Below are 144,179 nucleotides of genomic sequence, written 5' to 3'. Positions count from 1 at the left end.
TGCAAATAGAAGTGCCACCCTTGTAAGTATCATGTCTACGCAACAATGTCTATGCGATAAGATGACGGCTTAGGAATGATTACAGTTCAAGGTTTCAATAAACAAAGATATTGAAGCAATATCTATAATCATTTTCTCTAGCTTGATAAATATGACTGTGTTGACATTTTCTTTATTTCAATATCAGTTCTATCCTAACCTAACCCACTTTTCTAGTAATATGTGACGTTCCACGGGAAAAGGTACCTTATGAGGGTTTCTAGTTTCGGATATATGAAATGTTTTGTAAAGAGGTGAAAAAATGCTCAATTTTTTTTTATTGTGTGATCTGAAACCTTAATGCGTAACGTTTATTTACCTGTTTTTATTTTTGTTATAAGTTAGTTATAAGCCTAGTAATGTCGTCTCAGAGTTTAGTAGAAAAGGTACCTTATGGAAAAAAGATTGAAAATTCCCAAAAAAACTAGTCAATACGGGAAAAGAAGTTTGGTAGAGAACTGTATTAGCATTCTGCAAAACTAATTTGATAATTTCAGTTCTGGTTGGGGCGCCTCGCAAATATTATAACCGTACATAGACCGACGTCACAAATCCAAGTAGCCTGCTATTATACCAAAGTTACTCTCGTCAAGTCTTTCTTAACTAGAATAATCTTCATTTGGTTTGGTCGCATGCAGTAAATCAGCCATTGGTTTGCTGAAAAATGCCAATACCCGACGCATTACCTTATGGAATATCTGAGGTCATTGAACCTCAATGCCGCTTATCTTCAATAGCAACCGAAATATATTATTGATAAGAAATAGACGATTTATACCATCTTAACCCCAAAATATTATTAGTTTATCCTAACTGTTCCATCATCATCATGCCTCATCATGTAACTTAATCACAAGGTACCTTTTCATTACATACAAATTATTGGTCTTTTTTAAGATTATTATGACGAAGAACTAATTAGATTTGGGGCAGTTTAATGTAAATTAATATTTTCTATTCATAAAAGATAAACTGTAATATGATTGATATTTTGTAGTGATGTATTATTAGATTTATTTCCATAAGGTACCTTTTCGTAAATGTATGGAGCAAATACTGTTATTGTTATGTAAGTTTAAAGTGGCATAAGGGGTTAAATATAGTATTTAGTTATATATATAGGGTTTTAGGATTTATTTCATTTGAATGACAGAATTTCTTTCATATGTGCTCAGAAAAATTGATTGTGTGTCACATTAAAAGTAAAAATATTCAATTTTGTGATTTTATATGAAAAAGTCAGAAAATACATTTTCACCTCTAAATCGGTATTGTTTTTTGCTTAAACTGTCTGTCAGTGTCGTTTTATAATAGATAGAATTTAAATCTTGAGAGCTCATTGCAATCAATCGTGAAAATGAAATAAAACTTTATTTTCAAGAGATTGGCTAGTATACACATAAATCAGTCGATATCAAAAGTTTCTATTTGCATTACAGAACAAGTCGCAATATTTTTTTAATCTCACATATATAAGGTATTATTATTTGTAGTCAACTATGTAACTTACTTCAGGAACATAGTTTTTTAGGCGGCTAAACTTAAAACTTCTCTATCGTAAAGTTGCTAATTTCACAACATTATTTTCAAAAAATCATATCTCTGTAACTACGCAACCTAGAAGGTTGATCTTTTGTGTTATCGATAGCTTATTTATTGTAGATTACTGGGGTATGCATAACTCCATACCCGCCATAAGGTACCTTTGACCGTGGGACGTCACATATATTGTAAGAGTCCAATGACAGTCGTGAGTATTAACGTCTGTAACCGTACCGACTAGGTAGTGATCTTGCCGACGAAGCTGGAGGTCCTGGATTAGAACGTGGAATGGATATTTATTGTGTAATGCTATGGATTTTTATGTACGAGTACGAGTAGGTATTTGATCTATTTTATTTGAAATACTAATCCACCACCACGTCATAACACACTATACCACCACGTCATAATTAACCAAAACAGCAGAGTCTAACTATTCAACAAATACAGTGTGTGTGTGGACAAATCCAGATTTATTACAATAATCGCACATGAATCGGTGTGCATTGTCTCACCTATTATTATTTGAGTAGACATTCATCTGTTATGAATAGAAATCTGCCAGATTAGGTATACCTAATTCTTAATTCAGAACCCTAAAGGGGCCCACTGATTAACAGTCCGCCGGACGGAATCGGCCTGTCAGTTAGAACAAAAAGTTGACAGTTCCGAACAACCGACAGGCCGATACCATCCGGCGGACTGTTAATCAGTGGGCCCCTTAAGACAATCATATATAAATACAGATATATCAGCGGTGACCCTTACAGCTTAGACAGTGTACAGTCGCCATCAGATATATAGGAGCGGCCAAGGTGTTCACAATATCTGAACACGCGCTCTAACGCCCTGACAATAGAGGCGTGTTCCGATATTTGTGAGCACCTTGGCCGCTCCGATATATCTGATGGCGACTGTACTTATTTCTTTAAGAAAATTAGGTAAAAATACAATTAGGTAAAACTAAAAATCGATTTATAAGTTGGTTCCCGTGGTATGGTGCTGAAGGTGCTGGCAGCATTTCATCGCTGCTAAGGTAAACAGAGACAGGAGTGCTGGTGGCTGAAGAAGGGTTTGAAAAGTCGGGATGATCATTATAGAGGTAAGCTATATAAACCGTTGAAATCGATTTATTTCCTGAATAACATGTTAGCTTCTATTAAAGCGCACGTGAAGCTTTTAATCTGAATTCGACGAAATAAAAATCAAAACAAATTCAGATGTCACAGGAACGCAACAGCAGCGTGCGTTGTGAGTAATAATATAGGCATCAATTTAAAAGTTTGATTGCCTCTTCTTGTTGTTCAAAAGTCCCTACGGTCCGGTCCGGGGTATGCTCCATGCAATGGAACGACCGCGTGGGCCTAGAACGCAAGCGGCAAACGTCTAACCACTACGACATCATTCCCTACAAATATGCCAAAATTTGCTTATACCGTAAAATGGGGTGAGTTGGGTGAAATTTGACTTTCAAACCTCGATAAAATTTTATTTTTACATGTGCAAACTGAATGGTGTATATAATAAGTGGTTCGGACGTTTGTATTTTAGTTTGTATTTTATTTTGGGTAGTTCCATTTCATAACTTTGACGATAAAGAGGAAAACCCACCTCACCCCGTAGTGCCTCGTATTTGGGGTGAGAGGGTTTTTCATACAAAGGTGATTTTGGAAGATTGTTGGATCGATTTTTTTTATTATGAATATTACTATAGCTCCATTTTAAATTGGAATACATTATTTTTGTAGCAGTAGCCTTAAAAACCCACCTCACCCCCCTCTCAATCCTTCTCTCCCCATTCATAACCCATAGCTCCCCGCGAAACCTACTCACCCCGTTTTACGGTACACATTTTTTTATTGCAAATTTGCTTATTGCATAATTATTTCCCCTATTTTACCTTCGTTTGGTGGCCTGCAAAGTTCATGTGTTGTCTGCCAAGGTGTTAAAATACTTTAATGGTTGTTTTTCTTACAAACGAATATAAAGAAAACAAACCGTAACTTACCTACTCATCACTTAAGTTTAATTCCCCACTGATATCTTGAATGGCCTTTTAAGCTTCGCCAGCATTAATTTAAGAAATGCCTTTCCTAAATGCGTTCTAATGACATCGGATAACCGTTTCTTATCTGTGTTTACACGTGCTACGCGACAGTTCAAAATGGCCGTGGACGTGAGCTCTCATCGGTGCTGATAAGGTTCAAAATGCCTTATCTTTGAAGCCAAGCAACCGAGGCGTTGGGTTGGTCGATTGCATGGACTTAATATCCATAGACTCCACATTGTGATGCGATAATTCTTGCCAGCGATTTTGTCCACATGCAATGGAGTTGTCGATCGTATTCCCGTACAAACCATTATTTCACCATCGCAGGAATAAGGATACTCGTAAATTCGGGATAAAAATGAGCTATTATTGACTTAGCGTTTAGCGAAGGTCTTTGTTTCAGCTTGGGCAGAAATGTTGCAGTGTGGTGGTATTGCATCTCACTCCATTTTATACTACAGCCCGTCTTAAGATTTATTCATATTTTTAAGGTTCCGTACCCAAAGGGTAAAAACGGGACCCTATTACTAAGAAACCGTGGATTCTCTATTCTTCCGTCTGTCTGTCTGGCTGTTTGTCTGTAGCCTGGTGACAGACAAACAGACAGATGAAATACATCTCATGAACCGTGGATAGACAGTCGAAATTTTCACATTTTCTGTTGTCGCTACAACCTATACAACAAACAGGATTTTGTTGCCGTTTTTTGCGTAATGGTACGGAACCCTTCGTGCGCGAGTCCGACTCGCACTTGGCCAGTTTTTTTACAATTACCCGTGCACATATACCTACGTATGGGAGGAAGCATCTTAAACAACAGGTAACCTAACTCTATAAATGTTATGTAGGAATGTGAATTTTATATTCTCCATATACTTAATTGGAAAATTATCTGTGGTCGACAGCAAACGTGACTGCCCGCAGAGGGCAATTTGAACCCAGCAGACACCGCACGTACTGACGTTTAACGATACTTTTAAAAATATCAAGGGACACGGCGGTGTGGTTAAATGGTCTGATAACGTAGATATTACAAAAATAATAAGTTCTTGTTTATTCTTGGTCTTTAGCACCTTAAAATAATATTTATTGAATTCATATTTGGACAGGGACTGCTAAGTTAGTGCATGAGACTCGGATCATAGACTGGATGCAATTAACACATACAGGCCAATAGGGAATATTAGGCAAAGATCTACGTAGGTGGCACCACTAGCACATACAGTAGGTAAACAAACCTGATTGACATCATCAACGACACATCTTGAGTTACTAGGTCAATCACATGGCCTACCATGAAATACGACAGTCGAAAGTTCGGTTTCTGCCTCTCTATCACTCTTGCATATTCGATCGATAGAGAGGCAGATAAAGAAATTTAGATTTTCGCGTTTCGCGGTAGACCACCTGTAAACAAACCGCCTTGGTGCATCAATGTCATAGGTAGTGAAAACTTGTCAAAAACTGTTTAAGGCCTGTTTAAAGGCCCCAGTACACAATGGGCCATCGCCGGCCACTCCAAGGGACGCAGCCTTGCGGTAGAATGAGATAGCAATATCACTTGCTCCCTCTAACGCATAAATGCGCCCCTTGGAGTGGCCGGCGATGGCCCATTGTGTACTGGGGCCTTAATGTATAAGTTACTCTATGGTTTACTAAACAAATCAGTGCTGCACTCTGGCGGCAGAACATTGCAGTAATACTCCCTATTCGAATGTTCGCTGACATCGTAATAATATCTGAATGATGTCAGTACGTGTACGTACAAGTAGGAGCGAAATGCACGATAACGTCGATAACTGAATGACATCATTTAGATGTCAGTGTACGTTCTAATTGTCCTGCTAGTTTCGATGCTTCGGCCACAGTGAATCACACAGTCCTGCACATACTTAATATGTATACCTAACAATACTTCATCATCATCATCATCATCTCAGCCATAAGACGTCCACTGCTGAACATAGGCCTCCCCGTTGGACCTCCATTCGTACCGGTTGGAAGCGACCCGCTTCCAGCGTCCTCCGGCTACCTCAACAAGGTCGTCTGTCCATCTTGTGGGTGATGGACGTCCTACACTGCGCTTGCTAGTCCGTGGTCTCCACTCGAGCACTTTTCGACCCCATCGGCCATCTTCTCTGCGTGCAATGTGGCCCGCCCATTGCCACTTCAGCTTACTAATCCGGTGGGCTATGTCGGTGACTTTAGTTCGTCTACGGATCTCCTCATTTCTGATTCGATCACGCAAAGAAACTCCGAGCATAGCCCTCTCCATAGCTCGTTGAGCGACTTTGAGTTTTGAGATGAGGCCGTTAGTGAAAGACCACGTTTCGGAGCCGTAAGTCATCACTGGTAACATACATTGATTAACTACTTTCGTCTTGAGGCACTGAGGTATGTCGGACGAAAAGACATTACGTAGTTTCCCGAACGCTGCCTAACCGAGTTGGATTCGGCGGTTGAGCTCTTTCTCGAAGTTGGACCTACCTAATTGGACTACTTGTCCTAGGTAGATGTACGAGTCAACAACTTCGAGTACCGAGTTCCCAACAGAGACTGGGATGGGCACAACATTGGCATTTGACATAAGTTTCGTCTTGTCCATGTTCATTTTCAAGCCCACCCGTTGTGAAACTCGGTTGAGGTCATCGAGCATCATGCTGAGTTCCTCCATCGACTTTGCCATGACTACGATATCGTCGGCAAACCGAAGGTGAGTGATGTATTCGCCGTTGATATTGATGCCAAGTCCTTGCCATTCCAGGAGCTTAAAGGCGTCTTCCATTACGGCAGTAAACAGTTTCGGAGAGATAACGTCTCCCTGACTTACGCCTCTTCTCAATGGAATCGCCTTCGTGCTCTGCTCCTGTACTCGGACCGACATGGTGGCGTTACTATACAAACACTTCAACACTTCGATGTACCGATAGTCAATATGGCATCGCTGAAGAGACTCAAGCACCGCCCATGTTTCCACCGAATCGAAGGCTTTCTCATAGTCCACAAACGCTAAGCATAATGGCAAGTTATACTCTTCGGTCTTCTGTATAACTTGCCGTAGCGTATGGATGTGGTCTATGGTACTATAGCCTTTTCGGAAACAGGCTTGTTCGGGAGGCTGGAAGTCATCAAGTCTGTGTTCGAGACGGTTCGTGATGACCCTTGGAAACTGCTTATAGACATGGCTCAGAAGCGTGATGGGTCTGTAGTTCTTTAATAGGCTGTTATCACCTTTTTTGAAAAACAGCACCACCTCGCCTCTATTCCATGTTTCAGGCGTTTTGCCCTCGGACAAGACGGAATTAAAGATCTCCTGGAGGACTTTAAGTACCGGTGTTCCACCCGCACTCAGAAGCTTTGAAGTGATTCCGTCTTTGCCCGGCGCCTTGTTGTTCTTAAGTTACTTCAGGGCCATCCTAATCTCGTACAGACTGATGTCCGGGATATCTTCGGTATAATGTCGGGACAGCTGGGCTCTTGGATCTCCTCCCAAGCTGTCAACGGGCTTTGCGATCAAAGTGTATAACTGTCCATAGAACCTCTCGATCTCGCCTAAAACCTCCGCTTTGCTCGACGCTATACTGCCATCTTCCCGTTTCAGCTTTGTCAGCTGGCTTTGCCCAATAGACTTGTCCTTTGCGAACACTTTGGAGCCTTGGTTTCGCTCAATAGTCTCTTAAATACGGTTAGCATTAAAGAGACGCAGATCATGTCGCAAGGACTTAGATATACGTCACGTATAACAATACTTATTGGTAGTAGTAAAATACATACTCGCACACATACAAGCATAGACTAGTTAGTAGATATTTTTATATTAAACAGTAGCCGTAGAATAAGCTTTTATATGAAGTATACTTACACATAGTAATCCGCAATGTGCCCCATATAACGTGCCTTAAATAACAAGTCCACACACCCGTTCCGAAATATCGAACTTATAATTCCAGCGGCGTATCCCAATTTCATTACACATTGACTATAATCGTACGCTTCGGGGCTGTCCATAAATTACGTCATCGATTTTTGGCGATTTTTGACCCCCCCCCCCTATAATCATCCAAAAATCATGCTTCAAATGACCCCATTTCCTCCTACTTCATGCTACCGTCATCCGATGTCCAGACCCCCCCCCCCCTAATTTGAAATGACGTAATTTATGAATAGCCCCTTCGTAACGGCGTCGCAATAAGGTGTAAATCGGCAGGATTGGCACCTAACCCTTTGGAAACAATTTAGCCTGTACCATTTGCTATTAAACCTTTTACAAGGAGTCCGGCGCAAAGAAACGTGCTTAGAAGATTGTGCACACCTACTAGGCCCATTGGCGGTGCGTGTTAAAAATATGGCCGAAGTATCCAGCGAAGTAAGCGCGTATAGAGTCTGGCTAGCCAAATTTTGTTGACAAATATTTCCTTGTTGTATCACCAATTGTCTCTGATTTAAAAAAAAAGTTAAAAGTCTGTGGTCAATTTATGTCATTCATTCAAATTGTTAGCGGTTTATAAGGCGTTTATTTTAAATAATATTAATAATGACTGCACCGAGTGACGCAAACTATTATTTAAGCTCCTAAATAATTACGACAATGTGCGAAGTCGACGTGAAGCGTATTGTATAAATGAAAAACTGCAATGTTTACAAGTCGTAAACAATTTAGTAGGTTGGTGCTCTATTAATATTTTGATACTTTAAGTACTAGTACTAATATTTGCCTATTACTTTGATTAAGTACGTGAATTTATTAATGCCTGAATCTCATAAACAGGACAAGTGTATAAAGAAACCGATAAACTAAAAGTTCTGGAAAATATATATAAAATCTAAACATTGGAAGGTAAACATATGTGTTTGTCGTTGACTGTACTTAAAATAGTGGTAGAAATTATGTGAGCTGACTTTGAGTGCACGTAAACGTATATTTAACTTATTTCCTTAGGTACCTTACGTGTGCACAGAAAATCATAAATATTGTCTAGTATCAAAATTATAATTCTTACTAGACAAAGTGTGACCAGTCCAAGATTTTTTGAATCTCCCGCCAAACATTTGTGTAAAATTTCAGTAGCCAGACTCTATCGGATGGTACTTTTAATCCCAATTATTGGTATTATGAACGACTCGCGAATCGGCGCTTTTGAGATGAGGTGCTGGCGACATATGCTACGAATACCATGGACGGCCCGCCGCACCAACATATCTATTCTCAAGCAATTAAAAATAGAAAAGACTCAACGTCTATCCACAACCTGCTTACAACGAATACCTATTGCGGTATTTTGGCCATGTTGCACGCAGGGATACCAGTAATTTTGAACGCCGGTAAATTTGGTAGAAATGATCATTTATGAAACATCTCAGGTGCTCTGCTTAAAAATTTGCATGGGTTACTAATCTAATATGTGATTAATTATTTATACAATGCTTTTTTTTCTTGCCATACGACCCTGTGGGTGTACTCAGTTCTTTACTCCACACGTTTCGGACCTCGTATAGCTGCCCATATATTTTCTTTATAACCACTTCTCTCTTGACCCTTTCGCAGAAGGCTCAATAGTTGTTTACGGCTCGTTGATTTAAAAGAGAAATGCCCGGGTGCTAGTTAGCGGCGGCGTATACTATACCTAAACTCTAAAGCGCATGACTGAATAAGGTGGAGATTATAAAGTATTTGTATACATATTATAAAGAAAGTGTTATGTCAAATGTGTTAGGTCAAATTGGGTAGGAAAAACGTAATTCTGACCTGACAACGTTAACTTTGTACTAAGCTCCATACTGGACGTAGCACTTGGCATGAAAACTTAAGGTAGACTTCCGAGCAAAAGGCCCCGGCGACACTAACGCAGCGACACTGACGCGGCGACCGAGCGATAGTATTATGCAGTATGGAAATGTATGAACTTACTTCCGAGCGCAGCGTCACTATCGCAGCGACAGTGGCGCCGCGTCAGTATCGCTCGGCGATAGCGGCCGTGCAACGTCTGCGCAAGCACTGTCGCGCAGTCGCTGCGATCGCACGTGGTTTTGAGGCTATGTCAATATTTAAAATATCTAAAAAACGTAAATTAAACCGACAAAATCTCCTGAATTTGTCATCGTTCGTTCGTTCTCGTTTAAATGCTTTTTTTTTCAAGATGCTACAAGTGCCTTCGTCTACTCTACTTTTGAAAATTGAGTTGGGTAGGCTTCGCTCCATACTGTAAAAGTAACGAAGCAAAAGATCGTGATCCTCCTCTTCTTCTAAAAATATTTTCATAATTGATCGGTTTATCATAAGTATATCACGTCTGCACCGTGTGGAATAACAACTGCGACTGTCGCCGGAGTCGCGCCGCTCGGAAGGGAATCTGCGTCAGTTAACGCTGCCACACAGACGCAGCGGCTCTGACGCTGCGGCCGTTGCGTCAGAGCCGCTTTGCTCGGAAGTCCAGCTTTAGCGTGGTCTGACTTGAGCGGCGTTCACATAAGGGTCAAACAGATCACTATGTTATGTCTTTCCTGTAGACATACACAAGAGTTAAGGGCTATAAAGGTTAATTTTCTTATTAACTTAACTAGTGTGTTATCGCGAACAGCACATTTTTCTCTCCTGTGGGCAATAGTTAACAGCTTGTGGGCATGTAAGCAATGATTTTATCATAGTTCTCTAAATAAAAGGAGGACCTTTTCACGTGGATAAGGGTTAAATAAGAAAATTAACCTTTATAGCCCTTAACTCTTGTGTATGTCTACAGGAAAGACATAACACAGTGATCTGTTTGACCCATAAGTTGGGAAAGCTTCAAACGGATAGATCGCTACATGTGTTTTAAATGCTTAGGTAGTTTTACGTCGCCAAATCAAAATAAGCCACTTTCTTAGTATTAGTACTATTAGTATAAATATTAGGTACTTAGTTTTTGTACAGCGTAACGAAGCATAGTACAATAAAAACCGGCCAAGTGCGAGTCGGACTCGCGTTCCAAGGGTTCCGTATATTACACAATTTTTAACAATCAGTGCCGGATTAAGATATGTTGATGCCCTAAGGATTTCTAGGTGCCCCCTCTCCCTCGGGTCATCAAGATTACATTGATTTTTTGGTAAATTGAGAGAAGTTCATTGCCGCGCTACAGCTGAGAATAGAAATCAGTCACATCATTTTATCACGAAAATTGACAGTGCCGCAGCAGTAATGTTGCAACAGAGTACCTAATGCTGTTGCAGTCGCCACCCGAATGTCACCTTTATCATAGCTTAGAAAGTAATAGAAACGCGAGCGAAGCGAGCGCGGAAATTTCATATAAAAACGCAATATGATAGACAGTTGTAAATTTTTACTTTTAGTATGGAAATGAGTCACATCATTTTATCACGGAAGTTGACAGTACTGCAGCAGTAACGTTGCAACAGAGTAATGTTGCTGCAGTCGCCACCCGAATGTCACCTTTATCATACCTTATAAAGTTATTGAAAACGTGAGCGAAGCGAGCGCGAAAATTTTTCGATATACAAACGCAATTTTACTTTTAGTCCCAACCAGGCGCGAATCCAGGATTTCATACAGAGAAGGGATGGGACAGTTTTCTATCAGCCTAGCTTCGCATAGGGCTCGATATTTCTTAGGCTTCGATATTCGAGGTTGTTTTCATGCATAAAATATGCAAGAAAGCAGAGCTTGGAATTGAATTGGCGAAGTGTGAGAAAGGCAGTAGGCCTAGCTGCGAAAGAGGAAAGCTTGGATTTGGATCCACGCCCAAGTGTAATTAAGGCAGAAGGCCTCGCATAAGACCTAACGCCGAACCGCAAAAGAGTGGGTTGAAATCGAATCTATGCATGTAATCACGACTCTTCTACTGCTACCGATTGTTTCCCAAAGAATTACGCGCCATTATTTTTGCAAATTAGCTTTTGGACAGCTAAAAAAAATCGTGTGGTAAAAACGATGTGTCTGTCCCTAATTTTAAAATTTGTTCACCTTTTTCAACCTGGCATTTTGGTGCCCCTCCTGAACGTGGTGCCCTAAGCACGTGCTTGTTTTGCTTATTGGTTACAAAGTCTTTATTAATTCAACCAATAAATATTTAAAATGATTATCTTATCAGAAAATTATCACCAATTACTCTAAGAAAACTTCTACTCTAAGTAATCCGGCACTGTTAACAATGTATTTTTTATGTGAAACGTGAGTGAAATCTCTTTAAAAAATCCATAGGGGTCGGATTAAAAACTGTAATTAAGTCCGACTTACGCTTGACTGTACATTTCTAATAGGTTTTCCTGTCATCTATAGGTATAGACCTATTTTATGTATTTTTTTCAAAATTTTAGACCTAGTAGTTTCGGAGATAAGGGGGGGGGGGAATGGTAATTTTTTGCCTATTTTCTTGAATAACTTCTAAACTGTTGATTCGAAAATTATAAAAAAAAATTATTTGAAATCCTTACAATAAGCTCTTTCATTTGATATGTAACATGATATAGTTTGAACAATTTTTTTTTCATTTTTTTCATTTACCCCCCAAAAGTGGCCTCCATGTTTAAAATTCATTTGTTTACGTTACATGTCCGTATTCGGATCACAAACTTACATATGTGTACCAAATTTCAACTTGATTGGTCCAGTAGTTCCGGAGAAAATCGGCTGTGACAGACGGACAGACAGACAGACAGACAGACAGACAGACAGACAGACAGACAGACAGACGCACGAGTGATCCTATAAGGGTTCCGTTTTTTCCTTTTGAGGTACGGAACCCTAAAAAACCGGAAAAGTGCGAGTCGGACTCGCCCACCGAGGGTTCCGTATATTTTAGTATGTATTTGTTGTTATAGCGGCAATAGAAATACATAATCTGTAAAAATTTCAACTGTCTAGCTATCACGGTTCATGAGATACAGCCTGGTGACAGACTGACGGACAGACGGACAGTGGACTCTTAGTAATAGGGTCCCGTTTTAAACCCTTTGGGTACGGAACCCTAAAAAACCTTAATTAAAAAAGCATAGCAATAAATAACTCAATATTTTCTGAAACAAAGTTTTCTTTGTTACAATCACCCATAAACAGTTCATACTAATAAAATAGAAAATTGCTAGCGCCACAAATGCGCCTGTATCAATTCGTAATTTCTCTTGACGGCTGCACATGGCATAATCCATATTGTCTGGCCAGTCCAATATCATCGCGACCTTTATTCCCACTCGCAGTTTTCCGTCCGAATGGTCTGACGGGTAGGCCCGGACATATTTTCAATCGCTTACCGAGTTCAGGGCAATGAAATTCTCAGACAAACCAGTAAACCAGCAAACCAGGAATGACCTCAGGGTTAATAATACACAGGTAGGTATATGTAAAACACCTATGCGATGGACTGACCAAATTAAATCTGCCATGGAAGGACCCCTGAACGCATTTGCCAGAATGACCTCCAACCGCGGAAAATGGCGAGAAATCGTACGGCAAGCAACATCTGTGCCTGATGTCAGCAGTTGACCACGACACTCTGCAAAGAGTATAACGACTAAGAAGAAGATACGTAATGAATAAGTACTTACACTGGTAAGCCTTAGCCTTTGATTTGTCTTTGTTATCTTTTAGCAATGGGAATACCCGGCCTGCTGTTCCGTTCGAGGCGGAATGGAGCAATATCGGGATGGATATGACAATTTCATACGAGTTTGATGCACTATACGTTCCTTAGATTATTCGTCTGTTATTGTTTAGTACGAAATTGGATTTGTGCACGCTGAAGAGCGCAATCCAATGACATTTTATTGCCGTTTTGTTCCATCTGAAACAGAAAAAGTACTATTATAACATTTTTATGTATTTCTAGAACTGCTCGACGGGGTGAACGAAATTAAGCTCTGGGCCATCATATAACTAATATGTGTCAGAGATACGAGTAGGTAGAATTTAAACGAGTGGCCAAGGATACACTTCGGTGAGTTGAGTGTCGACGTACCGCCGCCGACAATGCGATGTAGTTACAGTCACCTGCAATAGTATGTTACACAACGAAGACCGCATAAATATCTGACACGATCTTATTTGTAGAGCCATAGGAGCGCGTCACATATTATTGCGGCCTTCTAAGAGTAACATATTATTGCAGGTGACTGCACTGAAGAATGTAATGTATTGACGCACACGCCTTTCAGTCAGAACCATAGTTTTTACTTATACGATTTAGGTACACGACCTAATATAGATACATATATCATATTGATCTTCAGTTCTATTTCTCTGTTCCGCAACTTTTCTCTACTAGTTATTTACCCAAAAAACAAACAATCTAAATAATGAAGAAGGTATTCTTCTTGCAAGCAGTAATAAATTCTCCAAATCCTGTCTCGTGTGATATTTCTCCGTGGCAATGTTATTTTCTGTCACCGCGTTTTATTCTACCTTGACGTGTTCGATAGATATATTGTATTAGTGACGGTTCGCGGCACTCGTTCTCATCTACTGCCGCGCTCTGATTACTTCAATCGCCTCTTGTATTTCCTCGGTCGTTTAAATGGACTCATTGTAAGAAATGTTACAGTTGAATACTTTAAACACGGTAGATTGGCACGGTAAACAAATAAGCAATGTCCCTATTGAACGCTTTTGATTCGGTGAATTGAATAGATATCAATTGGCGACGATGCAAATGTAGAATCTCCACTAATCTTCAGAGATTGGAACACCGATTGGTAGTGATTTATTGTATAAAACTTTGCGATCTTATCCAGCTATCGTATTCTATTGCTGGGTAAAGAATTAAAAATAAATGATGGATATTGGATATTAAAGTACCTAAGTATCCAATATGGTCCATCATTTATTTTTTATTCTTTACCATGATGATTATTTTACTGGATAGTGGGAATTCCTCTGAAGTTATTCGGATGTTTGGAATCATGCACAACTTTGAAGTACTCAAGTAAAAAGTTTTTATAAATTATGTCAGAAAACATGATCAGCAAACATCATAATCAACAGTTAACTATTCATAATTAAGTTACTTTTTCTTCGAACGTTCTATCGAGGCAAGCGATGAGATGTTTGCAGTCGCTTTTAATGTTTCAACTCAATTATCGACAATCGTTTTCTTTTTCCAGAAGACCCTACCTTCATTCAAGAGGAATAAAAGGGGCTAATGAAATAATAAATGTCTGCAGTCGACCGAGAAGGCACCTCAATTATTTCAAAGCGGTATTGAAAACATACAATTCAGAATCAAAACCAATAATTGACTTTTTCCAATGGTAATACGGCTTATATTTCTTTGGCCACTCCTTGATCTAGCCTTTAACATATGAACAATATACAGTTCATGTTATTGCTATCATACGCTGCAGGCAAGTGAAATGAAAAATAAACCTCCCAGCTCTGTTTTTGCGTATTTAGGCCCGCTGCGAGTTTTTATAATTTTGCCCACTGAATTTTATGACATTTGTGTGAAAATCCAAAAAAGTTTATACCCAATTATTACCCAATCAATCAATGGTTTTACAATTAATAATAATAGCATGGTTAAGATATACCTACGATTAAATAAATACCTATCTACTATTTGATCAACATTAAATGCCAGGGATTAGGTACTTCGAGCGAACGTGGAAGATAATTTGTTTAGGATGTTTTTCTGGTGTCCTGTTTATGATACGTTTAAGAAAATAGATTGTACCTAACCATAACATTATAGGTAAGACGTATAGGTACTTAAAAATTAATCATATTCAAGAGAACAATAGTTAAGAGAAACTGAGTATTTTTTTCGTGAACTACGAGTAGGCATACTCTAAAAAATTCACCGATCTCTAATTTTACAATCAAATCATGTTGCAAAAAACATCATCGACGGATTTCCCAAGGGAGCTCAATTTTCATAAATTTTTATTAGGATAACGTGGGCCCGCGTCCATCCAATTTGACCCCTAGTGCTCCCTAGCCGTCGTATTCACACCGGTTGTAATTCCTGGAACACGGTGGACATAGCGCACACAGTCCGAGCATTAAGGATGACTCACGTTAGACCGGGCCGTGTCCGGGCCGGAGCTTCCGGTGTTTACTTTTCTATGACATGACAGGCGATCACGTCATGCTTTCCATAGAAAACGATGCGCCGGAAGCTCCGGCCCGGACACGGCCCGGTCTATTAACGTGAGTCATCCTTTAGGGTATTTTCTAAGCTGATGAATCGTGAGGGTATGCGCTGCACCGTGCATACCGAGGGCGGGGGTGTGAAAAAGCGGGGTTCCTCTACAATTCCTCTGAGGTTGTGGTCGAGAATTCACATAGATTACCGGTCAGCTATTCTAATAACGTGGCATAGCTAAGCAAATGTTGTCAGTTTTTTTTTTGGGATTGATGATGTGAAGTAGTACAGGTGGCATGTAGGCGAGTGGCGAGGCGTTCATAGAACCCACCGGAAACCGGCTTGTTTAATTTTCTGCCAGTTGAGAACTTTTCATACAGTCCAAGAAGAAGGGATCGGAAACCAAATTAACTCAGGCTTGTCAATTTCATGCGCCGCCATTGTAGTGCATGATTCATATCAGTGCATTGGTGGGTGCTTCATACTAGTGCAAGATTAGTACCTACTGTAAATTTATGTTGATATAGGTACCTACATATGTACCTGTATCATGCGATGGTGATATGATGGTCTAGAGATGGTATTAGGTAACTATACTATAAGTAACTATTTTTCATTAGAAATTCGTAGGCTAAAAATACACCTTGTTACTATGTATGTGAAACAAATTATAATAAATACGTTCGAATATCCAATTCCGTAATGATCAAACGTTTTTTTTTACCAGACTCAGCGACGATTTTGGTAAGGATTCGCAGATCTGTAAAGTTATGATTGCTTACAAATTACTCCATCAAACCAATCACGTCTGAATTCTGGTTATCAGGTGGGCTCCTGGTCGGAAGGCGTATTTGAATTTGCTTAATATAATATTGGTTTTGTTCTTTTTCCAGCCGGCTTGAGTGTCCTGTTGCTGGGTAAAGGCATCTCCCATTGATAACCATGACTACAAATTTCTTGCGTCCTCCGACTAGTTGTTAAAGAAGGTGTCCAAGTCGCCCCGCCACGCCATCTCCACTTGAGCCTACCCCGCCCACGCACTTCTTCCGGGGTACACTTGGTAATAGCTATGTAGTTTGATAGATATATAGAATATAAAACTCACACTCATATTTAATGGTACCTATATCATGTTTTTAAAATCGTAAAACGACTCCATTAGCACTCAAATTAAGCCCAATGAAAGCGTTGAATAATTCCACAGCCACTGTGTACCGGAACATTGCGACACGACAGCTGACTTCCGTTTCACCGAGTTTCCGTCTAAACTGAATAAGTAATCATTTATCTGTGATTGTCATTCGTTCTAAACATCATTCGATAATGATGTTCAGGCTTTGAAACTATTACTCTGACCCGATTGCATAATCTAAACCTCACTTAGGTAACAATAAAATAGATTTCAATAGAAAACAGCCAATAGACTTTGACATTGGACATATTAGGTCGGTATTTTTTATTGGAAAATATTTGACCATAAAGTCATCTAATGGTACCTACCTATTTACTTAAGTTCCGATGGAGTCTAGGATGATATACCGGGTGTGGCCTGTAACATGAGCAAAAAATTAAACTGTAGGCTGTACTCCTCATACTGACCAACATTTGTTCAGCGACTTTTAAAAATAACTTGTGGTTTGATTTTTAATACACTTTAAAGTTTATTCTAAGACGCAATGTATTGCGAATTTTGTTCTGTTTAAGGCGTGACAAGTAACGTCAATCACAATGATATGGCGTGGCGATGGCGTCCATTGAAGATAATATTTATTTTGTATGAAAAATAGGGAGTCTAATCTAAATACTTCATAATTTTTAAAAGTTGTTGAACAAAAGTGTCACTGTTTGAGAAGTACAATCTATGTTTTAATTCTTTGCTCGTGTTACAGGCCACACCCGGTATATACAACGTGTCCCAAAATTCAACGATAAGCTGGCACCAGAAGACGGACCTGATCATGACTACTCGAGGAAAAAAAAGAAAAAAAAATATCTCAATTTATTATGGAATTACAAAAAAAAATGAAAATCGACACCCCTAATGGTATTTTTAACGACCATGTCTACAATTTTTTTGTTTTTATTTTTGTATCGGCAACCTAAGTAGCCCTGCTATCCACCACAATTCTTAAAAATACCAGAGTACATGTAGTTTTTACACAAAAATTAATCAAAGTTAGTTTATCCTTAAAATTTTAACTTTCAGTCCACTTTCACTCATCGTGGTGTACAAAAAAAGTACTGATACTACTATTGCAAGTATTTTATAAAGTTGACGCAATTAACCAAGATTCCAAAATGGTATAATACTCTAGGAAAACTAGGCGCAAAATAAATTAAAAATAGAGTAAATGTTCGAATTGCCTGCCACCGGCATTAATACAGACACGACATCGCTTTAAAAATGATCGTTTGATTAGTCGTGCATATCTTCTACCATTGAATATGATCCGCAGCCTGTGTGATTCTTTGGCGAAGCTCGTCCAATGTTTCAATGGGTTTTGAGTAGAGTCTGTCTTTGAGACAACCCCAGTAGAAGAAGTCCAGGGGGTAGGTCGGGCGAACGGGGTGGCCATAAGATAGTTAGGACCAAGTCGCCCGATCCAACGCCCTGGATACTCTTGATTTAAGTATTCTCGCACATTACGGGCATAGTGAGCTGGGTAACCATCATTTTGAAGCCACATGTTTTGGTAATAATCACGTAGAGGCACGTCTTCAAATAAGTCGGGCAAATCGTTTTGCAAAAAGTTCAAATAACTATCGCCATTCAAGTTTCCTTGTAACTCAAAGGGCCCAATTACTTTTCCATTTAATATGCCCGTCCATAAGTTAATCTTAAATTGATATTGGCATTTGTCTTGTCTCATCAGGTGCGGATTTTCATTGCTCCAACCATGTAAGTTGTGAAGATTCAAATAGCCATCTTTCTTGCAGGTTGATTCATCCGACCATAGAACTTTATCTAAGAATTGGGGATCTTCCCTATGCTTTTGCTGCATCACACGGCAAAATTCGACCCGTAGTGGATAGTCCCGCGGTAATAACGTCTGCACACGCCTGTAGTGATATGGGTGAAACCTGTGACGTTTTAGAATTCGATGAGCAGTAATTTTTAGGATTCCCGTAGCCGTAGTAAGTTAAAATTTTAAGGATAAACTAACTTTGATTAATTTTTCTGTAAAAACTACATGTATTCTGGTATTTTTAAGGATTGTGGTGGATAGCAGGGCTACTTAGGTTGCCGATACAAAAATAAAAACAGAAATATTAAAAAAATTGTAGACATGGTCGTTAAAAATACCATTAGGGGTGTCGATTTTCATTTTTTTTTGTAATTCCATAATAAATTGAGATCATTTTTTTTTTCTTTTTTTTCCTCGAGTAGTCATGATCAGGTCCATCTTCTGGTGCCAGCTTATCGTTGAATTTTGGGACACGTTGTATATATTGATGATATTAGATGTTGAATACCTAAAGCTAGAGTAGCTGAGCAGGGCTCAGGTACGTCTTAGGGCCAGTTGCACCAACCACATTTGACAGACTGATCAACGTCATCTATTCATCAATACTATGAAACTTTCCATACATAAAAAATTAGCGAACTCTTTAACGATACGAATAGTTTGGTGCAAACGACCCTTAATCTTTGTCGGGCAATATTATTAGAACTTCTTTCTTTAAAGTAAACGCTTTTCAAATCTCTCTTTAAAACACTGGATACGAATTCATTATTTTATGTCGGTCATGATTTTTCATCTGTTTTCGTTACAATTTGCGGGTTGATAGGCCACTTTGCTCTTTACGTTCGTAGGAACTATTTTTCTTCATACCACAGTGCAGAACACTTCGCTAAAAGCGACTCGCTCGTTAATCACAAGTACTCAGCGGTAACTTTCCAACGTTTTTATTTCAACTTGAGATATCTTCTTTTTGCACATCCCAAGTATAAACCTATATAAAAAAATCAGCCCTGTTGCCATGTTTGAAAAAATATCCCGGGGTTAAATTTAATTAGGTATACAGCAAAAACGCTGCTTAAAACAAATAGTCATCCATTTAAAGCAGAGCAGCTATGCGGTTACATGAAAAAGCCTATTACACGAAAATACAATATCCGAGGCTCAGGAGGCAGCAGAGCATTGGCTAAGCAGATTGTCGGAGTAACAAATGGGCCAATCCCATGACCGGCCCTTAAAAAACTTTAGGGATATTCGTACAAAAACCGTACAATTCACCCTTCAAACGCGTCGCAATGATCACAAATTTGAAGTTATGTCACGTAAAATGGATCTGGAGTTCTCCTACATAATTTATGTTAAGTACCTACCTAATTAATCATGGGTCGGGACCCTAGTAGAAATAGCTACACACGTATGTAAATTGGCATACGTGACATGCAACCTGCATATACATAGGTATGGGTTTGTTTATAGTTACTAATTTTTGTCTATGTTTATGTTTTTCTTATTTTATTCTTTTTTTATTTTGTTTGTTTTCTTAATTATTTTTCTTGTATATATTTTTCTTTTTTCGTATTCTCTGTTGTCTTAATTATTCCTTTTGTGTATCTTTGCAATGTTTTAATATGTATCTTTATGTGTTATCTGTCGTGGCATCACCAATGGGCCTACGGAAGACCAGCGCTGCTGGCTTTATAGCTAGCATTAGAGTTGGGTCCATTTCGTGATGCACACTTATTGATGTCTTATTTCCTTGCTGTTGTTGTCTGTACATGTCCGTACATGTTTTGTGAACGTCACGATTAAATATCTTTTATCTTTTTTTTTATCTTTATTATATTACATCATACTTAGTCCAATGATCGAAAAGATATCAATAAAATTAATATTTCTTATGACTTCCACGAGGCCAACCAACGCGTCAATAATAACTACAATGTTCACATTAACCTCAAAACAATGTTTCAATTTTATGTCAGTTCAAGGCCCCGCAAAGCGAGCGATAAACCGTTGGACTGACAAAGTCTGTTGGAGGATTAAGCCCACTCCTCGCTTTAATTACCTCTACGAACATTTTATTGAGTCGCACGACGTGAGAAACACCTAGTAGTTTGTTCGAGAGAACTCCACTGGAGATTTGTGGAAACTTTGCGGCCTACTCTGCAGAGGCTTTATTTCAATACATTGAATTGCAAAGCAGCCGCTGTGGGGAACTCTTCAGTCGAACAGTATAAATATTATGTATATATTTCGGAAGATCCGTGTGACATGTAGATATAAACAAAAACATGTAGATAAAAACATTGGACGTTAAACATTGTTTTAATTATTGTTGTTAACTGATCTGCGAATGACCTAGTGGTGTAACGACGAACGACCCTAAGATGTATTTAGCTCACTAACTCAGTAATAGCCTATTCACATGGCTTTAAATATACCTAGATCGTATTAAATAATATACATATATAAAACGAGTCACTCACGCATTTCAAGGCGAAGATTGATATTGCTTGCTTAAAGTATACAGGAGGCTATTGAAATTCGTCATCATCCGAGTTTTAAGGATGACTCACGCTAGACCGGGTCGGGGCCGGGCCGGAGCTTCCGGCGCTTCGTTTTCTATGGAAATCACCACGTGATCACCGATCAGCCGTAATAGAAATTGACATGTTGGCCGCCTCGGTCCGGGCCCGGTCCGGTCTAGCGTGAGTCATCCTTTAACCGTGATTGAGGTTGGTCAGTGTATCCTAGCTGGAAAACTGTTTTGAGTAGGTTCTACTTACTTACTTAGCAAATGACGTAGTGAGTGTTGTGTACAACCCATCTGACACTACCGAAAACGCCCTTAGTTTCTCGCTTCCCTTGAAAGCTGCAGCCCGCAGTCTGCGTCGGTCCGCCAATACGTGCTCCCGTTGAAGCTTCTCGTTATGGAGCGAAACATGTCGAGCTCTCTTCGACTTAATATACGTGAGTACCTAATCTATTTCAATCGCACAATCGGTTGCGTCGTTCAAGGAGAGGTTAAAGAAGCTATGGTTATCTGATCTGACTGATTAAATTGTCTATATTTCTATTGTATAGTTGCTTTATATCGTTCTAATTCTTTCCAATTTTTAGTGTATTTTCCCCATTCCTGTTTGTGTAATATATGTATGTTTATCCTATAAATTTTGTATGTATTTATATCCTTTATCTTTCTTGTACCTTGTTGTACATTTTGCTGCATTTGTCACCCCTTTTTACTTTCTCCTCTCATCTACTCAAAGGTTAACTGGAAGAGATCCCTCAAAGGGATAAGTTCGCCTTTGTACTTCTTACTAATTGTATGTTATTTTTAATATGTCTTTTTGTACAATAAAGAGTTTACTACTACTACTAATATTTTAAGATATTTAATATATTTACCTGTGTTTCACGGAAGTTTTGTTATTAAGCCCTAGATCGTATCATCCAGAGAAAAGTGAAATACGTAGTCGGTAGGTACTACCTACTATAAATAACAACCACGTAGCAATAAAATCCCACCAACTAAATGGGCAGGGTTGATCGTTAAAGGGTGAGGATCCAGGATATTACCGTTCGATTAATTACCTACATGAGGAAGCCTGTTTATCAAGACTGTATTACACTAACTACAAGGGAGCGTATGCGAGCCTCTACCATCAGTTTTAACATTGACATAACGCTCACGTCTACGTAATTTACTTTCTGTACAACTCGCTTCCACTATTGCTCGCATATGCGAGTACGAGCGAGATGCATAGAAAGTAAGTTACGTAAACGTGAGCGTTATGTCAATGTCAAAACTGGTGGTAGCCGTACAGGTATATAAATGTACCTATACGCATTCTTTACAGCATACCTTATACCACATGGGCATGTTCACTTAACTGTGCACCTTTAACGGCCGGTTAGCAATAGTTACAAAAGTGACGGTCAATGTCAAATCCCATACATTTTGTCAGGAATGTAACGGTTAGACGTTACTGAAACACGACTTAAGTCGCGCTTCAAAGTACAAGTTAAATTATAATGCCCACATACAAATTTTCTGAGCTTATGCCATATTGGTACGCCACTTCTAAGATATATAAAATATGGCGTTAAAAGTTGATTTAAAAACAAACAGTTTTTACAAGGTTTTTTCAAAGTTTAATTTTATTTTAATAGCGTTTTATCTTTATTTGAAATTAGTTGGCAATAATTACGCCATGCCACTGTTCTTTATACCGAAATTACAGCTGTCACTTAAATATTCTCTATACATATATGTATTTATGTGGTCAAATTTAAAATACAATAATTCCAATAAGTAAGCGCTATAATTTTGAACTCTATATTTAATTGTTAGCAAAGTAAATGCAGCTGGTAATTAACATTATCTCCTTGTTTTCTCATTAAGGGAATTTTAGAATTATATCCTTCAGTTTATCAGTCCCACGCACGTGTCACGGCTCCGTTTCTTCGGACGCAAATTACCGGCCCGTGTCCCGCCTGACCGCAAGTCCGATCTGATTCTGAGCTGAACCTTGACCCTACCGATTTTAAACGAGAATTTAAATTCCCTGCTAGTAGAAAAAAGCTAATTACGCGTCTGGAGCTGGGATAAATCGTTTCTGCGGCCCAATTTTACAAATAAAAAGTACTAGGAGGTTTCCACACCTAATAAGTAGGTACCATAAATTTAATTTCGCTGTTTTTACAATGAGTGGCTCTGTCGTTTCAACTCTGACATTAACTTCTAAATGGCTATGTTTATTGGCTTTTTATAATGGGTAACTAATGGGGTACTCAATAATTGCCTAATAAAATGTGAATGCGTCAGATTGGACCGACAATGTTGAACGTTGACTTTGTGTAGGTGCCTATTCCTACTCGCGCTGTAGGTACTAATACAAAATTCCCAATTATCACCTTCTGTCAAGTACAAACTAAAGTTAAAAGCATTGTACAACTTTACAGTCACCGTCAGATATATCGAAGTGATCAAGTTACTCAAAAATATCTGAACATGAACTTTAACATCTTGATATTTGATAGAGATGTTATTCAGATATTTGTAAATAAGTACTTTGGTCGCTCCGATACACCTGTACGGTTACCATCAGTTTGTCACTGACATAAACGCCGTCGAGAACGTAATTTACTTTCTATACATCCCGTTTGCACTAATATGCGAGTGCGAGCGAGATGTATAGAAAGTAAATTACGTTCTCGACGGCGTTTATGTCAGTGACAAACTGATGGTAACCGTACTGATCGCGACTGCACCTATGAACCTACGACACCTACGTACCTACATAGATATATTTTTTCCGTTTTTAAGCACGAAAATCCCTTTATTAATATTTATTTAAGTTTAACTAAGGTCCGGGTTAAGGTTAGGTGAATCTCATCTTGCCAAAAGGATACAAAAACGGTGCTCAGCCGTCCTTTGTGCACCTGACACAGAGCAAGAAAATATTAAATATTTACAAGCATTCTTTTGAGACGCACTAACACCTAGTGTTTGAGTTGAATAAAAAACAAAATTATTTAACCTGCAAATGGGTGTCGTCGTAAGAATTTAATTATAAGAGCTCACAAAGAAACAAAGTTTTTATTTATGAAGTGAAGCATTCTGCACAAAACTTGGCCTGTAACAAAACTATTAAATCTCAAGACTGTATCCATGTAGTTTTATTTATGTTTAACACGTCTCCTTGGGTAAACTATGTCTTTGCAGCAGCTAATGGGCTAACTAATTAGTGAGATCGTTAATTAGAATGTACTGGAGACTATATAAGGTCTGTCCACGATAAAAAGTGGTCAGCATTTAATAAACAATAAAAAATAAAATAAAAGACAACTGACATCTGTCACTTTGATTGTTAGATAGCGGGAAGAATAAACTATCGTTTAGGGCTATTTGGAGTTTATAAATTCGTAACATTTATAAAATGTCGTCTAGCCAACTGGACATCCGAAAAAAGATCGTGTACACCTACAACCAAAATATCGGTATATCACAAGGAAAGTTAGCCAAATTATTAAAAGTTCCGAAGTCAACCGTGCAAAAGGTATTGGCTAATTATCAGTCCAGATTGTCTGTTTCAAGAAAAGGTGGTTCGGGTAGAAAACGCGGTCCTGCTGATAAAACTAAGGCAAAAAAAGTAATCGAGCATTTTAAGAAGAATCCAACTCTCTCTGTCCGTGACGTCGCCAGAAAATGTAAGGTATCGAAATCGTATGTCCAAAAAATCAAGCAGCGTGCAGGTTTACGATCGTACAAGGCAACTACAGTTCCTAATCGCGATGCTACAAAGGATAAATTATGTAAAACCCGGGCTCGAAAGTTGTATACAAAATATTTGACGAAGTTTGGTTGTATTTTGATGGACGACGAAACATACGTGAAAGCAGATTTTAAGCAGGTTTGCAGTTCTATGTGGCAAATCAAAGAGGGAATGCCGATAAAAAAATTACAACAAAAAAACTTGATAAATTTGCACAAAAATTCCTTGTCTGGCAAGCCATCTGTACATGTGGTCAAAAAAGCAAATCGTTTGTTACTACGGGTACGATTAACCAATCCATTTACACGAAAGAGTGTTTAAAAAAACGTTTATTGCCGTTTATAAGAAACCACACCGAGCCTGTCATATTCTGGCCTGATTTAGCGTCCTCACATTATGCCAAATCTGTTTTAGAATGGTACACTGAAAATAATATCTCCTTTGTACCGAAATTAGCAAATCCACCAAACTGCCCAGAACTCCGGCCGGTAGAGCGTTATTGGGCAATAATGAAAAGAAAATTGAAAAATAGTGGCAAAATTGCTATAAATGAGAAACAGTTCAAAAGAATGTGGGATACGACATGTAAAAAGGTGACCGAAAGTGATGTACAGAGATTGATGGAAGGAGTCCGAAGCAAAGTCAGGGCATTTTACCAGTGTTAATTTGTTAAACAGGAGGTTTATTAATTTTAAAGAACACTAATAAAGCTTTAATTTAAATAGCCCATGAAATTGTTTTTCTTAGTTTTTTTTCTAATTTGTCGTTATAACACCGACCACTTTTTATCGTGGACAGACTTTATAGCATAATTTGGCATCAGGCATATATACAAGCCTAATGGTTAGGTTAGGTTAGGTACATTCAGCGAAACTTAGCTTAGCTTATAATAGTTTTGCTTACTATTAATGAATGAATGAATGAATGAAAACATTTATTTTCAGGCAACTATTGGCCTATAGATAAATACCTTAAAACTAGCATACATATTATTAAATATATCTTAAAACTAAAAACACAATTATGGCTGCGATGCAGCCAATAATAATAATTAATATAATCAAAGATTTGGTTCATTTAATTAGGCAATTAGGCATATTGGGTATAAGGTCAATGAGATGGATTGACGATCTAGCCATTGGGGATTCGTGGATTAACAGCAGAACACAGGGTCATTGTGGGGAATCCAAGAGCTTTCGGCTGATGTGAGGGGCTTAGTTCAGAACCATCAAATAGGCGTAAACGTAGGTCAATGAGGCATAAAGGATGACTCACGTTAGACCGGGCCGGAACTTCCGGGGCGCATCGTTTTCTATGAAAAGCATCACGTAATCGCCTGTCATGTCATAGAAAAGTAAGCGTCGGAAGCTCCGGCCCGGACACGGCCCGGTCTAACATCACGCATCCTTAAAACGGCATCGAAACTTCTCGTATCCTTTCGTAAAGAAATAGTCGTGAAGTCTTGTTCGGGACTATTGTTTCAGAAGCCTGGAGTTGGAGTAGGAGTGTAATAACATTATATTGTAACTCGAACCAACATTCATATTGAGAGATTCATCTAGTTTTCAATTTTATCCTAAAAGTCCCATTGTAACACGTAAGTAAAACGTTTGTAAAGTACTAACAGTAAGTACAGCTATCTTCTATCTTCTCCGAGAATTCGTTAAAAAATTTAAGATCTGTATCATAAACATTAAGGGTAAATTGGAAGTTCGGGATTTAAACAAAGGAGTCCCGGCGGGATTTTATACAAATGCATTGTGGAACGATTTGACTTGCAAAATCTGGCAGTGTATTCCAGTAGGTTTCTCAAGCGCGGACGAATTTAGTTTTTGTGTGAACCAGTATAATGTGAGGCCAAGATTCGTAACAGATTATGCGTAATCAGAGAGCGATGTTACAGTGTTACACTATTAAAAATAATAATGAGTATGGTAATATGATTTGGTTCTCTTACGTTCCAAAAGCTCTAAACAGTTTTCCCTGTGATGTAATTAAAAACATAAATAAGAAACTTAGGAATATTAAGGCTATTGTTAAAAAGGCATTGATAGAGATAAATGTACAAAGCCTCAGTAGCGTGTAATAATATTCGATTGTAATTCAATAATTTAAATAGGGATTGCATCCACATGTCCCTTAGTCCATATCATTTTAAAAATATAAGATTAGATCTATGTTATAATTGTAATTTTATTCTACATATATAAAAATAGACAGTTTAATTTTTAGGGTTCCGTACCTCAAAAGGAAAAAAACGGAACCCTTATAGTATCACTCGTGCATCTGTCTGTCTGTCCGACCATCCCCCCCCCCCCCTTTATCTCTGAAACTACTGGGTCTAAAATTTTGAAAAAAATACACAAAATAGTACTTTACCTATAGATGCCAGGAAAACCTACTAGAAATGTGCAGTCAAGCGTGAGTCGGACTTATGTACGGAACCCCTGAAACGCGAGTCCAACTCGCACTTGACCAGTTTTTTTTGTGGTAATTCTGGGTCATCGCCTTAACGTGCCCTGTTCTGTAGGCGGTGAGAATGTCATCGGTCCCGCGCGCCGCGTCGGGTGCTGCAGCGTTATGTACGACGAGAGATATTCCGAAATTCAGGCTTTGTCTTGACAGAGCCGAAATATTAGAATTTTACGAAGTTGACTTTGGAAAGGGTCCAGAGTATTGGACCACAAAGAAAATTCGTGGCTGGAAAGTAGAATTTGAGAGGTGGTAAACAGGTAGATATTTGACACGGGTCGTCCTAATAAAGTAAAATTTACACTTTGCCAATGTGTTTAAACAAAATCTCCTCCGATATTAGGTATAACTATGGTACCTAATTATAGTTTTTTTTTTTCAGAGTTTATCATCATCAAAACCTGTAAAATAAAATTGTCCATCACTCGGTCTGGTGGTAGAAAAACTTTGCCAGAATTATAGCTGGTTTGTTACTGCACACCGTTGTATGGGGACCTTGCACTTTGAGACTATGCGCTGAAACTTGGCACAGTTGATTGTTAGCTGGTCTTGAGCAGAAACAGACCGGGAGCCGTCGAAAGCCACCTCTCATTTAGTGGGGGGAGGGGGGAAAGTTCGACGCCGCCTCGCTTCACTTAGAGCAACATTTCTCTAAAACTATACCTGTTAGGGCATGTAATATATCATTTTTGGATAAATTAAGGATGAGGAATCTAGTTTTGGAACAAAAACAATGCACTTTCTAATAAAAAAAAAAGCATAAAGTAGAAAAGACTAAAAAACGTATTTTAGATTTTTTCATAATTACCAATTTTTTTTTAAAGTGTAGCAGGAATCTGAAAACAAAAAATACAGTCGTAAAGCTACACTTATTACGTTTAAGAAAATATATAGTTTATTGTACAAAACTGTTGATAAATGGGAGATTAATAGTAGATTGTTAACCAAGGGTTGAAAGGCACCCATTTCTGTCGAGGTAGTTTGGCGCTCGAACGCAGTGAGAGCGCCAATAGTTCGAGACGGAAATGGTGCCTTTCACCCGAGTTAAACACTCTACTTTTCATATCGAATGCGAGGAAACCAAACAAGACAAGGCAATTTCGCAAAATCAGTAATTGAAGTACGTAATAGACCTACGGCCATGATTTTTTTCCTTAGGACCTACTTGCAATCGGAGACTTTACATGTATGAAGATTAATAACCCCTAGCGAAAATCATTTAGATTGCAATATTTACGGAAACACACATTTTTTAACAAACTGCAGTAATTTTAAATTTATTTGTTCATTAAAGTATGAAAATCAGCGGGATTGCCTCTTACTTTTTAATTTTATACTTTTTCGTTCTAAAAGGCGCAACAGACTACCGGACCGCACCGCGACCTTGGTGCGCCGCACCACGTAATAACATAATAAAAGTATTTTAAATATTAAATAACAATTTAATTAATAATATAAGAATTTTTTATCTTGTATTTTATTTTATTTTCATGAATATAGTGCTAAATAACTTTAAAAACCAATTTAATATCGTACAAACGCTTAACTGTGGCTGTATAAGATTCTGCCTTTGCTCATTTACGCAAGTGTAAAGTTTAAAAAAATATTTTTGGTGTATTCCTTTTAGTTCCCGCCTTATGAAATCGAGTAAATAGAATTCAACGAAAGAAATCAAGAATAATTTGTTTTTAACAATTTAATTACATCATTTTTTATAAAAAAAAGGATCAACGTGGGTTTAGTAAAATTAAACAATTACCAATTGTTCCAGGCGAGGAAATAAAGACACTATTTTTCCATTTTGTTTCCACCCAGTTGTTCGTGGGACGGGGACGCAGAGGAGTACACCACTTTTCTGCGCTAGAGCATAAACGTATCACTTTCTGCGCACCTTTTAGAACAACAACGACCCACTTTCAGAGCATGAGATATGAAAAAATAATATTAAGCGTGGATCAGAGTGATCTCAATACAAAATATTATGAATGTGGGAAAGTTACTTATAATTTGTTCTACAATCGTTTATATTTCTTATTTTTCGTAAATAACTCGTAAACGGTAGCCCACAGCAAAAAAATATCTTTTACGTAAATAATCTGTTTCAGATTTCTTATAAAATAAGTGCTACTTTTTTTCGCTACCATCAATATTAAAAAAAAATATTGAAGGGAGAAAATAAATACTTAGGTCCCCTTTTTTAATAATTCGTAAATAACTCGTAAACGATGGCCAATAGTAAAAAATGTTTTATTACATGAATAATTTACATAAAATTTCCTACAAAAAAGGTTATTCAAACTCCTTCGCTAGGGTCAATAATTAAAAAGAGGACCTTAGAATTTATTTTCTCTCTTTAATATCGTTTTTAATATTGACCCTAGCGAAAAAGTTTAAATAACCTTTTTTGTAGGAAATTTTATGTAAATTATTCATGTAATAAACATTTTTGTGCTATTGGCCATCGTTTACCAGTTATTTAAGAATGACTATAAAAGGGGACCTTACAATTTATTTTCTCCCTTCAATTTTTTTTAAATATTCATCCTAGCGAAAAAAAGTAGCACTTATTTTATAAGAAATCTGAAACAGATTATTTACGTAAAAGATATTTTTTTGCTGTGGGCTACCGTTTACGAGTTATTTATGAAAAACTAAAAAAAATAAACGATTGTAGAACAAGTTATAAGCAACTTTCCCACCTTAATAATATTTTGTATTGAGATCACTCTGACCCACGCTTAATATTATTTTTTATCTCCCATTTATCAATAGTTTTGTATAATAAACTATATATTTTCTTAAACGTAATAAGTGTAGCTTTACAACTATATTTTTTGATTTCAGATTCCTGCTACACTTTAAAAAAAAAAGGGTAATTATGAAAAAATCAAAAATACGTTTTTTAGTCTTTTATACTTTATGCTTTATTTTGTTAGAAAGTGCATTGTTTTTGTTCCAAAACTAGATTCCTCATCCTTAATTTATCCGAAAATGATATATCACATGCCTTAATAGGTATAGTTTTAGAGAAATGTTGCTCCAGGTGAAGCGCGGCGGCGTCGAACTTCCCCCCTCCCCCCCACTAAATGAGACGTGGTTCTCGATGTCTACCGGTCTGTTTCTGCTCAAGACCAGCTAACAATCAACTATGCCAAGTTTCAGCGCATAGTCACAAAGTGCAAGGTGTCGTGCACTAACAAACCAGGTATTATGCTTATGTCGCTTTTGTACTCAGCAGTTCTCCATTTAGCGCGTTCGCCTGCATAGGTTCATTCATTAGATAGTACACATAATGCTTAGTGAAATAAAATCCAAAAATTACACAATACCTTACAATAAACTGTCATAAATGTCATATACGAAAGTGACCAAGGCCTCCAATACCTAGGTTAAGATCGAGCCAGCGTGCAGCGTCTTCTAAACACAAATTAAAATGTTTAATTAAATAATTTGATTTGCTAGGGAGTTGAATACCGTACCACTCGCATCAGTTAAACATGAACCTGGTCAAAGATCTCAACATTTTTTTTTCTTTGAGGCCTAATAAGTTTTCAACTGACTCAAATTACTTATAAACCAGGAGTGTTCTGCGGCAAGCGCTTCGCCACTCGCTACGCAAAGGGTAAAAACGGGACCCTATTACTAAGACTGCTCTGTCCGTCTGTCTGTCTGGCCGCCTGTCTGTCACCAGGTAGACAGTTGAAATTTTCACAGATGATGTATTACTGACGCCGCTATAACAACAAATACTAAAAAAAGTACGAAACCCTCGGGGGGCGAGTCTGACTCGCACTTGTCCGGTTTTTAAGAACCTTTCTGTCCAAGTGCCCATGTTATAATAAACTCGACATAAGAGATGATCAATAACTGTAACAAAATCGCATCGCAAATATGTACATAAAACCAAACGAACGTAATCATATTCGTGCATCGGGTCGAAATAGCAAATACAGAAGTTGACGTCTGCTTCAGCCCTGGGGAGAACTGGGAATCAAACTATGGAGGCACACAGCTAGTGCTGTGGCCGAGAATTGGCAACTAGCGCCCGTCTACGATGCCGCAATAAGGCTATATTATAGTTTCAAACTTAAGTTGCGGATAGCGGTAGCGGCAATGTTTGTTAAAATGATTCTTTGCGCTGGAATCTAGGATCTTGAAGGGGTGAGCTTTGGAAGCTAAGGGGCTATTCATAAAATTACGTCATTTCAAATTGGGGGGGGGGGGGGGGGGGGTCTGGACATCGGATGATGGTAGCATGACGTAGGAGGAAACGGGGTCATTCGAAGCATGATTTTTGGATGATTTTAGGGGGGGGGTCAAAAATAGTCAAAAAAAATAGATGACGTAATTTATGAAGAGCCCCTAAGACCTAATCTTGCATTTTTTTGTTTCAGATAGGGATTAAAAAGTAAGGGTAGGTATTATTTCATCGAGTAGATTGATGTACCATTGCCCACTTTAAAATTGGAAGATGAAATACGTCTATAGGAGAGCAAGCGTTACAGATAAAATGCCAGGGGCCTAGCCAAGATAAGATAAAATTTATTTCATTGAAAATGTCCAAAATTTAAAACAATCATAATAAGCTGTATTTAGGTTTATATACCTACCCCATTACAAGATAAGTTTATTTTTGTAAAAAAAAAAAATTAAAAACTAAACAAAATGCGTAAACAAACTAAACTAAATTGATATATATATATATGTCGTAGTCAGATCGTATAATTCGCCGTATTACATTACGGCTAGCCGTTATCAAAAACAGGGGCGTTTTGAAATGCGGCGGTTCGACGATTAGCCGGATTGTCATTGCGATACGTTCTTCAATAAGGCGGCCAACGTTTAGCCGCATCGTACTACTATTTTAGATTGTAGAGTGACCAGTTCTTTCGGTCGCCTACGTAACCGGAGTTTGACAATGTTTGCAATTTAATTTATTTTTACCATGCACCATGGTCCCACCGCACTACATGTGTTTCTTTTCCAAAACATTTCCTTCACAACTTAAATAGACGGAGCCCCGCAAGCGGGGCTCCTATTTCTGGGCGGTTTGCCCTTCGGGCATCTGAAGCTACCTAACGAACCTAACCTACTTACCTACCTACGCTTTTTTCCCCAAAGTGTAATGTTTTCACGGACGTCTCACTAAATCAATAGGTAGGTAGGTTAGGTTCGTTAGGTAGCTTCAGATGCCCGAAGGGCAAACCGCTCAGAAATAGGAGCCCCGCGAAGCGGGGCTCCGTCTAGTTAAGTTGCGAAAGAAATGTTTTTTGAAAAGAAACAGTCCGACGAACTCCAGATTTGATGGACACCCCAGCGTTTGTCAGGCAGCGCCACGGGTGTTAAAAATGGGAACTAAAAACTGTCAAAGCGGCGGCTAATGACTCGCTGTATTACATTACGGCTAGCCGTGTTGAAGAACGTATGGCGCCGAATACATTCCGGCGGATTCTCATTCAGCCGCATTCAATCCGGCTAATCGTTAAACCGCCGCATTTCAAAACGCCCCTGTTTTTGAAAACGGCTAGCCGTAATGTAATACGGCGGATTATACGATCCGACTGCGACATCTATATTTCGGCGATCTCGGAAACTGCTCTAACGATTTCGATGAAATTAGCTCTATGGGGGTTTTCGGGGGAGAAAAATCGATCTAGCTAGGTCTTATATGTCTGTGGGAAAACGCGCATCTTTGAGTTTTCATGTTTCCCGAGCTAAGCTCGGTCTTCCAGATATTTTAAATTTAAATAAAGAAATATTTATTACAGCAACGTAAGAGGCTTTGTAAAGATAATAATATTATTTCTAGGAAATTCTCGGGAATAGGAATCATGGCAACCGCCTCGTCACTAAACACGGCTCAGCTTTAGCTTTATTTACTCAGGAGTATGATTTCGACATCTAAAAATATCCACAATACTGTTTACGTGTGTTTTATTTTCCGCCACTTGAGAGAAAGAACTACCAAACAAATATTGTTTATACAAGTAGTATGAACGCTCAATGAAATTCGAGGCAACTTTAGTTCAGTAAGCGTAACGCTTCAAAAGTGGTTGGATAAATTTATTACTCGGACGTTTTGAGATGTGACATTTATTTTAACAAGTCTAGCTCATAGCCAACTGAGGTGGAGGAGTAAAACGGCGTAAGTGCTTTTACCCTTTTGCTTGTATGGCTTTTTGTATTGTATGCATGAAGGTACAGAACTCTCCATTACGCTTGCTTCAACACTAGACCGTTTTATTTTTACTTGGTCAAATTAGTCGCAAATCAATACTGTAATACCTAGGTACTTTTTTATATATATTATAAATTAAACTTATTGGTAAATTAAAATAATGGGCGCTTATATGACATACTAACGATTTATCAAAAACACTTGTAAGCGACGAGGGTAATAAAGATGTCGCTTTAAGAGGCTTGGGAGCGTATTAAAGGTGTCAGGGGTTTTTGTAACGTCTGAATGTGTTCTCGGAAATTGCTCTGTCTGATAATTAATTAGCTCATGGTTTTGTGAACTAAAGTGGGGGGGAAGGCCAGGCTACAGGCTGGCGTCACTCTGGGATTGAATCTCAATCTGGTTGGACAGTGTAATAAAGAGACTGCTTTACGCCTCGCTTACTTGTTCTCGCGTTAAATGTCTTACGAATGTACTGGTGGTCATTAACATATCTATTGCTGATCATTACATAACAGGCTGTGCGCTAGCGATAGCCGGCGCAAGCGCCCGTGCGCCCGCGGCGCGATTAGTCACCGTGTTAGACAACGATAAGGTCGATATTGCGCTGCAGCAGGTTGAATGGGATGAAGCGCTCGCCTACAATTGTCCGAATAAAATATTTAACTTCGTCAAGGAAAAAATACAAAATGCATACGATGAATGTAAAAAGACAATAAGGTGTAAAAATATAAAAACTAAATGTAAATGGGTAAATAAAAAGATGTTAATAATGTGTAAACAAAGAGATAAAATGTATAAAATTTGGAAAAAAGCGCCGGAAAAAATTGAAAACAGAATTTTATATAATAAGTATCGTAACAAAACAAATAAATATATTAACTTTATTAAAAATAGGTACATTAAACAAGAAATTACTAAAAATTTTAAAAATTCGAAAAAAATATGGCGCATAATTAATGAACTGTGTGGCAAAATAAATTTTTCTATTGATGAGGTAATTATGAAACATTTTAAAATGAACGAAAGAGAAATATGTAGTAATTTTGCCCGAGAATTTCATAATAATGTAAATAAAATATCAGCCCCATGTAAAATACAAATTCTCGACCATACGGGGTTTGCCGGGGCCGCAGATGTGGCAATGAGGGTTAAAAAAGCGACATGTGACAATATTTCTAAAATAATCAAAGGTTTAAATGATAGAAAAAGCCCGGGGTTTGATAAAATTCGAGTCATAGACATTAAAAAAAATTGTCTTAACATTGCACCAATTCTTACTCACTTAATTAATACCTGCCTTGCCACATCTGTATACCCCGAACAACTCAAAACTGGTATAATACGCCCTATTTACAAAAAAGGAGCGCATAAAGACTATAACAACTATAGACCTATTACTATATTGTCGTGTATCGATAAGATAGTTGAGAGATACCTCGGTAACGAAATCAGTAACTTTTTGAATCAAAACAATATAATAAACAGTAAACAATACGGCTTTCAAAAAAACCGAAGTACCTCTCAGCTACTTTGTGACTTTAACAATGAAATCAACGAGCACATGCATGAAAAAAGGCATGTACTCGTTGTTTTCATTGATTTTAGCAAAGCTTTTGAAATGTTAGATTATGAAACGTTGTATTGCAAACTAGAGCAGAGCGGTATACAGGGCCCTTTAGTTAACTTGCTGAAAAACTATCACAAAAATAGACACACACGAGTAAAGATAAACAACACATACAGTGACGAAATAAAAACCGAAAAAGGCACGGCACAAGGATCCATAATCGGCCCAACTGAGTACTTGCTGTATGTTAATGATATGTGCAACATAATAACCGAGGGCTCTGTCTATCAGTTCGCGGACGACACATGCATTATCACAGCCGACCGTGACATAGCGGCCGCCGAGCGCACAATGCAATCTAACTTCAACACCCTTTGCAAATGGGCGCACGACGTCGGTTTAGTAATTAACGCACAAAAGACGAAAATAATGCATATTCGTTCGGCTCACAATAAAACCACTCATGACATTACTGTGTTTGCACACCAACATAGCTGCTTGCACCAACATAATATCACAAAGTGTAACTGTGATAAAATCGAAGTAGTCACAGAACACATGTATCTTGGGCTCATAATCGACCATAGATTCAACTGGGGACCTCATATTAGTTATGTGTGCGATAAATTAAGAGCAATTCTAAGTAAAATGTCAACCCTAAGGTACAAATTACCGTACAAAACCTTGCGTATGCTTTACTTAGCCCTGGCTGACTCTGTGATCGGTTACGCTCTAAGTACATATGGTAGAACCTTTAAAACATATATAGAAAAAATATATAACCTACAGATAAGACTACTGAAGACAATTGTACCTAAGCATATAAAAAAAAAACACGAAACAGACTACGCACAACTTTTCAAATACTGTAATATACTCCCAGTTCAAAATAAATGTAAACTAGCCATACTAACTGAAGAATATCACCATGTTACTAAACTAAAAGAATATATAAGATGCACAAAACTAAGAAGTTTACAGAGCCAAAACAAATATTGTTTACCCAAATATAAGAACATTTATGGCACTAGATTGTATACATATATATTGCCTAAAATATTAAATGATTTGCCAGAAGATACTAGAGTAAAATATGTAAACGGGAAAAATAGAAAAAAAGTAATTAAGACGCACTTGTAATAATAATGTACCTTAATTAGCTTATTGTTCAATAAATTAAAAAAAAAAAAAAAAAAAAAACTACCTAGTGCATTTAGCCATTCCTGAATACCTAAACCTATATTAAGCCCCGACTAGGAAATGCAATCTCGATCTCGCAATTTCGAGATCTCGCGATATCTCGCACGAATTTTCGAGATTCAATCTCGCTGACAGGAAATCTCGATTTTAGCAATTTCGGTCGAGATCTCGATTAATATTTTCGAGATCTCGAACGAGATTGAATGATGGATCCGTGTGGATTACCTACTTTGTTTTGAGTAATCTTTTTGACCTTAGATTCATGTTATTCAGGCAGTGCTATTGTACCGGCTTTAGCTGACGATAAAAGCACTGTGCCGCGCTCTGTGCGGAAAAACCAGACGAACTTAACGTACCCAGTCACAATTATTTATGAATTTTGCTCGCTTACCCTACATTTTTTTGTAAGTTGTTGAGTGCTTGTCAAAAATATCAACAGAGCATGTTTACTCTGCTTACAATTTTGTATAATTAAAGATAATTATTCCTTACTACTTTTTCATAATTACATGCAAATTGGAGCTACATATATATATATTATATATTTTTTAATAAAAATAGTTTTTTGATTAAATGTAGATTAATTTGTTGTTTTTATCTTCAAAATAAGACATGCCGTACTCTAAATAAATAGTATATACGGAATTCTTAGAAATAGTTGCTTAAAATAACACATTTTTAATTACTTTGTCAAATCTCGATCTCGTCGAGATTAATCTCGATCTCGAAAGTGTGACCGCCGAGATCTCGAAACACCCTATCTCGATTCAGATTTTTCGTGCGAGATCTCCAATCGCCAATCTTGGTGCGAGATTGCATTCCCTAGCCCCGACCTATATGTATTTCTTACACAGTGGATGCAAGCAAAGAGTGAATTAATGGCCCGCTCATATCATTAATCCGATTTATAGGCCAGATATTGCATATCTTAGCTACAAATCTGTGGTTGCAATAAAAGAAACCCTCTAAAAGTCTAAATGGTCAAACAAATTGACCTAATAGTCGCCGAAGTCTCCTGGGTATTTCCAATACGCGCGCGCGGACGAGTGGAGTACCTACTCAGGCGAACCAATGAAACAAGATCTTGAGCTCCGTAGAACTAATTCGTATATATGTTGTTACTCTTAGGCTGGTAACCTCAGTTTGTATTGCACCTGCTGTGTAAGCAATTACAATAACACCCGTGGTGAGTAATACGCGAACGCCCACTCGGCTATTTATTCCTGTTTCAACTTTTTACGTAAAAAACAACTTTTTCACAGCGTTTAATTATAAAAACAGCGGGAAGGTTATTCGTCAATAATGTAGTATGCTTTCCGTTTGCTGATATCAATAAAAATCAGTACTTAATGTACCTAACTTTACAGACGATCGCCTGAAATAATTTCAGCTATGACCCGAAATCTACTAATGGCGTTAATCTCTCTCCACTAGCGACAAAAATTCAATATTATAAACATACAAGAAGTACCTAGAGTGCTAATGGCTGTGGTCTTTATGGTATAGGAACGTGGTATAGGAGAAAATCACACAGGGCCGGGCGGGCATGCAGGCGTCTACTCATAATGGAGACCAGCGGGCGCAGCACGGTTCCATTTTTATCGCTTGTCACTATGCGCGTCCCTTTCGCACTTACATACTTGTTAGAACGTGACAGGCATGGTGACAAGCGATAAAAACGCGACCGTGCTACGCCGCCAGTACCCACTTCGGGACGCTTAGCCAGCGGAGTACCTAGGTAGGTACCTAAAGGATTTGTTCTTAAATTAACCGTTTAATTACACCGTGTAATTATACGAGAACTAAATACCTACTGTTTAATTACTGTAAGTAATATGAAGGTATTGAAGCGCGGATTATCATTTAAACGTTCAAGGCAAGTTCAAGGTAGTCAAAATTCATCGACTGTCAAATTAGCTTTCATTAAAGGTACGATTTTCAAGCATCGTAACTCTGAAATTTCCGTCGAACTCAATTATAATTAAGTATCATTTTCTTAGAAGTAACCAAATCAACATTAAGGAAAGTTGTGTAAGGTAAATCTCAGGGCCGGGGACTCGGACTGAGCTATCTCGAAGTAGCCTGTGTCCGCTGCGGGCTTGTAGGTGAGTTGTAAGTAGATAGGTATAAGCAGCATCAAATTTATAAGTACATGTGCAGTATGGCTATCCTATTTACTCGTAGGTACGTAGGATAGCCATAATATGTGGTGTGTCTAGGAATATATATCATAGATCAAAATAAGAACCAAGACAATTTTTATATTAAATACAAACCAGAAACAGGAGGTGACAGGAACTAAGTATTAAAAGTGAATAATTGCGTTAACGATCATTTAAATTGTGAAAGTATCGGTTAAAATGTTTTCGTTTCTCATTAGTACGAAACCTTGATAACAGGTATCATTCCCTTCGCTTGCCGTTCGAAGGGCGAGTCTAACATTATGGCAAACCGACGTAAATGCTTTCTCTGATTACCTATAATAATTGTTACGATACTCGATGTTGCATTATACTAGTTCTTATAGAACTGGACTCGCTTGTTTTCATACAATCTAGAAGAATACCTGACATGGAGCTCCTTGGAGTAGTCCAATAACAGCGAGTTCCCATCAAACGCTCATTAAAAAGTAATCAATCGGCACAAGCCCAGGCTCTGATGAAGGCTCATCGATAATTTACAATAACAATGCAAATCATCGTTGATATTACACTTGTACCTACAAATGCCTACAATACAAACGTAGTTTCGGTTCTTTTGAAATTAAACTGATCTGTTCGGTACCGTAAAATGGAGTGAGAGGGTCAAAACTGAAATTCAAACCTCGATAACATTTTATTTTTACATATGAAAACTGAATGGTGTATAATAATAAGTGTTCCGGACGTTTGTATTTTAGTTTTTATTTTATTTTGGGTAGTTCCATTTCATAACCTTGACGATAAAGAGGAAAACCCACCTCACCCCGTAGTGCCTCGTATTTGGGGTGAGAGGGGTTTTCATACAAAGGTGATTTTGGAAGATTGTTGGATAGATTTTTTTTTATTATGCGTATTACTATAGCTCCATTTTAAATTGGAATACATTATTTTTGTAGCAGTAGCCTTAAAATCCCTTCTCATCCTCCTCTCAAACCTTCTCTCCCCATTCATAATCCACCTCTCCCCGCGAAACCTACTCACCCCGTTTTACGGTAGTATCTAAACACGATTTATAACTAAAGTGATGTTTTGGAATCAAGAGCCAACAATGCAATGACATGCCGCAATTTTACTGCAGTACCTAGTGCTGTTTTAATACCGTCAAAATCCGCACGGGACGTTACCTCTATTGATTTAAATCAATAGAGTATTTTGAGCCGGTCGTTAAGTACATGCGAGGATTAATCAAGAGGGTTTATTGGAAAACGGTTAAAAAAAAGCAATCCCAGCGTTCGTGGTCGTTAAACGACATTTTTATTGCAAGAAAAGAAACTTCATCCACTTTAAAGCTGGGTATTCTCAAATCGATTGAAATCCCTATAGACTGATAGTCTATTCATGCGTGTAACATATAAACTTCATTGACAAAATTCATGCAATTGCATGTTATGTAACTAACGCTTTCAATACAGATTTGAAAGGCATTGATTTTATAACAAACAAATACTATCAGTACCTATATAAAATATCCTGATATAAAGTAAGCGTGATAAGTGATCACTAATACCTAATTTTTATAATACAAATTTTGTAATATCAAAGAGTCATAGATTGTATAACATGTGTAAAGTCTCAGAAAATATCGTGCCGCCGAGTTTGACTGCTGAAAAAGATGGGCGAAACCACACCAACTAGAGTTGCCACATAATGAACGGTGCCGTACAGCGCCATCTACACAGTCAGAACAAAGAAATAAACACGTTGAATTAAAACCTATAGCACTTTACTAAGGAAAAAGCTTCCGTTAATTACTTTTATCCCCTTACACCAGTTACACCTTAACGTCGCGGGGAGTTAATGAAGACGCCTTACGAAACGACTCAATCGTAATCTACGGCTGACTTAGATCGAGCTCTTGGAGTAATTGCTTAAATTAATTGCTTCATTCACCTTTGCTTCTAATTGTAACACACATAATGTACCTTTGCTTCTAATCTTAACACATATAATGAACAGAGACGTCTCCTAGACTTAGGCTAATAAAAGTAAACACTAGAAAATGGCGGCAAATTTACGAATACAGTATTGCAACACACTGTATAAGGGGATAAAACAATACCTGTGTGGCCAAAAAATAAGTGCATTCCCGGTTGCCAGGGAGGTTTTGGGATTATACTGAGCAACTTTTACTATGGGACCAACCTCGAAATCGCGATAAAAAAAATTACCTTCCCATAGAAAATCTCCCTGGCAACGGGAATGCACTTATTTTTTGGCCTACCTGTATAATGATGATAATATTGATAATGATACTTGAACATTTTTCTTCTTTCAGTCCGATGCATATTAGACTTGCGAAATGGACTCTAATTTTCCTGTAATATTTTCATATTTTATATTTCCGATAAACCGATTTTGATGAAAAAATATCTTCGTACAAAATTGTACCTATACAAGACTCCTATGTGAGATTTGTACTGAATTTCCTTTACGAATATCATGTGACATAATCGTACGTAGTAGGTACGGACATTCTGTACAAACTCCATAGTTATTAGTCGCTGAAAATAGCAAAACCAATCGTATTTTCTAGAGTTGCCATTTAAAGTTTTAATTAAACCTCAGTATCAGCTTTCATTAGTACAAATATAGAATAGGAGCGGCACAATTTGATTTTACAATTCGTTAGTGTTTAAATCTTGTTATGATACGACCTTGACGCCCGTCCATGCTGTACGGATATGATGGTCGTTCTTGTCTACGTGACAGCGTGATAAAACGGTGTCCGTCACTTTCTATCCCACGGTGTTAAAAAGTGACAGTTATTTTATCACGTGGAGAAAGATGGATAAAGCCATCCATAATACGCCGGCTGATTTGCTGATTAGTGAGCGGTACTAGGAGTCGTGGCATTAGGCATCCTTTTACGCAGTAGGTATACCTAATCAAAAGCTTTCCAAACGACAGCTACTCTGCCAAATAATTACATAGGTAATTATGGCTATTATAACACCCTAATAACATCTCATTAAATTCTCATTTGTATGCCCAAAAGCAAATATTACGAAGACCCAAGAAATAGAATTTCCTTTTTCAATGGCATTGAATACCGGGCCGAAAATGCGATATCTAAACACAAATTTACATACTCGGTTCATTGAGTAAGTCGTCCAATGCATACAAAGAGACCTTATTGAATGTGTGAACACCTTTTATACGAATACGTTTATTTTACGAGCACATAAATAATAGAGACTGTTTGAAAAACTCCATTCAAATAAGCGTGCGTTGTGGGAAGCAGTGCAGAGCCCGCATCGGTTTGTTCAGTCACAAGAAAAGATGCGACTCTCGGAATACACAGCAGCTGTAATAAACATCTGAAGAAGATGTAAAGGCCAATGATGATGCACCGTGCCCTTGGACTTACTTGAAGAGTTCTGGGGCACTACAGGGCCAATATCATCTATCGCTACTATAATATTTTATAAATACAAAAGTAACTTAAATATGTCGCTCTGTAACTGTTACGTCACGCTAAAACCGCTGAACCGACCGATTCCGATGTAATTTAGTACGGTAATAGTTTGAAGACCGCGGAATTATCATCATCAGTAGCATTTATCTAAATTACTAAGGCCGTCTTACGATATAATAATACACTTATATCGACCGGGATATGGACCGTGATTACCTTTTGTATAGAGCATTTGACAGTATTTAAAATAAATTATTTTACACCATGCATTTTCAATAAAGCACCAGAAGATTAATACAGAAACGTAGACAGTAGTTATTTTAAGACACAATTTCTATTTTAAAACCCCTATATGTATAACTATAAAGAGTAGGTAATTTGATTGTGACGTCACATGCTAGTGTTTCATATAAATTCCATAGTAGCAAATCGTTTTGACAGTTCGAAAAAAGAAACTGATTTGACTAGTAGTCAAATACCCTATTGTTTTCGAGCTCCCTGCCACTCCCTGCTCTCTCTCTCTCTCTGCTGCTCTGCTGCTGTTGTGAGTTGAAAGGTAATCAGTAATCACGGTCCATATCCCGGTCGATATTAGTGAAATGAATCATTCAAATCTGTTAATATATCAATACCTTGACTAAACCGCGTAAGACTAAAATAAAACAAATGTTGTACAATAGTGTTGTGGAATAATTCCGGGCGGTCATTAAAGCTGCAGCAATAATGAACCTCGGCCGCTGTCTCACTAATTGTTGCACTCTTATTAAGGTCGAGGGTCCACAAGTTCAAAATACATATGCTCGTTTTCATAATGAGCCTTGTCGAATACAATTTAACAAATCAAGTCCAAGATGCATTATTTCCTCGGATGTATTTAAAGCTTTCCGTTAATTATGGTTTCTTGTCTTGAATATAAGTTCTGTATTAAGGATGACACGTTAGAGCGGGCCGTGCCCGGGCCGAGGCGTCCGATATGTCTTTTTTTATGACTGCTGCTCGGTGATCACGTGGTGCTTTCTATAGAAAACGAAGCGCCGGAAGCTCCGGCCCAGCCCCGGCCCGGTCAAGCGTGAGTCATCCTTTATACATATAATCATGAACCGATATAGGTATTAGTTCAACACTTCACTTTATGCTTTTAAATTTGTTCTCCTTCGCACTCATGAAATCTTCATAAGTACCTATGTATAAATAATGATATCCCTTAGGTATGCTTGCTTCAAATCTGCATATACATTAGTATAAGCGAGACTCTATTGGTCTTATAAGTCAACTATGGATCCACTCCACCATACTTGTAAGCATAGCTAAACATACAAAATGTCAACCGCGGTACATTGTACTGTATGTCAACATTTGTCCACTTGCATCTACGCCATCGCCGTCGACATCAAAAACAATGTTATCGAAAGCTTTTAACCCAGACGAGTATGGCGTCGCCCGCTCAAATGTGCCGTGCGAAAAAAACTCAATAAAAACGAACGTTAACGTCTCCTTAGCTTTATCGCCTGAAAAGTGCTCACTTGCTTGAGTTGACCTCTCGAATATAATAAAAGTCATAACTTAGGAATAAAAAGTCGTATAATTAAAAATAAAATTATAGACAACAAACAATCTTTAACTGTGCGAATTTTAATTCCTATGTTTTTATTATGTACTTATATCAGTTTTAGTCAGTTAGAAAAATTAAATTACCTTTCACCTGACTCGTGCCAAACAATTTTCTCACTACCTGAAATTCTAAATTGTCTATTCATCTCGTGAACATGAGTGTTGGCCAGTGGTTGGCCACTGTCCAATGTTTGAAGTGTCCGCCATCTGTCACATCAGTCGTCGCCCTCTTGGCGGTGCCATAGACACCTATGTTACATGACGGTGCCGCTTCCATTATTAAGTAGAATAGGGGTATTTGACTGTATTATAAAATAAATTATTTTACACCATGCATGAAATAAAGCACCAGAAGATTAAATAGAGAAACATAGACAGCAGTTATTTTTAGACACAATTTATATTTTAAAACCCTTATAAAACTATAAAGAGTAGGTAATTTGATCGTGAAGTCACACGCTAGTGTTTCATATAAATTCCACAGTAGCAAATCGTTTTGACAGTTCGCAAAAAGAAACTGATTTGACTAGTAGTCAAATAGGTACCCTATTTAGGTAGGTACGTGTAAGTTTACTAACATGCTGACTGCTGACTTTAAGTTTATCCAAAACTTTTCTGAGTTTGTAAATATGAACACACATGATCTATGTTTTTTTAGCACTAGTGCTGTTTAGGTACCTAGTTTTCCTATTTTTTTTCTGACCGTAATCCATATGTCCATGCCTATATTCAAGTCCTTAGGGTTTACATGTTCAAAATCTTACATTATATTATTTTTTATTTTATCATTTGTAATTTACTACCTACAAAAATCCATTTGAAATATAGTACCTACCTATATATACCTTCAGATCCACAGCGCAGGCTTCGCCATCTTACAGAAAGCTCATCCACCCCAGGGCCCCTATACTCGTATTTCCTCAAAATGAAACGTGCATTTACACATACGCCATCTGCAACACGCATCGTCAAAGTGAACAAACTGACCAAATAGGTACTTATTTAAAAAAAAATGTAGGTAGATGTGCAGGTGCTATTATGGACGCCCATTCGAAAATTGCATGGCCACTTTATGAATGAAATCATTCATATGTTTATGCAATTTTTCAGCTCGCTGTACTATATCATCCCATGCGCACTTGTTTCAAAATGTACAGTCACCACACGGGAATGTTACGCCATTTAGGGTTTTACCTAAATTGGACATTCCATAGCGTAAGTATGGAACAACCAATTTAGCTAGGACTATAAAATGGCGTAACAATCGCGGAACGTGATGGTACATACATACTTCTTTCTTCTTCGAAAACGCTGCAAACAAGATGTGCACCGAGCATGCGCGACATGTGTTACGCATTCGCATTCATTTACGCTGCGTGGGAGGCCAAATTGAGCAGCTAACTCTCAAATTAAACGGCCATTACGTTTATAGGCATGTTATTTTTGTGTCTTACCTATGTGCTGCCGCGTAACTCGGAGGGCCCACTAACTATTTGATTAGGGTTGCCTAAAGGTCTTATCGTGCTTGGAAGGTCATTGTAGTTTTGTGTAGAATAGTAATGATAAGAAGACCTAGTTCTTCCCACCTTCCATGTGGGATAAGCACATATCACTTGACAACCGATAACCTTTAATTAACATAACTGTACACTACTGTACCACTGTACCACTGTTTGGAAATGATTTATTAGAGGAAAAAATACACATTTAATATTTATTTTACAATTACATCAGATCGAGATCACGATATTCGTAAAAATCATTCGATATACACTTATGATAATGATTTGCATCTCATTCGTAAATTAATGCAAAAGCGATACATCGACTAATTTCAAATCAAATCATCATCTCAATAATCAAGATCACATTTTTTTTATTTCTATGGTGCTCCAAGACGAGTGTTCTACTTATTCATTCAACGCGCGTTGACATGACACGCGTAAAGGGTAGAAGTGACTACAAAGAATGAAAATGTTGTTACATTTCTACACCACTTTATTTTTATCCGACTACAGGAAGGGTTATGATTTCAACAGTCTATATGTATGTGTATGATTTTATATACAATGTGCATGTATTGTAACGTCTATTACAGGCACCTTCCAATAACTGGACATATATACCTACACCTAAAAAAGATTCTGTTTAATATTCACACAATCCTAGTAAAATTTTAGAGTTAAGGTTATTTGGTTTACTTGAACTGTGTGAGTAAATAAATAGAATTCTTATTTTAGTATAATGTGTCCAGTTATTGCAAGGTGGCCAGTATTAGACGATTTACTACAATAACGTCAAAACTACACAAACGTGCGTTCTGAAATAAATAAATTGTTCCTATTAGTCCAGTGTCGCAACTATCAATACATTGAATTATAAAAAATATATTACAACACCGTTACGTTAGTGCAGATAAATAAACTCATATCAAACAAACATCAAAGAGTATAACAGTCATAAAACGAAGAAACTTAAATTGGATATATAATTTAGTCTAGACTAACTAAACGGTATCCGGAATAAGCTCTCTGAAAAGGATTCTTAGATTTTACGGCTTCAGCTCTTAGGGTCGCGTCTACAATAGACGAAAACCACTCACAGATGAAATATGCATGAGGCGAAATTGACCAAAACCTCTTAGGCACTAGATGATGGACTGACGGGACGCTTTAGAACTTAGGCACACTTGAGTGACCGTGAAGTCAGTATAAATTGAACACCCTGAATTGGAAGCTTGGCAACATAGTAAGGTACCGACATATTTTTATTTTACTAAATATATTTTGCAATACAAGGTATAGTCTGCCTGGCTGTACGCAAGAACTTTAAGTATATGAGCAGTTCGGTCATAACATTAGTAGCCACGGAAGACGGATCAATCCCTGCGTATAAGTAACATTATATTAGGGTAGTATCTATAAATTTGTAGCCAGCCAAAATTACGAGTAAGTTAAAGAAAATAATGTTGATTGTGACGCACTTCCGCAACATGGTACGGCAATTTCTGTAAAAATGAAATTTTCGCCCGTTATGCGACAACAGTATAAATTCACGCACATTGCGGTTTACGGAAAATATAAAATTGCTGCTAAGAATGTTATTAAAGGAAACTGTTACGGGCGAGGAAGTCAAACAATGTAATTTGTTGGAAACGTCCACTGCAAAAAAATGTTTTGCCATTCAAAGAAAATCGCACCAAGTTAATAGAATATTAAATTTCGAGTTCGCAGTGCCTCCCATCAAACATGGCGGGCTGTTTTCAAAACAAAGACTTGACGGGTAAACAAAAACGGGTTTTATAAAATCAGAATACTTATTTACCTACCTGCAGAGACTCGCGCAACTGGATCTTAATTAACGGTTTTGTTTGCGATTATTCAATCCTTCTTTATCTATTAGGTGAAATATAAGGTAATTACAATTCGTACTAGGTTCTAAATAGTTCCTAGGTGCTCGGCTGCTCGCAGTAGGTAATCCTATTAGATAAAACACGAGTTATAAATAAGATGTCAATATATACAAATTCAGTTCTTTACATGTCTGGCTGAAATTTCAGCATTCATAATATTATGTAAGTACACATTAAATTACCAATACGAGTAAAAGAAAAATTACAGAAAAAAAAACAAATGTTAGTGTGTATTAATGTCAAATTCCTACTTAACTAAATCCTATCTAAAAATTATTATTATTAAAAGAGAGATTACAGAAAAACATACTTCAAGCAACGCTAATCCCCATCAAGATTACAAAGAAAATTCTTCGCGCGCTTAGATTTACTCTTAGTTAATTGAGTCGAGGGAGCGTTGTCTCTGGTTTACGTATAATTCTACGGTTTCAGCGAGAGCCAGCAATAAAGCCCTAAGTATTCTTAAGCGAATAAGTTGTTTTTTCTAGTCTAACTGTAACAGTATGACTGTGAAGTAAGACAATGGAATAAACTAAAAAAACTGTGATATTCTTAAGATTTCTCTAAATTGAATCGAAGCACTCATCAAGTCATCATGTTTTTGTGACAGCAATAAAGCCTATTCGATTACATTAATTTATAATATGTACCTATATGTAATGTGGCGTTATTACTAACCGCAAGTCTAACAAGCTCTTAATAATCGTTTGTCCTGATCTGTCATTTTGAAATTTGTGTTTGTTACAAAGTGAAAAAATTGGGACTGAAAAGTAATGCGAATTGCACTTATCATATTTTTATACGTGACATATTTAAATAAATGACAATGAGCTACGACAAATTATTGTTACATATCGCAATCCGTATGCTACGAACTACGAAACAATGTAGGTAGATCGCTTGGTTTGCGTAATCAAAGGCTTACCTAACTAACATTTTACTTCGATACCTCTTACCACGGTGATAAAAAATCCAACCACACCTAACCAAAGTGTACTTGAATGTATGGTAAATTGATAAATAAAATTTAATGAAATGCGTAGGAAAAGTACCTGAAAAATCTACGGTATATATGTATTCAGTAAAAAATAAATGTACCTACACTAAAAGCAATGTACCAGGGATTCACCTACAAATTGGAATAAATGGGCTGCATATTTCCACGTCCCATCCATCATTCAACTCGTTGTCACATCACATTCCACCGGCAAATAAAAATAGCTTAATGCAAATGGTGTTCTCCGCAAGTTTGTGAAAGCACGATAACTTGTATCCTGAGAAATGGGCCCGGACTAGAGTGTTGGCTGTGAGAAAATTACGCCATTTGTTACTTCTAGACAGGCGACGCTCCATCGTATAAAAACCGCTGCCCCGAGATTAGATACTTCACCGTATCCTCTAAAAAAAAACGTACTAGGTACCTATACTTACTGAACCTATTTAAGGTAACGATGGGATTACATTGACTTTTATGCTCTCGGGTTATTTCTTGCTGCTTCTACTGGATTATGTTCCAAGCATGTGTTTATCATGTTCATAAATATAGCGTATAGTTGGTAAATAATCACGTTATTCTCTGCCTTAATAATTGCTAGGAAAAAATGACAGCATAACAAATTACGTACGAGTCTCGCCACATTGATCATTTTCCTAGCGCCTCCGCTGCCCCTCAGGACGTTATTATTCCCAGCATCATTACCCTAGATCTCCGACGTCCACACTAAACGTATTATTACAAGCTATATCCTCATAAAAATCATTACACTTTAATTTTCACCGTCTATTGGGGACACGCGCCATTGTTGTCATCCGTTGTGGAGAAAACCGACGCAAAGTCACTTCGTATTTATTTTGTGGACAAAAATTCTCGAAGGAAAGCTGACAAATATTTGCCAAACACTTTCGCAAGCGCTGGCTCAACTTTCGCATCCTGTCTTGAATTTACGATGTAGATACCTATGTTATATAAGTAGGTACAGTCAGTAGCAATAGTAGCTACGCCTTACGCGGCCAAATAGCTCAAAATTATCTGAACACAGGCGTGCAGATCACTTTGTCTGATTATTAGCTGCTCATTTATTATAATTTTGCTGCATCAGAGCGGGAAAAGCTCATTTTTCACTGTTAACTAAGTATCATAAAGTGAGGTAAGTAAACCACTTGAGAAATGTGGAAGTGCTGCACAGTTAAGTAGAAAATTAAGGTGAATAAAACGTAAGATTATTCTCAAGTTTCACTTACATGATACATATACCTATAAAATTATTATATGTGTTGACAACTTTTTTTATAAGTTTTTAGGTTCATATAACCTCACCCATACGCAAAGACAAGAAGCGGGTTATGCACTTGCAGATTATTTATGTATTAATTAGGTACTAATTAGGGCGAGCGAAGCGAGCCCTATCACTATTCGACAATCTATGCATTCTTGTAGTACACTTTACGGAAAAACTACTGCACTGTTAGGTTTGAGATTTAACATAGTAATTCAAATTCATGTCTAGATGTGTTATCAAACATAAAAATATCATTTTATAAACTTAAAAAATTAAATAAAGGAATAACACTTTGTATTACTACTAACGCCATCTGTTGGAGAAGTGATGAAATTAACATTCGTGCTAATGTTAAGTAATTATTTGTTTTTCTGACAGATGGCGTTTACGCCATTATCAACGATGAATTTGACAAAAGTGGATAAAATTTTGGATTCAGACCCACTTCGCTTCGCTTGGTTTGATATCAATTTTGCTGTATATTCACTAGGGTGGGTCACTCGTACGTATGGAGAAAAAAAAAGTATTAGTTATCCTTCGGGCACAGTTACAAAAAGTTGGGTAATAATGCCAATAAACAGTATTTCAAATTATTCTGTAATCGGAATTCATTTTCTGCCTCCGGATCCATTTCAACGCTTTCATATAAATTTGTTGTATTATTATATTTTGTACATAAAATATTCATATATTTTGTATGGCCTGTGGAGTATATTTATGTATCGTCTCTTTATTCAAACTTTAGCTAAAAAGTTATACCATTATACTCGAAATAGCATGGTTCAGAGCCAATAAATAATAAAATAATAATAATAATAATAAATAAATCTTTATTGTTCAAAAAACACATACATGCTATATATGAAGTTGGAGCCCTGGAGACTGCGTTAGTTTACACTGTGTTGCAGCCCCAGTGGTTGCCCGTATTACATAATCAGCTAGAATTTGAAAGAACAATTTGACTTAAATTGTAACATAAGAAGTATGGACAATAAACTCTTTTTCTCAAAAATGGACGGCAAAGTCGACTTTGCCGTTTAAAAAATAAGTCGCGAAGCGCGTAGTTTATGGTCAGTCAAAAATTAAAAAGTTAAAAACATTGCAGTCTCGATTTTGGGACCGCAATGTAGCATACAAATTCCATTATTTGTCGAGTTCCAAACTTTTTAAAAGTTGAAATGGCCATATCAAATGAAGGCACAGGCCCATTAAAAAGCCAAACAGATGATTAGTACCGCGACTATTTAGCTGTCTCAAATAGGTTGACGTATTTTCGGCAGAAAAATACACTTCTATTTTTTTATAAAAAAAATAAAAAGGCGTCAAAGCTAATTTTTTCAATTGTTTCTACTTTTTCCTGTGAAAATATATACGTAAGAACGTTGCTTTTGTAAAATATATCTATGATATTTATATTTCTTGCACCATTTTTGAGAAAAGCACTATATATGACTCGGCTGGAAGGCTACTTGCTGGCTTCGGATTCAATTAAACGGACTCCCAAGGTCGTCCGTTTAAAACGAATCCTCAGCCTGCAAGTAGCTACTTCCGAGCCTCGACAATAATGTACTATTATATAATATCTAGTTTAGGTACAAACAATATAGCGGGAAAGGCTATTCAAAAACTTGCATGCATTGGTGTGTGTGTGTGTGTGTGTGTGTGTGTGTGTGTGTGTGTGTGTGAGTGTGAGTGTGAGTGTGTTAAGTGTGAGTGTGTATGTTCGCATTAATACAAACTTAGTGATTTAGGGCTTAGTGCCGATACAGACGGACTACAACCCGACTGCAACTTGTATAGGAACTGCACGCCGACTGCACGCCAATTGCAACGTCGGCGTGAAGTTAAACAAAATTACCCAGAACCCTGGCAGTACCTAGTGGAACTCAGGTTTGGTGCAACAAAGGCACATTAGGTACGTTTTGGTCATCCAACTCATCTTGATGAGCACTTAGGAGAGTAGTACCGAAGATCCAAGATAGAGCTGATGCTTAACCCTGGTAGTACATAGTGGAGCTGGGGTTTGGTGCAACATATATAGACACACGCTGTTTTGGATATCCCACTCGTCATGATGATAACTGGGTAGACCAGTACCCAAGATAGCTGATGCTGAACCCTGACAGTACCTAGTGGAGCTCGGGTTTTATACAACATAGGCACACGCTGTTTTGGTCATGCAACTCGTCTTGATGAGTACTTAGGAAAGTAGTACCCCAGATAGAGCTGATGCTGAACCCTGGCTGTACCTAGTGGAACTCAGGTTTGGTGCAACACAGGCACACGCTGTTTTAGCCACTCGACAGGTCTTGATGAGCACTTGGAAGAGCAGTACCGAAGATAGAGCTGATGCTGAACCTTGGCTGTACCTATAGTGGAACTCAGGTTTGATGCAACATAGACACACGCTGTTGTGGACATCCCACTCGTCATGATGAGCACTTAGGAGAGTAGTACCCAAGATAAAGCTGATGCTGAACTCTGGCTGTACCTATTGGAACTCAGGTTTGGTGCAACATAGGCACACGCTGTTTTGGTCATCCGACTCGTCTTGATGAGCACTTAGGAGATTAGTACCCAAGATAGACCTGATGCTGAACCCTGGCTGTACCTAGTGGAACTCAGGTTTGGTGCAACATAGGCACACGCTGTTTTGGTCATCTGACACGTCTTAATGAGCACTTAGAAGAGCAGTACCCAAGATCTGCTGCTGATGCTGAACCCTGGCTGTACCTAGTGGAACTGTGTGTGTGTGTGTTTATGTACGGAGCAGCGTGATTACCGCCAGTAGGTGTCCAGACGGGATGGTTTTTCGCTAAATTGTGTGGTGTGGACGCAAAAATAAATTCAAGGACATTGGCTCGCTGACCCAACATTCTGTAGGAAAGCCAGTTGGCTTCCTTACAAAAAGTACTGGGCGACCGTGTAGGATGTAATAAGCGCTTATGACATTGTATACGTATGGATGGATGATATTGGCAGTTTGATTTTGTTGTCTGGACACGCTTTAATGGACAAAGTAAAAGCTGTAACAGACAGGCGTACCGGATAGCAATCGGGGTCCGGTTAGTATATTTCTTTCTTGCTCTCACTTATAGCTGCGTTCTTAACGGACTTATTATGTACCCACTCGATCGAACATGAAACAAGCCTCGGATTGGATCAAAGTCGCGGTCCGGTACGTTTCGGTAGAAAAACTCCGCGAGCCCTTACAAAGCTCTGCTTTTTGCTAGTATATATTATGTACCTATAGGTACTAACAATACCCAAGTAGGTATTAAAATAGTACTAGTAACTGCAGAGTCACCCTGCTAGAGTCTGTGCGGAAAGAGAAGTCATTGAATGTATGGGTTCTCTTACATTCCACGATCATTCTAATTTTAAAATCAAGCTTATCAGTGCAACACTAATGAAATCAATTTTGCCCGATGTCTGTAACCTAATTAAGCTATGCAGAGCGACTCTGAACGCTGATTTCAAATGTAAACTAAAGATTTTATTAAATTTACTTTTATTCTTGGTATACTCGTATTGCCTTCACAGAATAGCTAGTAGGTACGTACATTACATATTATTTTAATGCTTCTAATACTTTAGTCGGTACTCGGTACTCGAAGTTGTTGACTCGTACATCTACCCAGGACAAGTAGTCCAATTAGGTAGGTCCAACTTCGAGAAAGAGGTCAACCGCCGAATCCAACTCGGTTGGGCAGCGTTCGGGAAACTACGTAATGTCTTATTTTCGTCCGACATACCTCAGTGCAAGGCCTATTGACTTCCTTGGAATGACGTGACCCTTCATAATTGTACATGTGTGCTCCGTTCCTAGAGCAAGATTGCCAGTAATTACCATAAAAATATTTTACTACAGCAACATTGCTAGTACCTAGTGGAGCTGGCTTTGTCTATACGATTTCTATGAACAAATTCAATTAATTTTATCAAATATATTTTGATTTATATTTTATGAAGTAGTCAAAGTCATATGTAAATTATTAATATTTTTTTGAATATGTAAATTATTATCTATTTCAGTTTGTCTTTGTCTATGTTCATAAAATCTATGAAGGGTAGACGTGCCTCTACCCTCCTTGATCAAATAAAAAAAAATCTTTGTCAATAGGCCTCTTTGATAGGCCTTGATTTGGGTCTGGCCGGTAAGAACATAGGTCATGACAAAAGTCTGTAATGTCAATGCTGTCAGTAAAGTCATTTAACGCAAAAATAATTATCAGTTTTCATATAAAACGATTTATTCACTTGAAATATTGCTTGAAATATATTTATTTACCTATTAATTTTAAAAATAAAAGCTACTCATATGTACGAGCAAGTCGAGCAACATATCTAAATGCGTCTTAGCACAGACTTAGTTAAATTTAAACCGTTGTAGTAAACCAGATACAGCAATAATTTCAAGGTAAGAAATATATTAATCTTTAAATAAAAATGAGCGTACTAATTGCCAAATTCAAATATAATAATTTAATCTTTCTATCCCCGTAAGTCCCGCGGACGCTATATCGCGTCCGAAATTATAATCAAAATTCATCATAGATGTAAAACCTCACATTGTTTAAGCTGGTAAATTTAGACCCGTAGCAATTGGCGACGTTAGTAATTAGGAAATAGGAAGTTAGATTATATTGTTTAATTTGTGACTGTTTTGTTTTAGAGAGTGAATCAGCAGATGACTTGAGCGCGAGATAATAATATAATCCTGGGCCGTCATATGATTTCTTGGAAAAAGCTCAAAGGGCACGTATCTGCCGCATATCCAGACTAGTATCCCGGTGACCAAGAACGCTGCGCGGAGCTGTGAAGCAGAAAATGTCCGATAACCGGATAGATGTAATTTAACAACTTGTAACCATTTGCCATATCAATGTATGTATTCATATGTATTGCTCCTAACATATGTACAGTAATCTTAATAGGAATGAAAATATTTATATCTTAATAATACGTAACTTTTTTGTTACCTTTTATATTTGACGAATTTCTAAATATAGTACCTAATCATTATCTTTTAACGTATTTTTTTATTTATTTATGATATGCTAATTCAAGAGCCCATCAACGTGCACACTAGCGCCACTGCTAAATAATCGTGATTATTTAAATTTAATGACAGATATTTAAAAAAGGGGGCCGCTACGGACTGTATTGTGTATTTAAGTACCTTTTGAATACATCAAACTTAAAGGTACTTAAATACACAATACAGTCCGTAGCGGCCTCCTTTTTTAAATATCTGTCATTAAATTTAAATAATCACGATTATTTAGCAGTGGCGCTAGTATGCTCGTTGATGGGCTCTTAAAAACCTGACCCCAACAAAAAAGAAAAAAATACAAAAAGAAATTCCCTCTCCGGGATTCGAACCCAGGACCATTAGCTTCCTAAACTGGATTACTGCCAATACCCGCTAGGCTAAACGGGCTGTCAATTCTAATTACAGTGGTATCCTACCAGAGCGCTAGTAGTATAAACGAACTTTTGAAAGGGACATTTTTTTGTATGGAGTTATCGTTCTTCTCCTAGTGAGTATTATATTCTTTGCCTCAGTGCCTCAAGACGAAAGACTTTAATCATTTTAATCAATGATGAATTTAATCAATGATGACTTACGTGTGTGTTACCAGTGATGACTTACGGCTCCGAAACGTGGTCTTTCACTATCGGCCTCATCTCAAAACTCAAAGTCGCTCAGCGAGCTATGGAGAGGGCTATGCTCGGAGTTTCTCTACGTGATCGAATCAGAAATGAGGAGATCCGTAGACGAACTAAAGTCACCGACATAGCCCACCGGATTAGCAAGCTGAAGTGGCAATGGGCAGGCCACATTGCACGCAGAGAAGATGGCCGATGGGGTCGAAAAGTGCTCGAGTGGAGACCACGGACTAGCAAGCGCAGCGTAGGACGTCCACCCACAAGATGGACAGACGACCTTGTTAAGGTCGCCTGAAGACGCTGGATGCGGGTCGCTTCCAACCGGCACGTATGGAGATCCAAGGGGGAGGCATATGTTAAGGACGTCTTATGGCTGAGATGATGATGAATACTTTACTGCCACTAATTAGGAGTACTAATTGGTAAATATATTAGAAATTGGATTTGTATTTTGTTTGTGCTTTACATGTTTTACAAGTTTTACAGGTACTAAACTAGTAAATAATGAGTTTTGCTCGCCATACTCATATTCTTCGATCCGTTTCAAGGATTTTAATCATGACCAACAACTGCCGACCGTAAGGCACCCCCTTACCTACTGATAGTATTCACAAAGTGATACATTTCTCAGGCACTAAATTCACCTCTCGATGAGTAATTCGACGATCTTACAGACTTTTGCCTGGCAGTTTCATTGAGCAACTCACTTACCTCGATTACTTTTAGTTTGAGATAAATACCTATTTCTTTCTTCTTATGCGCAGTACAAACTGCTAATCGGATTTATATAAAATTTCACACACATATTTTTTCTTACTTTTTGGGATATATTTTTTAATTCCAGATATTTTCTCCTAAGGTGGGTGGGACAAGCTGGTGCTTTATCATTATGTAAGTACATTTGTTTTTCAAAGATTTGTTTAGCTTGAACTTTATTACCTAGGTACCTATAAAAAAAATAAGCAACGACTATGAGTACCCATACACCATAACTCAGACGCAAGGCCAATAAACTCTTTTACCGAGTTATCATAAAAACATCATGGTTTCGCTTGAATAATAAAAACAAGTACGTTTTTATCGCAACCATATAGCGTGGCTAACTGTTGGATACGCCGCAAGACGCTTGTGTCAAATTACGCTTTTTATTTCCGCAGATTTTATTATGGTAATAACGTGAGAAGGGCTATGAATAATGCTCTTTCGCTTCGCTATACGGAGGGCAAGCGCCGTCCTGCCCTTTTATGTTGGGGTGGATCAATTTGCACCATTCAACTAAGATTGGGTAATGCTTAAACCAAAGTGTTGACATGAGTTGAATCTACATAAATTATTCTGATCGTCTAGAATCCTTAATAACAATTAAACAATGTGAAAGTATATTAACTAACCATGTATCAACAAATTAGATGCTATTCTCTTACCAAAGCTCTGCTGTCGTGGTCACTGATCACTCGTACCATTTTGTGATGGCCTGATAGATGGCCCGTTACACAATTTTCTTCTACTGATGCCGACCGGTTTGGAAGATTAATTATGAGACATACTTAGTTTAAATTCGTCGGTTTTGTTCTTATCAATTTCTATCTTGTTTCGAGACGTGCATTTTGAGATAAAGAATTCGACTTTGATGTTCTACGCTCGATTTCGAAAAATAGTGTTATTATCAGGCGCGGATCCACCGTTGTGGGCACGGTGGGCATGCCCACAACCCTAATTGGGTGCCCTATTGCTTCCCCGAGTAGAATTACGCCGATTTTTCTTTTGCAGACGCTTTGGCAGAGGAACATTTTTTGCAGAATTTCATTAGGTATAAGTACGCAGAGTAGTCAGTTGATCGATACGCAAATTTACTTTACGTAGAATGATCGTTCGGTGAAAGTCAAAATTGCCCGAGTAAATTAACCATTGGCCGAAACAGGGTACCTAGGTACTTAGTTAAATAGAACTCCTAGATGTCTTAAGTATTTAATATCAGCTGACAACTCAAATTATTAGTGATACAGAATAAACAGCATTTTTTTAAATTGTTAACTTATGGAGTCTTAAATTTAAACATTCAGAAATGTTTGTACAATTTCTTAAAATAATTCCAGCTTTTAAGGGATGTTGATTGACAAGCGCTCAGCAGCTTACAAAAACATTTAGGGTAAGCGAGCAAAAATCATAAATAATTGTGACTGGGTACGTTAAGTTTGTCCGATTTTTCCGCAAAGAGCTTTTATCGTCAGTTAAAGCCGGCCGCACACAATAGCACTGCCTGAACAACATGAACCTAAGGTCAAAAAGATTTTTCAAAACAAAGTAATTCACACGGATGAATCTTTCAATCTCGTTCGAGATCTCGAAAATATTAATCAAGATCTTGACCGAGATTGCTAATATCGAGATTTCATGTCAACGAGATTGAATCTCGAAAATTCGTGCGAGATCTCGCGAGATCTCGAAATTGCGAGATCGAGATTGCATTCCCTAAGCGCAGATCTATATGGGTATGGAAAGAAAATATTAATCAAGATCTTGACCGAGATTGCTAATATCGAGATTTCATGTCAACGAGATTGAATCTCGAAAATTCGTGCGAGATCTCGCGAGATCTCGAAATTGCGAGATCGAGATTGCATTCCCTAAGCGCTAAAAGCTAGGCTCTACCAAATGAAATTCTTCTAATAATTGGTCTGCTAATTTACACAGAAGCGATCTGAATGATATGTGAAGAGTCTACCAAAAGTTAGTCGACCAAAAGTTACATCTACGAATAATTGACTCTGCAAAACCATTTTTGGCGAAACGTTGTAAGCGAATCAACAATCTGCTAAAAATTCGTCGGGGAATCATTAGGGTATGTACCCCAGCTGAATACAGAGCTCTAATTATTTGCAAGAATATAGATTATTTACTAACAGGGGCAGTTATTTCTAGCTTAATGCCAGCTTTTAATTTACAGCCGAAGGAGTTATTTAACGTAGTTATCTATCTATGTGTGTATAGACTGAAATAAATGGCTAGCGATCCCTCTGCGAATTTACTGGTCGGGGAATCATGAGGTACCCTCGACTCGCACTTGGCCGATTTTGAAGTGGCTGTGACCACAACCTTATTTGAGGGCTGGATCCGCGCCTGGTTATTATTAAAGTTTCAGTAGATGTTGTTTCACTGTATACAAACAAGTTTAGGTAAGTTTAATGTTTATTTTATAACAGAAATTATCTTAAAGCGAAAAAAGGTCTCTAAAGTGTTTGAGTAGGTATATTGTGACTCTCGCGCCCTTTAGGTACGTTTTGTGGAGGTGCCCGGTTATTATGCCCAATTTGTTAGGCGGAATTTCATTTCCATGCGCAATCACAAAATGGGTTATATTGTGCACATAAAATGAAATTAGGTTAAAACAAACACCTGAGGCAAGACGCGGAGAAAAACAACAAGCGGTGGCGAGGAAATAGTCAGGTTCCGTCGATAGGGAAACAGGAAATATACAACGAACACAAGGTACCTACCTAATGAGTATACCTGCATATTTTCTAGGCTCGTAAGTACTTATCTGGCGCTCAGTAGTTAACTATAAGTTAATTACAGTGATGTAGCATCTGACTTATAAATATGTTAAGCACTTGAGTTAAATATGTTAAGCCACGGCAAATATGTAATAATTATGAATAATACACGATTATTTACATTATTTTTCTTTCTTACGTAATAGTTACTGATTTAAAAAAATGCGTTTTTTAATTAAAAGACACGTCAAGATCGCGTAGTCTTTTTCTAATGCTAAAAAAAGAACTATAGCTCCTTTTTTTAAAAGTCTTAAATACTACGATTTTAATGTAGGTGGATGTTGTTTAATTGGTTTTATTTTTATAAAAAATAACTCTTTCTTGTGTGGAAATTTGCACTGAATCCTAAAATAAACAGATGTTATTTAGGTAAGTAATTCGTGAAATTTCCTTAAGTTACTTGGCTTACTTACATTGCCCCTTACACTAACTTGGTAGGTAATATAAGTAGGTACCAGAAATATAATGCTACTGGCACTTTGTAGCTGGGCGGTGAATGAGTTATTCTAATTTAGAAAAACAAATCGAACCACAATTGCGTCACATGATTGCTGGATTGTTCAAATACATAAAATGTTAAATCCAAGCTCAATACCGAAGTAGTATCTACTCCCAGATCAAATTGAAACGAGATCGGATTCCTATCGCTTACAGAGTGCTGGACACCGGTGAACTCAAGCGATCCACCGTAACAATAACATTAACTATGCATAAACTAATGTATACTGGACAATATGAGTCGAGCGCTCGTTAGCGGTCAATGCGCGATAGTAATAACAGCTTTCTTTTGGGTTTCCAGACACACTATACCTATAGATTCTAGAGTGGGTATCGTTGTTTTGCTTTGGTAGAAGTAAAACCAGTAGGATTATCCAAAAGCCAACAAGAGGAGAACAAATAAATACCGTCCGATCCTTTGTCCAAAATTGTTTCTTCTTATCTTTAAATTAAATAGGATACGTTCTCAGACAAAATGCATCGGCAGGGTGCAGTAGCAGAATATACCTATCGTTTGTTGCTTTACGAGTAGTTTAGGGGTAGGTACCTAAAGGCCTGTGCACACCGGCTTGCGTGTGCGTGACGTGCACGTGCGCGTTGGCTAAAGTGTTGGAGCCGCACACGCACATGTCACGCAAGCGGTGTGCCGTCTTTCATAAGGATCTGTATACTACAACGCCACACGCGCACGTGCACGTCACGCACACGCAGCCGGTGTGCACAGGCCTTAAGGAAGATAAAACTATAGGTCATTAGACAGTTACGTGAAATGTTACTCGTATTTGTTGCGATATTGTTCGGACTTGAGAGTCTTAACAAACTAATACTAAAGCACTCTGAAATTGTCAAATGAACTATAGTTCGTTTTTAGTAAGACTTCGCTGTCCGTCCGTCCGTCCGTCCTTCCGTCCGTCCGTCCGTCTGTCTGTCACCAGGCTGTATCTCACGAACCGTGATAGCTAGACAGTTGAAATTTTCACAGATGATGTATTTCTGTTGCCGCTATAACAACAAATACTAAAAACAGAATAAAATAAAGATTTAAATGGGGCTCCCATACAACAAACGTGATTTTTGACCAAAGTTAAGCAACGTCGGGAGTGGTCAGTACTTGGATGGGTGACCGTTTTTTGTTTGTTTTTTTTTTCTTTTTTTTTGCATTATGGTACGGAACCCTTCGTGCGCGAGTCCGACTCGCACTTGCCCGGTTTTTAAGCATTAGAAATAAGGTCAAAATTCTTGACGTGTCTTTTAATTTAAAAACACATTTTAAAAATAAGTTACGGCAAATATGTAACAATTATGAATCTAATACGATCATTTATATTCTTCTGCTTTCATAAGTAATAGTTACTGATTTTTAAAAAGCGTTTTTCAATTAAAAGACATATCAAGATCGCTTACCTTCTTTCAAGTTCTTTCTAATGCTAAAAAAACGAACTATAGATAAAATGAACAAGAATAAGTATAGAAGTCTGACTAGAGCTCAAACATTATCCCCACGTGTATTGTGTCGCGAGCGATTATTACTTATAAAAATAGGTAGAGTTAGACCAAGATAAGTCTGCAACCATTCTGCAACGATTTTGATAGCACACGCAGTGCAAGTGTTATTTTAAACGTCAACCTTCTATGAAATTATGACGTATTTATAACACTTGCCCTGCGTGTGCTATCAAAATCGTTGCAGATTTATATTGGTCTAATTCTATTGTACTTACTTAAATGGCGCGCAAATGTTTTTTTTTTCACAACTTTTTTTAATGCGGGAAATTATGTATATATATTGGGTAACATCGGTAACATTCAAAGCTGCGGGCGGGGTATCTTTATGGAGAAGTGGTCTGTGTGGAGAAGGGATAAGTCAAGAGTAAGGTACTGTCAGTGATTCAGTGTCAGTCATGTGGACCGTTTATTAAAGCCAAAAATGTACTAAGAGTCGACTTCGTCGTATAGGATATATTCCATCGCTGTTTATAAGCCGAGCCGCAGAAAGCACAGTTAAAACTGACAATAACAACTCGTCTAAACCATAAATCCCTTTCTACCAATTTCTCTTCATTCAACTTGATAGCTTTTTCCCCGCGATCATTTGTCATTTCCGTTGAACTTTCAGCCCAGAGGGATCAAAAGTACCTACCTCGGACTGGCCACTCGCCAAAGCAACTTGCTTAATACACAACTAAACTAGTGAAACTCCACTTTCCGGTGCAACATTGCCAACTCGTATGTTTTGGTGATCCGTATTCCGTATATGTGGCGCTTACGCTATTATTAACGCCGCTCCAATATTATTGCCGCGCTATGCGACGTTAAGCGCCAGCCGCCATAAGGTACCTTTTGCCGTGGAACGTCACATATGTTATGCTCTGATATAAAGAGTGAATGATCGTAGAATAATAAGTTTACCTGAAGTGTGCCTCGAATTTTACAACCGAACAAAATGTCGCTACACGGTGCCATAAGTTTTGTGGTAGGTAACTGTATTGTCAAACGTCAACTTTAGTTATGGGTCGCTTCTCGAAAACTGGGGCGGATTTTCTATGGAAATGTTAACAATTACGATTAGGTACACACGAATCTCGCGCCAGCTCTTATGAATTTACCTATAGCTCATGTAGTGTATATTTACTCTACTTTGGTCCCCAATTTAAAAACTAATCTAATTTGTCTCGGCTGATAAAATCTCCATCGTAAATCTTGGTAACATTGCCAATCGGAGCGTATGTTTGAATGTCCCGTTTGTAAGGGATTGCCTATTTTTTTAGTTGCCTTATATCGGATAGGTGTAGTGGTTTCGCATCAGCGTTTCGCGTTTTAGGGTGCGTTAGGGTCGAAAAATATGACTAAGTACCTACTTATGGTCGATAAAATTTAATGACACATGATTTAAGAATAGGTACTTAGAAACAAAAATAAAACAAAATATAAACTAAGTAAGTCTAGTTAAATAAGCCCCTGTGATTAAATACTGCGATCGTGGTAATATTACCATGATACGAGTAATATATTTCAGAACTTATCAGAGTTTCACGGTTCGATTCAGAATAGAATCCCTCACAGGAATTAAATCAAAATTCAGACAAGGGTTGAATGATTTACGCAGGTATAACATGTCGGTGATATGGTTAGATTGAGCAAAATATAGTAGTTAGAACCAAAGAGTAGTATAATATAGCGTAGAAGCTTAACTAGTCAAAACAATTATGTAAGTACCTACCAGTGTTGGCCGAACGTTAATGCAATTGACCATTAAAAATTAACCATTGAAAGGTTAATTGCCATTAACCATTGAAGGAAAATTAATTATCAATTGCATTGAACATCAATTTGCATTAATAATAATTTATTTCGAACCACTAACAATTAAAAAGAATTAATGGTTATTGCTTTACAAACCATTAAAAATTAAATCAATTTTTAATGAAAATTACAAATGTGATTGATAATTAACAATTAACAAGAATAAATATCGTAATTTTATAAAGGCGTCTAAGGGATCAAAGGTCTTGTGGAACTCAGGTTTGGTGCAACATTGGCAAATGCTGTTTTGGTCACCTGACTCGTCTCGATGAGCACTTGGAAGAGCAGTAATATAAATAATGGGTGTATTCCCATTTGTCCCCGCGGGGAACATATAGGAAAAGACTGTATATAAATATTTCCCATTTGTCCCCACCTTATTGGTGTGGAGACAAATGGAAACACATAGATTTCCGATGTTTTCCCATTTGTTCCCGCCTGGAACAAATGGAATCGGCGCTGCATATAAATCCCATTTGTCCCCGTTTCCCATTTGTCTCCAACTCACATATGGCAGAGACAAATAGGAATACACCAATAATGAGTGTATTCCCATTTGTCCCCACGAGGAACACATGGGAAAAGACGCTGCATAGAAATATTTTCCATTTTTCCTGACCTCATTGGGGCGGGGACAAATGGGAATACACCAATAATGCACCCATTATTACCAATAATGGGTGAATTCCCATTTGTCTCCGCGGGGAATATATGGGAAAACCCTGCATAAAAATCTTGTCCTTTTGTCCCCAGCTAGTTGGGGTGGGTACAAATGGGAACACCAATATCGGGCGTATTCTCACTTGTCCCCACCGGGAACAGATGGGAATAGGCGCTGCATAATCATAAATAATTCCCATTTGTCCCCACCTTATTGGTGTGGAGACAAATGGAAACACATCATTTTCCGATGTTTTCGCATTTGTTCCCGCCTGGAACAGATGGAATAGGCGCTGCATATAAGTCCCATTTATCCCCGTTTCCCATTTGTCTCCAACTCACATATAGCAGAGACAAATAGGAATTCACCAATAATGAGTGTATTCCCATTTGACCCCGCGAGGAACATATGGGAAAAGACGCTGCATAGAATTATTTTCCTTTTTTTCCCACCTCATTGAGGTGGTGACAAATGGGAATACAAAAAAAATGCACCCATTATTACCAATAATGGGTGAATTCCCATTTGTCTCCGCGGGGAATATATGGGAAAACCCTGCATAAAAATATTGTCCATTTGTTCCCACCTTATTGGGGTGGGTACAAATCGGAACACCAACATCGGGCGTATTCCCACTTGTCCCCACCGGGAACAGATGGGAATTGGCGCTGCATAGTTATAAATAATTCCCATTTATCCCCACCTCATGAATGGCGACGGTCAGTTGGGGCCTTTCCTTAAATTTTCCATTAATATGGTTATTTTTATTTATAATTTTAATAGTTCCAAGCAAAAGTAACATTAATTATTAGTTTATGAAAAAAAATATTTAATTCCATTAAACGTTAATGCAATTGAGAGTAATTGTAATTATTTTTTTGAAACTTTAATGCCATTAAATAGGCAATTAGATTGACAATCAATGTAATTAAACGTCTCAAAATTCAATTCTAATTAACTTTAATTACATTGATGCGTAATTCAATTGATTAATTGCGGAATTAATGGTTAATGCAATTGATTAATTGTTAATTAGAATTAACCATTACGGCCAACACTGGTACCTACTACGGATAATGTCATTAAATTAAGCACATATTATATTTAAAATTTTGACGACCGGTCTGGTCTAGTGACGACCGGTCTGGTCTAGTGGATAGTGACCCTGTCTGCTAAGCCGATGGTCCTGGGTTCGAATCCCAGTAAGGGCATTTATTTGTGTGATGAACACTAATATTTGTTCCTGAGTCATGGTTGTTTTCTATGTATATAAGTATGTATTTATCTATACAAGTATGTATATCGTCGCCTAGTACCCATAGTACAAGCTTTGCTTAGTTTGGGGCTAGGTTTGATCTGTGTAAGATGTCCCCTAATATTTATTTATTTATTTATAAAATGCCGGTATGTTTATCGTCTATTTTTCTATCAATACATAGCTGTACCTCCATCTTACTGTAAGTTACTCGTAACAGTCGTAACCAACCAATTTGTAGATAAAATACGAAGAAAATATTCTTTTTACTCTCTACTTTTCTAGGCCGCGCGTCTCGAGTCTAGTATTATTCCAACAGCTTCCGAAATACTCGTCTGACGCAACCAGAAACAGAAACGAACTTTAAAAATGGATCTCATTGTATACCTATCACTCGCAGTGCATTTTACACACACCAATATAATTATAAGCACGAGCGTGGTGAAATGTGAGCTATATTAAATCGATATCTCATTTTAAAGTTTCTATGCCACTGAGATTGGTTGCATTGGAGCGACTACGTAGAGTTCTTTAAGCAAAATCATGTACCATGCAGAAGTCTGTACCTATTTGATATAGGTACATATGCTTCTATAAATACAATCTTCCATACCTACCTAATGGTAATACTGTTACTAGACTATAATACCAATCGTGACGTTGTCGTAAAATTTCTCAGTTGTATGCAGCAATATAAGCTCACTTAACAGTTTGTTCTGCGGATAGAATCTATAGTTCAGTAGGTACTTATAATGGAGTAGGGGTTTGCCACAACTCGCCTACGCTAGGCCAGCGATGGGAACGAACCCTCTGTCGTCGAAGGCTTACCAAGGAAGCCGGCTAAAACATTTCAAATTCCTGTGTTGTTCTGTTGTCTAGTGCAATGCGAAAAACGCAAGTGCTCGGAATAACATCGGGGCAGATGTTGCCAGTTGGTTTTCGAATATAAGTTGAGAATACGAATTGTTCAAATAGGTAAATTTTGGAACCTACTCATATAAATTAGGTATCACTGCTTAGACAAAGGTACCTTACCGGTAGGAAAGCTCTCGCTTCAAACACAGCGCCCAAAAATCCTTTTATTCAGCCCAATTAATTTTAACATTTTAATCATTTTTCCATGCAAGACTTTTGCGCGTTGATTTTGAATGATTTTCGAACGAGCGGAGAAATAGTATTTGCACTATTCTTTAGAGTTGTGCCCTTACAAGGCCTTGTAAGTTTTGACGCTGGCCCACAATTAAAGTACCTAACTACATAATTATGTATTTAATCGACCTTGTTAGTAAAACGATGCGTTGAAAATTTGATCCGAGCTCCTGATCAATTCAGTTAAATACCTACCTATTTTTGGAACATAAAACCAGTGAATATGTTTGTGCCATTAATAATTTTACGAGATGGCCTATACGGTCAGCAAATAATCTTTGGGGGTTTTATTACTATTGATATACTTAACGAGTTGCTATGAAAATCTCACTTCGCAAACATCATAAATTCCTAACATAAAAGTGGAGTTTCCATAGCAGGCCAGGAACAGAATTCCATGACCAATAGCATCCCGGGTGAATCCTCGTAAAGTGATTAAGAGCGATGAGTAATGAGCCCTTGTGGACGTCAACTGCCGCTCTGTTGGTGGGTTAAGGAACGGCAGCCACCCAAACACGTAAAAAAAGTAAATAAATTTAGTCATCGCCTCTCGATTGTAACTTTGTCAGAAGATTGTTGAGATGTCACTATGAATTTAAAAAATCGTCGGCCGGTTGTATCGCGGTGGAAAGACTGTCAGCTGGTCGCATGAACATGTTAAAACGACCAGCCTTAGGTACATTTTTATCATCATTAAAGTAAGTAAAATTTCAACCGGGAGGCGATGAGGGACGATATATGCTCCTGGCTCGCAGTCCATAAGACCTTAAGTTATATAATGGCGGTTTATGATATTTAGTCTGGGTCTATGTAAATTACCTACACAATTAGTGCTTTTACATTTATAAAGAACTGGCTTCTGTCCTCGAAAATTCCGAGACATTCGCGGATTTTTCAAGGAAACGTAGTATTAGGTGCATCAATATACTTGTAGGTATGTCTGGTTTATGATTTTTATTTAAGAAAACTGGTAATGTATCTTGCACAATCATGTTGATATATTAACATAATACCTAAGTAATATAGATTCCAATGCGAGACATTGGTTATTATAGATACTCAGATTGAATTCTATTAACCAGCATGTTTTATAAGTTGTACACTCAGCAAAAAATTTAACCCTTGGCCACTGGAACTAGGTCAAAGTGAAAGTATAAATCGAATTGTAAGAAACCTTCTGTTTTACGTCAGGGTTTAATATCGGTGAGTTTACAATAAATATATTATGTTCTGTCGACATAAAAATTAGTGTCCGACCGAAACATGTTTTTTTGCCGAAACCGAAACCGAAACCGAATGTTCGGCTTTGGCTCTAGTTTCGGCCGAAACCGAAACCGAAACCGAACCTTTTGTAGACTTGTTAAAATCGTTGAAAAAATTTCATAAAACCGCTTTTACACACATATTATGGGGCTGTCAACACCCAATGCCCTTGAAATTGATGTTACTTAAGCAGTTTTTTAAGAAAATTACTAGAGTTAGACCAAGATAATTCTGCAACGATTTTGATAACACACGCAGTGCAAGTGTTATTTTAAACGCCATAACTTCTATGAAATTATGACGTTTAAATAACATTTGCACTAGTTGCACTGCGTATGCTATCAAAATAATTGCAGAATTTTCTTGGTCTAACTCTATTCATTCACCAGTCAAGCCAACATGATTGTAGATACAGGTTGAAACAAAAACGCGAGCGCAGCGAGCGCAAATTTTTTGTTGACAATATCGCAAGGCCGGGTACCGATCTTCACCTGGGCCTAAACGTCCGAAGTGCCCCAGTGAGGCGAACTTTCATGCGAAGTCAAAGCCGTGCTTCAGGCTTCAGGATAAGTAGTTGAGCACAGACTCCAAGCAATGTCCATTGTATTAAAAAGCGAGATATTTCCTTGAGCGCTGGTGCGACTTTCAATCCGAAGGTCGCAAGGTACAAACCCCGGCCACGTACTCTTGACGTACTCGTACCAATGAGTTTTTCGGAACTTTTATACTAAATATAATTTTGATATTTACCTACTATTTGCATTTCGGTGAAGGAAAAACATCGTGAGGAAGCCGGACTAGTCCCGATAAGGCCTAGTTTACTCTCTGGGTTCGAAGATCAGTCTGATGGCGGTCGCTTTCTTAAAAACTAGTGCCTACGACAATTCTTGGGATTAGTTGTTAATTGGACCCCAGGCTCCCATGAGCAGTGCCAAAAATTCCGGGACTACGCGAGGAAGATGATGAGTTTTCTTATTATTCCTTTGCCCAGGCCCAGTAACATGCGACAGTGCTAATCTCATTTACTCCGATACAATTAGACAGTGTGCGCGTTATAGGTATTAACAGCCTCTTAAGTCTGCGTCAACCGTCTAGTGGCGCCCTCATTAGTGGAATTGTGTTATATAATAAACCAATTAATTTCTGTACCTATACATGAATCAGTATATGTAGGTACATCTTAATAAATATTGTTGTCCTACTTATTCCCCAACTTTTGGTCTTTGTCACATAGTTTAGTTTCATAGTACGAAGTACCATTTCGTAAGTTTCGGCCCGGCCGAAAGGTTCGGCCGTTTTTTGGCCGAAACCGAAACTACAGCCGAAACATGATTTTTTGGCCGAAACTGGCCGAAACCGAAACCGAAACCGAACCTTCGGTCGGACACTAATAAAAATACCAAGTACCTAGTCTAGACTGCCCTCCTAAGCCGAATAGCGCTATCTCAAAAACAAATGATTTTTCACCTCAGCACAAGGGTACTTTGCTTCTTAAAAACTGTGAGCAAAATGCGATTTTGCTCACTGAGTGAGACAAAATGACATTCAAGTGACCTTATAGTCAAATGTCATTTCAACATGCGGGGTCTAATAACAGTTCGAAATACTTGGGTTCTATTATCCCTGTCCCTTTCACACTGTTAGCAAAAAGAAACTGTATATTGATGGTTTATAATAGACCCCCGAAAACGTCAGAACGGCTCGTTCCAAACCACGTACGAGTATGAATTCTTAATAATTAATTAATAAAAATAAAGTTTAAGATTTGATAAAACTGATAAAAACACTATATTTTAGGTATTTTATTGTACAATTAAAATAATTAACTCAAAAATACACAGATTATCACGCAAAATTAATTATTCTATTTTTGAGACTTTCTACTATAGTTGACAAATAGTACGTATCCGCAATTCGGACCGTATGTAACGAAACTTTTTTACAAAAAAAAATTATCGATTGCAGTGTCAGTTGATGTTCGTTATTTCTATATTATTTTACAGAAATTTATTATTACGTTTTGTTTCTGTGCTCGATTGCGGTAATTAAACTTAATTGTTAGTACATCGTAAAAAAACATGAATGCTAAGGTATTAAGTGACGAAGAAGGATTACATTTTTCAAGTTGTCTAATAGATATGTTCTCACTGCTCCGGTGAAAAATTTTGTGTACTACACGAGATCAAAGTTATTTACATCTCGTGCGCTTTTCAGTCCCTTACTACGCTCAAGATTCTAAATTAGATTCACTCGCTACGCTTGTGAATCTATTATAGAATCTTTCACTTGCACGGGACTCAAAATAAGCACTCGAAGAAATATCGAACTTTGATCTCTTGTTGTACAAATAACTATTGAAAATGGAATTCTCAGTAATAGAAACTAAAGTATAAGTTAGCAATGAAATTTCTTTTGAGATAGCGCTCTTTGGCTTAGCAGGGCAGTATACTAGTCTATAGAAACCCAATTACTCGATTTTTAACAACATTATTTTCAAAAGAAAATCCTATTTTTAGGCAATAGAGTTGATATCCCAATAAACATTTTATGGGTAATATTTATAGACATTTCTTGAAAATACTTGGTCAGTGGTTATTATTTTTTGTATGATAAGAGGACACATATTACTTACCTTATTCTTTGTTTGAGTAGGCACCTACATATCTTTCACTAGAAATAGAAAAAGTTGAGAAAAGGTACTTCATGGAATAAAACCCTGGTGGTCTTCACATTGAATATAGATCGGCAGTAGATATGAGCGCCGCGCCGCCGCCGCCGACAAAATTTTCGCGCCGCCGCCGACGATGCGCTATCGGCGTGGCATCGGCGTGACCTTGTTAGATACTACTACTTGCAAAATCAAAAAATATATAAGTTATTGAGTTTAGATCTTTAACGGCGCCACTCCGAATAGTTTATAGACATTCAAAAGGCATTTTAGGTCCATATAATTCAAAAATATCGATGAGAAATGCAAACTTTTCTTGCTGGTAGCCGCGCTAGCGCTACTAGTCTTAGGGTAACGACACTAATATCAATAGATATGGGACTTTGTTTAAACTGAATACGATGGTCAGTTGTTGATGGATTCGGGAACTTATAGATTTAATTAATTGTAACATTTCAAATAATTTAATTTTTTTTAAATTGTAATATGTATAAGAATAAGAAACATCTTCAATGTTGTGAGTCCGTCTTTTGTAATTTTTTTGATGTGCAATAAAGTTTAAAATAAATAATTAAATAAATGTTCATTATGGCGCTCAGCGGCGGCCTTTGGGAGTGGCGAAAGGAGCAATCGCCCGAGGCTTGCAAAATAAACCGAGCAATTTTTCTTAATATTTTTGATCTGGAATTAAGCATGGTTTAACGTTTTTAAAAGGTCTAAAAAGGAGTTAAATTTTTGCTTCGCCTTTTAAAACCCTTGGTAATTGGTTCTTGTCCGATCTTAGCTCCACTCCACCTCGGCCTTTGGCCTCGCACGAATGCGCCCGCACTAAAGCTCCATTTCTTCAATATGGCCTCGGACTTTATCGGCCTTTGGCCTCGCTTACGCTGGACCCCTAGTTCAATTCCAAGCTCTGGGGCCTATTTCTCGTACGTTACAAGTCTTGTAATACAAGTGTGTATCTATGGTAACGCTTGTATTTCAATATTTTTTACAAGTTTCCGTTTCACGTAAATGTATAATTGTTACAAGAGCGGGGATAAAAGAGTTTTCACAAGTGTTGTTGTTTCACAAGTTGACAAACACTAGTAGATATTATATACTAAAATAGTAATTTCGTTTCTCAAAAGCTGTACTTTATACTTGTAGCTTGTGACTTATCACGAAATAATGAGGAGTCTCTATAAACTGCTAATATGCGTTTTTGGTAAAAATCGATTAATAAATAAATGAAAATATTGCATTTTTAAGATCTCAAACGTGTAAGTTTTGAATGCACTTCGTTAAAATCAGGAATATTATTTAAATTTAGCTTTTATTCTCCAAAAAAAAAAACAGTAAACTCATTCCTATGAAATTATTATAATTGGGAAAGAACCAGTAAATGACCAATAACATAATAATTTTGTAACGAATTCACCCGTATTATAAAAAAAAACTGACCCACCCTGAAGCTTGTAAACATTCATAGAGTGACTGACGAAACTGAGTTTGATTTTACACTTGTAATTGATAATTTTGAGAAACGCTTTTCATTACTACTTGTATTATTATACGCTTGTATATTCCGAAAACACAAGTCAGCCATTTTATTTTCCTCTTATTAAGATTATGATGCATAACACTGACATTGACATTAAGATAACATTTATAATGGCCATTGCATTTCCTTTTTGCATAGTAAACAAACCTATTTTCTAACTTTAGACAGCCGCCTTGTAGCACTTGTAGTAATCATTCCTACGAGAAACAGAATTAAAACACACTTGTACAATGAAATTTTAAATGTAAGCTTGTAGACTTGTGAACTTGTAACGTACGAGAAATAGGCCCCAGGTCTCTTGCAGCTTGGCCTTCGGCCTCACACAGAAGCGCGCCTCAATTCTAAGCTTTATGCCTGCAGCTGATGCAGCTCAACCTCTGGCCTCGCATGGGGAGGTGTCGGAATCAGGTCTTCCGAGCTAGGTGGTGCTCGGCTTTGTCCACGCTTTTAGACATAAATCGGTTTTGTTGGATCGATATTGGTTAATGACGGAGCTCGATTTTCCTCACTCCGGCTCTTTGGACTGTCGAAGTTTCCCTGATACAGTCTATCCTTATTTTTTACTTAGCACAAAGGATAAGGGCCTCGCAAAGATCTTTTGGCCGGAGCATCGCCAAGATTAAGACCGCCTCTGATACCGTTTATCTACAGTTTATGCGATATAAAATTTTTTTTCGTACGGTCAGCCAAGAAAGTGTTAAACCACTTTCTAGGCTGACTGTACCATTATTTAATAAATTTTCCTTGAAATTAAAAAATGCACCCGTTTTATAACGTTCTTATGGCAAAAACGTGTTTTTTCGGTAAATTTTGGTTTAAATTTTTTTTTCATTAAACAAAAGTCTTTCAAGGCCACGCCGCCGATACGCCGCCGCCGCCGATCGATTTTGACCGGCGCGCCGCCGCCGGCTAAATGCCTATCGGCGCTCATATCTAATCGGCAGTCGGCACGCCACTCTAGTCTGCGAGCAGGACGTCGCTACATACATGCATAGCGCTCTCTTGTTTACACACCGGAGCGACACGGGGATCCGCATCAGTGTGATATTCCACGTTAGATGTAAAAGTTTGTAAGGCTTCAAACTCACGTCGTTAATCTATTCAAAAGGAATACCGCAAATAAATTTTATTGATTTCTTTAGGAGTATAATTTAAGTTTCATAGCTTACCTATTAATAAAAACTTCAATTTAAGGAATTTGCTTTTTAACAATGATCACATGCAGCTATATTTAAAAAAGATTAACAAGAAATAAGGTAACTCCACGTTAATATAATCTTAAAGTTTTATCATATAAAAATGACAAAACAAAAACTTCCGAACACATAAAAAACTACTTGTTACTTTCATATTACAAATTCTGTATAATGTTTTCAGATATACATTTAATGTACGTACATCAATCGTACAGACTTGCTAGCAAAAGTTGCGTTCTCGCGCGCGAACTTGTATGTACATCTAGCGCGACATCAAGTATATCGCGCGCGAGAACGCAACTCATGCTAGCCAGTCAGGAAAAGTTATCACCTCACTTCCCCACCTTAAACATTCCTTTCAGTCGTCTGTCTTTTAGTCTGAATTTAATTTATAGGTAAGTACTAGGTATATTTTAGTTTCAGAATAAAGCAAAGAATGTAAAATACTTAACATCATGACGTATCTTTAGCAAATATAGACAAGTATTGTAGTAAATTGTTTTAATTAAATACCTTATACGTCTATTTTTCTTTTTCGTCAGTTATAAGATTTGGTTCCGGGTCTATATTATCTTTGCCTAAGGTTGATTTTTCTTCCGCGTCCATAACTTCTGGATTATTTTCTATGACCGCATCTGGTTTTACTTCAGCTTCCATTTCTTCAGTATCTTTGGATCCATTCTCAGTTTTAGGACTATGTAACGGATTTTCTTTGGGATCAGTCTGAAAAGGAGATAAGTAAGCAAAACAATAAAAAACTCCACTGTTCGTCTGTCACCAGGCTGTATCTCATGAACCGTGATAGATGTAAATCTGTTGCCGCTATAACAAACACTAAAAACAACGGAACACAACAACAACAAGAAATACTAAAAAATACGGAACCCTCGGTGGGCGAGTCCGACTCGCACTTGTCCAGTTTTTTTTACAAAAAATCACGGTTTTTCAGTTTAACAAATAGCATAGGTTAAAGTCTTGCCACATGCGGAATAAACTGCCCATCTCTTTTGCACTGGATTAAATTATAACATCATGACATGCTGTCACTTATAATGTCGACAACAAAAGTAGTGTTAAAAATGTGTGCACGATTTTAATGTGCGATACTAACAATTTTCTATTTTACCTTTAAAATATAAAAATCTTAAGATAGTACGTATGAGTAACTGTAGCAGCAACTATTGCTGCTGTTTATGCTACCATAGTATTTAACGCATTTTTTTTTGTATTACTGGCTGTAAGTCAAAAATAAGTTTCCATACCTCTGTGCTGCCACTGGTATCCATCGTGCAGCTAGACCTCCTGCCTCGGTTCTTCCTCTTGTCCATTTTGGCCTCAAATGCTTGTATAAACTGAGCTTGGTCTACGTAACCCGCCGGTTTTGCGCTCAGGAACTGTGGGTGTACAGTTATATCTAACAGAAAAAAAATGACATTATAATATTGACATTAAACATATTTGATTTAAATATTGGATTGGATCAGACAAGTCGCTGTTACCACACATTAGGTGTTGCTGTAATAATTTAGTTCCGGAGCGCAACCACTTATTTCAGTTGCATGAGGCACCCCTACCCCTACTCATCAATACTACTAGGTAATGCTACTACTAAAGCAAAAGTGACCGAGTCCTCCAGTGGAGGAGGCCGAAAAATAGCGAAAGCGAAGGTCGCCGTTTCATTTTGGCCAAATTTTTTTTCGTCTGGGGCCGATGTTCTCGTCTACATGTCGCATTTTTCAATTATTTTTTGTCGATTTAGTTTTTAGACAGTTTAGAAAATGGTTCGTGAATGGGTTGTGAAATCTACAGCTCACAGAGCCACTCCTAAATACATGTAAATAAATTAATTTGTGTGTTATCCGTAGATAAGTATTAGACGAGGCACCAACAAATAGCTAATAATAATTTATAGGTACCCACCAGATCCCAGCACCTCTGGCACCATGTAAGGGAACAGCCACCCCACTAGAGGCGTCTCGCCGGAGACGTAATGCGCCTTCTTGTGGTAGAACAGCAAGCCGTCGAGTGCGGGGTTGTTGTCTTCGAATGGGGGATACGTCATCATGAAACTGGAAACCGAGTGTGATGTGTAATAGTACATTACGATACAAGTGCGAAAAGTAGGAAATTGGCAACAAGTGGCGATAAATTGAAACACAGTTTTAAATCGACATGAGTTGCGAATTACCTTTTCACACGTGTATTGTACAAAGTTTTACAGTACATATGGCCCTTTAAATTTTTGACATAGGCACGCATTGTAATTAATCCCGCACTAGAGCGGTTTAGTAGCACCATATGTACTGTAAACAGATTTACCTAAACATTTATCCAACCTATAGTTCGTTTTTTTTAGCATTAGAAATAAGGTAAACAATCTTGATGTGTCTTTTAATTGAAAAACACATTTTAAAAATAAGTTACGACAAATATGTAACAATTATGAATCTAATACGCTCTTTTATATTCTTCTGCTTTCATAAGTAATAGTTATTGATTTTTATAAAGCGTTTTTCAATTAACACTTTCGCAACCGGGCAAAAAACGGCGCACTACCCCAGAAACCGGTCGTCTATATCTGCGTACAAAACAACCCGCTGGGCGGGTTGTCCGGCATCTGAGTAAAGTTTACGAGTGCCCGAGAGTCGGGTACGCGGTGTCGAATGTGTTAAAAGACATGTCAAGATCGCTTACCTTCTTACAAGTTCTTTCTAATGCTAAAAAAACGAACTATAGGGCCACTTGCTCCATCCCACTAACCCGGAGTTAACCCGTTAACCCACTGTCAAATTGTACTGGTAACCATGGTAACTCCAGGTTTAACCGGTTAACCCCGGGTTAGTGAATGGTGCAAGTGGCTCCTAGCTTGTGACACTGCATTTGGTTATGGATGTTGCATATTTATAAAGCTTTAAGCGTATTTAAAACCTTTTGAGAGTATGTCTGCTTCCCTAATTAATTTTTTTGGTACCTTTAATATATGAAACATCCTAGGTTCTTTATACTGATATGTGACATTCTAGAACATACAAATTACATTTCATTTCATGTTAGCTAGTTTGTTAGTGCACGACACCTTGCACTTTGTGACTATGCGCTGAAACTTGGCACAGTTGATTCTTAGCTGGTCATGAGCAGATACAGACCGGGAGACCTCGAGAGCCACGTCTCATTTAGTGGGGGGGAGGGGGGAAGTTCGACGCCGCCGCGCTTCACTTGGAGCAACATTTCTCTAAAACTGTACCTATTAGGGCATGTGATATATCATTTTCGGATAAATTAAGGATACTTTCTAACAAAAAAAAAACATAAAGTAGAAAAGACAAAAAAACGTATCTTGGATTTTTTCATAATTACCAATTTTTTTTTAAAGTGTAGTAGGAATCTGAAAACAAAAAATATAGTTGTAAAGCTACACTTATTACGTTTCAGTTTAAAGAAATCTTTATTCTCAAAAGAATTACATTAAATTCGCTTACATGAGAAATATACATATCTAGTTAGTTTTAGCGTGCAGTATTTAACGATAAGGTTATTAGTAACTTAATCTAAACATTAACAATAATATAATATCGTCTAAATATGTGGGTAATTTTTAGTTGCTAAGCAGGACAGTGTGCATTGAGTTGTTCTGGCCGGTCGTAGATAACACGTCTACGAGGGCATTGATGTGTGATCGGATGGATGCGGCATATCGCGCGTAGGACAAAAACTTTGAACTCAAAAGTAACGCTAGACTAAAAATATATGGGGCTAAATGGACTATATTAAGGAAATATTATTTTGGACAAATTGTTTACACTTTTTCTTAAATACGTTTAGATGTTTTAAGTTTCTTATTTCTACAGGTAGCTGGTTATACAGTTGAGCACCCTCTTGAGTCACATTTCGTCGCCCAATTGTGGTTCTTGATGAGGTAGTAATTAAGTTTTCAGCGTTTCTATTACGATAATTATGTAGGGTTTTCTTTTTTGTAAACGTTAGTTTTGAGTGTATGTCTTTGTGTAGTATTTTTCTAACAAGTAAGCAAATATTAAAAGTGTACAGTTGTCTAACGGACATAAGTTTAGTCTCGTTATACACTTTTACAGTTGGTGCCAAGTGATCGTAATGGAAAAGTTTTTTAACTAGTTTGTTTTGGGTACGCTGTAGTTCTTTTAGATTAGTTTTAGAAGCGCTGCCCCACATTTCTATTAGATATTGTAAATGAGGTTTAGCCAGTGCGTTATATATCATATAGGACACTCTACGGGGAAAACACCGAACAGTCGTGCGTAAGGAACGTACGTTTAAGAAAATATATAGTTTATTATACAAAACTGTTGTTACATGGGAGATAAAAAATAATATTAAGCGTGGGCCAGAGTGATCTCAATACAAAATATTATTAATGTGGGAAAGTTACTTATAATTTGTTCTACAATCGTTTATTTTTTTAGTTTTTCGTAAACAACTCGTAAACGGTAGCCCACAGCAAAAAAATATCTTTTACGTAAATAATCTGTTTCAGATTTCTTATAAAATAAGTACTACTTTTTTTCGCTAAGATCAATATTAAAAAAAATATTGAAGGGAGAAAATAAATACTAAGGTCCCCTTTTTTAGTCATTCGTAAATAACTCGTAAAGGATGGCCAATAGCAAAAAATATTTTAACACATGAATAGTTAGCATAAAATTTCCTACAAAAACGGTTATTCCAACTTTTTCGCTAGGATCAATATTTAAAAAGGGGACCTTAGAATTTATTTTCTCTCTTTAATATCGTTTTTAATATTGATCCTAGCGAAAAAGTTTGAATGACCTTTTTTGTAGGAAATTTTATGTAAATTATTCATGTACTAAAAAATTTTTTGCTATTGGCCATCGTTTACGAGTTATTTACGAATGACTAAAAAAGGGGACCTAAGTATTTATTTTCTCCCTTCAATATTTTTTTTAATATTGATGGTAGCGAAAAACAGTAGTACTTATTTTATAAGAAATCTGAAACAGATTATTTACGTAAAAGATAATTTTTTGCTGTGGGCTACTGTTTACGAGTTATTTACGAAAAACAAGAAAAATAAACGATTGTAGAACAAATTATAAGTAACTTTCCCACATTCATAATATTTTGTATTGAGATCACTCTGACCCACGCTTAATATTATTTTTTATTTCCCATTTATCAACAGTTTTGTATATTAAACTATATATTTTCTTAAACGTAATAAGTGTAGCTTTACGACTGTATTTTTTGTTTTCAGATTCCTGCTGAACTTTAAAAAAAAAATGGTAATTATGAAAAAATCAAAAATACGTTTTTTAGTCTTTTCTACTTAATGTTTTTTTTTTTTTGTTAGAAAGTGCATTGTTTTTGTTCCAAAACTAGATTACTCATCCTTAATTTATCCAAAAATGATATATTACATGCCCTAATAGGTATAGTTTTAGAGAAATGTTGCTCCAAGTGAAGCGCGGCAGCGTCGAACTTCCCCCCCTCCCCACTAAATGAGAGGTGGCTCTTGCCGGCTCAAGACCAGCTAAGAATCAACTGTGCCAAGTTTCAGCACATAGTCTCAAAGTGCAAGGTCCCCATACAACGGTGTGCAGTAACAAACCAGCTATGTATAGTAACACGACAAACAACATGAATAAGTCCTGGAATAAGTTTCACAAAACACTAAATTATTGCAACATGACATGAGCTTTTGAGTATTTAAAATAACTAATTTAACATACTTATTAAATGATTCTGGAGTACAGGGCACCATCGGAAGTAGTTGGAAGACTATTTGATTCTTCTTGCTTACAGTGGTCAGCTGGGGCAGTTCCATTAGCTGTGATTTGATCCAGTACTGTCTGAACTCCAACTGAAAGTTTATAAAATGTGTTTGAGGTACATATATTACTTTATACCGACACAATAACTACTGGGGCACAGTAAGACAGTTATAAATATAATTTTTTTCTTTGAATGAGGTCTATTGGCGGTGCCATTCCATGCCGATAAACTTTGACTACACTGGTGTTCAGCCAAGAGTGTTGCTGGTAGCACCAAACTTCACAGATTAAATAAAACATATGTGAGGTGGCCGTGCACCAAATTTAACTGACAACATATTCTGTGTGTCTACAACTACATCATATCATCTGTCCATTGAAACCAACGAAACCATTGTGTATACATCGGAGTTTTGGGTCACCTTTGTGCAATTGTGTCCTGTTATCTCTTTTTTTTACTGCCTCATTCATTATTTTGACTCAAGTGTGTAAACTGCGTCAATTTTTAGAAGATCTTCAATATTTTCTGTAATATACATAAAGTAATTCATGTATACCTCTCCATCTGTCATGGGCTGATTGTTCCAGGCCAAGATATCTAGTATGTACATTATCTTCTTTTTCTCAGCATAGAAGCAGTCCAACACACAGCAGCGACTTTTCGAGTATTCACTGCCATTGCCACCGGGGAGAGCAGATCGGAACTCCATCTTGAAATGTCCGTATTTAGTGTAGGCTCTAGTTTTTCCCTGTAAAATATATGTAAGGTTCATGTAATGATGATTTCAGTATTATCAACATTTTCTAAGAGCTAAATTTGAAATTTACAATATTTACATTTATATTTTAGATCATTTGTATGTACTGTTTACCTTCAAACAAATAATTGGATGGATGTGTTTCCCAAATTGACCCATTTCCTGCACAGATCGCTGCTACTGCAATCACCGAAGTTCATACATTGCGGGCATCTTTCCCTTTTACTGCAATTCAGGCATAATTAAAATGACAGAGAAAGATGCCCGCAATTTGCGAACTTCGGTGTATGCGGTACACTCTCAGGTTTTAAGTGCATGTTGGTAGTTCAACACCTGGCTGTTTGGTTAATGCAGTTAAGGACCTAAGTTCTTGTATAGGTAAGTGTACATTGCAAAAACAAACTACCCATGGTACCAGCACTGGAAACAGAACAAACTACCAATAGCAGCAATAATTGATATTGTGTTCTTACCTGATTTGCCACAATAAGCATCCGGACACCTTTAGGGCACGGCACCACCATCCAGTTCTCACTGAAGTCAGCCGGTTTCTCTATTATCCATTCCGACAACATGAGAACATTGCTATAGGTTGCAGAGGTCCTGTTGAAGCCCGCTACATATATGCTAGGCCGGTAATGTACCTTTGAAACAATGTTGGATAAGTTTGTTTTTGCACATATTTTTTACTTTTGTTCATCTGTTTTGTGTATACTCATTTATATTGCTGTCATGCTGGCACAGTGACATTATCGGTGAGACAGCAATATACATACACAATATATATACATGTGCAATAGAGATAGCAACAGGTGGGTCAATATACGAAAATCCTTGTGGAAAGCATCTTTATTTATAAAAGCTGTTCAAGCCTCAATTAGAGATTAATTGTTTGTCTTAATCTGTTATTTTGCCTTATATGGAATAAAACATAAATTAACTAATAGAGGCTTGTAAAGTTATTTGAATAAGGGCCACTTGCACCATCCCACTAACCTGAGGTTAAGCGGTTAAACCGTTAACTTAATGTCAAATTGTACTGGTAACCATGGTAACTCCAGGTTTAACTGGTTAACCCGGGGTTATTAGAATAGTGTAAGTGGTGCTAAGGGGGTTAAAATTTATTACCCTGTTATAAGGCTTGAAAATATTTCTCTCTTCTACCACTTTTACAAGTTCCAGTATACCTCGAAATGCATCAATCTTGTCATTGCGATTACTGAAATAAATATTAAGTTTACTAGACAGGTACAAAGTGCTAAAATATTTTATGTGTTTTATGTGTACATATTATAATTATGATTTTTATTTTATTTTAGGTATATTAAGTAAAGTAACTTTTGAAGATACTTTTCAATAATGCATCCATTAAGTTCATAATTTATTATAAGAAATTAGGTTATAAAAAATGGCAAAACCTGAAAAAAATTATAAATAACAGTCAAAGTTATTTACGTTTTTTGTTGTTCTAGTAATTCTTTACGCCTCTCTTCTTGATTTCCCAATCTGCCCCAATTTTTGTATAGAGCCTGGTAATCGTTAGTTCCTTCTTCTGTAGTTTCCGGAGTTATAATTGTGGATTCCAATTTTTCTAAAACTTCGTCCATGTTGTGTTTGGTAAAGGAATAAAATGTATGAGCTTGGACGTTCAAACCTGTTAAATTATAAAATGGAAAGGATTGAGTAATGGACCGGTAATTTTAGAGATGATATTCTTTTTTTATTTCACTTTTTTATTCCAATATGCCTATTGATATTCCCGGTCTGTCTACTGTATAAAAACGAAAGCGTGACATTGACAGTGACAGTACTCTAAAATGTTGCAAGAGCTAAAAAAGACGTAATACATTTTCTTTGTTTTCGATAGGATCATCAAAAAATCAATACTTTATGTTTTATAGACCTCTACTAATCCTTTAATTATAATATGATATTGGATTATTAAAATTTTCTATAATATGATTTAACTTTGAAACCTTCAACTTATCGGCCATCACTTGATAGTGTTGTCTAATTATTAATGATTACCCCTACAATAGGGAAAATTCAGAGCAAGGTGGAATAATAAATCATCAAATAAGCAGCAGTAAGTGTAAAAATATAGTTATTCTTTAATTACTACAGTTCTCATTATCATCAGCAAGGTTGAGATTTGTAGTAGTGTGTATAGTTGAAATTTTTTGAGGTGTATTTTTCGGCTTAACCCATAAAGAAGGAAAAGTCCATTTAAACTAGAGATGAAACGGATAGTTGTTTGGCCGGATACCGGATGTTCGGCCTGACCATCGGCCGAATATTCGGTATCCAGCCGGCGGAACTATACCTACTTTTCGGTTTTTCAGGTGCGCATTGTGCAGGTTATGACCTTTTTAGGGTTCCGTAGCCAAATAGCAAAAAACGGAACGCTTATGGATTCGTCATGTTTGTCTGTCTGTCTGTCCGTCCGTATGTCACATCCACTTTTTTCCGAAACTATAAGAACTATACTGTTGAAACTTGGTAAGTAGATGTATTCTGTGAACCGCATTTAGATTTTTACTCAAAAATAGAAAAATAAAAACAATAAATTTTGGGGGTTCCCCATACTTAAAACTGAAACTCAAAATTTTTTTTTTCATTAAACCCAAACGTGTGGGGTATCTATGGATAGGTCTTCAAAAATGATATTGAGGTTTCTAATATCATTTTTTTCTAAACTGAATAGTTTGCGCGAGAGACACATCCAAAGTGGTAAAATGTGTGTCCTCCCCCTGTAACTTCTAAAATAAGAGAATGATAAAACTAAAAAAAATATATGATGTACATTACCATGCAAACTTCCACCGAAAATTGGTTTGAACGAGATCTAGTAAGTAGTTTTTTTTTAATAGGTTATAACTCATAAATCGTAAACCGCAATTTTATTATGTTACTTGCTGCTACGGAACCCTTCATGGGCGAGTCCGACTCTCACTTGGCCGCTTTTCTTGTTCGCGCGGATTCATTTCTAGGTACAAAATGGTGCGCGTGCAAGTGAGTGGAATGTTTAAATTATTTTAAAATAATAAACGATTACGATTATGACCGTGACAGTTTCTTAAATCCAATTTGTTTACTCCGAAATCAAGCAAAGTTACTATCTGGTATCCGGTCGGATAGTAGGCGGTTGGTTGAAGCGCTGGTGGCCTAGCGGTAAGAGCGTGCGACTTGCAATCTGGAGGTCGCGGGCTCAAACCCCGGCTCGTTCCAATGAGTTTTTGGGAACTTGTGTACGAAATATCATTTGATATTTACCAGTCGCTTTTCGCTGAAGGAAAACATCGTGAGGAAACCGGACTAATCCCAAATAAGGCCTAGTTTACCCTCTGGGTTGGAAGGTCAGATGGCAGTCTCTTTCGTAAAAACTAGTGCCTACGTCAAATCATGGGATTAGTTGTCAAGCGGGCCCCAGGGTCCCATGAGCCGTGGCAAAAATGCCGGGATAACGCTAGGAAGAAGGAAGAATGATTCGGCCGGATAGTAGGTCACTATCCGGTATCCAGCCGGATTTTAAAATAATGCCCGGATAGGCCGGATACCGGATAGTAACTTTGGCTTAAGCCGCAATTTTGTAGCTCCACTCGTATTTTGTACTCTAACGTTTTATCTCCGAAGTCGTTACATGAATTTGAACCATAGAAATAGGATTAGGAAAGTAAATTTGCATTTTGAAACGGGCTCATTCTTTTCACTAGTGGATGATTTGGCAGCTATCCGCACTGCATTAAAGAAACAATGCCCTTTGTTTACCAGATTAAGGTTCAAGCCTAAGGCGAAAAAATCACCTCATCAAACTTTAGTAGTTTAATAGTATTGTATAATGCCAAGGAATGGTGTTATTTTAGCTTCCATTAGTATGACATAAGATAAGAAAAAGCGACATCAGAAGAATGATGGTCCCTATGTAAAGAAACCATAAAAAGTCAGAACGTTTTTCTTGGGCTAAAACCATCTGAATAGCTTTGATCCCAACCTTTTAATATTAAGGCTTTTTGAAAAATGGATAATTCTCATTTTCTTAGCAATTCGAGAAGAAATATTTTCGCAAAAATAAATAATGAATACTTTTTTTGGGATACAAATGTACTTTTTATACCTAAATGTTTTATTGTTAGCAATGTCGATTTGACAGTTGCTATATCCCACTGGCATCATTTTTAGCAATAGTCCTGACGGTCTACTGTTAAGGAAATTAGAATCCACCGTTTGGCGTTTTCCGATAAACTCTAAAATTAAAAGGAAATTGAAAAAAGGCCATCTACAAATAACCTATTGAACAATATTAACTATACTCAAGCACACCCGCCTTGTCAGTAGAAAAAACAAGCGAAATTCAAATCTTCTATGGGCAGTCAACACCTCGCGCCTACATTTTTTTTAATTTGCCGCCTTTTTCTACTGACAAGCTGGGTGTGCCAGAGTATACAACCTACCTGTTGTATTTCATTCTACACCGTGTTTTTTTTTTTATTTCCGTTAATTTCAAAGGTGCAGTCCTGAGCTTAAATCAAGTAATTTTCTCAAAGACACCGATATTCTAATTAACTTCGTTTCGGAGATAATCAATATTTTTTTTTCCCTATAACGCCTCTACAAGCGTGTACACTTGCCTTAGGGCCGGTTTACATATTAATTAGTGTTTAGAATGAGTTCATACATTTGCTGCTAAACTTAAGTACAATCTCGGTCGATCCATGTTCGAAATGACATTTATATGTCACAGATTTCAATTGTTTGGTTGAGTTAAATGTAATGCCCATGTTACAACAACGCTATATGCTACATTTAATTACTTTTTAAACATTTTGTGTTTCTTTAGCAAAAATAAAATTTTATTTGAAAATTAACTATGCCAATTAGTTTTCTTAAACGTACTTAACCATACCCCGAAGTTAACGGAATTCAATAAAAACACGGTGTATAATATCACAAACTCGAAAGTAATGTACATTTTACGCACAGCAGCTATAAATAAGCGAGTTGTGGGGATAATTAAATATAATTAAAAAGGAAAATGTGTTACATATTATGGCAACATAAAAGCTAAGCTGCCGAGTTTCCGAGCAAACCCGAACGTTTTTCTATTGGAAACCGAAAATACCCGAACGTATGATTAGGTCACGTGGTACTTTTGGAGTCTTCGTGGCGTAGCTTGTTCAGCTGCTCGTCGAAGCGGCTGTCGGACGGTCGCCTGTCAACGAGTCTGCGTACGATGTAGCGGCCATTTTTGTTCTTAGTTCATTACAGTGCGCATATTTTAATGTATTTAGACGAATATTTAGGCAATTTTCACGATGACTATAATAGTTTTTCTAATAGATACATCAGCTTCTATGAACCAAAGAGCTTATTTGGGCGGACGCCCAACATTGCTCGATGTAGCCAAGGGCGCTGTGGAAACGTTCGTAAAGGTACGTGCAGTGTCATCGACTCGTCAACCGCCTCGTTTTGTGATTTATTTGTTTATCGCGTGATTGCTAAAACTGCATAATTTTACTTCATAGGTACGTCAACGTTCCCCTGAAAGCAGAGGTGACAGGTATATGCTTCTAACTTTCGAAGAGCCACCCGCGAACATCAAGGTTAGTATTATCGAAGTAAACACGTTTTCAAATTATTTTCTTTATCATGTGCATAAAGGGGCATAGTGACGCCGGTTTTGTAGCATCCTTAGTAGAACCACTATGATCTGCAGTCCAGTTCATGTCCATACTTTGAAGGTGCGAATTTTACTGAAATAGACAGAACGACGTAAACAGGACAAACCGCTGCCGCCACCGTTGCTGCCTCCGCGATAGCGTTCGCGACTGCGCTCTCGTCGCACAATCCTATTGGCCAATCCGGTACTCGACGAAAATGGCGATAAGAGAGGGAAATATGAATTTGTACCACGGTGTACTTCACGCATAGCAGTGAATTGAGTTATGCATTACTCGTTGTATAGAGTAATCCTTAAGTAATATTAGTATTTCTTTTACATGTCATAAAACTCATAAAATCATATTGGATTTCAATAGTGCTTGCTCAAATGATCATCTTTATATGGTCAAAGTAATAATATATTAGGTCCTATAAGTATTTTATCATATAGTATCAGGCATTGCTTTGTGGGATTCCATGGTAAATCTCTTAAATACAATAATTTTAAATCTTATACTAGCTCCTTTAATTACAATATAATTATACCTTTAATACCGCTAGATCTTGGAAGTGAAATGATATTTAACTGTTGTTTTTTGCTTTTCCAGGCTGGATGGAAGGAAAATTTAGCAACATTTATAAATGAGCTGAAAAACTTGCAATGCCTAGGACTGACAACAATGGGCGCTGCATTAAAACATGCATTTGATGTGTTGAACATAAACCGCATGCAGACAGGCATAGACACATATGGCCAGGGCCGGTGCCCCTTCTATTTGGAGCCTTCAGTCATTGTTGTTATAACTGATGGAGGGAAACTATCAAGCAATGCTGGCATTCAAGAAGAAGTTAGTATTCTTATTTTTTTGTTATTGTTTATACCATATTTTATCTATAGATGGTCAAGCAAATCTTGCCAGTAGAAAAATGGCGCGAAATTCAAATTTTCTATGAGAAGATATCCCTTCGCGCCTACATTTTTTAAATTTGCCGCCTTTTTCTACTGACAAGATCTGCTTGACCAACTATATATAGCCATTTATTTCCAATCCTTGGGTACAACAGTTATTAAATTGATATTATAATTTTTTTTGTAAACTACTAAATGTCCCGCAATTGGGTGTGCCTTTTGGTGTAGACCTCCTCCAACCTTATACCATATTAGCTATCTTCATAATAAAAGCTATAGCCTACAGCACTTACAACTCTAGAGTAGTCCAGAGGTGTCACCGTAAATTGTCTACAATTACAATCGCCCATCAAAACCAAATTTCCTATTAGTTTTTAAACAATTAGGTGCAAAAAAAAGTTAACATTACGGTAGACAATAACAGCTTGTGTGCATATAAGTATTATTTTATCACACAGGTTAATAGAGCAGTAGTACTGCTTTATGGTGGTTTAAGGGTTCAATAAAAATATTAGGCAAGGGCTCTCAATCATGGCAATGTCCACAAAATTAAAATGCTAAAATTACAATGGCAATTGTGGCCTTTCATGACACCAAATAAATAAATATTGGACATTTTTACACTAATTGACTAAGCCCCACAGTAAGCTCAAGAAGACTTGTATTGTGGGTATGGGTACTCAGATAATGATATTAATGATACACATAATATATTTATAAATAAATACTTAAATACAAAGAAAACATCCATGACTTAGGAACAAATACCTGTGCTCATCACGCAAATAAATGCCCTTACCGGAATTCGAACCCAGGACCGTCAGCATAAGCAGGGTCACTACCCACTAGGCCAGATTGGTTGTCAACAATAAATGCTTATAGGACTTAGACCAATGAATACCCATACCTTAGGAGAATGTATAATTATTGGTGCAATAAGGAATATTTACTTACTTACCAATCAAATTAACTTTTGTGGCTGTTTGAAACTCTAAAACTGTGATTGGCTCTTCTCTTAAGTTTCTCTACCCCTGTCCTGGTAAAATGAAATGCCTAGTCCAAATGACCTAAAATTTCTGGGAGTTCTGATAACACATGAACTTACAACATAACAAAAAATACTCTTGTACCATGTTTAAAATAAACTTAGTAATGGTTTCCATAATGGAAATTAAGTAGTGAAATGAATCTGACTGACATTTCTTTAAGTGTCCAATTTGCTGGCAATTTACCCTATACCTAGCTGGCAATGTTTTTATTGGTACTTATTGGTTAGCTTTGCCAGTAACATTGTCCATGTTTTTTACTTACAATCAGGAATACAATACAGCATAAATACAAAATTAACTATTGCCATTATATATGCAATCAGTATATATTGAATTAATAAACAATATTGGTTTAGCTTATTTAGTTAGTTATTCACAGACATAAATATTAATTTAAATCAAGTTTCCCTTAATTGATTTGACGCAGATCTCTTGTGATTTAAATCAGGTGTCCTACTCATTTCAAAAAAGAAATTTACTTCGAATTTTAATACCTACATACAGGGTGGCTAAAAAATAACTGCATTTCCGTTGCCAGGGAGGTTTTGGGATTATATTGAGCAACTTTTAATATGGGACCAACCCCGAAATCGCGAAAAAAATTTGGCTGTTTCATACATTTTGGCTGGTCCATTTTCTATGGGATGGTAGATTTATTTTTCGCGATTTGGGGTTGGTCCCATAGTAAAAGTTGCTCAGTATAATCCCAAAACCTCCCTGGCAACGGGAATGCAGTTATTTTTTAGCCACCGTGTATAGTGGCTATAGTAATAGCTCTCTTATCAGAAGTTTGTTTTACGAAGGTTCAACCACAGCATATCTACTGCGGTTACAAAATAAAATTTCGTAATATGTACATGTGATGCAATACGCAGAAACCACTTTTATTCAGTTAGCAGTATACCCGGTATCCCGGGTCTTGGGTCGTCCCATTCGTTTTTCGTCAAGTTCTTAAATTAGTCCTATTCTGCTTTCGTCACTCATTCTACATTGAAAGCCACCGACGATTGTGACGAATGTAGAATGAGTGACGAAAGCAGAATAGGGCTAATTTAAGAACTTGACGAAAAACGAATGGGACGACCCAAGACGATACCGTATACCCTATTATTAGGGTATTTGACTGTATTTAAAATTAATTATTTTACACCATGCATGAAATAAAATAAAGCATCAGATAATTATTACTATAAAGTATTACCCGTATAAAACTATAAAGCATGGGTAATTTGATTGTGACGTCACATGCTAGTGTTTTATATAAATTCCATAGTAGCAAAATCGTTTTGACAGTTCGAAAAAAGAAACTGATTTGAATAGTAGTCAAAAACCCTATACAAGGTGCCCACGAGAGATTTTAAATCACGCATTTCTGAGGCCAAGAGAAGGAAAAAAATGTTATATGAGTTTAGGTCAATTTCACCAAAAAATTATACATTTTACTAATTGAGATTATTAGAGGATACCATTGGGAAAAATGAGACTTTTAAATTAATAATCTTCCCTCCGCATTCATAAAACGTTAAATGTCTCACATAGTTTAAAATATGTTTTATCTCTTTTTAACAAACAAATGCCAAAGTGAATAAGGACAACAAATTATTAGATTAGCTAAAAACTTAAAATTAGTGTGGATGAGCGTTTATGAATAAGAGAAAATTACCTTTCTTTACAGTTCAACCTACCAATGAACTGCCCCATACCAGGCTCGGAGCTGACTCGGGAGCCATTCCGTTGGGATCAGCGATTGTTTTCATTGGTACTTAGATTGGCTGGAACTCCGGCAGTCGAGAGGGACTCGGGCCTCGTGCCATCGGACACGTCGCCTATTGATGCCATGTGTGAAGTTACTGGTGGTAAGTGATTATCTTTAACCTACAAACGATCTAGCTATCTATATAATAGACTCAGAGCTAATACTGGAGCCATTCTGTTGGGACCAGAGATTGTTCTCATCATGTTTAACCAGCCAACAAACTACTATGTAATTAACTCAAAGCCAGTGTTTTGAATAACGCTTATTTTTAGGCTTAAAAACTCGAGCCCTTAAGACTCATAAGTCTAGAAGATTCGACTATATTTGACAATTGTATTTATTTATTTTACGCGTATGGATGTAAGAAATCGTCTATGCCGCCTTTGAGGCGTTAAGCCTCGAGAGTCTTAAGGGTTCGAGTCTTTAAGCCTCGAAATGAGCGTTATTCACAACACTACTCAAAGCTGACACGGGAGCCGTTTTATTAGGACCAGAAATTGTTCTCATTGGTACTCGCGTCGCCTATTGATGCTATGTGCGAAGTTACTGGTGGTAAGTGATCAGTTTAACCTGCCAACAAACTACTATGTAATTAACTCAAAGCTGATGGTACGGGAGTCGTTTTGTTAGGACCAGAAATTGTTCTCATTGTTACTCCTGCAGTCGAGACGGACTCGGGAGCTTTTGTCGTCGCACGTCGCTTCAATATGCCATGTGCGAAATTACCGGTGGTAAGTGATTATGTTTGACCTGACAACAAAATGCTGTCATTGGCATTGGTATTAAAAGCTGACACGGGAGCCAATCCGTTGAGACCAGAGATTGTTCTCATTGGTACTCCTGCAGTCGAGACGGACTCTGGCCTCATGCCCTCAGACACGCTGCCTATTGATGCCATGTGCGAAGTTACTAGTGGTAAGTGATCAGTTTAATCTGCCAACAAACTACTATGTAATTAACTCAAAGCTGTTACGGGAGTCGTTTTGTTAGGACCAGAAATTTTTCTCATTGTTACTCCTGCAGTCGAGACGGACTCGGGGCTCGTGCCCTAGACACGTCGCTTCAATATGCCATGTGCGAAATTACCAGTGGTAAGTGATTATGTTTGACCTGACAACAAACAGCAATGTCATTGGCATTGGTATTAAAAGCTGACACGGGAGCCAATCCGTTGAGATCAGAGATTGTTCTCATTGTTACTCCTGCAGTTGCGACGGACTCGGAGCTCGTGTCCTAGACACGTCGTCTATTGATGCCATGTGCGAAGTTACCGGTGGTTGGTGATTATGTTTGATCTGCCAACAAACTGCTATGTCATTGGCTAAAAGCTGACACGGGAGCCAATCCGTTGAGACCAGAGATTGTTCTCATTGTTACTCCTGCAGTTGAGACGGACTCGGAGCTCGTGTCCTAGACACGTCGTCTATTGATGCCATGTGTGAAGTTACCGGTGGTAAGTGATCAATGTATAACCTACCTAAGTGATAAATGTTTAATCTAGGGGGCTGTCCATAAATTACGTCATCGAGTTTTGACGATTTTTGACCCCCCCCCCCTATAATCATCCAAAAATCATGCTTTAAATGACCCCATTTCCTCCTACTTCATGCTACCGTCATCCGATGTCCAGACCCCCCCCCCCCCCCCCCTAATTTGAAATGACGTAATTTATGAATAGCCCCTAGGAAAAAACTGCTATATAATTAAAATCATTGAGTTGTGAGAACTATTCTGCTGAGACCAACTATTGTCCTCATTGGTAACTAATAGCTAGCATTCAGGTGACCGCGAGGGACTCCGGCCACGCGCTTTTACCCTACGCCACGCCTATGACGCGCTATCGTAATATGTAGTTATTTACGATACAAGTGCGAAAGAGGAAAATTGAAACAAATGGCGATAAATTAAAACATGACCGAAGGGAGATAGAGGAGTGCGGGAAAGTAGGACCATATATACTGTAAACCTAATAATGCATGATGGTTAACATTAAATTGAAACAGCGCACGTCTGTGACCGACTTTGGTGATCAAGGGGTTAAGACACGTCACCTATCGTTACCTAAATTGTCAATGATTACCTACCTACTATACTTGGTCAAGCAAATCTTGTCAGTAGACAAAGGCGACAAATTTAAAAAATGTAGGTGCGAAGGGTTATCGTCCCATAGAAAATTTGAATTTCGCGCCTTTTTCTACTGACTGAGATTTGCTTGACCAACTATAAGTACCGTATACTTAGCTCGCATTGATGCGTTTGTGGGATTCAAGAGGTATATAAAATTAGTAAGCATTGTAAATGAACATGCATTTTATTGAAATTCCAAGAATACTGTACATAAGTCAGTCTGAACTATTAGGATAAAAATTATGATACGCTAATGATCATCTGATTCAATGGCTTCCGATCGTAATCGTATCATTCATACAAATAATTGATTAATATCAATGTATAAATTAGGTACATTATTAAAATTGAATGCCGCATACATTTTAACATCGGATCGTATTTACGTCCGAGGGTTCCGTACGGTATGTGTTAATGCCATACATTTTTGTTTAATTAAGGGTTGATTAATTTGTATATGTATAAAAACCCGGTTTTATTCCATACTAGCGACCCGCCCCGGCTTCGCACGGGTTAACAAATTATACACCTAAACCTTCCTCAAGAATCACTCTATTGATAGGTGAATCAGCATGAAAATCCGTTCAGAAATTTATGAGTTTATCGCGAATAAACATACAAACACACAAACAGACAGACGCCGCGGGGGACTTTGTTTTGTAAGGTGTAGTGATTTTGATGATGTATTGTATACATATACATTGTCAAACAGACGGACAGACAAAATTAAATATTCATAGAGATCCTTTCGCACTGAACCCTAAAAGAAGGGCCCATGAGCATGATTCACACGTCAATTATTTAAAACAAATGCGCTCCGTGCGAAAAAGGGGATAGTGAGAGCCCTACGCTAAACCTGTCCAACTAGTTTTTGTGGTCGCATGTGTATACGGTTCATTTAGTGTCAAGGTGATCTGTGTCACATAAACATTGTGATTTTTTTACCTTTTTTAGGCTTTTATTATGATTCATCCATTATATTTACTCGAGTTTGAAAGCTACTATGTAAATGCGCATAAATGAAAATTAAAATGCCGTGTTTGTGCAAAAGTTTGCATGTCGTTTCACTACTTTCACTTCAAGCCAACAATCTTAGTACCTAACATAAAAATAAACAACAAAAGCTTGTTTTAACTTGCCTATTGAGCGTTTCTTTTATTTTTTGCCATTTTAATATATTGTGAACTTTTTTGTTAAGTACTTTGTTGCTTACCACTTTTGTGTTATTTCTACTCAGAATCACGAGCTCTTTCGATCCTAATGGGATAAAGGAGTTTTTTTCCCATTTGTTACCATTTCCCCATATACTTTGGCGGTAACAAAAAGGATGTTTCAAAAATGTATGGAAACTTGGAATGGAAGGATGAAAAGGGCTCGCGATCCTGACTAGAAATAACACAAAGGTGGCATAAAAGGTCACAATATATAAAAATGGCAAAAAATAAAAGAAACGCTCTATTCATTCAAAGTTTTGAATATAAAAGTTACGTCGCCACTCGTTGCTTTTAAGACTGAACAATTGCACATGTTTAAAGTTGTTCCGTATTCAAGTAAACTGTTGTACTTAAATAAGAAAACCATTGCGACACGTGGCTTGAAGTTCACCTTAGCACTTTTGCTGTTCTGTGTGGCTACCACCAGTTTGGCACTGACATAATATACGCTATCGAGAACGTAACATACTTTCTATGCATCTCGCTTGTACTCGCATATTAGTGCGAGCGAGATGTATATATAAATTACGTAGAAGTTAGCGTATATGTCAGTTTTGACACTGTCAGTGAGTCATGGTATCATCGCCCACACTGTTAACTACATCGGTGAACCTTATGCCTTATGTAATAAGGTTGGCTATAACCCGATATAAACATGCGCAAAAAATACTTTGCGAGCCCAATAACGTCATATGTCTATAAAAACAATTACGATGGAAGTATGTCATCACTTATACCGCAGCCACATTAAATGGTCATGTTTGAATAAATAATTAGGTACGTTTCTGACCTATCCGTAATAAAGCGACGTTAAACAAGAAACCCCCTTAGGAATCAGGAGTGGAGTCGGTGTGGAATTCAATTATGCTTATTGTTATAAATGGGTTATAAATTGTGTCAACAATTGAACCGACCTCTACCTCACTGTTTTATAATACGTAGTTATCTTTTTTGCAATGGTACTGGTAAACAAGCGTGCGAACCGTCGCGTTTGGCATTTTATTTGAAACCCTTATTCCAGGGGTGCCACATGCGTGTTGCAGGATTATAAGAACTTGCTGATTTGTCAGCTTAAAATACTTCTTAAATTCGTAATAAGTATGTTTTCTATCCCGCCTTCTTGTGCATTTGGAAGAGGGAAGTCGTTTCCCTTTAGTCTTGAAGCGCCGTCGCGTCTCCCAGTTTACTAAATAACTATTAACTAAATTGATTGTTACAGGTCGGTCCTACTGCATCACGTCACACCGAATGTTGATGCAATGCATCGACAGCTTGGTCCAAAAGGTCCAGAGCGGCGTGGTGATCAATTTCGAGAAGATCGGACCCGATCCCCCGCCGATCGATGGGGGGACAGTGAAAGATGGGACTGAACCAGCGGAACCTGAGGTCACTCATGGGGAACAGGAGAAGGAGATTGAAGGGGATAATGAAAGGAATGGGGTAAGTTGTGATTAATATAATTTACCGTAAAATTAAATAATCGTAGTCTCCCCTCTGGGTTGGAAGGCCAGATTGGTAGTCGCTTTCGTTAAAACTAGTGCCAACGTCAATTCTTGGGATTAGTTGTTAAACGGACACCAGGATCCCATGAGCCGTGGCAAAACGCCGGGATAACGCGAGGAAGAAGGAGACCGTAAAATCACCCAACTATAAACAAAAACTCAAAACGAATTCAATTGTTTTGGTTTAGGTGTGACTGTTATTTGTATGCCTTATTTCTTAGGAAAAAAAAAATCATAACTGGAAGAAAATACCCAGAAAAAACAAAACGTAACATAATTTTGATACTTAGGTAAATATTGTACTTGTGAACCATTTATTTGTAGGACTGGATTACAGTTAGGTTTTATTACTACGTATTTAAACTCGAAGTCACACCATAGCCTACTTTGTCATGTGCACTGCACACCGATAGGTGAACATGAAATCATACTGTATTATTAGCCTATGAATCCTATGATCATATGACTAAGGGCTGATTTAGACGGCGCGCGAACTCGCATGCGATTTTAGTTACATTGCGGACTGTTGGTTACGTCCAATTCAACCGACAGATCAAAAACCGCAAAGTAATGAAACTCGCATGCGAGTTCTCGCATCGTCTAAATTAACCACTAACACGTGAATCACAAAATTTCTAAATCAGATAATGTTTTAGCGATGGAACGGCGGGCCGTACCAAAGCAGCATGACCACCAACCAAGGTCCGAGTGCACCACAAGCGTGGCACTCCTGCCGCCGGCTCATCTACGTGCCGCGGACCGTCTCGCAGAAGGGCTTCGCTGTCGGCTTCTGGCCGATCCCAGAGTCTTTCCGGCCCGACCCTAACGCGCCTACTTTGGTAAGCATACTATTTTTAGGGCAGTCAAGCAACGTAAAATAGGGTTCCAAATGTTACATACTCTAATCCTCGGCGGGGTCTTGTGATCCGAGTCGGGAACCCCTAATCGAGCAAAAGGATTTACTATTGATTTCTGGCCGATTCCTGAGACCTTTAGAATTACTTACTTACTTACTTACTTACTTACTTCGCTGGCTCAGCGACCCGAAGTGGATCTTGGCTTAGAATTAAGAGTTTTTTATTTCATCAGACCTTACCCCAATACGCCTCCTTTGGTAGGCTTAGTTTTTTTTACATACTAATAAAGCCTTATCAATGTTTTCGATTATTGTTTGATTAAATTTAATAACAATGAATCATGCGTAGAGTTATTGATATGATATCTATGGGAAATACGTGTCATGTGTGTACAGATACTACAGATGTAGTGTATAATTGTTTCTAATGTATTTTCACGGAGACGTTCGAACGTATCTTGCTCTTTCAGACAGTCTCGGTACAAAAAGTACTGAGGTTGACTGAAGTAGCATGACAAATACAAACGTTTTCAGGAAAATACATTAGAAATGATTATGCACTACATCTGTACTTACACATGTGCAAGTTGCGAAAAGCTTCTAGAAAATCGAAAAGTTCTCGGAAATTTCACAAAAAATTAAGATTTTTTTTATTTTGGAAATGGAAAATATCGTTCCCAATAAAAATATGAGGGTTTCCGAAATTCCATGGGGAAATTTCGCTATTTTGGAAACGTCCCGGAGGCACACACTGATGTGTATTGTACGTTTTCAGCCGCCGCGGTCTGCGCACCCCGCGGTCAAGTTCACGTGCTCGAGCCAGGAGCCGATGGTGATCGACAACCTGCCGTTCGACAAGTACGAGCTCGAGCCAAGCCCGCTCACGCAGTTCATTCTCGCCAGGAAACAACCTACCATTTGCTGGCAGGTCAGTGCAAACGTTTGCTTTTATTTTCCTTGTTGTTGACGTTGCTATGAAAAAACGGGAGTTTATATTTTGACACCATGAGCTTTGGTTACGAACTGCGTTTAATACTGGACGAGACATGTCTTCTAAAATCGACACCTCTATTTAATTGCCATACGCTTTGACGAAAATACATCTTGTGATTTTACTGTAATGGCGTTGTTTGAAACAGTTGTAGTAGCAAGCATGTTCTATATTGTAATATCGTACCGTGCAAAGAGCAGATATTATTATACGCTTCTGTTTTTCTGTTTACTTCAAGAGTCAAATAATATTAATTCCTGCTATAATTTTTATTTATTGTTATCTTACCAATTCCAGGTGTTCATAGCAAACAGTGGTTGCAAGAACTCCGAAGTGACCCACCCGTTTGGCTACCTGAAGGCGTCAACGAATCTCACGTGTGTGAATTTGTTTGTGCTACCATATAACTATCCGGTGCTGCTACCGCTTCTCGATGACCTCTTCAAAGTGCATCGGTGTAAGCCCACTCCGGAGTGGAAGTTGGCTTTCCAGCAGTATCTAGATAGGATGCCTTCATATTATGTCACGGTAAGCTGCTTCTGCTGTTTTGTTATGCAAGCTGGTCATCATGCGTCATAAGCAGTCATGCATTGCTTTTAAACAATTGAATAACTTACTGACTGGCTAATAATTGAAAGTCTTAAGGCTTTCTTACCTTCTGATAATGTTTAATAACTTGACTTATAGACTTCGTATAACTAAAAGATTTATTACAGCTATAATATCGTTATCTTAGTATTCTATCGTCTCTCTGTTTAGTGCCAATTTAAATAACTTTTTTTTTTAATTAATGAAATTTATTTTTTGCTGTTTAAATTGACTTGAAATTTTGTTTTAAGCAAAGACTGTAAATTGTTTTCTAAAAATGGCTTCTAACAGTTAGTAACAAAACAACATGTGATTCATACTTACGTTTAACGTTTCAGCCATTACGAAGAGCATTGGCGAAGATGGGCGCATCGGCGCCGTTGGTCCAAAGTCTCATCCCTGACACGCAGGACAACTCACTCAGCTTCTCCGTACTGAATTACCTCAAAAGACTGAAAAACCAAGCTAAAATAGAATTTGAGAAGCTGTGTGCGGATGTTATTAATAAGGCTTCTTCGAATAATAGTCAAAAGGTGAGTTATTTTATTTAGTTCTTTTCGGAAATATTATACAAGTAGGAGTTATTCAAACACATACTTGCTTGTCAGCAAAATTCTCTTTTGAACGGCTGATATTGAAATCAACTGACTGGTAAAGCCTTTTCTGTCGACCTTGGTCGGCAGTTAACGTTCGACTCTTGACTCATTTACTGAAAGACTAAGGATAGTTCCGTTTTCGGTCCCTGTTGTGGATAAAAGTATTATTGTAGTAAATAGTTTCGTCCAATTACAATACATATTACTTGAAATTTGCAGGTGGCCGAAAGCGTCCGCGTGATGCCGCGCTCCCCGCTCAAGAAGGACCTGACGACGCACCCGTGCCTCCAGGACAAGTTCTCGGCGCTCCGCGACCAGCTCAACGAATTCGGGGGCTTCGTAGTCGGCCTATCACGTGGACGAAACAAAAATCAGGCGCATACATATAGAAATCCATTTGATATACAGCGGAGGGATCTGTTGGATCAGGTATGAATAAATAAATATAAATATAGGACATTATTGCACATTAGCCTAAGAAGGCTTGTGTTGTGGGTACTCGGACAACGATATATAAATACTTAAATACATACCCCCTTATTCATAAAACTTTACGGTCCTGATTTAGTTAAATTATGTTTTAACCCTTTCTTTCAAATACATAAGTCAAATTACAGATAAAGATATCGATTATTACGATTATTAAAACTATTGTGCATAATATGCGGCTGTAAATATTACGCTATACCCTGTAGATAAGGACGTGCGCAAGTGATATTTTTAAGTGCGTGCACTATCAATCCTGCATTACGAATAGTAAACATGCTGCCAAGGTCATATTGATCTTCCGACCTTTTTGAGCATCTGTAAAACAATATTTTGTGTATTGGTTTTCTTATATGTAATATTTGAATGAAAAATCAATGTAATGTAATTAATATAAAATAATGTCATTTCGGTTGCTCTAGTGGCTTTGCCTCCTGCCTATTATTATACATAAAATCTAGTTTCTCAAAGCTTTCTACTCTGGTGCTTATATGTGACGTTCCACGGCAAGAGGTACTTTATGGCGGTTGGCGCTTACGTCACTCGCGTCGCTTACGTCCGTGGAACGTCACATATGTGAAGTTACTCCGGACAGGGGTGTGAAACTCTTACCTTCGGGCAAAGTCGGCTCCAGTCAGCTCAGCATTGCTCCGAGTAATTTTTAGGGTTGACACAACTTGACGTCCCTTTGCGTGCACGACCACAGATAAGATAAAGGCTTGAATTTTGACAACCCTAAATAACCGAAAGGGATAGTGCCATATATTAGCAAGGGACAGCATGATTCGACACTGAACCGCTGTCAAACTTCGGTTTTGTAGGAAGTTTCCTTTCTGTACGGTAGTACTATTATTTATTCTGTGCTCCGGACTCCATTCCCTTACATTATGGTATTAATTTGCAGGTGGTCCGAATGCGCGCCAACTTCCTGCAGCCGTCTCTGGCGCACACGCGGCTGGTGGACGAGGACAGCCTGCACTCGATGCCGGTGGCGCAGATGGGCAACTACCAGGAGTACCTCAAGCGCATGACGCCGCAGCTGCGCGAGATCGAGACGCAGCCCGTGCGACAACATATGTTCGGGAATCCATTCAAGATAGATAAGGTATGGTTATTTAACAAATATTTTGTCGGTTTTTTTATATGATAACTAGCACTCCATGCCGGTGGCGCAGATGGGCAACTATCAGGAGTACCTCAAGCGCATGACGCCGCAGCTGCGCGAGATCGAGACGCAGCCCGTACGACAACATATGTTCGGGAATCCATTCAAGATAGATAAGGTATGGTTTTTAACAAAAATTTTGACGGGATTTTTTATAAGACAACCAGCATTTGATGCCAGTGGCATAGATGGGCAACTACCAGGAGTACCTCAAGCGCATGACACCGCAGCTACGGGAGATCGAGACGCAGCTTGTGCGACAACACATGTTAGGAAATACGGAGGCAACTGTTCATATATCACATACCTACATAGTGATTTGAGTATTTTTTTTATGGGAACGTGTCCACTTTTATTTCTGAAGTAACATTTGTGACATAATAAATTATGAAATTTTCCATATGTAAAAAAAAACGCAGCAGCGTGGGTAGACCCCCCACAAGGTGGACTGACAATCTGGTAGAGGTCGCGGGAGTCCGCTGGATGCGGGTGGCGCAAGACCGGTCATTGTGGCACTCTTTGGGGGAGGCCTATGTCCAGCAGTGGACGTCCTCTGGCTGATATGATGATGATGATGAAAAAAAAATGCGAACACTTAACAGACGATTTGGTACAACCAACCATTCTTTAGTGTAGGAGAACTTTACTAAAAGGAACCGGTGTTGAATTGGCGACTGAAATAAAGTTTATGGTCATTTTAATCGGAGCTGCTATAATTTTCAGATTGTAGGGTGCAGAGTTTATGTGGCTTGTACACAGACAAAACGTCCTCCAGACTTAGCATAGTCGCGCTATCCCCTCTGCCACGCATACGGTAATTTTACTCCTATGTTCGAGTCGAAAGTGTCTTTGTGTGACGTCCGTGAACTCGTTCGTCGTTTGAACGGACCAATCACGACACGGGATCTCGCTCACCTCGTCCCGCGCACCCCCGCATTTTTGGCATCATCGGTTGCATGAAATAATTGCTCTAAAGTCGGTCTAGAGGATTCCTAGTCTATGGGCTTATATTATTTATATTTTCACACTTTATTTCTTGAACGTTACGCTCGTTTCGTTTCGTCTGTCTACGTCACGAGGTATCTAACACGTACTGTATGTGTATTGCAGCGCATGATGGTGGACGAGGCGGACATCGACGGGCTGGGCGGCGTGCGTGGGTCGGGCGGCGGCGGCGGGGCGGGCGGCAAGCGCGGCGCCGAGCCCCCGCGCGCCGCGCCGCCCAAGCGCAAGGCCGGGCCCCTGCCGCACGACTTCACCGCGCGCCGCCCCTCCGAGCCCGCGCTGTCCCCCTGCTCCCCCCGCCCCGAGCCCTCCCCCTCCCCCTCCCCCTCCCCCTCGCCGCCCGCCCCCTCCCCCGCGCCCGCCGCGCCGGAGCCGCCGCGCCGCCCCGCCTCGCCGCTCGCGCCCGTGCCCGCCGACCTGCCTTCCGGCCGCCCGCCTGAGGTACGTACAGTATAACGTCAATTTAAATTTTTTGTTTTCAAATACATATTGTCAGTTGTCACCTGTCCACAGTGGTTGAAATGTTGCTGTTGACGGCAATAGTTACCCATATCTTCTATTCAGATATGTAAACCTCAAGATAGTGACTGTTACTAATATGTTGTTTTCATATTACAGGAGCCTCCCCACCTGGAGCCGGGCGGGCCGGGCGTGCTGCCGGCGCCGTGCGAGCCTCCACCTCCGCCGTCGCCGTCCCTGGTGCCGCCCGCCGCGCCCGCCGCGCCCGCGCTGCCCGTCGTGCCGCTCGCGCCGCCCAACCTGCCGCCCGTCGTCAAACCCTTCCTGAATGGAGGTCAGTACTTTATTATGGGACATTTATTTATTTATTTAAACTTTATTGCACAAAATATAAACAACATTAACAAAAAAAATAACCACCGAAAAAAAACTAAAAGGAAATAAAAAAAACCGGCACTAACACGAAACGAGTCGACCAACAAAAACAATAGCACACTGAAAAGAAAAAAATAATTATTTTGTCTTCAATAACGCAAGTGAATACCTATAAACTATGTATATACATACTTCTGAAATCAATCACACAAATCTGCGTATTTATATATTTACAATCTGTTATTTTTGGAGTCGGTGCAGGTGCTTCACTAAGGTGCTTCACTAAGGTGCTCAAGTTTGTTTGAGGCTGGCACCGACTCCAAAAATAACAGATTGTAAATATATAAATACGCAGATTTGTGTGATTGATTTCAGAAGTATGTATATACATAGTTTATAGGTATTCACTTGCGTTATTGAAGACAAAATAATTATTTTTTTCTTTTCAGTGTGCTATTGTTTTTGTTGGTCGACTCGTTTCGTGTTATTGCCGGTTTTTTTATTTCCTTTTAGTTTTTTTTCGGTGGTTATTTTTTTTGTTAAAAAGTTTTTATTTTATAATTTTCTGTGGCTATAATTTATACAAATTATTACATGCTTAATTTTTGATTACTTTTAAAATAGCTACCTACCTTGCTTTAGCTATTAACTGTTATATTAATAAACCTACTTTAACTATTATTTTGTTCTGTAATATAAATAAATTACCCCTATTTTCCCACCCTTAGGGTAGGATTTTTTTCCAATTTTTTATTATTATTACGACTACTCTGTAAAAGGTTATGCGTGGTCATACGTTACAATCGGTGAGTGAAAAAATCAATCATCCCCTATTTTCCTACCCTTAAGGTTGGATTTTTTTTTCCAAATTTATATGGGACCAACTTCGGGGTATACCCTTTCCAATAAAAAAATAATTATCAAAATCGAACATCTCTGTAAAAAGTTATGCGTGGTCATACATAAAATATATATATATATATATATATATATATACGCGTCGACTTGAGAACCTCCTCCGTTTTTTTTTTTCGTCGGTTGAAAATACAAATGGCGGACTTTATGCCAAATGAAATAAATACTCTACCAGTCAACCATAGGGCCAAACAGAGACACTTACAATTGATACAGAGAGAAGAAAAAAATAATAAATTAAAAAGAAAAGCAATCTAAGATACTTATAACAGTTAGAAACTACATATACTATATAACCTATTCATTGTGTACAGCCCAAAACTCATTACGCGGGTAAATCGGTGTACGGAGCCGCCGTCGCATACACTTTTCATAATTATTATGAATAACGGTTCAACGTTTCGTCTGACCGACCTGTCTGATCTCTGTGTTAGATTTGATAAATACAACTTTTTTAATAGTATGTTTGATCGGTTGGGTAACCTTGGTATTATAAAGTCGATACTGTTTTTTTACACCATTATACAGGGTGGAAAGGCACGACGATCCTTTCCGGAAATGGGAGATAGTTTAGCCTAAGCTCTATATTTTCTCCATAGAAACTATGTTAATATGGGCAACCGTTTCTAAATTATGACCTTTTAAACATCCACGCAAAAAACTACTTTGTTCTAACCCTAACAGGTGACAGGGTCAATGAACTTACTTGTAAACAATCAGTATTCGACAGGAAATTATGCTAATTTGTTGCCATCTAACCATTTTTAGGTCTGCTTACAGCACGGTAAGAATCATTGCAGGATTTTCGCTTTCTTAGTGGTTCCACTTGTTCAATACTTGAATGAAATAGTTATGTTATTCCTTAATATTAATAATACTAACCACAACATTGTTTACAACGACAGTTCAAATGGTGACATTGACAACCACTCAAAAGTACGCAATCGTCTTATAAATATCTCTGGTTTCCTTGACTGATAAAAAGGTTTTAGTTTCTTAACACGTTTCACAAAATTATTTTCGAATAATTGGAAACTATTTAAAATAATAAAAAATTACATGTAGGTTGTGTTAGTTGCACCAAATGAACTTGCAAAAATGAAATACTAAGAATAAATCAAGAATAAATACTTCTTCAATACCAAACTAACAAACCTTCTTGCGTGGTAGGAAATAGACAAGACGTCTGATGTTTGAAATTAAATTTTCATTGAACTATACTTATTGAATGTCATATTCTTCAAATAAAAATGTTAGATGCTCGTGGCTATTTAAATTTGTGGGGCTGTGTAAAAGATATGGTGTACCAAACCAAACGGAATGTGAAACTGCGGACGAAATGAGACAAAGGCTAATTGGTGCTTTCTGCGGAGGATAAATGACGAAGAGCATACACTATATCGCATGTGCATCGACATACTCGGGTATGGGCTGCGGCGGCGTTGTAATACACGGAGGTACATTTGAACACCGTATGTGAAAAGAAGATAGTATTAAATATTGGAAAAAAGTAATTATCTAAGAAAGTAATAAAATTGTTTGTAATATTTTTGCATGCATTTGATTTATTTGACATTTATGCGTCATTCATACATCATTGCGATACTGTCAACGATCGGAAAAAAGTGTAAAGTCCCGAGCTTTCCCGACGGAGATCCTTAATCTAGCCGTCATGTGCACATGCTATAGGGTTATCACCACAGTTAAAAAGTAGTATTTTTGCAATTTTTATTTTTTACTCAATTAACGATTCTTACCATTACCAATAGTCTCTGTATCACTTAAACGACCTAATACTTCTGGGAAGGATCGTCGTGCCTTTCCACCCTGTATAACTAGCGGCTATAACAGAACTTATCAATAAAAATAGACTGAGCAAAAGGCAATTAAAGTATAATTAGGTACTTTATTTGTATTTGAACTGGTCAATATATGTTTTGTGAATTTTAAAATGATCCCTAGTATACACAGCATTCTCGGACAGTAGAGTAAAACATTAACCGTATAATGTATCTGCAGACGCGTACACGACGATGGGCGGCAAGCTGCCGCGCTCGCCGTCGCCCGAGGCGGCGCCGGCGCCGCTCCCTGTGTCGGCGGCGGCGCCCGCGCACGACTCGCAGGAGCTGCAGATCAACGCCATCATACAGGGCATCGCCGCCGGCACCAACACGCTGGCCCGCCCCAGGAAGCGGCCTCGGAAGAAGGTAAGCCTCATTGTCATAGACTAGGAATCCTCTAGACGGAGTTTAGAGCAATTATTTCATGAAACCGATGCTGCCAAAAATACTGGGGTGCGGGGGACGAGGTGAGCGAGGTCCCGTGCCGTGATTGGTCCGTTCAAAGACACGGACGTCACACAAAGACACTTTCGACTCGAAAATGGAGTAAAACTACCGTATATTGTGGCAGAGGGGGTAGAGCTACTATGCTCAGTCTGGAGGATCTCTTGTCTGTGCTCATTGTCAACCATGAATATATTATACCCACAGAATAAATAATAGTACTGTACAGAAAGGACACTTGCTACAAAACCGAAGTTTGACAGCGATTAGGGGACGAATCACGCTGTCCCTTTCTAATGTATGGCACTATCCCTTTCGGCTATTTAGGGTTGTCAAAATTCAAGTCATTATCTTATCTGTGGTTGTGCACGCAAAGGGACGTCAAGTTGTGCCGAATAATTGCTCGGAGCAATGTTGAGCCGAACGGAGCCGAGAATGCCCGAAAGGAGGAGTGTCGACCCACCGGTATAACTCTGGATCAGACATGAGCGTTAGGGGGTAATGACCGAACGGGATAGTCTTATGTATCTTTCAGAAGGAGTGGCAGAGAAAGCGTTATTACTGTTTGACCTTGTCACAGTCTTACTTGGTTTTTATTAAGGTGGGGGACCTTGAATATAGTAGGGTTTTATGGTGGGTAACAATGAACCCGACGAAATTACGTAGCTGTCTTTGGTATGTTGTCAGGAATCTTAAAATGTGCATTTAATTTCGTCGCTTGTGTATTAGTAGGAGATCCCCCATATAGCCGACCTTCACCAATCTGTCTGACGGATGAAACTATGAAAATATGAAAGAAAATATGTTCCAGAACATAAATAAATAGGGTTGCCTAAAAAAATATGGTCAAGGCTATTTTTAATAAAATTTGGAAAAAAAAATTTTTTTCGGCAATTTTCACCGATTTGTCTGACGTTCGAAATGAGTCTCAATGGAAAGTATACTTGTACAACATAAATCATCTAGTTTGCCTATCTTTTTCCGGTCACTATTATGTGGTTGCCGTGTTTAAAGAGGTGATTTTATATCGATAATTGCACTCATCTGTCTGACGCTTGAATTTACATCAAAATGATGGTAATTTTATTGCAAATACAATGCTATAGGGTTGCCTGCGAAAATCCGGTCACAAATGAGGGTTGCCAGGCTTTTAATTAAAATAAGAAGGGAAGACTTTTAGCAATAACTCATAAACGGCTGAACTGATCAAGTTTGTTTTAATTTTATTTGATTGAGTTTTTTAAGCACTATTTTCATGATTTTTTTCATATTTTTTGGACAGATTTTTCAAAAGTTAAGAAGGGAAAACTTGTTTTTTTTCTTTTTAAACGATTATTTCCGAAATGATTCACTTTATCAAAAAATGTTCTTCTAAAACCCCTATTCATTTTGAAAGACCTTTCCAACAACATCCCACACCATAGAGTTGACACGAAAAAAAAATCCTCACGTACATTTTGTTTCTTTCGAGGCGATTATTTCCTAAAATATTCACTTTATCAAAAAATGTTGTTTTAACCCTTTGTAAGGCAGAGGGGATATATTTCCCACCTGATATTGAACTTTATTTTAAAGGGATAGGGTTCAATTTTGCATAATTTCTGAACCCATATGCCTTATAAAAGGGTTAAGACCCCTATTTATTTTGAAAGACCTATCCAACAACATCCCACACTATAAGGTTGAAACGATAAAAAAATTGTCACACACATTTTGTTTTTTTTCGAGGCGATTATTACCGAAAATATTCACTTGTTCAAAAAATATTCTTCTAAAGCCCCTATTCATTTTGAAAGACCTTTCCAACTATATCCCACACCATAGGGTTGCCACGAAGAAAAAATCCTCACGTACATTTTGTTTCTTTCGAGGCGATTATTTCCTAAAATATTCACTTCATCAAAAAATGTTTTCTAAAAAACCGTATTTATTTCAAAAGATCTATCCAACGACATATACATTATAGGGTTGAAGCGAAAAAAATTGTCACATACATTTTTTCTTTTTTTTGTCGTTTGATACCTATGTTGTAAGATGTCATTTGATATGAATTTTAAAATAAATAGGTTTCTTCAAAAAACATTTTTGATAAAGTGAATATTTTAGGAAATAGTCGCCTCGAAAGAAACAAAATGTATGTGAGAATTTTTTTTTTCGTGTCAACCCTATGGTGTGGGATGTTGTTGGAAAGGTCTTTCAAAATAAATAGGGGTTGTAGAATAACATTTTTTGATAAAGTGTATATTTTCGGAAATAATCGCTTTGAAAGAAACAAAATGTCTGTGACAATTTTTTTTATCTTTTCAACCTCATAGTGTGGGGTGTCGTTGGATAGGCCTTTCAAAATGAATAGGGGTCTTTAAACAACATTTCTTGATAAAGTGAATTATTTCGGAAATAATCGTTTAGAAAAAAAAAAAGGTATTTCCTTCCAACTTTTGAAACATCTGTCCAAAAAATATGAAAAAAAAATCATGAAAATAGTGCTTAAAAAACTCAATCAAATAAAATTAAAACAAACTTGATCAGTTCAGCCGTTTATGAGTTATCGCTAAAAGTCTTCCCTTCTTATTTTAATGAAAAGCCTGGCAACCCTCATTTGTGACCGGATTTTCGCAGGCAACCCTATGCCATTGTATTTGCAATAAAATTACCATCATTTTGATGTATAGTTCGAGCGTCAGACAGATGAGTACAATTATCGATATAAAATCACCTCTTTAAACACGGCAACCACATAATAGTGACCGGAAAAAGATAGGCAACCTAGTTGATTTATGTTGTACAAGTTCTATACTTTCCATTGGAACTTATTTCGTTTGTCAGACAAATCGGTGAAATTTGAAGAAAAAAATTTTTTTTCAAAAATTTAATAAAAATAGCCTTGACCGGATTTCTTTAGGCAACCCTATTTTTTAAGTTCAGGAACATATTTTCTTTCATATTTTCATAGTTTCATCCGTCAGACAGATTGGTGAAGGTCGACCATAGAAACGGGATAGTGGGATCTTAGACCATATGTTCCGTCCCTCAGAGGCGCACAATCTATGTTCTGAACCACGACGGTGTCTAGTTAGACCGAACGAAGACGTTCACCGCAGCCATAAAAACGAAATTCTCACATTTGTATTCTATTTCGTTCTATGGAGACTTGCAATTTTGCAACATTGCAAGTAATCATGAAATAATATAAGCAGAGTTAACAAAAATTACTTGGTGCGCTAATTTCGTTTGTGAAATTCGTAGTATGCTAAGGTAAAACGCATTATAAGATTAAATAAAACTTGTTCAAGTGGAAATCCAGGAACAAATAACGTCGATTTAGGGTTATTTACTGTCTATGGAAGCTTGTTTATTGCTTTTTTAATGAAAAAAAAAATCCGAATATACTCTAGTTCAGTTCAAGACCATCTTGAAAAAAAAGTGAATTCAAGACTACAGGTCTGACGTCAACTAAGCATGAAACAAGCACGGTTTTCTTGAAACTCTGTTTATTCGTACATACAATGTAATTCCAAATTCCGATATAAGACACATTCGTCAGATTCCTTCAATATCATAGATGCGTTCAATAAATCATTGCATTTGTTTTGTTTATTTTTAGGTAGAGAAACCTTCCCCGCCACCACCTGCACCTACTCAACCGACTCGGAAAGAGCTCGCAGACATCAGGAAACACAACCTCACCGTGAGATCGGAAGTGTATCGAGCCGTGCGTCGGCCGGGCAGAGGTTAGTATATCAGCATTGCCATAATTTTAGTGCGTTAGGGTTGGATTCCACCTGTTCAATTTCTATGTCCAATGTGAATTGCATCTCACTCTCTCATTGAGCAAAATGTGAGACGAAAATACACTTTGAACCAAGATATTGGACAGATGAAATACCATCTTAACTTAGTGAAACCATAGAGAAAAAAATACATAGATTGCTCACTCCATACATCAGTTTTGGTACCAAAAAGACTATTATTTTCATAGTCGACATCTAGGATCGAGTAGCGGAATCATCAGCACTGCTAAGTAGCAGTAGTAGTACTGTCAAGTGACAATAGATGTAGCACCGACCGGAAAGTCACCGACCAAAACTGATGTATGGAGTGAGCAGTCTTGTCTTACTATATTTCTCTATGGCGAAACCATCGCTTAGTGAAAATCATACAGTATGTTGCGGTTGAAGGTTTTGCTGCGTCCGCCTGTTTTGTATTAGATTCTCGTTTCATTTGTTCAACAAATTTGTGGCAAAACAAACTGCGTTCTACTAGAAAACTACCGCTCGAAGACTAACATTATCGTCTCAGATGTCTAACAATAAGCCTTTATATGGCATTAAGTCCGCTTTTGGTACTATAAGGTTTTTCTTTCGTGCAATAAAGATTAAATAAATAAATGACAGTCGTGATTGAGCTGTCAATGTCAAGAAACTTAATAGGTTGCGCGTGGAGCTGTTACACTATCTATTCTAATAATATGTTCATGTATATTTTTTCTTTATTGTTCTGTAAAATTTTATCATATTCAACATACACTTCATATTCAATATGTAATAGTAAGATCGCATACTGAATTATTTTTTCTGAAAGTAACTTTAACATTTAGTAAGTTTTTGATAAATCATTGTTTTTATTCTAATACATATTTTGTTTCAGATTTCGCGAAATTGTTTGAACATTTAAAACAATTAAAAGGCAGTGTTGATATTAAAAAAGAACTAATACGTGAAGTGATAAACGAATCGTTAAGGTTCAAAAGAAAGGCTTTAGCAAAACTATTGGAAGACTTTTTAGCGGGCCTAGAGAAGAACGGTAACAGTGCTTCGGTTAACATGAAGAGATTAACAAATTCCGTGTATAGTAACTCCACTAACAATTACAGCTAGTGTTACGTGAAATTGACGGACGTTCGTGACTTGGAAACACGCCGTACTAAAACTGGAGTCATAACGTGGGTACTTTAAACCTGGTTATCGCTGACAAGACATCTATCGACATCGGATACCTGCGCGGATATTATGGTCGTTTTTGTCTACGTGACAGCGAGATAAAACGGTGTCCGTCACTTTCTATCTCGCTGTGTTAAACAGTGACAGTTATATCAAGTGGCGTATCATCGTATCACGTGGATAAAGCCATCCATAATACGCCTACTGGTTATCGGACAATGTCGTCGTATACCGTAAATGTTTTGCCTTAACACTTAATAGTGATATAAGCAACAGAACAAAACGCTTACACAGTGAGAAGTAATATAATGTGATACATGCAATAATATTTACTTAAAATGTGTTCTTGTTTAAATATCCTAATGTGTATACCATAATACTTTAAGCGTTCTGTGGTCGTCAAAATGTATCACTCTGAATGTTCTTCAGGGCCGTATTCTGTGACCTACTTTATCTATTTGGTACTTAGAAATACGTGAATCTTGCTATGACGCAATCTGACGCATAAGTGAAATCGGGCTCACAAAAATAATGATATTAAATAGATCTAATAGGTCGTAGAATACAGGCTCTGGATTGAGATATCCTCCGATCTATGGGCCTCTAGTCCTCTTCATTTACCTATTTATTTTATAAAAGGTATCAGTGTTAACGACTATGTATAGTTGGGTCCCTACGACGACGTTTCCGCCTTTTACCATTAATATCACTAAGTAACTCTTAGTACATCGGAAGACGTGCCTTGTCTTCCTAATCTCATCAGTAATTAAATTACCACGTAAGCATGATGTCCAAAGCATTTATTTTAATTAATTGCATTGAACTTCATTTTAAACATGTGTCAGTCTGAGTTTTGATCAAATTGGACGCGTTTTATTGTCATTTTGTGTTCACAATGCTAGTTGTATTGAAAAAGAAGCAATATGTAAGTTAAGACGTGATTCATTTGTGGGATCATTTAAAATAAATACCTTGAAATAAGTACTTAATTCGTTTGATGAATTCAGCTCGATCTTAACTTCTATACATTTAATTAAATCCTCTTTTATTGTGAATTTTAAAGCACAAAATGACACTAAAATAGTGTTCAGAGATTTGTAAAAATATTGTATATAATAAATATAATGTATTATACCAATGATAATATCTGTGTAGGATGCTTCAATGCATTGGTCAATTGTAAAGTGTATATATCTTTTCTAAATAAATTATAATCCTTATTGGATTTTTACATTACGAGTTTTTATTTGTACACCATATTTGTCGTACGAGACTCAATGTAATCTGTTCCGAAATCATAAGGGACGCCATAAGCATGTTATAACTGGTAATGGTAAATGTGATGTTTCCAAAAGATCAGCATATTTTGGAAACATCAGTTAGTGTTAATTTGAATGACATCCTGCAAATTGTGTTATATCGACAATAGGCAGGATAATGAAGTTGCGCGTTTTATATGTTGATCAACTAATTATAGTCCTGGAGGCGCATTCCGATTGGTATAACAGGTTAAGAATTTGATCTGGAGTGTTGGATATGATCTGTCAGTGTGAAAAGTGACATATTAACCTTTTGGACGCCAATGACCGATATAACCGCACCGCAGGTCCAACGCCAAAGACGGATTAACCGGTCACAGACCACAGAGAAACATAGACCTACGTGCATATGCATAAAGTTCAATTTCAGTTTTGACACTTTGGCAGGGGGGTGTCACTACGCAGTTTAGGTACATTTGGCCGGCGCGCCGCCCGGGCCGGCAGGTGTATGGCAGTGGGCTGCCGCTCGACCGCACGATAGTCGTGTCACGTGGCGCTCGCGCAAAGAAGATTCACCGTTCGTGCGCGGTTATAAGTTTCAATTTTGTTGCAGGCGGCGAGTGTAGGTATAATTTTATACCTAAACCTGACTTTTGTGAAGGAGTGAATTTTCTGTACGGTAGTACTATTAGTTATTCTGTGACTTCGGTGACGTGGCGTCCGAGTGACAGCTTTTGTGTTTGACACGGCGTCGAAAAGGTTAAGTAAATATGTTTTTCAACCACAACCAGAAACGTCACTTTTGACATTGACAGGTCATGTCCATAACAAATCCAGATCTAATTAATAACCTGTTATTATAATCTGAATACGCCTAGTCGTTAAGTTAAAGTTAATTAATTTCATGTATGAACGCGTACTAAATGAAGCGTAAAATAATATTGGATCCTGAGCCAAAAACGTATCCGCAGAAATTTAGTTTAAATAATTAAGAACTTATTGATCGAATGAGCGCGAAGTGGCTCCGTTTCAGCTTCCTGGGCACATAGCTCACCAAACGTAAACAAAAAAAAACCGGACAAGTGCGAGTCGGACTCGCACACCGAGGGTTCCGTACTTTTTAGTATTTGTTGTTATAGCGGCAGCATACATATATTCGTGAGATACAGTCTGGTGACATACGGACGGACAGCGGAGTCTTAGTCATAGGGTCCCGTTTTACCCTTTGGGTACGGAACCCTAAAAATTGCAAATCGCGGGAAATAATTCGTGTTCGTGTATAAGCGTATTTTGGCATAGCTGTAGGGAATGGTGTATTAAATAACTAAAATAACATACTAAAAGTACTGGACGGTGGGGATGAAGCTAACGGGTAGGATTTAAAGGCCCCTTTTTATAGTTTTTCGTAAATAACTCGTAAACTGTGGCTAGAGATGGGTAACTACCCGCTCTCGGGTATTTACCCGGTAAATACCCGATATTTACCTACCCGCGGGTAAATACGCGGGTATTTTCGTTTTTCTTCTAAATTTTATGTGTTTAATGGTATGTACTGTCTTTTCGCACAATTTCTTTAGGCAGAATAATTCATTGGCATGTTGTGTTGATGAGAATAATATTTTCCGTACCCTACTCCACCAATGAACACTTACTCCAACAGTTCCTCTTGGGCGGGGTCGCAGTTCTAACCTAACCTAACCTACACTTCTGGCAGCAATTCCTTTTGTGTGGGGGTCGCAGTTCTAACCTAACCTAACCTACAGTTCTGGCAACAATTTATTTTGTGTAGTGGTCGCAGTTCTAACCTAACCTAACCTATAGTTCTGGCAGCAATTCCTTTTGTGTAGGGGTCGCAGTTCTAACCTAACCTAACCTACACTTCTGGAAGCAGTTCCTTTTGTGTAGGGGTCGCAGTTCTATACTAACCTAACCTATAGTTATGGCAGCAATTCCTTTTATGTAGGGGTTGCAGTTCTAACCTAACCTAACCTGTAGTTCTAGCAGCAATTCCTTTTATGTATGGGTCGCAGTTCTAACCTAACCTAACCTACAGTTCTGGAAGCAGTTTCTTTTGAGTAGGGGTCGCAGCTCTAACCTAACCTAACCTACACTTCTGGAAGCAGTTCCTTTTATGTAGGGGTCGCAGTTCCAACCTAAACTAACCTACAGTTCTGGCAACAATTTATTATGTGTGGGGGTCGCAGTTCTAACCTAACCTAAGCTGTAGTTCTGGCAGCAATTCCTTTTTTGTAGGTTCAGTCAGCGACATGAGTATTATGCGGTAACAATTTCGGCAGAACTTTTATTCTGCTGCATAACATTCTGCGAAATTCAAGTCTGCAATATGAGCAATATGCCAAAAGAAATTCGGTGGAATGTAATTTATGCTACATAAGTAGGTACAATTCTGCGTATGTAAAATCGACGATATTAGGATTCTGCTATTCAAAATTCTGCCAAATGAATGTTATGCGACACGATAGTTATGCTATTATACAATTATGCAAAAGTACCATTCGGTTAAAAATGTTTCTGCGAAACCTGCTATGCGAAGTGAATTTCGTACAATCAATATTATGCAAGATAAAGGGATTCCGTTCAATCTTACGTATAATATATTCTCACAGAAAAAAGTAGAAAAAATTGAAAAAAAAAAATGATTTGCCGCCTTTTAATTTAAAAAATAAATAAATTAGAAGTGTATTGTATGTATGGGACTCATTACGAAACATTGTTTATAAACTTCTAAACAAAAATGTTTAAAGGCCCCGTGCATGAACTACATAATAGGGGGCATCAGAGCCGTCAGATTTTTGCCGCGAGGCGTAAATGTGTCGCTAAAGGTCTCTGCCCACTACACCGTATCATACCATGACCGTGCTGTGAACGTATCAGGCACGGAATGTAACACGTTACGGACTACTATGCCCACTACACCGTGTCCACATTGTTTCATATCCGTACATAACGGGTTTAGTGCCCGTAGTAACCGCGTATCATCCCCATAGCATCCGCCTATAATCCCCGTAGCATCCGCGTATCATCCCCTTAGTACCCGCGTTTTATTCGTGAGAGCAAGACTCGTCAGAAAGAGCGAGCGATTAGTTATCAGTCTTGCAAGAGCGAGCAAGAAATATGGCAACGCGTTTATAACAGGCTTAGAACGGTCACCATAAGCGGTTATAACACTTATAACCAGTATGCTCACCGATTCGTAGCCTGCACGCACCGTTCTGGCAACGTTGCGTGCCGTACACGGAGCGTTTCGACACCGGCAAAATATCCTCGCCGACAATTTTTGACGGTCCGTGCATGGCACGCGACGGGTATGGTCGGTGACGGAACGGGCTAGTGGGCATAGTCTCATACTTTTTAATACAAATAATATTTTTTTTGCCTGACACGTTCCTACTACGGTCATGGTATGATACGGTGTAGTGGGCAGAGACCTTTATACTGCCGATGTAGTCCACAAGATGGCAGAACCTACTATGCACAAGGAAACGTGCCGACGAGAACGGTAGATGGTAGCACTTGCTTTGGCAATGTACATGTGCTCATATAGTTTGTCAAAGGACTGTCTCATTTCAATCATAGACAGATAATCATACTATCTTTGTCTTACACTAAGTACTAGCACCCAAAAGAAAAGGATGAGTATAGTTTTCCTGGTTCTTACTGACTGACAAATTGGTTTGACCAACTATATGTTTCCGATCAGGCCACAAGATGGCAGACCCTCCAACGCGCACGGTCCCTATAGTGGAAACGTGGCTTAATTCGAATATGGAATACTGCAACCTCCACATTTCATTATTAGGCGCGTTCTATGGCGTCTGTTATTTACTGCGGCGAGAGATTTATTTACGTTTTGTACCCATTCCAGTATCTAAATGACGTGCTTTATCGCGCTTGTCCGGTTAATGTGATTTTTACTGCCCGCTGTTGCCGTTGATACAATAAGAAAATTACGGAACAAAAACTAATAACCCCATGACGAAGATAATGCTTTGATTTTATAACAATTGAACCTGCTAACTATTACCAAAAAGAATAGATAGTATAGAGGGGTCCTGTCATTTTAAATTTTGTAGTCACTGTAAATTTACTGCCATCTATCGACACACGACTAAAACTCAAAATGAAAACGTATAAAGTTATCAAAAAATGTATATATATGGATAAATCATTTTATTATTTTTATATCATTTTGATCCATGTTCATTCACTGATATCTATGTGTTAAAATTGTTAAATATGAAACGGTGTCAACGTCACGCCATCTAGCCGAGGATAGGCTAAAGGTGTGTGCGGCATCTATTCGAGAATGACTTTTACTTGATTTCCGAGCCACGTTTTTTCCTTAGACTTTATTCGTCTTATACGAAGTTACATATGTCTTTGCTATTACATAGAGTTAGACCAAGAAGAGTCTGCAGCGATTTTGATAGCCTACGCAGTGCCAGTGTCATTTTAAACGTCCATTAAACTTCTATGAAATTATGACGTATAAATAACACTTGCACTGCGTGGGCTATCAAAATCGCTGCAGACTTTTCTTGGTCTAACTCTAGGTACCGTACCGGGGTGAACTGAGATAAAGGCCGGGAATGATATTTAGGTACTTACCTAATAATTTCTTAAAGAATCGCATAATACAATTTGTGTGAGTAGTTTTCAAGAAATTATCAGGTAATTGTTATTCCCGGTTTTTATTCCCATTCTCCCCGCCATCGCCATCCCTATTCACTCAAGAATAATTGTTAATAAAGAATACCATATCTACAAAATGTGTGATAAAAAACATTAAAAAACAACAACTGAAATGTTTTTTATCACACATTTTGTAGATTTGGTATTCGTTATTAACAATTATTCTTGAGTGAAGTCAATTAGTATTGTAGTGATTCAGATAAAATATGCGGGTGTACTTGTTTTCAAAGGTACCTAACGAAATGAGTTTAAGTCAAGGCTGCTATAGATATTGCTAATCTAATTACCATGGCTTATATGATAATTGCCTTTACCTACATACATACTTACTTATGTCTTTTCGGAGTCTATTTTATTACAAGCTAAACTAAGCCATGTCTAAAGTACTTGCCCTCACACATTCTCAGTTTTCTTAAAATGTAATATTTGCACGAGTATTTTTAAAGTGTCGTAAAGTATTTACTTACGAGTGATTCACGCATGTGCAATTGTGCATATTTGCTCTACCTATACTGAGAATCTAGGTACTTATATGGCGGAGTGTGAAGAACAGTATGAAGCTGTAAGCACCACCCAAAGTTATAAACAATAGAGTGTAAGTACTATGAGCTCGCCGCATGCAGTATATAGCCACAAAGTTTTGCTGCCTGAAGCTAAATATATTAAAAAACCCGATCCCGTCATTATTACCTATTTTGCACCTTAGTTACTCACCAGTTAAGTAAGTTATGTATATTTATATATAATATATATTTGATGTATATATTTATAATAGTATTAAATATTATTTATTCACGTCGTCCACGTGTCCCGGACTATGCTGTCCCGCACACTCCGCTGGCTCCATAGAAAACCAGCGCCGTTGACCACGCTAGTCGTGCCAGCTACATTGCTGAGTGGAGACCATTTCGGCTTCACATCTCTATTTCCACTGTTTTGTTTATCTTTGCCCTGTGCTTGTATATAGATGTGTTATTTGTATTGCGTTACTTATTCTATCTGTTCAATATCTTGATCCAATGTCATAGCATCTCACTCTCTCTTTAAGCAAAATGTGAGACAAAATACACATTGGCCAAATAAATTGGATAGGTGGAACTACCACCTTTAGACACTGTCAGAAAACAAAATCTAACGTATGCTCTTGAAACGATATGCACAGAAAAATATATTTTTTTAAATATTGTTTTAATGCTACCCCTTAGGGGACTTAGTGGTAAAATGGGGTTGAAAGTTATTAATAATGACTTCTACGGGGACGAAGTCGCAAGTGGAGGGTATTCTGTAAAACTACGCTTTATTCAAAAAGTCGGTGATAAAAGCTTGTATTAAAAAACGCTTTTTGAGGCGGCGGCGGCATGAGCGGCACGAGCAGCGCGGGCGGGCCGGCGCGGCGCAGGAAGGGGTGCTGCAGCAGGTGCGGGTGTATATAGAGATTAGTCACACCTGTATATAGAGATTAGTCACACCTGTATATAGAGATTAGTCACACCTGTATATAGAGATTAATCACACCCGAGCATACATTAGTCGCACCCGAGTCAACACTCGCGAGTTCCGTGACACGCCGCCTCCAGTGTATTAACACGCCTACAATTTATGTTCCCGCGCAGTTTCAGGACGGGGCCTATGAAAATTTTACGGCTTGTGTTAACTGCAGCTCTGGAAAATGCTTATAAAGATATTTTTCACTGTTTACCGCTGTGTTCCCATGGAAATATACACATATTGATAAGTCTTACAATAAAAAAATACAAACGCATTTGTTAGAATATTGTTATTCTATGTACAAATTGTATTACGTATAAAACTGACCTGTTTCTCTTTGACGTTCAATGTTGATAATATATTACACTATTTAAACACTTAACACAACATTACGTGAATTTTACAGAATTTGCTATTTATGTGGGTAGGTACGATACGAAACCACCGTTGACAAGAGAAACAGTAAGTCTGTTAACTTACTACTTAAATTTGTAAACTACTTTGACGTAATTATATTTTGAATTAATATTACTGATTAATAATTTGTATAACGGAGTTTATTGAAAATATAGTCTAATAGTTTTATTCTGCATGATTCGATAAATGGACGAGGTACATGAGAAACTACTTCTGTGACGTCACTTATCGAATGTCAAGTGGCATGATCAACCAGTTGCCAGGTAGAAATGGGTATAAAAGGGACCGACCGATCCATTATTGATCATTCTGATTCTGCATTCTGCTTTGAGCATTCTACTTTGCGGTGCAGCACTGAGTTAATCATCGCCAAAGGAATATTGAAAGTTAAGTAAATACTATGTTGGTAATTATTGTAATAATTATGTACTTACTTGATTAATTAGATGGATTAATTAATTAATAATTAATTAAATCATATTTTACTGAATTATAAACTAATAGTGATTGTGTTTGTAAGTTGTTGATTGGATAAGGTTAATAAATTGGATTATTTAATTTAATAAAACAGTTTTATTTTCAATTACATCTGTTTATTATTTTATTTATCTTGCTTAAAACTTAAATAGTATCCAGTTATTGATTTTGCAGTTTTACATAATTATGAATCAAGGTAAATAAATAACTTCCTGACATGTTTTTGCCTTGAAAGTAATATTCAGTTTTTAAATTAAATAATTAAATTTTGAGTTTTTAATTTTGATATATTTAAAAAAAATTATTCATTTATCTAACATCAGAAGTGGGATTGTATCCAGCTACACTACATATATACTTATATAATTTCAGACGAATATGAAACCTGTGGCTTTCCACAGCAGCACGGATGTGGATCCTTCTGAAAGCTGTCTCCGGTGCTCACGGAAGAGACAAGAACATCGCTTTTTCCGCCTTTGACCCCGCTACAAGCGACAGTGGAGCAGATTCCTGGTGTACCACGAAGCTATCGTCAAGCAGAAAGATATGTAGCAACTGTTATATGTTTAAAACAATGTGCAATTATTCGTCAGATTGGCCGAGCGATTTTTGGAAAGTTTATCAAACAGTAAGCTATGTACATGTTATGTAGGTAAATGTTTTATTTTTGGTATTTTATTTTGGCATTTATGATTCTTTGTTTCTGATAGACTAATTGGGTATCCGCTGGTTGGTCATATACTTGGTGTCAATTGTCTCACTAGCAGCGGGTGAATGTAATTGGCATGTCTAGGTATTTGGCAATACCCTCACAACACTTATTTGGTATCCGCTGGTCGGTCATATACTTGGTGTCAATTGTCTCACTAGCAGCGGGTGAATGTAATTGGCATGTCTAGGTATTTGGCAATACCCACATATTCGCTGGTTTGAATAATGATAACATGTCTATTCAAGCAGATCATATATTGATTACACAATGTGTGTAAGTTAGCATTCTTTACTTATTTACTTTTTTTTTGTTTCATTTATTTGCTTACGTTTATGTACATAGTTGTCTGGTCTTTAAGTAACAATATCATTGTCTCAATAAATGATGACCATATCAGTTGTGGCAATAAATAAATACATTTGTATCCTTGTAAATTGATCCTATTTTGTACTTCGGGAACGAAGTACATGTCAGTATGGCCGTGTTAGAATATTGTTATTCTATGTACAAATTGTATTACGTATAAAACTGACCTGTTTCTCTTTGACGTTCAATGTTGATAATATATTACACTATTTAAACACTTAACACAACATTACGTGAATTTTACAGAATTTGCTATTTATGTGGGTAGGTACGATACGAAACCACCGTTGACAAGAGAAACAGTAAGTCTGTTAACTTACTACTTAAATTTGTAAACTACTTTGACGTAATTATATTTTGAATTAATATTACTGATTAATAATTTGTATAACGGAGTTTATTGAAAATATAGTCTAATAGTTTTATTCTGCATGATTCGATAAATGGACGAGGTACATGAGAAACTACTTCTGTGACGTCACTTATCGAATGTCAAGTGGCATGATCAACCAGTTGCCAGGTAGAAATGGGTATAAAAGGGACCGACCGATCCATTATTGATCATTCTGATTCTGCATTCTGCTTTGAGCATTCTACTTTGCGGTGCAGCACTGAGTTAATCATCGCCAAAGGAATATTGAAAGTTAAGTAAATACTATGTTGGTAATTATTGTAATAATTATGTACTTACTTGATTAATTAGATGGATTAATTAATTAATAATTAATTAAATCATATTTTACTGAATTATAAACTAATAGTGATTGTGTTTGTAAGTTGTTGATTGGATAAGGTTAATAAATTGGATTATTTAATTTAATAAAACAGTTTTATTTTCAATTACATCTGTTTATTATTTTATTTATCTTGCTTAAAACTTAAATAGTATCCAGTTATTGATTTTGCAGTTTTACATAATTATGAATCAAGGTAAATAAATAACTTCCTGACATGTTTTTGCCTTGAAAGTAATATTCAGTTTTTAAATTAAATAATTAAATTTTGAGTTTTTAATTTTGAAATATTTAAAAAAAATTATTCATTTATCTAACACATTCGATAACTAATTCCGTTTTTACGTTTTATATCTTGATATGGCGTCAAGTCACAACTGATACTAACCTAAAAGTATCAGTTGTGACTTGTGAGTAAAAGATATTTAGCGATGTAACTAACAGCCAGACGGACGGACAGAGTCGCACCATAAAGCAGGCCACTGATGAGCCTTCCAAATGGATGCCGTTACAATGGATTCATCCAAATGGACGGCATCCTAATATTAAACATTGTACGTTTTTGACATTCACGGACCGATTTTGGATTGCAGCCACGCAGCCACACTATTTGGACGTTGGAAGGCTCGTCAGTGGCCACCTTAAAGCCGTTCCTTTTTGGAACGTTAAGGTGACAGTCCATTTCCAACGACAGCAGCACGCACAACGAGAGTCCGACCACAGAAACTTTGCAGCGCAATAATTTGACAATAATAATAATAATAAGTTTTTTCGCGGTGGGTAGTCAAATAAACAACACGTCAAAATTGTAGAGCTATAATTTAAAATAGAAAAAATAAGTAATTTACATTGTATAAATGTAAAAATTGCTTACATGTGATATATTGCACCTCATTTGCACCCACAGCAGTTATCACCACTTTTTATTCACACTATCAGCATCTCCTGTCTTTAGCACCAAAGTTCAAAGGTCAAAGTTAGTGAAAACACCTGTCAACACAAAATGGATCACTTGGCGAAGCTTCAAAAGAGCATTGATGGCATGAAGGCCATGTTCGAGTCGCGGATGGCCTCTTTTGAGAGTTCTGTGGCCACCCAGGGGACAGAGGCGCTGCCAGGCGAGTACAGTGCATTTAAAGATTTTGTTTGCAAAGCCGTGTCGAGTCTGCAAAACCAAATGGAATTTGTGTCGAGAACCCTTGAGGACATGGAGTCTCGTTCCCGAGCCAGCATTCTTCTCCTTCATGGCGTACCTGAGGCACAAGGCGAAGACACTTCAGCTGTAGCGGTGGATATTCTCCAACAGACCTTAAAGGTGGAGGGAGTAACTCTCACGGCTTGCTATCGGCTGGGAAGCAATTTGACGCCATCAAGGCCCCGGCCTGTCCTTCTTAAGTTCAGCTGCCACAGGATTAGAGATGCAGTCTGGGCCGCTAAGAAGTTGCTGAAGGGCTCAGGCAGAACTCTGTCAGAGTTTCTCACTAGCACCCGGCATGCAGTATTTCTGGAGGCCCGCAGGCGGTATGGTGTGAAGGGCAGTTGGACGAGTGATGGGCGCATAGTAGTGCAGTGCCACGACGGGGTGCGCCGCAAGGTTGTTACGCTGGCGGAGTTGGAGGCGTTACCGGCCCCGGCTTGTGCTGCTGAAGCCGATGGAGGAGTGCGAACAGAGACGGAAGCAGTGGCCGGAGTGAAGGCATCATCGGCGGCGGTAGCACCGAGACCATCACGCCAAGCGAGGTTTGCTGCGGGCTCCGGTGTCGGCAGGCGTTGAAAACATGTATTGTTGGTGTTCGTTGTCTCTATGTCGGTGGCAATCAACGTGTTACTTTTGTTTTATCTAATTTTTGCTATGACGTCACAAAATCAAAGTTTCTCTTTATATTTGTAGCGGTACATTACAAAATCACTTTTGGTTTTGCAGCGGTAGATTTAAAACATTTAGTTACGTTGTAAATAAACACGATTTGTTAGCCTACCCTGTGCTGTCACATTGACATTTGACGTTTCATCGTTTTGTTAGTGCTTCGATGAGGTGTATTTTTCTGTATATTTTAGTTTCTGTTTAATTAGTTTTGCGATGTCGCTGCTGTGCTTGTTTCTGTTTTGTGTTTATTTGTATAAATTATAATAGGTAGCTGCTGGCGAGCAGATGAGGTGGTTTACTACTAAGTTACTATTAATAGTACTTACTAGGTGTATTTATATATTTATTACATATTATATACGTTATATATTTTTAGAAATAGTACTCAACCACATTATATATACAATGTCAAACGTTTTAAATGATAGTTTAGACAGCGAGTTTTTCTCTCTCTCTTCTTCTAGCCTTTATGATTCTTTGAGTGATGCGTCAGACTTGCCTGATTTGGGTGAACGGTTGCAATACACGTTTAACTCTTCACATAAAAACTTTAATGTTGTTCACATCAATGCGCAAAGTGTGCCGGCACACTACCCTGAACTACTTTCGGCCTTTAGCTCCAACAATAATATTCACGCTATTCTCATTTCAGAGTCGTGGCTAAAACCGTCTCTACCTTCTACGCTTTATCCATTGCCAGGGTACTGTTTGATACGGAACGACCGGACCGGCACTAGCGGAGGTGGATCGGGAGCCGTCCGCGATGGTGGAGTCGCCATTTATATTAGAAGTAACCTTGCTTGTAGAATAGTCGCGCAGTCACCATCAGTCTATTCGAACTCTGCCGAGCATCTTTTTTTAGAAGTCATATTACATCATTCCAAAGTTCTTCTAGGCGTTTTTTACAGCCCTTCCTCCAACATAAATTATTTCAATGCTCTGTATGATATATTAGTTGATATAACCCCCCAGTTTGACCATAGTATTCTCATGGGCGATTTTAACACCTGCCTCCTAAAAAATGATCTTCGCTCCTCTAAGCTTTATTCTCTTGCTACGTCCTTAAACCTAACCGTTTTACCTCTCACAGCTACTCATTTCCCGCATAACGGTCCTCCTTCTTTATTAGACCTCATTATCACCTCTTCTCCAGACTTAGTTTCCTTTCATGGTCAGTTTAATGCTGCTGGCTTCTCCAACCATGATTTAATATACGCTGCTTTTAAAATCCGTCCTCCAAAGCGTAAGCACAAAATTATAATGCGGCGAAACCTGCGGGACTTAAATTTACAAGCCTTTTATGCCGACTTATCTAATGCGGATTGGCAAGGGTTGGAGAGTCTTGCAGATATCGACATGAGGGTAAGGGCTTTCAATGATATACTGCTTGCGATTTTTGACAGACACGCGCCATTGATACCTACGCGCGTCAAACACCTTCCTGCGCCGTGGCTCACGCCGGATATTAAGACACAGATGGCCAAGCGTGACCGAGCTCGCGTAAAATTTCGACAAAGCCCTTCAGATAGTAATCGTCAGAAGTATCTATCGTTACGTAACCGCTGCAATAAGGTCTGCAGGGAGTCAAAGCGTCGATACATCCACAGTTCCATTGATGAATGTCCCCCTGCTAAATTATGGAAGTTTTTAAAATCACTCGGGGTGGGCAAATCTCAATCTAGTTCATCCAGTATCCTTGATATAAATGGTATTAACCAATACTTCAGTACTTCACCAGTTACTCTAGACCCTTCCCTTAAACATTCTACCTTGTCACTTCTTGCAGCTTCTACAACCAACTCCAGCTTAGATCCTTTTGAACTCGGCTGTATTTCTGCACAAGAGACACAAGCAATCCTCAAAGCTATTAAAACGAAAGCCGTCGGTGACGATAACCTTAGTGTAGATATGCTCATGCTCGTGGCGGATTTTATTTCTCCTATCATTTCTAACATTATTAATTTCTCCCTTTCCAGTGGCACGTTTCCGGCATCCTGGAAGTATGCACATGTCATTCCTCTCCCAAAAACTTCCAATCCTGCATCTTTCTCCCAATATCGTCCTATCTCCATTCTTCCTATACTATCAAAAATTATTGAACATTTCGTTAACCGTCGCCTGCAATCCCATCTTAATAAAAATTCATTGTTTAACCCTCTCCAATCTGGGTTTCGCCCCGGGCATAGCACAGTCACCGCTTTGGTTAAAGTCACCGACGACATTCGTTTTAATATAGAGTGCAAAAAGCTAACTGTCCTTGTTCTTCTTGATTTTAGTAGTGCCTTCAACACTGTAGACTTTGACATCCTTCTAGGCACACTCAGCACTCTAAGAATCTCACAAACTTCTCTCTCGTGGTTTCATAGCTACCTTTCTGGCAGACGCCAGCGGGTCAGAGTAGATGACAAGCTGTCCGACTGGTGTGAGCTCACCGCTGGCGTCCCACAAGGAGGAGTGCTTTCTCCCCTTCTTTTCTCTATTTTTATTAATGGCATCACCGAAGCACTTACATCATCATACCATCTTTACGCAGACGATCTACAGATTTATGCAGCGGCCAGTATAGATGATCTTTCTTCATTGATTACTCAAATCAACCTTGATTTGGAATCCATACGGGACTGGGCGTGCAAATTTGGTTTGAAAATCAATGCTAGGAAGTCGCAGGCGATTGTCATTGGTAGTCCTTATTATGTAGGCAAGCTTTCGGACATGGTGGTACCCGACATTTTGTTTGATGGGACTAATATCCCTTTCTCCTCTACTGTCCGAAATTTGGGTATCACCATGGATCAGACGCTTTCTTGGTCTCCCCATGTTGCTGAGGTGAGTAAAAAAGTTTTTGGATCCCTCCACTCTCTTCGACGGCTGCAGAATTTTCTCCCTCTTCATACTAAACTGACTCTTGCCCGTTCTCTCTTGCTCCCTCTTCTGGACTATGGTGACGTTGCGTATCTGGACCTTAATGAGGAATTGCTGGATAAACTTGAGCGTTTACAAAATGTTTGCATCAAGTATATATTTGGCCTCCGTAAATATGATCACGTCTCCAACTTTCGCTCCCAGCTCGAGTGGTTACCGATCCGCCGACGCAGAGATGTGCATGTCGTGTCGTTGCTGTTCAATATACTCTTCAACCCCCGTTCCCCATCTTACCTAACGGAAAGATTTAACTATCTGGCTGAAGGAAGTGATCACCGTTTACGATCTAGCTGTAATCTCACGCTTACTATTCCGCCTAATAAGACGCGAACATATGCAAATTCTTTTACGGTGCGCGCTGTGAAGTTGTGGAACGAGTTGCCCCTGTCGCTCAGGCGGTCCCAGTCTGTGGCGTCACTCAAGGCTAATCTGAAGAAGCTTTGGCTTTCCAATCAGCGTGATCTGGTTAAGTACTAAACCTTTATTTCTACTTTAAACTTGTATATATATATATATATATATATTGTATTGTATGTATGTATGCTAGTATGTATTTTATGTATTTTTATTCTATAATATTATTTATGTATTTTATGAGTTGACAATACGTTAGTTTACTTTTTCTAAATATTACTGTACATCCCGTAAGTTTGTCTATCTGACCTGACTGGAGTTTTCCTCTCATCTAATCGAAGGTTAGCTGGAAGAGATCCCTTATAGGGATAAGTTCGCCTTTGTACTTCCATTACTGTAATTTATTTTTGTAAACCTGTGTTGTGTACAATAAAGTGATTACTACTACTACTACTTGACAGTGAATTAAAAAAACTATATATGGCAATGTTTTTTAGCAGTCAGTAAGCGTCATTCTCTTTGGTATGTGTTTTTTTAATCTTTATAGGGCTGTATCTCCTAAACCGTGCGACGTAGCGCAAAAATAATCAAATTTTCGTTCCCCTTTCAAAACTTGTAAGTAATATTTAAAAAACACTAAAAAGAAAAAAAAAGAAAATAAGAAAGAAAAATGTTTATAGGGTTTGGTTTATCTCCTAAACCGTGCGTCGTAGCGCAAAAATAATAAAATGTTCGTTCCTCTGTAGGAAACCCCTAATTAATATTAAAAAAAAAAGCAAAAACTTTATAATGCTGTATCTCCTAAACCGTACGTCGTAGCGCAAACATAATCAAATTTTCATTCCCCTTTAAGGAATCTCTAAGTAATATTTAAAAAAACACAATAAAAGAAAAAAAAGCAAGAAGAATATTTATAGGGCTGTATCTCCTAAACCGTGCGTCGTAGCGCAAAAATAACAAAATGTTCGTTCCTCTGTAAGAAACCCCTAATTAATATTAAAAAAAAAAACATATAGCTTTATAATGCTGTATCTCCTAAACCGTACGTCGTAGCGCAAAAATAATAAAATTTTCGTTCCCATTCAGTACCACACGCACTGAACAACCTATCACATATCATCATAATCATAAATTTTTATTATTATTTCATTGCATGTTTGAGAAAAGCACTATACATGCCTAGCCCTGAAAAGGTCTTACCGGCTTCGTATCACTAACCGACCTCCCTACGGTCGGCCGTCTATACCTACTCACCCGGCATGCCCTTATTTCCCGGCGTCTGCAGTAATGTACTAATAATAATTATTTGTTTAAACTTGGTTTAGACTAAGGTTTCACAGCAAATTGAACACATCTAATAGGTATAGGCATACCATACTATTACCTTATGCACTTCCTCTAACATTTCGAGAAACCCATTGGTTCGAGCTGGGTTTTGAGATCGAAGTCCTCTAACCCACAACCTCCATGCTTATGCTTACGGCTACTAGTTAAAGCTAGTTAAAGCTTAAATTTATTTTGAATGTTTGTTTATTGTTTTAATGGTTTATTTCGTTTTTCCGAAATCCGAAGTCCGCAAATTGCGGGCAATTTCTCTGTCAATATAATTACGCCTTAATGAGAGTAAAAGAAGAAAGATGCTCGCAATTTGCGAACTTCGGTGTTTCTTGCGGTAGGCTCTCTGTACCTATTTACCGCTAGGCCGTCGCGGATATTACAAAAGCTCAATAATCTTGATGAAGCCAAATGTCATATTCTCCCAAATCTCCCAATATGATTTATCAACATTTAGTATATGTATACATATTAATAGTGATATCGTCGGGTGACAAGCAAAACTCACTAAGTACTATCAAAAAATTAAAGTAACAATGCACTTTATTACACTTGTAACACGGTTTATTGTCCAATAATTTCAATGATGTTAGTTAGTGACTTTTGCTTGTCACCCGACCATATATAAGGTGCTAACAAATTAGTCACGGATATTTTAAGAGATAATACATTACATTAAGACAATTAACTTTTAACTGTAATTAAGGAACCTTTTTATATATTTTTTTTGTTTTCATTTACCGAACAAAAAAAATATTACAATTTATTTTTAAAATAATCACCCCTATTATGTACCTGTCAAGATGTTTAACACTGTCTGTCATGTCACGTCACGTCAAGTTTAAAGAGGTTCTAGAATATCTAAAGAGGTCTCATTTAATTATCTTATTAACAGGGTGTTTTAACGTAGCAAATTTGTTTCCTAGTTTTCTTCAAAAAAACATAACAAAACCAATGATGTTTCATACTTAAATGTACTCCGAGAACCGAGTACTATCAGCTGTAAAAATATCCGTGACTAATTTGTTAGCACCTTTAAATTTATTTAACCATAATGCACAGCTTAAATTTTTCATAGACGGTAAATATGTTAGAAATTTATGGTAGAAAAAAGTATCAAAACTATTTATTAAATTTTCTGTGGTGTTGTCACATACTGATTTTTAAAAACTACTTTATATCTCTAGCGCTGCAAAGTTTCTGTGGTCGGACTCTACCATTCATTTTACTATGGAAATTGACAATAACACCGAGGCGTTCGTACTAGTAGTGCAGCTGCGGTCAGAAATGGAATGTTACCCTTACTCTAAAAAGTAAATTATGTTAGCTAGGAATTTGATAACAATTCAAATCAGCCTTTTTTTCGAAAAATGGGTCATCACTTTCATCAGTTAAAGTTTGATCGAATGACCATCGTATCACGTCGTATGGAGGTACGATATGACGTCATTCATGTTTCAATCGGAGATTGTTTTTAAAAGTTCACTATTTTCAGTGCCGTGTCAAACTGCCGCCTTTGACAAACTATGTTGAAAGTTTAGTGCGAAAATAAGTAAAAGTATAATTATATTCTATGTATTTTAAGTGTACTATGTTACAAATATAAAAGCGAACTTAATAAATAGTAAAAGAGACACGTGTTAGCAACAGTATCAGCATAAATGAGGACTTTTCTACCGAAAATAACATTAGCATTCACTCTATGCACTTACTAAACTTTCATTTTATTATAAGTAAGAGCTATTAAAAGTATCAGTAAACATTTCGTATGGAGCTCATGAGTGTCTCTTTTTATAGTCTAAGATCTATCGTAGAGTTTTTACTTAAGGCGTGCTTTTCCCGTACGAGCTAAGCGAACCAGTTTTTTGAATCCATCGGAAATATAAGAAACAATGTTTTAAAATTGTGAAAAAAATATATCTTATACTTAAGGATCTGGCAGATATGTTTTGGATCTCAAAAACATGATTAGATAAACTTTGCTCGATAGAAAAAAAATCCAAAGTTACGCCTTTTTTTAACAATAAATCAATCTCAGAGCTACAATACAAACTTTTTTGACTTGTTTTTTACATAAATGTATAGGTAATAAGCAAGGATCGGACAAACGCCCGTCATTTAGGTAACATACCCCAGTTCCGTACAGTAGAGACTTCCTCGTTTTATGATGTTAACATATTTTATTTTTTAAGATTTATTAAATAACAATTGAACACAAAATATCATCTATTGAGCATTACTAATTCATCGATATTTACCTAATTAATATAGGATATCATCACACCAGATAAATACATACACATAGGTACTTAATTTTAATGACATTGTTTACTACTGGCCATTTAGATAAAATACGTAATATTTCTATCACACTTGTCACACTTTGACGTTGTCTCTTTAGAAACGTATTTTCTTTAAGCAATATAATTTCTTTTAATTACAAATTATGCCTCCCAGACGTCCGGCAAGTGAAAAATGTATACGATCATGGATTTCTTCCTATCCAGATTTATTTTTCGACGGATTTCAATTACGTTGCCGTATTTGTGATAAACGCCTGAGAACCTACCGGAAATCTGATGTTCAGGGTCATGTTGAGTCAAAAAATCACCTGAAGAACCGGAGTAATTCAGAATGCAACACAGATTTTTATATGGATTTGACAATTATGATGATATGTGCTAATATTCCCTGGTCTAAACTGAGCAACTATCATTTTAATACCTTTTTGCAAAAGTATTGTGGTGTCCGCGATATTCCAAGTGAATCAGTAATACGTAAAATTTATTTGGAAAAAGCCTATAAAATGACAATGCAAAATATAAGGAGTGAATTACGAGAGGCTGATAGTTTTTGGGTTTCTATTGACGAAACGCGTGACTGTTTGGGTCGAAAAATTGTACATTTTCTATTGATGCCTTTGAATTTAAACGCTGGTAACAGATTCTATTTAATAGCATCCAAGGTTTTGGAAACGGTAAATGGTGAAACTATTTATCAGTTTTATGAAAATACACTGAACTGGCTATGGACTGACTCTGCTGAAAATTACAAACGGAAAGTATTTATTTTTTCATCGGATTCTGCCAGTTACATGTTAAAGGCTGGAAAATTGTTGAAACGTGCATATTCTCAAATATTGCATGTAACTTGTTTCGCACATGGCCTTCATCGATTAAGTGAAGAAATACGTAATGGATTTCTAAATGCGGATAAGATGATTGCATATATAAAACAAATATTTTTAAAATCGGACTCTAGAGTTAAATATTTCAGAGAACAATGTCCTGGTTTAGCTTTACCACCTAAACCAACAGTTATTCGATGGGGGACTTGGATCGAAGCCGCATGTTACTATGCAGAATACTTTGAACAAATAAAAAGGGTGATAAATGGTTTAAAAAACGAATCTTCCGCGATTCGAAAGGTTAAGAAATTAATAAAAATCCGAAGTCTAAAAAAAGATTTCCTGTTCATCAAAAGATATTTCCAAGTCATTCCACAAAAAATTCTTGAACTACAAAAGACGAAGTTACACATAAAAGATTCATTTAAAATTATTAAAGACATACATACTGTTTTACGAAATATTCCCGGGAGTTTTAGATCTAGAGCTATATCAAAATTTCAATCAATATTTAATAGGAATCCTGATTACGTCACCGTGAAAGAAATTCATGAAAAAATTATCTCCGAGGCACAAGCATATTGGAAGAACAATATACCAATGTCAACGATTACATATGCCCCTATGACGTCCGTAGACTGTGAACGGACTTTTTCAACGCATAAATGGGTCCTCAATTCACGTCGTTATAGGCTCACAAAAGAAAATTTAGAAAAAGTAATGGTTATTCTATTTTACTGGCGAAAGTAATTTTAGGAATGTTAATAATTAAGTACTTTTTCTTTGGATATAAATTATGGTACAATAAATGTATAAAATATATTTTTTTACTTCTTCTTCTTCTTCCTCGCGTTATCCCGGCATTCTGCCGCGGCTCATGGGAGCCTGGGGTCCGCTTGACAACTAATCCCATGATTTGACGTAGGCACTAGTTTTACGAAAGCGACTGCCATCTGACCTTCCAACCCAGAGGGTAAACTAGGCCTTATTGGGATTAGTCCGGTTTCCTCACGATGTTTTCCTTCACCGAAAAGCGACTGGCAAATATCAAATGATATTTCGTACATAAGTTCCGAAAAACTCATTGGTACGAGCCGGGGTTTGAACCCGCGACCTCCAGATTGCAAGTCGCACGCTCTTACCGCTAGGCCACCAGCGCTTTTTTTACTAACATAAGGAAGTCTCTACTGTACGGAACAGGGTTATACCACCCAAATGACGGGCGTTTGTCCGATCCTTGGTAATAAGATAATCTAGATGATTTGGATCACTTTGTCTCGGTAACATCATTAAAATAATTTCTATGTTTCAATACCTACTAAATCCGCAAGCGCCGTCACTCGCGAACGCACTTACGCCCTCTTCAGTCGCGCGGCAGCGCTTGTAGAGGACGGACCTGCGTCAGTGTGTTCCGCGCGGTCACGTGATTTTACCATTTACAAACAATGGGAAACAAAGCATATGAAACGTAAGAAAAAGTCACTAAGTGCTATAAAAACACACTTTCTGATAACAGATGCATCTAATACTTTACGAGGTGCTTGAAAGCGCCTAGCTTTCCTACATCAACAGTTAAAATATTTCAGTATTTTCACTAGGTCAGCAACCAATTTCAATGTAGGTAAATAATATTATATTCCTAGATAATATAATTGTGAGTATGTAAGTATGATATATTTACAGTATTTCACCTTTACTGATATACCTACGTCCGATCTGCAAAATGATTATATTCCTTCGTGCTCTTTGACTCCTTTGAAAATCAGAAATTATTTATTTGGATTGATACAGTATGGGGATGTTACAATATACATATGTATGTATAGTGTTACGCTTTTAGTATGAGGGTGCCGAAGGCGCCCGGCTTTGGATCGCATGCAACGCGCCACGCCCGTCAAGCGTGCAAATTCATCATCATAATCATAAATTTAAATAAATATAAAATGTCAAATTGAAATAATTGAAAAAATTACCCTAATAGGCATATCGCAATACAATTATTTAAGAACTAAATACATATCACTAATTTTAATATTTGACCACGGTCGACATGAATTAAATATAATTGAGAGTTCAAGGTGCCTACAGGCAGTTCATCTTGCGCTTGGTTGTATTAGTCTTGTTCGAGAAACTGAACACGGTGAAAAATAGAGATAATACTCCTAAAAATACGTGTGATACCTCATTAGATTCGTCATAATGCCTAGAAAATGCATTCGAAGCACACACAAAATATCAAAAGTTATAAGCAAAAAAAAGGGGGAAAAAGTAGAGATCTTTAATTTCCCCAATATCTCAAAAAGTATTCATATTACGGTGCGAGATGGGTGGGGGGTGCTCGACCAAATGTCATAGAGGGCCCCAAGACAAAACAAACTGCATTTAAAATTTTTCAAAATGGCCGACTTTTTTCTTTTTTTTTTTTCAAGTTGGTCCGAGCGCGCTGAGATTTGGCATGGCGAAAGATAGAGTCCTCTAGATTCCTATGAAAAAAAAATTTTTTGGAAAAAATCTAAGATGGCGGAAGTAATGGTCATTTTAATTTTGTATGGCAACTTTTAAACGGCGCGAGATGGGTGGGGGGTGCTCGACCAAATGTCATAGAGGGCCCCAAACAAAACAAACTGCATTTAAAAATTTTCAAACAGGCCGACTTTTATTTTTAATTTTTTTCAAGTTGGTCCGAGCGCGCTGAGATTTGACATGCGGCGAGCTTGGGGGCCCAAAATTACCAAGTGAAAAAAAATTTTTGGAAAAATCCAAAATGGCGGCGGACACGGGCCAAATTCAAATTTCCAAGTAGGTTAGGCGAGCCCGAAGGGCGAGCTTCAGGCTGGGAGGCCGAAGGCCGACCCCGTGGTGGGCCGTCAGGCCCGGAGCTTTATCTCGAATGTCCAAGCATGCTCCACCCCCAGTAATTTTGGGCGAGGCCGAAGGCCGAGCTGCGGGAATGACGAACAAAGCAAAATCCTATACAAAAAGTGTGTTAAGCGAGCCCGAAGGGCGAGCTTCAGGCTAGGAGGCCAAAGGCCGACCCCAGTGGATGGCCGAAGGCCCGGAGCCTCCACCCCGACTCCCAAAACGCGAGGCCGAAGGCCGAGCTGCGTGAATGGAGTTCCTCCTAACGTCCTACAAAGTCAACTTTCTTGATAAGCGGAGCCGGCGGGCCGAAGGCCCGACGGCGAAGCGTCAAGGCTCGCGAAGGCCGAAGGCCGAGCTCCGCGTTGGGCCGAAGGCCCGAAGCGTCACACGTGAGGAGGAAGTTGGAGCTGAAACACGACCCAATAGGACAAGTTACGATTTCCCAAGCACGCGAGGCCGAAGGCCGAGCTGCGGGAATGAAGTTCTCGCATGCGGATCTTTTCTTTCTATCAAAAGTACAACTTTATTTATTTCTCCCTTTGGAAAACAAACTACTACACAACAATAACAACAGCAGGAATGGACTGCTACCAACAATGTGGGTTAGGTTAGGTTAGAACTGCGACCCTCACAGGAACAGACTGCTACCAGAAAAGTGGGTTAGGTTAGGTTAGAAATGCGACCCTCACAGAAACGGACTGCTACCAGAAAAGTGGGTTAGGTTAGGTTAGAACTGCGACCCTCACAGGAACGGACTGCTACCAGAAAAGTGGGTTAGGTTAGGTTAGAACTGCGAACCCCACAGAAACGGACTGCTACCAGAAAAGTGGGTTAGGTTAAATAGGTTAGAACCGCGACCCTCACAGAAACGGACTGCTACCAGAAAAGTGGGTTAGGTTAGGTTAGAACTGCGACCCTCACATAACCGGACTGCTACCGAGCTACAGGAATGAAGTGCTCGCACGCGGATCTGTTTGTCCTAGCAAAAGTACAACTTTGTTTCTTTTTCCCATTGGAAAACAAGCTACTACGCAATTACAACAGCACAAACAACAGCAACAACAACACGTCAACAACAGCACCAACAGCAAACAACACGCGTACCGCGGGGCCCTCGGGCCCCGCGCACAGGGCAAAATCTAGTTAATATTATTAAAGAGGAGGATATTTCCAATACAACATTATATACTTGCAGGATTATATCTCCATTATTTATACTTTTTATTCAACGCTGAACACAGTCCTCCACACCTCATTTTCGGCGTGAAAAAGCGATTACGTAACATTAAATATAATTTTAAAGGTATTAAATATTCATTGAAAATTTAAAAAAAATTATGGTGTATTTAAAACATGTCAACAAATGTACTACTTGTAGAAATTTATCTTAAAGTTATTTAGGCAATTGTTAATTAACAAAATTTTCTCAAACTTCCTTCTTTATTGAAAACGAAAAAAAATGTATAAATAACTATCGTAAAATTTTGTCGCTCTTCTCATATAAATGCTTAATAAGATCACATTATAAAAAAAATTTAATACGTTTTAAGACGCTATTTTGGGTTTTACACATTATTACGCGATCAAGATCATAAAAAAAAACATTTAGTAAAGTTTACTAAATCAGATTATTTGTGAAGGGTGCGGAATACGGGGTGTGATTACAGGGAGTGCAAAATAAGGCGGGTATAAGACAATTTTTTTAAATATTTTGTGTTATTCAGTCAGTTACGTGGTCTTTCACTATCGGCCTCATCTGAGAATTCAAAGTTTCTCTGCGTGATCAAATCAGAAATGAGGAGATCCGTAGACGAACTAAAGTCACCGACATATACTGTGTGCATATTTATTTGCGTTATTTGACATCTGTCACTCACAACAGCAATACGACGTAAAATGTCTCGCACATCGAAATCACAAAGGAAAACAATTGCACTACGAACGTTTACGTTCTACGTCTTTTTTTTTAATTTTAGGGCTAGCCGGTCACCACCTTTATGAATCGGTAGTCGTCTAAGTAAATCGATATGAATTTTTCATTTTTCTTTTAATAAAAATAAGGAAAAGGTGGATAATCAACTGTAAATATGGATATATTTATCGTCACCTAACAGACAACAAATTTGACACAGAAATAACATAAATAAACTTTAAAATAGATCCCCAGTTAGTTTAGATTTTGACGATGGGTGCGACCTACTCGGTCGGTGTATTAAATGCCTTGCGCGAAAACCATATAATTCTAGCTTTATTTAAATCGCAAATAAAAATTCATTATACGTCACAATTCGATACCTCAGTCTACGTGCCATCCAATCGTAATCGCTTGCTGTGACTATCGATTTGGGTTAGTTACATCTCTATAGAGGATGTCCAGTAATTAATGGACAACCTTCTAACCATCGACAGGGCAGCTTAGGCTGGTCCAGAAAATGCACTTATAGGTCTAGTAAAAGTTTTGTGGTTTTCGAGATAATCGCACTTTTATGTCTTTTTTACTAGTTAGCACCATACTTCACTTTAAACACCATCTAGGCCATATCTTTATTTGTAGAAATGTAAATAGCATGTGTGATACCATTTTAGAATCAGTATTAGATAAACTATTTTTAAGAAAGTTGGCCACTCTGTTCTCCGTACATTATATATATATATATATATGGGCAGGCCACATTGCGCGCAGAGAAGATGGCCGATGGGGTCGAAAAGTGCTCGAGTGGAGACCACGGACTAACAAAAGCAGCGTAGGACGTCCACCCACAAGATGGACAGACGACCTTGTTAAGGCCGTCGGAAGACGCTGGATGCGGGTCGCTTCCGACCGGAATGGAGGTCCAAGGGGAAGGCCTATGTTCAGCAGTGGACGTCTTATGGCTGAGATGATGATGATGAGTCAGTTACAACTTAATTAAAAAAAAAATTATATAATGTACTTAATAAAATGTAGGTACCATCGGTGCGCGAGTTTGACTCGCACTTAATTGAATTATTTTCTTGAAAACATTGTTTCGTTAAAATTGTGTGATCATTAAAATAGGTGTAAAGTCGATAGGTATTGTAAACAATAATTTATTAAGTTTGGCAATAAAAGTATTGGAAATTGCGATAATGAGACCCACTAAAAACATTTTCATGTAAAATGTTGCCAAGACGAAACCATAAGGCTTGCACTGACAAAAAGTTATCAGAAATTTACTTTGAAACTGTTTTTTTTTTTGTTTTTAGAGCTTATAAATAAGTACTACTGATCAGTAACAACGTTTTAATTCCACGGCAGCGTTATTGAGTTAAAGGAATCTGTAAAGTAAAATGATTGATTAAGGTTAATAACCTTTATAAATAGAACCCTTAATTGACCGTCTCCTTTAAAATTGTTACTTTCCTTTAGGTACTTTAACTCGAACACGCTGCCATGAAATTAAAACGTTCTTTACTGATCAATAATAAGTACACATGTCTATATAAAAATAATAATTCTACATGAAATGATCAGAAATACGTAATGCAAAAAATACATACGTACATATACAATAAAAACTCTAAAACGTGACCATTTCCCGGTCTAGTTAAAATACTGCCATCATAAGATCATTATACTGTGACCCGTCTGCTATGTTTACCGTGCGCGGCGCGCGCTCACGATCTCGGCGAGCGGGTCGCGGGACGCGCGGGCGGGGCTTCACGGTTTGCCGCGCTCCTCACCCCCTCAGATTCGTTGATGAGTCGAATCATATCGCCTTAACTTGCTTTTCGGTAATTCTACACATTTATTTTTCCGTCGGTGCGACTATTTCCGAACTGCTAACTTCGGTTTCGGAAATAATAATAATATTATTTTACCTAGTATAATTTAATGTAGGTAAGTACCTAACGGCAATTGCTCTCGTTGGATCCTGTACTATTAATTAAGTCTTGTCTGAATCTAGATGCCAAACACTTGCTTATTTCATAGAAGTTCGCATTAAGTTGGCCGGTCTTATTTCTTAAGAGCAGAATTTAATTTCGTACTTAATAAGACATTTTCATTAGAACTAGGTTAAATGGAACAAGTACCTCTCTGCAACACATTAAGTGTCGATATTAAAATATTATTCCGTCACTAATGTTTGTTCCAGTCAGCGGCTCCAGTAAAATAAATGAAAAAAGATCTATTGTTTTAGGAAAATGGTTCCATATATTATTTATCATTTAGTGGTAAAAATGTATTTTTATTTTAAGACATGAAAAAAAAAACTTGTATAGCACCGTGTTGTGCCTAAGGTGTACAATTTTATTGTCATTAATGAACTGTGACTACATGCTGTGCACCGTTACCATTAATTATACCGACAAAAATACACTTAAACTATAATATGCTTTGTCAACAAAAAGAAATCATGTCATGCCCTATATATTTTTAATTCATCCGGAATTTTATTAAAATGTTAGGAGCCATCAAATTATTTATTTAATTTATTGGAATGTTTGTAGAAGATATACTAGATATTCTTTTCTGCCGTTCATTTCTGCAGGTCATGAAAGAATTAAAATACACGAGGGGCGGGAAATCAATTGCTTGATAGCACGAGAGGTAACAATACTCGTTGCCAAGCCTGGCGTTGTTAATAAGGGGGCAATCAAAATAATATTGTGCGCCTAGCGACCTACACAAAGTGGTTAGTCCTTTTATCTCCCGGCGCAGACGGCCGAGCGCACAGTTTGGCAACCGACAGATCTAACATTCTATTCAGTCAACATTATAACGGCCGTATTGTCAGATAAGGTTTAAAAAAAAACAAGTTTTTATCGCATTTTTTTTTGCTTATGAGCGGTGTGTTCAATGTTATATGAGTTACTCGTTTCAATTTAGGTAAAACTTGTTTTTTCCGATATGCAAGTTTTTTTTTTCAAATATCTGAGTATTAAATACGAGTGTAATTCATTACTGATCAGAATAAATTTCAGTAAACGCGTAGTATAGTAAAAAAAATCCTATTATGTATGCTTACCTAGATAAATCTAGGTCTAAGCATAAATTGGAAAGAAGCAAAATCTTTTTTTGTAATTTAATATTGTACCAAATCCCGTTTATAACAAATCCCGTTTAGTGTAGGATTATTGCAAGGAATGGATATAAAAGGAACTTTCGGTTGAAATGATAGTGGACTGATAACCGGGACTATGGATAAAACGAAATTTAAGCAGCTGCCCTAATCTAGGTTTAAAACACGAAAAAATGGGCACATAGAAACACGAAATATTGGTGAACATAGAAAAGGACAGTAAATTAAAAATCTTCTCCTTCGCAGTGTTTAAGTCGGTTTTAAATAAATGCTACAACAGAAGTCGTCGCTTTCCACTCATGGACACCCAAAATAATATGATAAGTACATACATGTAATATATGTTACGTATCACGCTGTTCTTGTAAGATCTGTGGGAGTATATTAGTTAGGCGCCTTTGACAGGAGTGAAGGAGGTCAATAAGGCAGCTCCTTCATTGAAGCGAGATTCCTAGTTAATGGTAGGTATACTACTCTGGGAACGTTTCGCATTCGCATTCTAATGTATAATAGGGATAGGTACTCACGACCATGACTACATATTACCATTTAACGAATGTACCAGTTTTACATATTAATTTTACTGTGTATATTAATATAAACAAACATTTACAAGTAACTCGATATTATTACAATTAAAATTATTTGTGGAACCAGTGAAACGAGTTTGAATCATAATTTGAATTTTAAGCATAATTTCACACAGTTGTTAAATTATGTGTTTATATTTATGTAAATTTAATTAATATATACTATTAGTGGTAATTAATTATATTCGATCGTTATTACATGATTTCGCTTACTAATAAACGTGTATGCACCTATACCGGGTGAAATCGGGGTCGTGTAGCAAGAAAGAAAAATAAGACTTGCCACTTAATTAGGAATACAACACTGTAGATTTGAGTGCATTAATTTGTATCTTTTTCGCACATACAAAAAATAAATACAAAATAATTTCTTATTTAAAGTCATGGTCACCCTGTACAGACTTGACAAGACAAACATCTAGTAAATAAAGTAGTGGTAACTTACGATAATTAATTGATAACACTTATCTTCGGTTTTACATTCACTGTAAAGGCAATTAAAAAGTATAAAAATAATTTAAAGACTTTATTAATATAATATTATTTTACAATCACTGGGACGGAGACTCCACAAGCTTTTAACAAATACGATCACAACTTAAACATACTTCAGGAGCTGCTCAAAGTGTGATCCGTTTTGCTGTCGCAGTGTCGACACAATTCGGCTCGTCGCCTTAGGTTATCTTTTAATCTGCCGAGAGCAAAGTGATTCATTTTCACACTTTCAAATGCTCCAATAACTCGCTGACGAAGCTATCGAACGGATGGGTGTTGGACTCTTGTTCGTACACCAATCTTTTGATTTCGCCCCAGAGAAAAAGATCCAAGGGCGTCAGGTCGGGACTACGAGGAGGCCATGCCACGGGTCCGCCGCGGCCAATCCAACATCCCGGGAACTGTTCATCGAGGTAATTGCGTACTCGGTGTTCAAAATGAGCCGAAGCACCATCGTGTTGATAGTGTAAGTTATGCAATTAAGTAATGTTCCGGCACTTCTCGCAGTAAATAAATAAATAAATCCCGAGCAGTGGTAGCACGACGTGCTTGGTAATAAAACATTACCATGTCAGACCGCTCAACATTCGCAAACGGATATGTCGCGGGCATTTTTCTGCTTAATTATCTTTAAAATTGCCAGAATTAATAAACTCAATGTACAATCCTTGAATGATTTTATTTATTTTAATGTTTTGACTTTGTCATAACAGTGACGGTTGACATTTCTTACTCGTCTAATCAGTTGTTTATGAAATAGGTTTTAACATTAATTGTAAGGTAACCATAATTTGTGTTTTTAACTGGGATACTTAAAGTGCTGATTAATTAATGAATAGCTGCAATTAGTTAAAAATTTACTTTATACCTAACATCGCATTAATTTACCGAGTTAAGTACAATAGGTTTGAGTCACAACCCCGATTTCGCCCTGTATAGATGTGGCTACAGCTGCTGTGTAAAACAGTTAACGAATCAAACGCAAATATCGGGACGAGAACACATTGAAGATTTTTGTCTACAAGGAGGCGCTTTCTGATTGTTATAACAGGTTATGAATTTGATCTGGATTAGTTATTGACATGATCTGTCAGTGGCAAAAGGGACATCTCTTCAACCAGTGGAATAGACACAACGGAAGTACTCACAAATCCATTGGGATTTTTTTTTTACTCGGGCTGGCTACGAAACGCTATCTGCACTTGTCATTGAAGACAGATAGCTATCCTCTCCGGGACGCACAGGCGAACTCATTGCAGTATCTTGACTTTAGATAAGAGAAAAAATAAACATTATAAATAGGGGGTAGCATAGGAGCTGTCAGATTTTTGGCGCGAGGCGTATATTCTTCTAACTTATTTTGTAAGTAAACTGTTTGGCGCCTACGAGAACTAAAGCAGATAATAGGATTGTAATAATACAATGCCATTGTTAGTACAGGCAAAAAGAATAGATAGTATAGAGGGGTCCTGTCATTGTAAATTTTGTAGTCACTGTAAATTTACTGCCATATCTATCGACACACGACTAAGACTCAAAATGAAAACGTATAAAGTTATCAAAAAATGTATATATATGGATAAATGATTTTATTATTTTTATATCATTTTGATCCATGTTCATTTACTGATATCTATGTGTTAAAATTGTTAAATATGAAATTGTGTCGTCACGCCATCTAGCCGAGGATAGGCTAAAGGTGTGTGCGGCATCTATTCGAGAATGACTTTTACTTGAATTCCGAGGCACGTTTTTTCCTTAGACTTTATTCGTCTTATACGAAGTTACATATGTCTTTGGTACAGGTAAGTGAAAAAGCTCAGTTGAAATAATTATTTCTATAAATGTGTAGTTTATGCTTCCGATGTAGCCCACATGATGGCAGAACCTACTGTGCACAAGGAAACGTACCGACGAGATCGGTACATATATGTTTCCGATTCAAGCCACAAGATGGCAGACCCTCCCACGCGCTCGGTCCCTATTGAATTACAGTAATGAATTTCATAAACTTAATTTTTAATTTAAGGTGACAGTCCATTTCCAACGACAGCAGCACTACCATTAATTTTACTATGGAATTTGACAATAACACCGACGCGATCGTACTAGTAGTGCAGCTGCGGTCAGAAATGGAATTAGGCGACAAAACGACGTGGCGCCGTTGAATCGTCTGGTCTTGTGGGGATTCGGCAGTTTGCCCCGGAACCTCCGAAACACGATAGGTACCCTTCGTCCAGATGGCGGCGCACTAGATGGTCTCCTGCAGCGATCGGGGCACGCGCACCACAAAAAAATGGAAGTGCACGTAGTGGCGCGATCGAAGGAACACCCTCAGCGTGTAGCCGGTCTTCTGGTGTACATACTCCACCACTTCAGCAGCAGGTGTAACGCAGACACGACAAATACAGCGCCTTACTCGGTGTAGCAATCCGCAAGCCAAAATTAGCCGGTTCGACGGTACCACACTGAGTCTTAACGAGGCGCCGTCTTATTTCTTGACGCTACTGTGAAATCCTCTTCATCCACAATGGCACCAGGGATATATAGATGTGAACAACCTGAGAGCCGGACCGGACAGATATACGAAAGCATTTTTGATGGAGACTTTCGCTATCGCTCGGCCGAATAATATACCTACATCTTTAGTATGAAAGCGCCATAAGGTATTGGAACATTGGCTACGTAAAATAATTTTAGTTTTTAGGGTTCCGTACCCAAAGGGTAGAAACGGGACCCTATTACTAAGACTCCACTGTCCGTCTGTCCGTCTGTCTGTCACAAGGCTGTATCTCATGAATCTCCGGTTTTTGCATCTTCGTGTGCCCTACCATTACGTAGAACGGAGTTCTATTCTCATGCTTTGACACGTATGCCAAGTACAGATACTTGATTTCTAAGTTCCTTGTGGCTTACGCCTACGGATTAACGTCACAGATTCTGGGCTGAGATAAAGCTGTCAGTCAGTTGACCAACTAGCCGTCTAGAGGAAAAATAGGTATTTATTTAGGTAAAGGCCTTTAGACAATTTTCTTGTTGGATCTTCGCTTCTAATAGTTTCTTAATATCTTACCTACGGAGTATGAGCGCCGTAGCTCCCTAATGGTAATAACAGGTGGATCTTTGTGGAGGGCGCCGGAATGACTCTAGATATTAGGCTATAATAGGTTAATTTTGAAGTGTTATAGGTAAGTAGTGCAAGGGAATTAACTTTTTCTATCATAAATATGACTAGGAGGTGCGAGAAAAATACCTAGGTATTTATGTATGAATGTTCGTAGGAAAGCTAGAGCTAATTTGGCTTTTCATGAGCCGTATTAAAAACATTTAGGCAAACCGGTGGGAATTGAGTTCTATGGTCTGGTACCCAAGTATTCTGATAACAGACCATGTAAAAAAGTTCATCTTATTAAATTCTTAAGTCATATTGAGCTAAATATTTCCTGCGATATTCAGTAAAGTAAAATCTAGAAGTAGGTCCTGTCGGCCTAAGTCATGTCATGTCATAAATCAATTATTCCACAACAATACCAACCCAAATTCCTTATAAATAATATTTCTTAGCCAGCCTCCCGTGTAATTTTTAGGGATATTTGATGGGTAGCGGATAAATTTGAAAGCGACCATATCTCTCAGTTTTATTGACCGTTAGATTCGATATTACCTCCAAGCGTCGACCCCAAACTGGCGTTTTCGTCGACGCAACATTATTCATCGGCCTAAGAAAGACTTTTGACTCAATAATAACCTGATTTGGCCATAAATTCGGCGTTTACTACTATATTGGACCGGCAATATTATGAGATCGCAAGTTATGAAAGTCTAACGTATTGCAAAACAATAACAGAACAGGCAATTCAATCGTTTTAGGAAAATACTCAAAAGAGTATTAAAGTATTGACTGCCTAGTTTGCTGTAGATGGTGGAGCGTAAGCTAGCTCGTTCAGTACTTATGTACGAGTACAAGATAGGCAATTACCTGCTTCCTGTCCGATCGACGCTTTTCTCAGAAAATATGAGACAGATCAAAATATAAAAACACTTTTAAATTGAACTTTTAACCCTTAACTTCAGACCTACTGTAAAATCTAGCCTATGTATAACAAAAACCACTAATTCGTTGTAATACCTGCATTATGTCCATAGGACATATAAATAAATTCAGTTTTTTTTCAATAATACCTATGCACTTTATTATAAGCAATAATATAACAAAATTAAATAGTGTAAGTGTAGGTACCTACTATTCTGATGATGGTAAGATCTTTAGACTTACTAACCGGATTTAGCTGAGGAAATAGTGTTTTTTTTTTAAGGAATTAGTAGGTAAATAATTACGTAGGTATCACAGATATGATATCGGGCAGCAAGAAAAAAATTGGATTAAGGGTTAATCTGGGTTAATGTTTAATGCAACCAGCGTGGTGTCTAATACACAGCACTCACGGAATTTATAGGAGTAGATATATTACTTTTGATATAAAAATCGATTGTTTCGTTACTTCGGAGCTTAAATTAAACGTTTTACTGTTTATTATCATGAAAATAAAGCCGATTTTTGCAAGTTTTTGACATTAATTAAATTTGAATTCAAAGACTCAACGTACGTACCTACTTCAAATTCGTACTTAGTTTTATATCCATCTTCTAAAGTGAGGCAATCAAGGACATTTGTATTTTATCCCTACAAAGAAGTTACGTATTCCCTATGGTCCAAGATCAGACCAGAAAACAAGTTTAAGTGGTCACTCAAGTTGATCGCTGTGCGAGGGCGGAAGTTCATTGTTTATACAACCGGGAGTAATAATGGCCTCGGATCGAACGCCATAATCCTTTTATCCCTCAATGGAGTCGTCTTCAATGCGAAGCCGAGCACAGTTCGTCAGGCTTTCATCAGGTATTACACCTTTGATTTATGAAGACATTTATTCGACTTCTATTCGTGCGTGGCTGAAAGCTCAGACAGTTTTTGGGGAAAGTTCGCCACATAAGTTGGTGTAAGTAATGAAGGTTCATATTCAATAAGAACTTTACATATTGTGCTTACGAATATTACGCAAACAGTAGGTAATGTAGGTGTTATAATTATTAAGTAGTACATTACGATACAAGTGCGAAAAGTAGGAAATTTGCAACGAGTGGCGATAAATGAAAACACGACCGAAGGGAGTGTTTTAAATCGACACGACGCGACATTACCTTTTCGAACGTGTATTGTACACGTACGTTTTACATTACATATGGTCCTTTAAATTTTAGACATACGCACGTATAGTGCTAGTTACCGCACTAGGGCGGTAAAGTAGCATCATATGTAGGATCATAAAATCAATATAGTATTAGACTATGCGGACATGTCTAGGTATTCTAACCCTAAAAAATATAGAGAGGGTTTTTTTATCATTCATGAATCATAATATATGTGCCAAAGCAATTTGCTAGCATAGACTAAAAGTTGATCGAACATTCTAGTTTGCACTATATCGGTTAAAATACAGACTTTTTTAAATTGTATGGCGAAGTGAATTGTGTTTCGCAGGTTTCGCTTGGCACCAAAGATTTTTTTTTGCATAACGTGGATTAAATAAAACTGCAATTTCTTTGTTTGCATTGACTGCAAGAGAGTCCATATATTGATTTTTCAACCGTGTAATTCTTCACTTATTCGGATGTTGATTATTATACAGAACTCGCATCAAAAACAATTTTGCAGCCTAGCATAACGAATAACTGTATCTTCAGATATCAAGTTGAATACCTGTATAATAAGAACACACCTTAGCAATACCCGAGTAGGTAAATAATTAACGCAGGTACATAGTTAACGAAGGCAGCGACGTGTAAAGCCACTTGTCCCGACTAGGTATGTCTGCACTTAAATAGTGCTCGTGCCTCGTGCAGGCGTCTTGTGTAATTAGGTCCGGAAAAATAGGATCGGATCCTGTACTATCTCGTGCGTCGGAACGGAACATTATTTGAAAAAAGAAATGGCAAATACGTAATTAAATACATATGTTTAAATTATGTAATTAAATGCATTTAACATATTTTAAATTAGTTATTAGTCAGTTACGAGTGGCACACTCAAAGTTGTTATTTAGAATATAATATGTACTGACATTTGCACACAATATTTTGGAAGTATGTATATGAAGAAGGCCTATGTCCAGCAGTGGACGTCCTCTGGCTGATATGATGACGACGATGATGATGTATATGATATGAAGGATTAAATTTAGGAGTGGGTAGGTAGAGGTAGATTAAAAATACATGTATCACGATAATTACATAACAAAAATCTGCTTAATTTATGTTATGAATTACGAAATTATGACGGTATGTTTATATAGTATTTGAATCCAACAATGCACTAGTCATCTTACCAATATTACCAATACACCAATATTATACTGACTTTATGCAAACTGTCAGAAATAATAATTATCATATTTTATTATAATATTACATCATAATCAAGAAATCGCGGCATATTTAACAACATCGATTCTCCTCATATCAATGTAAATTCAACGGTTATATTGTTAGGAACGGCTATAAAGCCGGTGTAATGAGGGAATCGACGATATCAAAGACAAATTTAAGGTTAAGACTTTGTATGCAAATACATTACATACGCTGTGTACCCGACATGGTTCAATTAGAGAAAACGAGCCAGGAATCAATTCCTATCGCTGTTTACTGAGCGCCGGGTATCATTAGGCGCAGCTTGCCTTAATGTTTAGATAAATGGCTTCTTTATATATAAACGGAGTAGATACCTATTACAGCTCATATAATTAGATTCTTATTGATGGTTTATATTCGCTGTATCTTTTGATGGAGCTGGGTCACATCTAAATGTGACAGTCCATTTCCAACGACAGCAGCTGAGCACTACCATTCATTTTACTATGGAAATTGACAATAAGGTGACAGTTCATTTCCAACGACAGCTGCACTACTGTTCATTTTACTATTAGCTACGTCAAATTAAGCCGAATTTGGGCAAGCTGCGGAAATAATTCGTGTAGTTTTGAAAATTGGTGCAGGCATACCTTGTGGTGTCCAGATAAACATACTAAAAGTCCTCGAGGGTAGAGGGTGTGCTATATTTTTGCTCATATCTCGAATATCTGTACGAATAGCATTATAATTACTTCGGACAAAAGTTTTAACATAAAATTTTCTACAAATTTGGGTACTTATGTTTATTTTTACTCTGCGATCAATATTTAGGACCTACAGGCTGTTAACACATTCAGGACCAAGAACCCGACTGTCGGGTACACTGTTCGTAGCGACTACGCGCTCTATACGGCGAAACCGTGGCTACGCGCTACGAGCGTAACCCGTAGCACTTAGTGGCAATGAATGTGTTAAAGTTAAATGAGAGATAAAAAATGGACGGTTTAAGAAAACGTCGTATTTTCATAATTGTTCATCATAAATAAAAATTTTAGCTTAGAATAAGCAAGCTAAACAACCTGCTGATAAAATATAAAAAAAACCGGCCAAGAGTATGTCGGGCCATGCTCAGTGTAGGGTTCCGTAGTTACCCGTCCGTCCAAATAGACTATTTGCAAAAACTCAAAAACTGCTAGACCAATTAGGGTCGCTATATTTTTCCCTGAAAGTATTTACTAAGGGATAACACAACTTTTTTTCTTTCATATCGATTATTTCCGAAAATATTAAGTTGATCAAAAAATGGTCCTCGAAGACCCATATTCGTTTTGAAAGACCTATCCAACGACATCCCACACTATAAGGTGGAAGTGAAAAAAAATTTCATCCCCTCTTTAATGTAGGGCAGCCACCCTAAAAAAATATTTTTTCTAATTTATATTTTACGACTTTGTCAGCGTAACTGATTTATGTATTCGTGTCAAATTTAAATATGAAAACTAGAAAAAATATTTTTTTTTATGGTGGCTGCCCTACATTAAAGTGGGGATGAAATTTTATTTCGCTTTTACCC

General features: G+C 37.7%; 2 protein-coding genes across 4 annotated transcripts; one reads left to right on the top strand and one right to left on the bottom strand.

The window, feature by feature from the left end:
• Positions 1–72,362: 72,362 nt before the first annotated feature.
• Positions 72,363–80,362, bottom strand: LOC134790000 (snurportin-1). Its single transcript, XM_063760739.1, has 8 exons — positions 80,020–80,362; positions 79,693–79,783; positions 79,038–79,208; positions 78,364–78,555; positions 77,765–77,895; positions 73,962–74,110; positions 73,304–73,455; positions 72,363–72,764 (listed from the first exon to the last, which is right to left on the bottom strand). The coding sequence occupies exons 1-8, from the start codon at positions 80,169–80,171 to the stop codon at positions 72,564–72,566; spliced, it is 1,239 nt and encodes a 412-aa protein (XP_063616809.1). The 5' UTR covers positions 80,172–80,362; the 3' UTR covers positions 72,363–72,563.
• Positions 80,363–83,587: 3,225 nt separating this feature from the next.
• LOC134790031 (integrator complex subunit 6) lies at positions 83,588–108,672 on the top strand. Of its 3 annotated transcripts, XM_063760778.1 has the most exons (16): positions 83,588–83,993; positions 84,087–84,164; positions 84,831–85,070; positions 87,857–88,037; positions 92,498–92,718; positions 93,437–93,619; positions 94,412–94,564; positions 94,925–95,155; positions 95,554–95,748; positions 96,031–96,240; positions 97,202–97,402; positions 98,573–98,908; positions 99,086–99,260; positions 102,236–102,423; positions 106,106–106,232; positions 107,149–108,672. In XM_063760778.1, the coding sequence occupies exons 1-16, from the start codon at positions 83,877–83,879 to the stop codon at positions 107,376–107,378; spliced, it is 3,066 nt and encodes a 1,021-aa protein (XP_063616848.1). In that variant the 5' UTR covers positions 83,588–83,876; the 3' UTR covers positions 107,379–108,672. The 3 variants fall into 3 exon arrangements, with proteins under 3 accessions (XP_063616848.1, XP_063616849.1, XP_063616850.1); XM_063760779.1 differs by lacking the exons at positions 83,588–83,993; positions 84,087–84,164; positions 84,831–85,070; positions 87,857–88,037 and adding an exon at positions 88,775–88,852; XM_063760780.1 differs by lacking the exons at positions 83,588–83,993; positions 84,087–84,164; positions 84,831–85,070; positions 87,857–88,037 and adding an exon at positions 89,356–89,390.
• Positions 108,673–144,179: the final 35,507 nt, after the last annotated feature.

This window comes from Cydia splendana, chromosome 4 (genome assembly GCF_910591565.1).
Source record: "Cydia splendana chromosome 4, ilCydSple1.2, whole genome shotgun sequence".
In the NCBI taxonomy this organism is placed as follows: Eukaryota; Metazoa; Arthropoda; class Insecta; order Lepidoptera; family Tortricidae; genus Cydia; species Cydia splendana.
Note: the sequence above shows the minus strand (reverse complement) of the source record. Positions and strands in the feature narration are given on the sequence as shown.

Coding starts and splice junctions, on each gene's coding strand:
- LOC134790031 (XM_063760778.1), top strand. CDS start 83,877: ATGACTATAATAGTTTTTCTAATAGATACATCAGCTTCTATGAACCAA. Junction 83,994..84,086: donor CTGTGGAAACGTTCGTAAAG/GTACGTGCAGTG, acceptor TTTACTTCATAG/GTACGTCAACGTTCCCCTGA. Junction 85,071..87,856: donor ATGCTGGCATTCAAGAAGAA/GTTAGTATTCTT, acceptor CTTTCTTTACAG/TTCAACCTACCAATGAACTG.
- LOC134790000 (XM_063760739.1), bottom strand. CDS start 80,171: ATGGACGAAGTTTTAGAAAAATTGGAATCCACAATTATAACTCCGGAA. Junction 79,784..80,019: donor TTACTAGAACAACAAAAAAC/GTAAATAACTTT, acceptor TATTTATTTCAG/TAATCGCAATGACAAGATTG. Junction 72,765..73,303: donor ATACCAGTGGCAGCACAGAG/GTATGGAAACTT, acceptor TCTCCTTTTCAG/ACTGATCCCAAAGAAAATCC.